This window comes from Catharus ustulatus (genome assembly GCF_009819885.2).
Source record: "Catharus ustulatus isolate bCatUst1 chromosome Z unlocalized genomic scaffold, bCatUst1.pri.v2 scaffold_29_arrow_ctg1, whole genome shotgun sequence".
Taxonomy (NCBI): domain Eukaryota; kingdom Metazoa; phylum Chordata; class Aves; order Passeriformes; family Turdidae; genus Catharus; species Catharus ustulatus.
The window spans coordinates 385608-505490 of NW_024879446.1; the positions used below are offsets into that span (position 1 = coordinate 385608).

The window sequence follows — 119883 nt, forward strand, 5'->3', positions numbered from 1 at the left end:
CTGCTTTATATCAAATTATTACAATCTGGCTTCAAATGTGCAAGAGTTTGGTCTACTGAAGTACCAGTGATGGTTGGAAAAGATTTCTTTAAATATTCTTTGAGTCCAGGTTCAGGTGCGACAAAGCCATGGTATTTTAAAGGAAAACACTCAGCCCTGTCCAAAGCTGACAAACACACAAAACAAGTCCTTCTGTTTGTGTGTCATGCATGTGGTTGGAAGCATTTTTACCAGTGCTATGACAGACAAAGCAAACACAATCTTAAAGGGTTGGGTACGCATTTTAGAAAACACTTTGAAGATGCAGCAGCAAGCTCAGAGGTTTTCCACAGCACATGGTCATGCACATCTCCCTCTAACTCTGTCCCATGGAAGGTCCACCCAGGGCCTCCAGGGTTCCTTGGGTCTCTACTGTCTCCTCATGAGAAACATTTCCAGAAGGGAATGCTTGTATGTTTCTCTTACATCATATACACACTCATCCCATTAAAGCTGCCTGGGTCTTGCTGTGCTGGGCTCTGCATCTGTTCTACTGATGAATTCTTTCCCCAGGGGATTTCCTAGAGGAGTTTTCAAAAATCTTCTGCACCACAGGAAATACAAACTCAAAAAAACCCCAAGGTGTCACCCTAAGTGCAAAGAGTATTAAGTGCTAAGGGTACAAGTGCTAAGGGCTTTATGTGTGTGGTGTGATGACCAGGACTGCCTGCCAGGCCTCCACCCTGCTGCTCCCTCCCTCATCCTTCTCCAAAGGGTAGTGGGAAAGAAATAAGCAGCAGCAGCTCACGGGTTGAGACAAGGACAGGGAGCTCGCTATTTGCCAATTAGTGTCACAGGCTAAACAGATACAACTTGGGGAAAATTAATTTCATTTAACTAATTCAATTGAACTGACAATAATTCATTACTGCTTGAAAATAAGGGTAGGATGGTGAGAAGCAAAGATAAGAAGGAAAACGTGTGCTTCCCACTTCATGGGCTGGAATACGTGATCCTGTGATTAAGTGTCCTGTGCCACAGCAAATGGAGCTGCTCTGGCCCTGCTGATCTCAGGGAGACTCCTAAAACTAAGAAGTCTTCTGAGAGGTCTCCTCAGCACTCTGCTGGGATTTGGCTGTGTCTGTCACAGCATACAGCACCATAAGAGGGGCATGGTTGAGACAGGGATCCATGCCATGAATAAGAACAGAAGAAGGGACCCCTTCTGAGCAGCTGTCTTCCCATTCAATTTTTGCTCATGGCCTTTCAGTTTAGAGGTGGTTTCATCACCTCACTTTCTCATCTCCTCCTCCTGCCTGATAGGAAGAACAAGAGGATGGAACCTAGATCTGCTTTTTCCCTCCATTTAGGGAATAGGAAGGGTCTGGTCAGGGATTAAAGATAAAGACAGCAATTGGGAGAGGTAGTGGACAAAACTTGGACTGGAAACACCCAGAAGAGTGGAATAATTGTGGGGAATATTTTATTGTTGCAATGTTGTGAGGGGCCAAGCACTGGAGTTTTATCATTTTTGTAAATTGGCTGCTTTTGTTGGTGTTGTGACGGCATTACTTTTGTTTTGGTGTGGGGAGAGGTGCCTGTGAAGGAGCTCATTCTCAACCAGCAGCTGTGGCTCATGGAGAGGACCCACATTGGCATGGACTTATCTGAGAGACTGCAGCACAGGGAGAGGGCCTGTACTGGAGCAGGGAAGGAAGTGTGAGAAGAAAGGAGTGTCAGAGGGAATATTATGAACCGCTGACAGTCGTCATTCCTCATTGCCTTGCATTGCTTGGGTGGGAGGAGGTAGAATAAGAAATGAAGGGTTGCAGGGTTGAAGGGGAAGGCTTTTTTAGTTCCCACCTTTGTTTCTAGCTATTCTTCATTTCTACTTGGCATTGATAAATTAATTGTCAGCAAACCATGTCTGTTCCACCCATGATGATAATCAGTTTGTGATACCCCTGTCTTTATTATCTCATTTTTTCCCTGCTGCACTGAGGAAGGGGAATGAGAGAGCAGCTGGGTTTGTGTCTGTCTGCCATCCATGGTCAACCCACCCCAGCTCATTTTGATGCCAGTCTAGCTAAGAAGGAGCTCATTTTCCTCACAGCGCCCTGTGTGATGCATTGCTGCGAGCTGTGGTGCTGACACCGCGTCAGGTTTTCTCTTTCTTCCCCCCGTCTTGGCCCAAAGCAAGTAGTCTGGGGGTGGGATGGAAGTTAGGAGCGGGCATGGAGATATTCAAGCTGACCTTGGGGCTATTCCATGCCATAAGATGTCAGGCTCAGCAATAACAGCTCAGGGAGAGGAGGAGGAAGATGGCATGTTGTTGATTATGGCATTTGTCTTTGCAAGTGGCCATTAACCAAGCTGAGGCTCTGCTTCTCAGGAAGCAGCTGGACATCTGCCTGCCAATGGCACATGCTGAATGATTCCTTTATTTTTCTTTGCTTACATGGGCAGCTTTTGTGCTGCTTAATAAACTCCATTATCTCAACCCATGAGTCTCTTTGGCTCCCTTTGAATTTTTTTCTCCCCAGCAATAGGGAATGAGTGAAAAGGATGCCTGGATCCTTTTCACTGGCTGGGGTCAGCCCACTACTAAGTGTCATCAACATTTATAAATTATCACAAAGGTAATGCACCTGTTCACAATGAAAGGCAGGGGAGCCAAGAACAGACATGAGGCCCTTTCCTCACCTGTACTGTCTCAGCATCCTGGGCTGCCCATGACAGGGCTGAAATCCCCCACAGGCAGTGCAGGAACCAGGGGCTATCCAAGAACCAGTGAACCATGTTAGTGGAATATAAAAGCAGGTGTTGCATGCTTTAAGGAGGTAGGAAAACTATTCCTAGACACATGTATTGGCATTTCAGAATTTACTATGTGACCTGAACCCATCTCTTTGGGTTTATTTGAGGTGGGTTTTTTGGGGGGTATTTTTGGGGTTTTTTTGTTTTTTGTTTGTTTGTTTGTTTTTGTTTTCTTTGTTGTTGTTGTTGTTCTTTTTTGTTTGTTTGTTTGTTTGTTGTGTTTTGGGTTTTTTAATGTTACATTCCACATAGTGTCTTCAGTTTTCTGAAGAAGTATTTCCTTTGTGATCTACAAAAGTAGCAGTTTCATGTGACACTGGATGTTTTGTTCTCATCCTGTATTCGAGGGAAGCCACAAAAGAAGAAGCACGTATGTCTTAAAAAGCATTCCCCAAATCCCCTTTCTAATGCCAAACAATCACACAAATGCATTCTTCCTGCATAGAAAAGACATGTTGGGATTTCCCCAGCTACCACTGTTGAGTCCTGGGAAGAGCAATCTGTCATCCTTTCCTCTAGGAAAAGATAGCTCAGGCAGAGCACAGAGCCCCACAGAATTGGGTAGGGTCTTGCAGAACAAACAAAGCTGACCACATAAGCAAAGAAAATTCAGCTCCCAACAAGCTAAAATTAATTCCAGAGACAGCTGAAAACATTAAGCATCTTCCAAGATGATGGTGTCTAGCCACAGGCAAAAATGCCCTTTCTGGGGAGCACAGTCACTCGAGTATCATCAGAAGAGAGATGTAAAAGGTTAGCAAAATCAAAGCACATGCATTTGAACTTTAGTCATCTCACACAAACCTTCCAGTAGTCCTGCAAAAGCCACCAGATTGGGTACAGAACAAAAGGTATCCTACCATAACATTGCTGGGGAGTTGAATGGAACTACATAAATAGAAATACTTGGGGATTCTTGGAATTTTACAGAAAGTATAACAAGCCCTATTCTCTGAAATAAACCATTATGGACAGCCTGCTTTTCCAAGCTGCTTTCCATCAACCCACGTCCTTTGTCTTCAGTTGCCCTGATATGTTTGAACAGATGTAACACAAAGATGTATTTAATCACATTAAAATCAAAGCCTTTGTTTAGGGGCAGGCAAGCACTCCCAGTTAGGTCCCCACAGATCAAATACTTTCAAGTTTGTATTTTATTGTTCAAATCCTCCCAGGTAAAACAGTTCCATCCAAGATTAATACCAGCAATGTTTCCAGAAAAGGTTATCCTGAATCATATTGTTGGGTGTTTTTGTGTTTTTATATAACCCACATGAGATCCTGTTGCTAAGCAGAAAGCAAAATCAATATAGAAGGCAAGCCATACCAGCTCATCTTTGAATTGCTGTAGACATTTCACTTTCTTGTAACTGCTTCTCTTTTAATGGCTTTCCCCCATAAAAATCTGACTTGACTATGTGACTAGTATTTTGTATTTCACCATATTCTAGAATATATCACATAAGACATTGTGCCATTTGGCTTAAATGTGCCACTTTGATGAAACTGCTAAGACAACCTTCATTATTAAATGACCTTCTCTAACTAATGAGTGAAATGGGATAAATCTTAATTAAAGACTCCTTCAGCTACTCTGCCAATATCTGTATGTCTCTTTCTCCTCCAGCCAAATCCCAGCAACTTTTGATGAAATTCAATATTACAGAAAATTCTTTATTTTCACTCTCAAAAACCACTCAAAGGCTCGCTCTATGTGTCAAGTAAATAAAAAGCTTATTTTATTTTTCTAACAGAGTACAATCACTGAACAGTCAGTCTCCTGTGTCATAGCTGCCAGGAAGGGTCATGCAGGTGAGTGGAGCTCCTCCTTTGTAACTCATCCTTTCTCCTTCTCATGGGTCTGGCAGAAGTGTCCTGCTCAGGCCAGCACATCTGATGTATGTTATAGTCCCAGTAATTCTATCCATGTTTCCTTTACAATCATGGAACCATTTGGATTGGAAAAGCCCTCTAATATCATCAAGTTCAACCTCAACCCAGCACTGCCAAACACAACAGAAAACCATTTCCCTTAGTCCCACATCTACATGTCCTTAAATCCCTCCAGCAATGGTGACCCCATCACCATTGCCCTGCAATGCCCTGGGAAGCCTGTTCCAACATTTGACAGCCTCTTTGCTGAAGGAATTTCTCCAAATTCCAAATTAAATGCTTCCTGGCACAATCTGAGACCATTTCCTCTTGTTCTGTGGCTTCCAAATGTTTATCCTCCATGGGATCTGGACTAAGATTATTGATTTGGTGTACAGTGTAGCACTGGCTTATGATATGACAGTGTTTCTGGTTGTGAAACTCACGTCATCCATGTGCTCAGTGCTGCAATCACCTTCATACTTCAGGAGTCATCTGGTGGAAACATTTTCTTTCATCTTGATCCTTGCCTGAGGAAAGGGGCATTGACAAAGCCATTGGGAAAGTGACATGAACCCTCAGATGGCACCACTGGCCGCCCTCTGACAATTTGGCTGGTGCCTGGGCGCAATTCCATAACAGGAATCCCAAGGGCACATTCCCCCAGTGCTCATAAATTCAGTGGGGAAGGTGTGCACCACCATGGACCAGGGCACTCTGACAGCATTGTCTGTGCCATGTCCTGCAGGGCTCATCTCTACCCACTGCTCTCTGCACTGTGCTCTGAGTTGGTCTGAAATGACCTGCCAAACATGGTAACAGCACAGCCAGCTGCACAGTCCAGTATGGACAACAACATGACCACAATGATCAATGACATCCTAACAGCTGGGTTGGTGCCTGAGTGGTCACAGTGCTCATCCTCAGTCACAAAAAGGAAGAGACCGGACAGAGAAGTGCTGCTGACTGTGTGATGTGTGCATCCAGACTCTGAGCTATGAGGACGCTCATGCTATTGCACTGTGCATGCACTTCGGTGTGGTGTGAAGCTCTGGACAAACCCAATCAAACAAACAGCCTCAGCTGACCTTCTTCCTTCACACAGTAGGATTGACAACCATGCTGCTGAACCTCTTTTCTGTTGCAAAAAACAACTGCTTTACTTGTTTAAGCTGGAAATTCCTCACAGCACTTGTGAAATAAAAAAAGCCAACGAAAAAAAAAACCCCAGCAACCAAACCAAAAATATTCCATCCTGAATACCCAGAAGAGAAATAAATGTCTCGTGATTGAGCAGATATAGCACAGCTATTGCCAGATTAAAAGGATGATTAATTCATACACTTCATACTTACCAAGTTATTTTGGAAAGAGCATGAGCAATGTATGCCTGGAAATTCCCTATTAGATTCAAGAGCACGTTGGAGTGAGCAAGCCCACGCCCACAGGAGCAGATGATTGTTTGCACTATCACAGTGTCGTGTATCACCTACACAACTGATTTCAGAGATGAGAGGGGTGGTTACATGGCTCTGCATTCAAAGTGACCGTGGTATTCATTTCAACTTGGCACTTCTCAGAATAAACTGTTCCTAAAGAAAATTTCAGAACAAAATGCCAATAAGAGAGATAGAGATAGAGAGAGAGAGAGAGAGAAGAAAATTCTCATCCTGTTTCCTGAGTTGATAGTTTCTGTGCTGATATTTTTCTTGGAGCTAAAAAAAAACAAGGTCGGAGGTGGGGAGTGTAGTGGAAAATGGAGGGAAAAAAAAGTGTTGAAAGTGGTGTCAACCACCTGATAGTCTACTAATGACTTCTGTGGGCTTTAGCAGGTTGGAGATGGCCTCTGATGCAATTCCCTGGCCTATCTGGCATCCTGGCATCCAGCTCTCCTTCTGGATTTTGGGGCACTTGTGTGCCTGCTCCTCTGCCCATGTGCCACTTCTTGCCTTGCCTTGCCTTGCCTTGCCTCTTTAAACTGATGAAATTTAAGAGATGTTGTGTCAGCATCTTGGTGGTTTTTCAAGTCTCTTCCTTGAACGAAAGCCCATCCAGGTTCACTGGATGTTCCAGAGCACTGGATGTTCCCAGACAGGCATCCTGGTGTCTCATTTATCTGCTCCATGCTCATCAGGTGCTCGTGTGCCCACACCACGGTGTCCATCCCTCAGGGTGCCTCACTGGCTGCAGATTCAGGGCAGGTGATGGTCCTTGGAAAGGTGTGAGAGGCTGTCAATCCTCCTTTCCACCTCTTCTTTTGGCTTGTGTAAACAATGGATGAGGACTAAGCACAACAAAACACAGACCTGCAAAGCAGAATTTTCTCACTGGTGTGCAAGGTAACAGAATTCCCAAACCTATTCAAGCATGAGGTTCCATCAGCATTTCTAGGACCAGTGTGCCAGCTCCTAGTTCAGAAAGAAAGCCAAAAATAATAGATCTGTTTCAACTGAATAAAGAATGACATCTGTTCTGGTTTTACAAATGCTAAGAGTATTGTAAGAAGAAATCCCAATGGTTTTTTAATATGTACTCTGACAGTGTCCCATAATTCCTCTTGGGAGAATGGCATGTTAAAAGATGAAACATGAATACAGCATGATTCATCAACTTACAGTAATTTCACGAATACAAGCCGCAGCAATTTGACAAAAATTTTGGTGGAAACCCGGAAGTGCGGCTAATAGTCGGGTGCGGCTAATATATTAATAATTTTCTGACATTTACAACCCCAGACGTGCCAGCCAGAGTGCCGAGCCAAGCACCGGCCAGTAAAAGCCGGCATTTTGCAATTGTTACAGTGTTACCGTGTTGCCCTGGCTCCCTGCAGGCAGCACGGGGGGTGGGGAGAGAGGCGGGAGAGCTCTCTTCTTCCCTCCTCTGCTGCAGCCCAGGGGAGGAGGGGGGGGGGGCGCTGCCATTGCCGCGGCTCGGGGAGCCAACGGGGGGGAAGCGCCGCCATTGCCGCGGCTCGAGGAGGACGCGGGGGGGCCGCGCTGCCATTGCCGTGCCCGGGGAGCCGACGGGGGGGGGGGCGCCGCCATTGCCGCATCTCGGGGAGCCGGCGGGAGCCCCGCGCCGCCATTGCCGCGGCCCGGGGTGGGGCGGGAAGTGCGCGCCGCCATTGCCGCGGCTCGGGGAGGAGGCGGGGTGCTTTGTCCGCGCCCGCCGCCGGCGCCACGGGCGTGGGAAAGCTCCGTCCCCGCCCGCCGCCGCTGCCGTAGGAGCGGGGGAAGCTCCGTCCCTGCCTGCCACCGCGGGGCAGCGCTGACCCGGGGTGACCGAGCCCAGTGGCAGCGGCGGCCGGCCCCGAGCGGCAGCACCGGGCTGGGCCACCTGGCCCCGTCAGCGGCCCCTAGCGGGCCGAGCCTGCACAGCCTTAGCTCAGCCAGTAAACCCCGCCCTCCCGCGGTTCTGTTACTGATTGCACGCGGGTCCTCGCTGCGAACGACAGAGCGGCTTATATTCGGGTGCGGCTTATCTATGGACAAAAACCGAAATATTTGCCAACACCCAGAGATGCGGCTTATACTCAGTGCGGCTTGTATTCGTGAATTTACTGTACTCTTTAGAAGGAACAGAACTATTATTTCTCTTTTATTCAGAGGGAAACTGGAAGAACAGGGAGATGCCATGACTTTGCAGGGACCATGCAGGCAGACAGATAAAATCTCAGCACCCAGAGGACAAACCAGTGCTTTATCCAGACACTGAGTTAACTTTAAAAATCTGTTTCACTCCTTATATCCATTGGAAGTCAATTTTCAGGCATTTAAACAGCTGAGTTAGCTCTTAATTTTTCCACTAGAGCAAATTGTTTTTGCCCCCCTGAAGAGAGGAGAAGGTGGCTGTTTACTGATAAGCAATAATCACCACTGTGCAGAGCTTTGAAATCCCAGGGTCTACTCAGCACTTTGCTAATACCAAGCAAAAGTCAACAGATGTCCACCAAACAGCAGCAATATATTCAATATTGGGGGAAAAAAACAGCAAACAGCAAACATTTGTATCTACTGAAACCAAATCTCTAGGATTTCCTTCAAAATCCTTCCAAACTATACTGACGGCAGAAATAAAATACTGTAGGTATGCTAAGTCCCATCTCTGATCATGTTGGCATAATTTTGGTTAAAATGTGGCCTTAGATTTGAATTCCTCCTCCCACAATCATAAAATCATAGAATTAAAGAAGCATTGACACATTGAATCATAGAATCACAAAGTCATAGAATCATAAAGTCATAAAATCACAGAACCATTGCATGGTTTAGATTGGAAGGGACCTTAGAGATCATTCACTTCCACCCTGCCTGACAATGACAGGGACATCTTCCACTAGACGAGGTTGGTCAAAGCCCTGACCAACCTGACCTTCGGCATTTCAAGGTATAGGGTATCCACAACTTCTCTGAAAACCTATGCCAGTGAATCACCACCCTCACAGTGAAGAATTTCTTCAAATATGTATTTCTCTTAAAACCAGTTTTTATCTAAAAGCAGAAAAACCCCACTGTTGTGTTGTTTTGACAGCAACCCTGCCAGGTTTTTCCTTATGTAACTCCAGGAGCTGCCCATGCATGTTGGTTCATGCCCTGAGAAGAGCACAGAGACCCTCAGAATGCAGCGGTAAGGGGGGCAGCAGATTTTTGGGAATATGTGGTCCCTCACCTGCTATTGGTAAGCCCATGTAGCCCCCAGGTCTGCTGCTGGATGCAGTAAAGGGCCAGGGAAGCAGTGTGAAAAGGATCTGTGCTCAAGACATTTGGGTCATTGTGCACCCATTTTTATCTGCTGCACTCCTGTGACATGAAGAAGAGCTTGATCCTGGCCTTTTTTTATTTTTAAGGTTCCGTTGTGCTCTGTCAGGGCAATGCAGGTTCTGCCCTGTTTTTCTCTCCCCTTTGATCTGATACAGATGAGAGTCAAAGCTGCTCTCTGGCTCCCTGTCTGCTGTGCTAATGAGGGTGCTGGAGAACAAGGCACAAGAAGGGAGGATGAAAAGAAAAAGTAAAAAATTGCATGAGAAAAAACAGAAGCCCTAAAGGCAAGTTTTTCACGTCAAAACACTTGTTGGCTGCTTGTTTGGAGTGCTTCAATTTAAACAATAGACGAAAGGCAGTGGCCTGAATCCTCCCAGTTGGAGCCTTGGGGAGACCAAGGGAAGTGCCACAGCTGCTGCTGGTCTATGCTACTGAGCAGACCACAAGATGCTCTTTTTTCAATTTATTTTTAGATATGGAAACCTCTGCTTCTCTCTGATACTCAGTATTGCTGCACCGGGAGGGTTGTCAGAAGAAATTCAGTTTCTGTGCTCCCTTATGCTGTGACCTTATCATCTACAGCTCTGAGCTCTGCTCAACATTTCCAGTAAAACCTTATTCTTCAGACTGTCTTGGTGTTTTTTTAAGCACTGACGCCACTCATAAAATTTCAGAAAAATAAGATAATTAGTGCTGCTTGTAAGTAACTTTTAGGGAAAAGTCAGCTGCTCTGCATTCAGCATATGCTCAAGCAGTGTTCTTCAAATGCTTGAAATTTCATCTCCAGCTTCCTGTGGATGAACAGGTCACATCTAAGCTGTGTCATAACTGAAGTGGCACCAGAAAATTATAGACATCAGAAACCTGAAGACTGTGTTAAATATGGAAGACTAAAATTAGCACTAAAGAGAATAGAGAAGGTGAAGTGAGATTTGTGGTAGGAGCATCGTGGTAGTGGAGGACACCTTCTGTTACTGCTTTTGGGAGGTGCGTTTACCAGGAATTTTGGTGTTAGCTCTGATCTCAGTTGTCATCTGCCACTGCTAAACAGTTTGCAGTTTTCCTCCTACCCCTTTTCCTAGGGGTAAACAGCACTTCTGAGCCCTTCTGGTTTCCAAGCCAGTTGATGGGTTTTTGAGAGCAAAGGTGTGGGTGAAGGAATCAGCCAGTGGTGGCCAGCATCCACAGGACACAGGATCACTGCCAACATCTCCACTACCCCAGGGGCCCCACTTGCCTGGAAGACCATTACCTTTCCCTGCTGGATTCATAAACATTGTCTCATTCTTCTCAAACATTGAGTAACCCTGTGCTTCTGCATGCATGCTTGAAAATTTTAGAAGTAATTAAAAATAGTGTTCCCAACATGAAGGTAAGAACAAAATAACCAAGCTAAGCAAACTGTCAGATTAATAATATTAATTTATTTTTCAATGAGCCCTGATTCCTTTGAAATTATTTGCAAGCTTGAAAGAAGATATTTCTTTCTGTACACTGAGTTTCCTGTCTAATTGCTGCAGCTAACCCATTTCAGGCAGGCTACCTTTCCCCTACTTGCTCCCCTTGAGAGAAGCAACAGCTTGTTCTTATGAAGAAGCATTTCTCTTGATCTCTGTAGAGCCTCTCATCCTAATTGCAGCTATCTCATTTAAAAAGTCTCCTTATCTTACCAATTAGAAATCAGCCCCAGGGTTTGATTCCTGTCCTCTCAGCTCCCCAGCAGGGAGCCAGAGCATTGCAATTAAGCTTGAGCCTTGTTCCCTGTCTCCTGAGCTGACAGGCTGGTTCAGAGGGACTGATGAAGGCAGGACACATTATTTGTGTAAGGTCCCTATCAGCAAACCCAAGACACAACCTGCAGACACCCACCTGCCGGCGGTACAACTGACAGGCTGTGCCATAATAGCTGCTCACTGTTACAGCGCTCTCTAATTAAAAAAAAAAAAAAAAGGAAAAGGCAAGAATAAAAAAAAATAAAAAAGAAAATGGAAGGGAAGCTTTCTGCATACTAAACACCTTCCAGTTCTCAGCACAGATGCACAGACATGTTTCCAGTTGTTCCTTGGGGATGGGGAGCAGAAGTGTTGCCAGATGTGGCCTTGGGAACAGCACCTTTCTGAAGTCACTGATAATGGCTAACAGTGCTGGGCATGGTGACAGAGATTGACTGCCTTCCAGGGGCTGGAAAAAGCTCAGATGTCCTGCTTTCAAGGGCTGGGAGGACAGGGCATGCTCCCCTAAGCCTTCTTCAAGAGCCTACTCTTCCATTTCAGTCCAGACCTGCCCTTTTTCTTCTTCCCATATTTCCCATCAGAGTCTGGCTCAAAAGGCCAGTTGTCTCACTGCAAGCCTGGATAATTTCTTTTTTTAAAAATAAAAAAATAAAAAAAACCAACCCATGCAAGTGCAGGATTTACATATAACCCCCACTGACTGCCAAGAAAGAGAAAAAAAGCCCCCAGTGTTTAAAATCAGTCTTTCTCACTGATGGGAGAGAAGTGCTTAATATTCAGGACACTGCATCTGAATACATTGAGCAAATTATATGTACCAAAGTATTCACGCTTCGCCTGACTACAAGATTTACTCACACAACCAGCCACAGAAACGACATAATAAGAAACCTTCAGCTTATTTCCAGAATACAGATATCCTGACTGGGGAGCCAGGCTGACAAGGTAATTTCTGCTCCAGGAGAGGGGGGATCCATTTCTGCTGTAGGCACTCATTTAGGGAATCTAAAATCTGGCATCCCAGTCAGATCTGGTGTTTCATGCCTATATGACCCAGGTAGCCCTTTTCTCTCTGCATACAGATATACTACTTTTTCATTTATCTCACCTGGGGCTCTTTCCTGCTCAAACAGGCTTAAGATGATTAAGCTGGATGTGTCATTAGGTCTGAGGGCTTGTACCATTTTCCACAGAGCAGGTGAAGGGAAGTTCTGACAGCTGGATGCATGTACAACCTTCCATGGGGGCACTTAAGGAAAATAAAACACACCATGCAGTAAAGAGGGGTAAGAAAAAAACAGTGTTTTCAAGTAGCCTCTACAAAAAAACAGATGTAAAAACCCTACCTGAAGCATTTGGTTGCATTTCTGGTTCTAGCTCACAGTCTGAAGGGTTTTTTCCAGTTCACAGTCATGTGGGAGCACTGATGGATGTGCTGTCTCTGACACAAGCCACCCCAGAGACCAAGGCTCGCTTTGAAGAGTCACATGTCTTTGAACTGAAATCAAATTGAATGAGGGACAGGATCGCCATCCTTGGGTTGCAGGAGATGATAACCTGAAGCAGCCTTTACACACACATTGCCTGCCAGAGGCAATGTGGGAGGGGTGGATACACCAGAAATTCCACAGGGATGGCAGCTGTTTCCTTAACCTGAATTGCGCATGCTCTATAAAGGGACATTTTCCCTTCTGTAACATTGCCCCTGTAGTGGAGCTTTGGAGAAGACTGAGTGCCTGGATGTGAATACAAGCTGAGCTAGACTGAAACAGGCTGGCCAGCCAAGTCTCAGCCTCTGTCTGCCATTCAAGCTTGTTGCCTCCTGCCAGCATGTTCCAGGGTGCTCCAGAAGAGGCCACCATCAGCAGGTGTCTGGGAAATGGAAGCCAATGAGATCAAAAGAGCAAGCAGACAGGCTATTCAGTATTTTCTGGTTCAGAGAGAAGGTCCAGAGACAGCTGGGTGGGTGAAGCACCACATCTTAGCTATAAAATGTGGGGAGGAAAGCATGGGGTGTGTGGTGTGGCCCACAGTGCCAATCATTTCACCATATGTAATATGCACAAAGAACAGTGAGGAAGGGCTGGTGAGGCAGCTTGGAAATGGGCATAAATAATCCCGGAGAGCAGAGAGCAGAGCAGGGTTTGTGGAGATGGCAAGTCTGGTGATGGCTGAGAGAGCTGGGGTTGCTCAGCCTGGAGAAGAAAAGGCTCTGAGGAGATCTTAGAGCCCTCTTACAGTGCTAAAGGAGCTCCAAGAGGACTGGAGGTGGACTTTGGACAAAGGCGTAGAGTGAAAGGACAAGGAAGAATGGCTTTAAACTGACAGAAGACAGGGTTATGTTAGATATTGGGAAGAAAATATTGACTGTGGGAGTGATTAAACACTCAAACAGGTTTCCTAGAGAAGCTGTGGCTGCCCCGTCCCTGGAAGTGTCCAAGGCCGGGCTGGATGAGACTTGGAACAACCTGGGATAGTGGAAGATGTCCCTTGCCCATGACAGGGGTGAGACTGGGTGGTCTTTAATGTCCCTTCCAACCCAAACCATGCTGTGATTCTTTAACCTGCCTCATTAGTTTAACCTCAGGAAAGTGAAGCTACAGAATATTTGGTCCAGATGGTGTGTGAAAAAAGTAAGAATCTTATTCCTGTATATACACTCTGAATAGGCTGCACACCACTTTTTATATTGCCTGTAGCATGATTTTAGTGAGATGTGCCACCCTGCAGGGAGGCAAAGACTAAAGCTGAGATCATTAATCCTTAATACTAAGTAGATGCAGCTTGTTAGTTTGCATTTCACCGTGTAATTATCTCTGCCATGAAACATTCTCAGAAATGCTGGGTTGCTATTCCTCTGCACATCCAACCCGAAAAGACTGCGGTAAAGGGGGCAGAGGCCAATGACGTGATGCTGGGAGCATTGCTCACTCATTTGTGGGGCAAAAGCTCAGCCATAGACATTATTTTCAGAAGCCTCCTTCATGTCTGTGTTGGTGAGAATACACTGACAGCAGCTCTGAAATTAACTTGCAGATTGGAGAAATTAATCTGAATTTAAATACAATGTGTTCAAGGATTTAACAGGCAATTAATGATCCTAAATCTAATCTTCCCAAATGAAGTCTCAGCAAATTCTTCCAGGGTCCTCAGCCACAACTTCCCATTGCTGGGTCCAGGATTGCAGCACCAGGTTTGACTGTGTTAATCTTCTTGTACAGACTTATTTCCCATGGATTCATCACACCTACCCCAGGAATTCTCCTGAAGCTTTTGACAACATGATACATAGGGCTACCCTCCCCCCTTTCATCTTCCTAATTGCTCTATTCAAAGCAGTCATTCAACTCAGAGTTAAGATGCTTTGTGCAGAATTTTTTTGTTAAAATCTGAGTCTTGAAAGACTGTGACAGTTCCACCCTGGAGGATGGATCCCCCACTGAACAGACACAACGCAGGCAACTTGCCTTGCCTGCTTGTGGAAGCGTGAAGATGGGTTCATACTTGCTGGAAAGTGACAGTGACTCGACTGGGAGGGTGAACAGCCCTTGTGCCATCAACTGGCAACCAACCAAAATTGTCTCCAGCCACAAAAGTTTTGCTAAACCACCACAGGGCTCTGCAGGAGATCAGTGAACATGTTTGGAAAAATAAGTCTCTGCTCATCCATGGCCTCAGTAGGATCAGGGGAGGAATGAGGCGGCAGTCACAGGGGGATGCAGGGATGGCAAAGTCTCTGGGTGGAGGCTGGGGAAGAGGTAGCACACAACAGGGACACTGTTATGCTGTTATGGCCCCCTGGAATAATGTTAGGATCCCACTCTGAAACAATGTTAGGATCTGATTATTAAAAGATGCCTCTGCCAGAATTAAGGTGCAAATGATACCATATGCCAAAGCCTATAGAATGGATTTTATTTTACAGTAAACATGAGGTAGAGAAAGGGATAGAGGGGGAGAGAAAGACAGGGAGGGAGAAAGAGAGAGAGAAAGAGAGAGAGAGAGATTAAGTAGATAGTCACCACACACAGGTTCCTGTGGTGTCCTGCTGGTCCCTCTTCCTCTGCTTAGTGTACGGGTCCCTGAGTGTTCTTCTGGAGGTACCACTTCTATACAGTCCAAGTACTCACAAGCCATACAAGCTGTTCCCAAAGCTTGGGATGGAATACATGGAAAAAGTTGCTTCCTTTCCCACAGTTTGGTGGGAATTTTTGTCTGGATGAGTTACCTATATCTTCCTTACCAGGCCTGGCATGTTCCCCTTGCTCCCTCCCAGCTTTTTCCACAGGTTGCTCAGTGGAATCTTGTCCGGTGTGCTAATTCCAAGCCTTTCACCTTTTTGTAGTCCTGACATTCACACCTTCCCACTTGCCATCTGTGCCTGTTGTGACAGCCCACCTTGCAGGAACATCCTCCTCTGACAATGCTGGGAGACAAATTGATGGCATTCTTTATGTCCCAGCAGGTGCAAACAGGGATCCAAAGCCTGGGAGGACCTGTCAGACTGCAGGTGACAGTGGAGCCACTGGCCTTGCTGCCCATCTGCTCCTCTTGCTCTCCTGCAGAACACAAATCATCTCCTCATGAAGATACTCTGTGCCTTGCCTGGTCCAGACAGCAAGTTACCACAAAAAACACAAAGTTTTTATTCTTCATAGTCATTGGAAGTCAGTTTTCAAAATAGCTAAGTTATTCAAAATATCTTAGCATGTTCTTAATTTTTCCACAGGAGAGAGTTGTTTTTGCCCCCCTCTGAGTTTTTTTTGCCACCTCTGAGAAGGTAGCTGTTTACTGTCAAGCAATAATCACCACTCTGCAGAGCTTTGAAATCCCAGGCTCTATTCAGCACATTGCATATACCAAGATGTGTCAAGTCCCACCTCTGCCTGTGGTCACGCTGGCATCATTTTGGTTTTAAAGTGACCTCAGGTTTGAATTCCTCCTCCAAAAATCATAGAATCGTAGAACTGAAGATGCATTGAAGCATCAACTCATAGACACAGTCAGAGAAACACAAAATCATAAAATGGTAGGAAAGGGCCTTAAAGACCAACCAATGGCAGGGACATCTTCCACTAGACCAGGATGACCAAAACCCTGTCCATCCTGGCCTGCAGCATTTCAAGAGATGAGGTATGCACAGCTCCTCTGAAAACCTGTGCCAGTGCACCCCCACTCCCACGGTAGAAAACTCAACCAGCACCCCCCTCCCTCAGCACACCCTGCTCCCAGGGGTATGCACAGACCTGCCATTAACTAACAGGAAACCTCTTTTTGTGAGATCCCTCTGCCTACCCTGCCACAACGAAAAAATCAGGGCAGGAAATCTGGTGCTGCATGACTCAGGGGTGATGTGCCAGGCGTGCAGGTCCCCCCCTGCCAGCCCCTCTCACCCAGGCTGCTGGCTACAGGCTGCTGCGTGACGTCCCCGCGAGCCTGCGTGTCACCATCGTGATATAATCTCCTTCTGCAGAAATTTAATTAGCGCACTGAAAGAGCTGACCTTTCCCAAGATTTTATTTTTCCCACTATGCTAAAAATATCCCACTGAATATGTCAATAGTATCCTTCATGTGCAAAGCACTCTGATAGCCTGTTGTAAGGGGAGAGGAATTTTAAAATGGTGGTTTTTGCAGAGAATTAGAGAAAGAAGCTTTTAAAAACCCTTTAAAATGGGCCTCATTGTTTGGAATCAAAATTATTATGGTTGTCCTGTGCAAAAAAAAAGCAAAACAAAACAAAACAACCCCCACCCAAAAAATCCAAAACAACAACCCCCCCCAAAAAAAAAATAAAACCAATCAACAAAACAAAACAAAAAAAACCCTCAAAAAACCCAAAACAAAACAAAAAAACTCCAAACAAACAAAAGAAACAAAACCGGAAAACAGCACACCGTCTTTATCATGGTGCATTTTACAGCAGGACTAGTAATCAATATTGCAAGGCATTTTACGAAAGGATTTTATTTCTTAATCCATCAATCAAAGATAAAGGGGTTGGGAAAATTAAACTGGTTTTAATCTTTAATTTTTAACTGATTTTAAGGTGGACAACATCCTGCAGGCTGTCAATCTTGCAAGTTCTGATCAACAAGAATAGAAATCTGTTTCCTTACATTACTTATTAATGTTGCATTTGCCTTCACTGAAAGAACACCAGCTGCTGCTGTTCAGTGTGCTAAGTGCCTATATATATGTATAAAATGTGAATGTATGCATAAAATTTTATACATAAACATATAAAATGAAACTTAGATTGTTTTAGAGCATGGGCTACCTACATGCAATTTGTTGGTAATAACATTGCCTCATGACCAGTGATAATTTCCTGTTGGAAATCTTGGTCTTCAAATGTGTAAAGATAAATTAAACATTCCGTATTTCCAGATTTTTTTTTAATATAACAAAAAGCATCTATCCTCTTCAGTCCCTTTTCTACTATTTTCGTGTGAAAGAAAGTAGCAGCTGGGTGATCCAGCTGGGCCAGGACCCTCTTCTGCCCCCACAGCAGGTAGTGGGAGGTTCATTCTGAGCACACAAAGCTCAAATCTTCATCTCCTTGACACTAAGTAAACACCTCTCCTACAAAGTAAACACACATTTTGAACTGGGAAAATGCTTTTTCTTACGTATTTATGGGAGTATTATTTATGTATTAGGCAGTGTATTAGTCTTAGAACACAAAACTTGGCTCAGAAAAGTAGCAAATTTTACAGATGAAATAAGCCCAGATTTTCTCCTGCACTCTGTTTTTGAGATTTCTTACATGATATACTTCTTTCCAAGAAAACTTTGGAAAAGAAAGTGGGTCCACACTTTCAGTATTAAAGCTTTTGGTGGAGTGAAAATATAGTGAATGTCAAAAGACTGTGCCATGCCCATGTAAATTATAGGAGTGACTTAATCCAGCTTCACCTTGGCATCATAAAACTGGCATCGAGTGCAGCAGCCTTCTCATTTGCTGGCAGATATTTATGATGCCTTTTTTAGCTCTTTTGGAATTGCTCAGGGAATAAAACAGCAGTATCTTGACTTTATATCTTATTTTACTGCAGGAGTTTGGAAGCCTGGATGGCTATGAGATAGAGAAAAAGGCAGTGCTCTTTATCCAGGGGCAATAAAGTCAATTTACGTCTCTTGGACAGCAGGAATACCACAAGCAGGAGGAGGGCAGGGATGTCAGCAGGATCCTTTTGGGAATTCTTTCCCTTACCAGCTTCAAGGTGTTCAGAACCAAAGACACCACCTAAAACCCACCTTCTCCTTGGGGTTGGAGCTTCTCTGAGCCAAGGAGGGGTTTTAGAAACAGGCTGCAAAGTGTCTGCCTGCCTGGCCCTGCTGCCACCACTCATCCATTGTGCAGACACAGCCTCTCAGGTTTTACTGATCTGCCCTCAAAGCTGGCACCCTCTTGGTTGGTAAAACAGCTCAGGCAATTTAGCTTCTTGTTGTTATTGTTGTTGTTGTTGTGGCCTCTCTGCCCCCTGAAAAGTTACAAGTGTTTGTATTTTCAATGCGCCTTGAAAAGGACAATTTTCTTCTGGTTTTTGTGGCCATTCCAAGGCCACAGAGCAGCCCGAAGCAGTACCTGAATCAGGATTTTACCAGATAGAAAACAAACGAAGGATTGGTTTGAACATGAAGGATTTATCCACCCTGAAGGATTTGCACTTCCCTCTATGCAGCGCCTGAGATGTTATAGCAGCATGAAGACACATTATTTGTGATAATGCCAGGTTCATGAAACACTAGTTATATGCATTAGCTGCAGCTCCACAGCTTTTGGTCTGCTTTGGAGGGGACAATGGGGAAGAATCTGAAGGCACTCACATTTTTCTTGGTTGACTGATAACCTTCTTAGTGGATCAGTGGGACTGTAAAAGAAAATGCCTACTCCTTCCACATGAAAGCAGGAGCATCCCCATGTCCAGCACTGACCTCTTGGTGCAGAAAAAATTATAGCAGGACCAACAAAAACCAGAGACAACAGGGTATTTTTCATGAAGTTGTGGGTGCTCATTTGGTGTGCAGCTCCACACAATCAAGACACTGTTAATTTAAAATTAAAATTGAAACTGATGTAGAATTTACCCTTCAGTGCTTTCCCTGAGGATTGATAGCATCCTGCAGGCTTGAAAGGTCTGCAAAAGCAATTCATAACAATAACTGTCATGCATCAGACTTCACTTTTGGGGTGGTGCTGCAACACAAAATGTAGCCCAGCCAAAAATAGATATATATGGTTACTCTAGCAAGGTACACCTGGCCATTTATCTCCTGGGCTGTTGCTCACACTTTTGCTTGAAGGCAGAATTTAATATCAGGGTATGCAAAGTAGAGAAAAACCTTCATATGCAGAGAGAGTAAGTGTCAGGTAATGAGGATAATTCAAGGAGGCTGAAGCAGTAATGATTAGTCATTTTTCAGATATCCTTTGCATAGCCATTTTTCAATAACATTTCTATTGGTTTATGGAGTGGAAACTTTCACACACTCTGGGGGGGAAAAAAAAGCTAAAATCATCTTGAAGTCATCTTTAAGAATGTTTAAAGAATTCACAGAGGCAGCACTGAGGAGGCAGAGATTGCTGTCCCTTCTCTGGTGCTGATGTCCTGCAGCAGCCACTGATCAGATGCCATTTGCAGACATGTTGGTCTTTTTGTTGTGGTGTTTCTGTTTTGTTTTGAGTTTCTTTTGGTCGGTTGGTTTTTTGGTTTTGTTTGTTTGTTTGTTTGTTTGTTTGTTTGTTTGTTTTTTTAAAGGGTTCCCACTGACTTTAAAATGAATAGCAAATATAGTTTCCCACACAGCATCATGGACAGCCTCAGCCATCTCTGTGTATGTTGCTTGAGTAAATGTGGGTTGTAACCTTCTCACAGAGGATGGGATGGGGTGGGATGGGAAACCTCATGCACAGTTCACTTCAGGAAAATATTTTTTCAGGATTTTTCCTGCAGGATCTTCACAGCTGTCAGTGCACCTGCTCTTATTTAACCAGCTAAACTCAAAAGGTGTAGCTAGTGCTTGGTATTGTCTCAGAGCCATTCTAAAAATAACCATTTATGGTAAATTTGCTGCAGGCCACCAAATCGGTGAAGACAAATTCCAGAAAAATGTGACATAAACACAAGCCAATTCAGAAGGGCACAGGAATGGCTCTACCTCGCATAAAGTGTTCAGTGATAAATATGTTATTTTAGTGTGTGATCACACTGTTTAATTCTTATTTCAATTCATGATATCACGGCTATAGCTCTTGAAAGAGAAAAGAAAATATTCATATTGTTTTTACCATTATTTTACTGCTAACATTTTTTTGTTACTGTAGAGCAGACCAGTTGTGTTTGTTTTCTCACACATACTCTTGTTATTGGTGTAAGAGATACTTTCTTTCATTTCACTGGATTTTTAAAAATCCTTGGATGATTTTATCAGCACCAAGAACCCTCTCCCACTGTGACGCCAGAGCTCCTCTGTCCCTCATCTCTTATTAAGAAACAATGAGTCACTTTCTGACTCTTCCCCAGCACTTCTGCCTGCAGAATAACATGAGTTAAATATTTATGAAGAGTTCTGAATAGTCACAAAGTTACTATGAAGATCAAACACATTGGAAAAAGTGTGGTAAGTGCCCTCTGATGCTGTGGTTGTGTAATATCAGGTAGTCCTATGGTAAAAATGTTATTTGTGAAAAACAAAGTGTTCTAGTTCCCCATGTCCAAGAAAATGGTCAGTAATTCAATCACATGGTCACTGCATTCCCTGCTTTCCCAAAAACGCGAAAATCAAGACATATGTTCTCTCACATTATGTGTAATAAAGAATGTTTTTTTCATAAACCATTTCTTAATGGCCATTAAGTTAAATATCGGGAAATTATGTTTGGTTTTACTCCCAACAGCTGTCTGTGAGTGCTGCTCTCCCAAGAAGGCTGATGATACCTTCACAAGGATGCTTTCACAACAAGTCCCCTTGGCCCAAGACTGTACAAATATTTTTTAGGGAGTTTTGCTTCCCTTTTTACCCTTTCTCTGTTTTGTTTGGGGTGTTTTTTGGTGCGGAGAGGGTTCTGCTTTTCAGGCTTTATTTACTAAAGAGTTGAATAAATTCTGGACCAGGTGAAGACTATTTTCTCATGCCATTTTACTTTTTATAATCTGCTCTTGGGTTCCAGGATCTTTGAAGAAATGCTTTATCTGCTGATGCATTATACCAGCTTTCCCTGCCAGTGTGGACACTAAATGCACCCTGTACTTCATTTTTAGGATTACAGTAATTTCACGAATACAAGCCGCACCATTTTGACTAAGATTTTGCTCCCAAACCGGAAATGCGGCTTATACTCAGGAGCGGCTAATATGTGAATAATTTTCTGACATTTACAACCTCAGAAGTGCCAGCCAGAGTGCCGAGCTGAGCAGCTGTAAAGCCGGCATTTTGCGATTGTTACAAATTGTTACTCTGTTGCACCACAGGTGAAGCCTGGCTCCCTGCAGGTAGCACGGGGGGCGGGGAAAGAGGAGGGAGAGCTCTCTCCTTCCCTCCTCTGCCGCAGCCTGGGGGAAAGACGGGGGCCCCGTGCCGCCATTGCCGCAGGAGCACGGGGGGCTCCGTCCCTGCCTGCCACCACGGGGCAGCACCAGGCCGTGGTGACCGAGCCCAGTGGCAGCGGCAGCTGGCCCCCAGCGGTGCCGCCGAGCGGCAGCACCGGGCTGGGCCACCGGGCCCCGTCGGCAGCCCTGAGCGGGCTGAGCCTGCACAGCCTTAGCTGAGCCAGTAAAACCCGCCCTGCCGCGGTTCTGTTAGTATTTGGCAACTTTGTTGCACGCGGGTCCTTGCTGCGAACGACAGAGGGGCTTATACTCAGGTGCAGCTTATTTATGGACAAAGAATGAAATATTTGCCAACACCCAGAGATGCGGCTTATACTCAGTGCGGCTTGTATTCGTGAAATTACTGTAATCCTTTCTTAACACAAACTAGAGAGACTTATACTTTGTATGAGATGTGAGCCCATTCAAGACCTGAGAGCACAATTGAGAGGTTTTTTTATCAATTATTTTGAAGCTCTTTCCCTCCACCCCTCCCTGCCTCCCTCCTTAAAAAAAGAGGGAGAAAAAGGCTTGAGGTAATACCTTTTTTTATTTCTGTTACTGTACACTCTGGAGAAAAATGAAGAATTAAAGGCAAGATATGCTTGAAAAAGGAGCATTTTTGCTATATACAGATTTCAAGTTGTTTTATAGCAGTTCCCAATTTTCTCTGCAGTTTAACATAACATTGGTACAAGATTTTATTAGAGTAAATCTAAATATCTTAGTTTTGGTTTTGGACACAAGTTTAGGTACACTCAAGAAGCATAAGGTTGATTGATGAGCAGGAAATAAAATGAGAAAATTGATCTCGTTAAGGACACCCAAAAACTGACATAGGATTCAGTCTCTTGCCCTAATCACTTTTATCAGCATAATCAAGTGTCTTCCCAAAGCAGAATGCAATGAGTGCAAATGGCACATTAAAATTATTTAGGGGATGCATATAGAGAATTTAATTTTCTTTAACTGCTCTCACACCATGAATCTTTGCCTCCACCAGTCGTGAAAGGTCACCATCAATGCTTTGTTATCATGACTTCCCTTTGGGAGCTTTGGGGGACCATCTAAAAGTCTCTGCTACATGGCCTGCCAGGAAGACTGCCTGTCCCAGTTCTTAAAAGCAATAAAAGGGTTGATGCCACGTTGTCCAACCATTTTTATAAGAAATCTGTTTAACTTAATTAAAGATAAAATAAATAAAATAAAAGTTTGCCCTTGGAATAAAGGGATGCATTTATCTTTTTCCATGATCAGAACATAAGGACAGCAGAGATATGGCTGTGGCTCCTCTCTGGACATTGATTTTTGGGCTGTTGATGTCTCTTAAATCTTGTGCATATATCAAGAAGGACTACAGGGCTATAGAAGGGTTTGGAGTACAACGCTGGCAAGGAGTGGGCAAGGGAGATGAGCTTGTTTAGCCTGGAGAAAATGAGGCTCAGTGGGAATCTTACCACCCTCTAAAAAGAGTTTGTAGCAAGATGGAAGTTGGCCTCTTCTCACAGGTGAGAATTGAGCAACAGGATGAGGAATGGCCTCAAGTGGCAGCAGAGGAGGTTTAGACTGGATATCAGGAAAGAATTGTGCACCAAAAGAGTTGTTAGTTCTTAGCACAGGGAAGTGGTGCAGTCACCATCCCAGGGCAGAATTTAAAACATGTTTAGATGTGGCTTTTGAGGATGTGGTTTAGTGGTGGCCTTGGTAGTGCTGAGGCTGGGCTTGATGACCTTAAAGCTCTTTCCAACCTGAATGATTCTGTCCCTCTGTGATTTAATGCTGACACAAGGGCCAAGGCTGTAGTTGAGTACACGGCCTTTATTAATCTTTATTCACAGAGGGTTTGTATCTCCTGAAGTGAAAGGAATTGCTGTTCCTCCAGCATGGGGACCAGCAGAAGAGCCTCGTGCCGTAGTTGGTCATGTGTGCCTATTCAGGAAGTGTGTGGAATGAAGAAGGAGAGAGAGACAGAGAAGGAAGAATTGGTTGCTGGTCCTAAAGAAAACTTTGGAATCCCTGCATTTGTGCTCACTGCCATTAATATTAAAACAGGGAACACTGGTGCTCACTGCCATTAATATTAATACAGGGAACACACATTGTTACCTTGATTAATATTAATAGAGGGCTAGTGGATAAGATAGCTTCCCTATAAATATTAAATAGATCAGGTTTTCTAACTCCAATGAAGTAAAATGCAGGCAGGAGCACACCAACACTGCTCTGAAACAAACATCAAGGATAGGAACATTTTAGCTTGCTGATCATGCCTATTGCTTTCCCAATACTACATCAATAAAACTCCCGTTTGTCTGATGTAGAACATCCATTTCCTTGTGGGTTGCTGCCAATTATGGTAAAGAACAGATCAATGAAGTAAAATTATGGAAATCATGAATGGTAAAAAGTCACACATAATTTGCAGGGCATGCTTAATTCCAGCCTGCTGGAAATGAGGCAAACATAAACCAGCCTAACTACCATGCTCTTCAGATCTTAGGAAAAACAAGCTGAATTTCTACATTTGGCTAAGGTATAGAAAGTATTGTCCCTATAGTTTTAAAACAATCAGGAGATACGGACACGGACAAATATTTATGACTCTGATTATCTTCTTGCTTGCTGACGTAAATTAGTCTTCTGGGAAATGAAAGTTATTTCTCAACATGCCCTTAATGGTATGAGTCAGAACTGCAGATGATCTGTCTCCTACAAGGGTTTTATAGTAAAAATAGAGTGAGAGCTTCCATTGCAAGGGACAATAGAAGTGGGAACTGAAATATTTCATGAGTGTGAGCTCATCCTCCAGTGTGTCACAAGCAGTACAGCCTAGCAAACAGGGCTCTGGGTGGAAATGAAGTGTTTACTTTTCCGTTTGGATCAGGTCGATGGATTATTCCAGCCATTGACATTATTTCTGCAAACAAGGAATCATGCCTTGGACTGGTAGTCAGGGTTTTCAAGGTAATGAAAGTTGCTGGTGGCTGAGATCATCCCTGCCCCCATGTCAAGGGTATGGGATGACTGATGCACTCCCACATCCCTTGTTCTGATCCTTCTAGCTCTGCAGCTGGCACCAGCCCTGGGTTCCACCTCACAAACCCCCACTAAGATGATGCTTAAGTGCAGGGTACCAGTTTTGGCAAGCCACCACGAAGCCAGGAAAGAAGGGAGCTATGAAACCAGGTTGTTCCCAAGATGTTTCCTTGCTGTTTGTGGTTTTTTTCATGCTGTAGCCAGTCCATATATAACCATGGTAAGTAGACCTGAGTTGTGAGCACACAAACAGGTTTGGCTACCTGCCAATGAGCTGAACTATGAGGAAAAGCTCTAGAATGCATTCAGATATGCTTGTCTCTTTGCTAGTGGGACACATGTCCTTGTGACAAACTTCCTGGGTAGTTAGAACAGTGTGTGGACTTGGCCTGAAAAGGGGTTGCAAGGGTGGTGATCAGATGCTGAAGAAGGATGATACCTGGGAACACAGATAATTGCCAGCTGATGCCAGATGTTCCTGTTATTTGGCTTCTCCAGAGCAATTTTTAAAATAAGAATTGGTGTCAGGGTACTTTCACAAACTTCTGTTCCATTGAAATATCATTTATGGGCAAGACGAGACAAACTAACACCAAATTTTAAAATTTTTGTTTAAAACCAGGCAACATGACAGCCCATGCCCCTACTCATTGGTGCAAAGGGAGTGGCATGGACTTTGCATTAAGGGATCCCCAGAGGAAAATCAGCACCAGCACCTTCTCTAGCCTTCCCTGGGGAAGCTGTGACAGCTCCACACCAAGAGTCCGCCATAAGCATCACTTTTACAGGGAAGGGCCAGTATGCATATCATGAATGTTCACATTAATGGAAATTCTAGTGATGTCTGTGGCTCGACTTTAACAAACAATGATCAGTGCTTATCAGTATTGAGTTCTCATTGCCCTCTAATGAGCCTTTTGCTATTCAGATCTTTCCTCTGCATGACCTCTTCTAGGAAGTTACAAGGACAAGAGGAAAGGACCTAAAGTTGCTCCAGGGGAGTTTAGTTTGGATGTTAGGATAAAAATTTTCACTTCAAAGTGTTGTCAAGCATTGGAACAGCTTCCCAGGATGGAGTTATCATCCCTGGAGGGATTTGAAAGACACATAGATGTGGCCTGAGGAGTGGTGGACTTGGCAGTGCTGGGTAAGCAGTTGGACTCAATGATTTTGGAGGACTTTTCCAACCTAGTCTTAGAGGAGTTTTCTGACCTGAATTATTCTGTGATTCTCCTGTTTGTTTCCTGCCTTGCAGAACCTGCCCTGAGACAGGAGGCAACGAGACTCCTGGTCACAGTGATGATGGAGGGGAATGCTCAGATTCAGCATGTACTCAGCCTGAACCAACTAATTCACATTTATGCAATGCCCATATGAGTTAGTTTTTTGTTCGGGCTTGTTTTTTCCTACAGCAAAACTTTTTTTTTTTACTTCACCCACGTTTATTTTCATGCAAAGAAACCCTGCTTGGATTCCTAATATGTTTTCGTGCAATTAGACAGTAAGTTTTCATCTGGTCTGGCAGAAAGTACTCTGTGTTTTAACAGCCTGCTCTGTGAGGAATGGCAACATATTCAACCCTCTATGCTGCTTCTCCTGATGAATTATTTATTTTCACTTATTTCTCGGGAAAAAAAAAGAAAGATGTAGATGTGCTCTCTGCACCACCTACAGAGTCCCTTCAAACAGAGCTCCTCCTCCTCTGTTCTGCTGAAGTTGCTGCAGAACAAACTCCTGGAGCTGACCACCCCCACCAGCAGATGTTTCCTGACAGCTTCGACCTACCCTGCAAGAGGGGAATGCTCCTAGATCACCCAAGGCTTTGCACAACAAGCCCAGTGCATCCTGTCGTGGAGCTGGGTGCTGCCATGGCACTGTGTGGTGCTAGGAGAGAGAATGAGGCCCAAAAATACATAAATGAATTCTTAAAATAGAATTTTTCTTTTTAAAAAAAGTAATTTTTACTATTTGCGCTAATGGTTTCTATTCTGGAATAATTTCTTCCCTTTCCTGCATAATTTTTCCATATCTTATATAAATTATGCTGCCTCCTAATCCCCATAAAACACGTGACAAAGCTTTCACAGGCTTTGATGGAGTCACAAATGGAGCAATTTTAAACAGAGGAACACTAATTAACCCATTATTCAAATGAGGCAGAAATCGTTCCACTGCTGTTGGGAGCACAGTGATGCTCCTGGAGGAGCACTGGGGGCTGGATCTGTAGCCCCTTCCCTGGGAACACAGGGCCAGGGCTGTGGCAAAGTGTTGGTGTTCAGCCCCTCTGCCACTGCTCTTCCCATTCCTGGGAGAACCTGGGAAAGAGAGACAGCTCCAGTCACTTGTTCATGCTGCTGAGGCACAAATCAGGAAAATTAGTGCTTGTAAAACAATTCAGTCTCTTCTGGTCAGGGTCTTCAAAATGCTGCAGCCCCATTTTCACCAACAGGGAGTACAGAGAGTACATCACATCATCTCATCTGGAAGAGGAACTTCCCTAACCTAATTTGTATAGACTTTTCTATAAAACACTAAAAACTGTCTTTCACTACCATGCCTCAGAGGCAACATTGAGAAAACAACAGCAGAAATGCAGCAGAAATTACTGTCAGTTCTTCCTGATCTTCATAAAGGCAATGGGGTGTGAGTTACAGGTTTCACAGAGCCAGTTTTCCTCAAGGTTTACAGTGTATCAGTGAGCACTGGGCATTCTTTCCATGGCACCAGTGCCATTTGGCTGTCTTCTGTCAGGCTATGCAGCTCTGTCTGAACCATGTCTGGGAAGAGTAGGACAGGACAGGGGTGTTTTTGAGATGTTTGCCAGTTGACAGAAGAGAGGATGGGGTTGGACAAGCCCACTGAGATCTGACTGCTACTTTGAAGAAGTTCATGGGAGATTTGAGGCAATATAAATTAGACAGTCATGGAAGGGATTATGAAATAGGATTACTGGGAAGAAGCATTTTCTGTAGAGAGAGGAATAAACCTTAAATGAAAGTGGACTCAAAGGAGAATTACCAGAAAACCAGCAGAGCTGACAGGCAGCACTGGAAGGTATATTTCATTGGTCTGAATCATGATGTTAAAAAACCTCCATGAATTCAGAAGCAAACCTTTTCACCAGATTCAGTTGGGTCCCTTTTTAAACCAAGCTTAACCATAGTGAAAGCGGCATTTATTAAGCCATCTCAGCATGGAGAAACTGAGTTTTATGATACTTTTATCAGGGGTGGATGCAGGCATAGCCAACAGGAATGCTCACACTGTCTATAATCACAGGATAATAGACACAAGGAATCATAGTTCAGGTAGGAAAAGCCCTCTCAAATCACCAGCTCCAGCTGTTAGCACAGCCAAGCCCACCACTAAGCCACATCCCCAGGTGCCACACACACATCTTCATGTTTTGGTCCTACACACAGGATGGTAACACCAAAACCCACGTAACTGCACATTGGGCTTCTCCGAGCGCCTCCAATGCCCACTGAAACACAGTAGCATTGTGTCTGCTGTCCACCAGCAGGAGCCTGCCCCTCAGAGTCTGACCACAAGTAGGGCTGCCCCAACATTACCAAACCTGTGTGCCAGCTGCTGAAATTCCTCTGATGTATTTTCAGAGGTCTGGCTGCCAGTATAACAGGAGGGAAGCAAAAAATGGCCTGATTTTAACAAAAAAGCTGTTTTCACATCATCCTGGTTGTACCCAAGCCATCCCTGTGAAACAGCACATCCCTCGACTTGTATGCAGCAGAGAAATTAATCACACAACCATGAAGACTAGCCAGCCTCTCTCAGTAACAGCTCTCCCATGAAGATTTAGGGAAAGGGCTGGGGAAGAAGATGCTGTATCTGGCTGGCAACATGCAGAGAGGCTGCCAAGGCTCTGCTAACAAGCCATGAACGTACTCACTGATTAAAAAAACTGGTGAGTAGAGCAGGTTATTCTTTCTTCTACTTAGCAAATAGATCGATTTTCCAGAGAATGATAGCAGGGAGGTAATAGCTTCAATCTTCTTAACATCTCATATTAAGAAAACATGAATAGTTTGAGCTGTATTTCTAACAACAGACTGGAGCATTTACAAAAGTCCAGGGTAGGATAAAGAAAAATTTTTACAGTTTGGCATCAGTTACACCAGATAGTCATATATGACCGAATATATTACAAGTGTATGAGAATTGAGAAAGGAAATATAGCATAACATCTGCAGGGAAATACTTGGTGCTGGAAGAGAAAAAGGTTCCATTAACAGTGGGAAGCCCCAAGGAAAGAATTTCAGAATAAAATTTATTCTGTACCACCAACCCAATAGCACCAGAATGCTAATCACTTGCAGAGCCAGTGATGAAGTTCATTTGCTTTCCAGTTGTGTTGCTCTGCAAGATGCAAATGATCAATGAAGCTTCACAATAAAACCTGGAATGGTTAATAACGCAAAGCAAAGTGAAGACACAGCAATAATTAATATAGGCTTTATGAATGTCATATTTTGTGGGAAAGATTTTCCTTTCTTTTTCAAAGACAGCATGATGAAAAGTGGTGTCAGGTTTCTTACCCTGATTTGAGCAAAATCTCTGAAAATTCAGTTTATGCAAGGGAAGGAGCTGTCACATATTGATGGCCTTTTTCTGTCTGTAAGACCTCTATATTTCAGTAAATGCTGGAAATCAGGCAATATCATTCAGCTGTAGCTCCAGGACAGAGATCAGACTTGTGCAGCTCTGAGAGAGCTCTACTTTACCATCATCCAGCTCCAACAGCTTGGGGGTTTTTCATCAGGAATCTGAAAAGAAGTATGGCCCTTCTGGGGTGGGAACACACCGTCTGTGCCCTCAGGGTCCCACAGAAATTCAGGCTGCTTAATTTCCAGCTCTAACCCCAACCCTCTGGTCACAGAAGCCACACTCCATGACCCGCTGTTTTTAAAGACACAGGGAATTCACATATGGTGAAAAGGCCAATTTAAACCTCCTTTCAATACCCAAAGCAATGGTGGAAACCAGATGAATATTGCCCAGGATACTAAACACGTTACTAAATGTGTTTGTTTCCTGGGCTGTTATTTTCCTAAAGCAAAACCTATCTCAAATTCTTAGCCTAATTTCCTAAAGAGCTTTGAACCCTGTGAAATGATTTTGGCTTTTTACCTATTTGTACAAGAAGTACAACAGACCCAGTGGCAGCAGGTAGTTCCATACTTGCAATAACTTTTCCCGGTTGTTGTTATAACTAGTATTATTTGAAATGAAAACTCCCCTCAGAGTTCACAATTTACTAGGCACCAGAGGATACTCTGCTTGGCTTCTTTCCTTTTTTTGATGGTCGGAAGGGTTTTTTGGTATTTAACAGGCTGAAGCCTTTCTAGATTCATGTCATGACACCTTTACATAAACATCCCTTAATATCTAACAAGGCAGGCCCTTCTGCTGCAACCTTATTGGAAGTCAGTAGGAAAGAACTAGAAGGCACAAATCTGAGAATCCAAATTTCATTGACTCCCAGGATCAAGGAGCAACCTGTTTTACAGGAAAATGTTATTACTTGGGAAATAATTTTAATTTAATAATTTGGGAAATTAATAATTTGGAAATAATTTAAATTTATTTGGGAGTTTTTTACCTTTAGGTTTAAAACCATTTTTTTATTCCTTAAGAGGATGGACAGCCTTGCTAAGATGAACAGAGTTCATGGTTTGGTCAGTGTGTTTTCTTCCCACTTGCTTTTGGGACTGAGTTTTTTCCTGTGGAACTGGAGGTGGAATCCAGCTGGCTCTAGACCACAGGGAATGAATTCCGTCTAACTGTGCATTTGAAACCATCCTAAACAAAGAGGAGACAACCACAGCAATGGCCCTGTACTTCTGCTGGGCCATCACAGCGTGTCACCCTTGCTCCACACGTTGCTCTGCTGGGCTGCACTTGTGAGGAGCTGAAAAGTGGATGCACCAGCAATGAAGGAGGGCAGTTATCATGTTGGAATCTGACCTTCCTCATTGCTGGCTGGCTTGTTCTCATTTGGCTCTTCCGCTTTCCAGGAGAATATGCAAACATTGGGCAAGAGCCCAAAAGTCCTTACATGTGGTGGCCCTTCCTTCTCATCAAAAAATCCAAATAGTTTGGGAAAAAAAATGAAAATAAACAAAAAGCCTGTAGCATGTACTAAAGATTAGAACTGTAGATTGCAAGAAAGAGGCAAATATGGACATCATTTGCATATGACCACGACCCAAAAGTCTTGTCTGCAGTCCAGGTCACTTGCTGACACTGCTGCTTCCAGTCTGACCACAAAACAACCAGAATGAAAGAATCAGTTTCATCGTGCAAACTGTTCCATGCAAACTAGACACAGATTTAGCTTCAATGCATTGACAAACAGCAGAACTGTGGAGGAGAACTTTGACAACAGGGCAAGTCCTGTTTCACCAGCCCAATCTCCTTCTGTGACAAGGCAACCTACTAAGTGGGTGAGAGAAAAGCACTGCTGAGGGCACATCTCAAATCCTGTGGTTTAGGTCCCTTATGGCAAGAAAGGCATTGAGGTGCTGGAGTATGTTCAGAGAAGCTCAGTGGAGCTGGAGAAGGGTCTGGAGATTAAGTTCTGTAAGTGGTTGAGGAAGACGGAAGTGTTTATCCTGGAGGAAAGGAGGCTCAGGGGAGACCTTGTCGCTCTCTACAGCACCCTGAAACCAGATGACAGCAAGGTGGAGACAGATCTCTTCCCCAAGGTAATAAATTACAAGAGTAGAAACAATCCAAGAGTGCAAGAGGTGAGGGAGAAGGAGAATTTTGTCTCTGCACAAGGGGACATAACTCTTCATTACAAAAAAACTCAGAGTAAGATGACATGGCCCAGAAAACAGCAACACCCACCTACAGTCCTCGTGTTCCTTCCTTTCATTTACAATTTTGGAGGGACTGGTCAAGGACCCCTTTAGTCCAGAGAGCCCCAGGGAGGCTCCTGTGGCTGGACTCAGGGTGGAGATGCCCAGGAGCCACTAACCTAGCAGCGAGGACCAAGGCTGGGGCTAGTGGGCTAGGAGAGCCAACTCTGGGGGTTTCAATACCATGAAGGGTGTGAAACTGGAATCTGTGCCAGGGACATCATCAGGCAGCCCCAGACCCAGCCCTAGCACAATGCCCTGGCAGCCAGTGCCCATGAAGAGGAAATGCTAAGCTGTGTGGGGGCTGGGAAAGATGCCCTGGGAGTTTAAACCCAGAGTGAGAGCTGGGGCCCTCAGAGCTGGGGAAAGAGGGCCTTGGGGCTTGCAGTGTGGCAGGTACCCAAAGAAACTCTAGAGATATTCCAGGTGCTGCCAATGCCCTGCTTCCTCCTGTGGGAAGATAGGTTTGTAGAGATAGTGCAGAAGGTAATCTTTCACAATGAATTACAGCTGTACTGACTACCAAGGAGTAGAAACAGCCTTGACTGCCCAGTGAGTTTGGGCGTTATAAAAGAGTGGGCTAGTTAGCCACAAGCTGCAGCTTGGGATAGAGTGTGCTGGCTGTGCTGTGAGGCAGAAGGGACATGCTGTCATGCAAGGGACAAGGTAAGAAGATGCTGTGTGAAGGACAGACAAGGTTAGGTAGCCAGGTAAGGGACAGGCTGGGGGTTAGCCAATCATGCAGAAGGGAGAACGAAACTTGCAGAGAGAACAGAAGGAGACGCTGCTGTGTGAAGCAGCTAACGAGGGAGCTGTGTGGAGCTGCCTATGAGGAAAGGAGTCAGAGCTGCCTGAAAGAAGTCCACTGCGAGAAGGCATAAGACATTTTTAATAAAAGACTGGTGGTGGTGCCAGTTGTGTCTCTCTTGACATAACTGCAACACCCTCCCAGCCAGACCTACTGAATGCCCTCTGCCCCCACTCCCTCCAGGCCACAGGTCCAACAACAACTCTCACCCTGGCTCTGCTGGGCATCTTGCCCAGCCTGAAGCTGAAGCACCAGGCTGATGTGTCCACAGCCAAAGGGATGCAGGAGCGCGAGGAATATCTGCATCAGGAGATGATTTGGCTCCTGCAGGAGATGCAGGGCAGCAGTGGCACCATGGAAGCCCTGCTCTCTTTGGCGCTGCAACAGCAGTGGCTGCTTTGGGGCAGTGCAGCAGCCCTGCTTCTGGCTCTGCTTGGTGTGGGCTGCTGGCTGGCCAGGAGAAGGAAGCCTCAGTTGCTTACACAGTTCTGGCCCCCTAGAAGACAACTCTGAGGTTGGAATCAGGCTGATTGTGTGATGTTTGCCAGTGCTGAAGCCTCCAGTCAACAATTTATGATTCATTTGCGAATCTTCACATGATTCAAACAAGTGTCTCCATGATGGCACTGATAATCTGCCAACAGCTCTTTGGTATAACGAAATCCCATCAGTTGTTTTCTATTTTCCAAGTGTCATGTTTCTTTTCAGCCAGTCCCACCTCCCCGTCTCTCCTGCCATAACGGATGTGTGAATCTGGAGATTTGCCCTTTTCCAGGGAAATCATTGTATTAGAAACAACACTTGGCGTGAAACCCAGGGGTGGATGCTTGGGCACGCAGAAATATCAGCACTGCAGATATGAGCAATACAGACCTGAGGCTCCAGCACTACCTTCTTCCTGGCTTTTGAAACGTGTTGCTCCGCAGGCACTGTGCTGCCTCTTCCAGCAAAGCCAGAATGGCTCCCCAGGGAACAATATCAGACTTCTGGAGCTGCAGCTCCTGATTACAGCAACGCTTTCTGGTAGCAGGAGATGAACTGCAGGAGCTGAGTAGCAAGGGTGGAGCCACACCTCACACCAGGGTCAAGATGTGCCCACGATTTCCTCTTAACCACCTCAGAGTGGTGTCAGGAGGGAGCTGTCCCTAGCTCCCCTCACAGCCCTAAAAACATGCTGCTGAAAAAACAAGAATGTGATAGTTGGTTTTTCTCTTACGTCCTCTCTTTCTTCAGGAGAACTCCTCCAGCCAATGAAGGAAAGGGTTTGGGCTGCCCGTGTGAATACAGAGGAGCAACCTAACTGTTTTCTTTAAGAAATATCAATTAAGAAATTTTCACTAAGGAAGGCTGCTGCTGTAATGGGAAGGTGTCTTAAAGGACAATCTGACTAATGCAGGGTATAATAGATGTCTGCAACAGCAAGAAGTCGAAGAGCAAAGTCCCAGGCTGTATGACTCCATCCTTTAACCCCTTAGAGCTCACTGATGGAGCAGGATCAAATCCCTGCTCCACTCCAGAATACACATCCCAGTGAAGAATTTTTGAGACGCAGAGAAGGTGCAGATTTAGTGATGAGTCTCACACAGGGTCTGCAGCTCCACACCCCTGGTGGGGATGAGGGAGAACACCGCAAGTGGATGTTGTGGCCACGGAGGGGATGCTGCACCTCACATAGGTGCACACGAAGGGATGCTCACAAACTCTCCTGATTTCAGCCTCATAGCTGTCTTCTGGGAGACCAGAACAGCTGACTGTAAGCTGGTGAGGAGACTCCTGGAAATTCCCCTGCCTGGCCAGCCCCGGTGAGCAGGACCTGCGCTGCTGCAGATCCAGCTCGGGGCCTGCCTGCGCTTGGCAGCGAGTTGCCATGGCTACAAAGTGTGCTGCTTTGAGGGGAAAAAGACGAAATCTGGCCTGGCTGCCGGTCCGCAGCTACCCTGAGAAACTGACAGTGTTTGTGCAGAGCGCACAGTGCGGTAGAAGCTCCGGCGCCGCCAAAAGCCGCCGCCCATTCCAGCGCTCCCAGGTGCCGCACACGAACTTTGGAACTGGAAATCCAAGTCGATCCTGAGCTATTCCAGGAATCGAGGAAGAACTGAGCGCTTTTTCCTACGGGCTCTTGTCCCCGTTGCTATTCCCTGACCAGCTGCTGGCACAGGAAAAGCTGTGCCTGTCTCCACCACCTCCATCTCCCGGGTACCACTGAGCTGACGCACAAAGCTGTCCTTGGGCCACATCCAGAGCTTTGTCTCACTCCCCAGCACGGCTTGGCAGGCTCACCATTCCCTCTCTCCAAAGTGCACCTCTGCCTCAAGAAGGCTTTTTTTAGCTCGCTGCAGCCAGGCACTGACAGCATGGTGTTCAGGGTGAAGTGTGGGCACACAGCTGCGTGTAGAAATCTCTTGGCTGTGGATTAGTTTTCAGATGCTTGCTCTGCCTTTAAAAGGAAGGAAAGAGGGGAAAAAAAACCAATGTGTAGAACAAAGAAAGGGGGAAAGAAGAAAGAGAAGGGAGAGAAAAGGAAAAGGAGAAAGAAGAAAGAGAAGGGGGAGAAAAGGAAAAGGTAAAAGAAGAAAGAGAGGGGAGAGAAAAGAAAAAGGAGGAAAAACTTTAAAAAATCAAGCAGATCCCATGCCTTCACCAGGTGGCACATATTTTAAGTGTTTCAAGAGAAAATAAGGAATTAATCAACCGACTATGCCCCAAGACTATAATCCCTCTTCTGCCAGTTTGGCTCTAGTTTGCAATTAATAGTAAGAAGTGCATTTAAAAAAAAATTAAAAATTAAACAGGCTCTGTACTACTGGCATTTCAGCTGTGTCCTTGCATGTGTACTGGCAGAATACCCTGTGCATCAAATTTTAATTGTAGTCAGTTCTGAGGTTAGAACACTGATGTTTTTATTTATAGCAGTGAACCATCACTGCTACAGTGCTGCCTTTTACCTGTTAAAACTGAAGTCTGAAAAAACAGGATGTATCTGACAGAGATTGCTCTCTCTCAGCTGTAAGAGGATGATATTTTCCCCATGCATCTCTTTCCACATGACCTGAGAACAGCCTAGACACTGATTTCACAGAACGATTTTTATTTTTCTAAATTTCCCTGCCCTTCTGCATCCTATCTCAGGCCCAACATGATGGACTCCTTCACTTCCAGCTGCTGGATCTACCAGCCCATCTCTTTGGATGTGGTGAGCTCTAGTAACTCTTCACAGAGGCAAAAATCTCATTGGCACATCCTCAGTGGGCTTTACAACCAGATGAATTGAAAAAATAAAAATAGACCTTAGAAGTCCTTATTTTTGCCTTATTTTAGCTGCAGGAAGCTAAATACCAGAGTTAAGTTATATTAAAAGGACATTGAATAATTTTAAGATTCCTACCACTCAGATTTCTTTGTCTCCTGTTCCAAAATTTGTAGAAATACTGACACAAACTGAATCTGAGCAACTGGTGAAAAAAAATTTAGGCAAGGCAAGGTAATAACTAAAATTTTGTGTTTTCAATCTCAGGAAGGATTAGTTTCTTAGGCAAACAAAGATCACGTATCTTGAACAACGCAAAGTTAGAAGTTCTGCTGCACATACAAGAGTAGGGTCCCACCCACAGGGCAAGGAAATGTGCACCCCAATTTCCTGGCCAGCTCACTTTCAGGATGCCTTTTACCAACAGAACTGGCACTGGTTATTTCTGCATTCATTCACTACTCAAGCTTTTAATTTATATTAACAATTGGAGACTGAAGTTTGAGGCTACTTTACTATTTGAGTTGTGTGTGTGTCTTCCCCCCCCGCAATTGCACAACAGGAATATAAAAGTTATAACTATAAATTTATAATAATAATTTTTATATATAAAATATATTAACATGCAAATAACCAGATTTTTTACCCACTTTTCCTTACATGTCACACCACACACAGAGCCTCACAGACGAAGTTCTTTACATGCTGCAGGAAAGGGGACAAGACTTCCAACAACATGATATCTTCACTTGTTTTTGTAGCAAGTTTTGCTGCTGCAAGGGGGAAGAGGGAGCTGTGAGCCCTGGCAACAGACAGGATGAGATGAGCAATAGGGAGGAAGTGAGTCACAGCCCCAGAGGGGCAAAGGGAGTTCCCCAGAGAAGAGACAGCAGAAATCAAAGCCTGCCGTCGTCCTGGGGCACCCTGAAGCAGAGGAGACACAAGCTGGGACAAAGGGTACCACTGGACAGGAGAACCCACTACTCTCATGCCGCTGATGCTCAGAGCCATTTTGAGCTGTGAAAGGGCTCTGTAAGTCTAAGAGCTTAAATTCCTCAGATTCTGTCTTTCTGCCACATCTTTCAGTATTTCTCAGTGTGATAGGGAAATGCTTGAGACTCATAAATGTTGCCAGAGGATCAGAATAAAAAGCTGAATAACGTATTTTAACCAAAGTAATGATGTTTAGTTGATGCTGTTTTGATTCCCAGGAATAGTAGAAATCAGGGTACACCACAGACTCTCTCTGGAGGACTTGGGGCTGAGGACACAAAAGCAAATATTAACCCAGGTATGAGCTACCTTGAACGAACCTGCACTGCCAGTAGGACAATTCAAAGCATCCAGTAGTCACTGAAAAAAAAAAAAAAAAAAAAAAAAAAAAAAAAAAAAAGGCGAAAAGCACTGTGGTGACATTTATTAGGAAAGGTCTAGAAATGTTTAACAGACATCTTCAGCTGTGAAAGATAAGGGTATAAAGTCTAGTACCTCCTGGACGTGTGGTGTAGCTGATTTTGGGATGTTTTGCAGAGCCCTGGTCCACACGGTGAGGAGATGGAGAGGAGGGGAGAGGAGTCAGAGCAGCCCCGCCGACAGGAGGGAGGCTCCCCCAACAGCACAATCACAGTAGTGCCCAACCTGTCCAAACACGTTGTTTCTCTGCTCAGAAATTCAGACCCGAGCTGGAATGACTCTTAAGAACCCTCCCGCACAAGATTTCTGGCAAGACAAACAAGAAAAACAAAGAGTCTTGTCAGCAGGTCTGTGCAGCGGAGCCCGGCTCATCTGCAGAGTCAGGGTAGGGAAAGGAAAGTTTCAACTTTAACACAATCCGGGCACTGCTGCGGGTGAGTCACGCCCTGAGCATCCCATAAAGACCGCTCTGTAAACACGGCAGACAGCGAGGAGCAGCGGGGAACGGCAGGATTGCTGCCAGAGCGAGGAAAATCATCCGGCAGCCACGCACCCACTCCGTCCAGCCCTGGGAACAGGGCGCCTGCCTCAGAGAGAAATAAACCATTGTCCGGGCAAAGGGCTGCCCTCCCTCTCAGACCCCTGCCATCATTTCCCCAAGATCTACAGCGCTGTGGAATTCCCCTTCGCGTTTTGTTCTGTGGGCTGTACTTAACATGTCCCGTCCCCAGGGGCGTCCTGGCTCCCCAGGGATTCTCTGCTCGGAATGAGGCATTCTCCGGCTCTCGCTGCGAGCGCACACGGTTCGGGCAGCAGGGGCTGGAGGGAATGTCTGTGCCGGCACCACCGCACGGATACAGGCACCCTGGCACTGAGCCCTTCAAACTCTTTTTTTCTGCGCTAATTACCAGCCTGCTTGCGACCCCCGGCAGCGGGTTTGGCATTTAAAAGGATCGGTTATCCTCTGGCAGCAGTACACAATGCCGGCAGAGCTTTCCGGAGACTTTTGTAAAAGGAAAACGTGGTTATCACGATTTATCCGGTTTTTCCCTACAGTGGGAAAGGAGATTTTCACGGGTTCAGGTGTCTTAACTTGGCTCATGAAGAGTACTGCTTCCACACTTTACTGTTGATGAAATAATTTTTTTTGGACTTGATCTGAAACTCAACTGAGTGGCATGGAAAACCAGCACTTGCAGTGAGGTTTGAAGCTGTTCCCTGGCAAGAGCAAGTGGCCACATTTCCTCCAGCTGTGGCAAATTCTGAGGGGTGGAGGAGGATTTTGACTTCCTAGTGTCCCCAACAAGCTCGCACTCATACTGCGTTATTTGCAAAAATATCTATTTTGAGGGTCTGAAGAGAAGGATGCATGCATTTTCTCACCCAAGGCCGTTATTTTTATCACATTTAATAACAGCACATTAATTATTTAGCTTATTACTCCACCCCAAAGGACAGATCTGTCACGGAGCTCACTGAGCTGAGTCACAGCAGAGCTGTGAGGGGAGCAGTAGGCATGGGGCAAGGGTGTCACCCCCATCCCAGCATGGATCCCAGGAATTCAGCCCCTCTCCCCTGCCAGGGAGCTTCTCTGCTCCTCTGCCAGAAGCAGCAGAAATTTGGACACGGGGCAGGGGTGCTCTCTGGTGCACAGCATCATCGTGGGGAGCAGGGGTGGCCAGGCTGGTTTTAGCAGCACAGTGTGTCTGTCCCGTGCACTGCCAACACAAGCCACTCCACACAAAACAAATTCATTTCCTCAAGCAGAGGACTTCCTGTCACTCCTCTGCTGCTCCGTGGATCACTTCAGATTTTGCAATATTTGCAACATTTGGGGCTGCTGTACACAAAACTTAAGTTCCCCCAGAACCACCGTGTATTTGCCACCCACCCACGTCTGTGTCACACTTTTGGTGAGTCTGCAGATGGAGTTTTGTCACCTCCACAACAGGGCATTGGACACCCTCAGGCAGCTCCGGGGTGGTCACTGCCCACAGGGAGCAGAGCATCACTTCAGCTCACAGGGCTGCCTGGCCCCATCAGCCTACCCCGGAGAAGCAGCATGTGGCTCTGCGTAGAAGCGACAGATTTGTGGGTTTGTGATGTGCAAAACCTCCTCCCCCCCTCCCTGTCACAGCTTATAACGATTTGCACGTCAGCCGCATGTAAATCGTGCTGGGCTGCTCTACCAAGTGGTTTCACCGCAAATCAAGTTCTCTGCACTCCTGTGCTCTCTCCTGCCCATGAATATAACACGGGTTTTGTCGCACTGCAGGGCTGCCCGGCCGCGCGTCTCAGGGCAAACACAAACCCGGCAGATTGAAAAAGAAAGGAGGAACTGACAACTGCTCCCAAGGGAAAGCGGTGTGTGCTCAAGTGTGGAACCGATACACGCGGTTTTTTTGGCTCCATTGATGCCATATGTCTGATGAGCAGGAAGGGGAGCTGCTGCAAAGCAGGGATGTCCTCGGGCAATGCAGGGCAGAGCCTTTTGCCCAGTCAAGCTGCACTGAGTGCTGTGGCCCTGGTGCTCACTTATCTCAGGTTCGGCTCAATGCCCATTCAACCTGCTTGCTTTTTTTTAACTATGAAAAATGTCTGCTGCCTTCAGAGCAACACACAGCTGTGAAATATTTTCCATGCTACCCAAGTTTCCCTTCCAAGCAATCCCAGCTCCACGTTTTCATGCATTTCTGAAGCAAGGAATAATTTACTGCGAAGCAGTGTTGCAATTTTCCATAAAACATTCGTGTGCCGGCCTGTCCTTAGTTTAGCTTCCTTTGTGTGGTTTTGACTGGAAATTGTGCTTCTTAAGAGGCACCAAGGGTGGCATTAATCTAAGAAAAGACCTGTGAAACTTAATCTGTAGGGAGCCATCATGCCAATGATGGAGAACTGAGGAAACATGAAGAGGGAAATAATGGCAGAGCAGTGGATATAATGGATTCAGGAAGGTAGGCTGTAAGCAGATACATGGTTGTTAATATTAATGCAGCTTTTAACATATTGATGTCACTTTCAGAAGAGGCACCAGTTAACCAAGTTAAACACAGGATGAACCAGATGCTAACAAGGCTGATAAACGCCCCACATCCACCAGCCCCCATCCAGCCAATATGCAATTACTGAGCAGACAGAGCCAAGCATTGTAATTTCCGTGCCTCTTAACAGGAATTTCTTGTCTGCCAGAGTTTTTTTTTCAATACGCTGTCACAAGTGCAGAAGGAAACACTATGGAAGTACTGTTATAATTACTAACATTTTGTTTCACAGGCAGCTGCTGAAAGAATACAAGAAGAATCACAGGATCACAAAATAATTTAAGTTGGAAAAGACCCTTGAGATCATCGAGACCAACTGTTAACCCAGAACCGCCAAGCCCAACCCTAAACCCTGTCCCTAAGCGCCACATTTACATGCCTTTTAAAACCCTCTAGGGATGGTGACTCCACCCCTGCCCTAGGCAGCATCACTCTCCAAACAATATAGGATCAGGGAAGAATTTTCAAACCCCAGGAGAAAGCAAAAGAGGTATTTTGAAGTCCTAGTAAAAGAGCACTTTGCATTTTATAACAATCAGTACTGTCCAGTCCTCTCCCAGAAGCACAGTTCTGAAAACCCCAAGGAACAGCTGCAAAATCTGTTCAGGTTTTTTTTTGTATTACAGGGTCATGGCCACCCCGTGCTGCTTCTGTCACTGACAGCTACAGGTGATATTCAGCTACAGGCTGCTGCTCTGGGTAACCCTTGCAAAAGCTGAGTGGAAGCAGGTGGAAGAGAATTTTTCTCACATTCCTGGCCCCAGATGATCTCCAAGGTTTCTGCCAAAATTCTGCCTTATGATAACATTTTGGTGTGTAATTTCATTCCAAATTTGTTATACCTATCAGTGCTGTTTTGAGTTATTCTTCTTCAGTGGTTAGTCATTAGTCCTTTATTCTACCTCTGAATCATGGGAACATTGGTTAGTGCTATAGTGCATTATATCTTGTACAAAATAATTGCAAAATATTTATGTATGTATGCACACCATATATAAAATAGTCAAGAATTACCTTTAATTTTGCTTTTGGATTAGTTACAAACTGTATTTTAATCTGGCTTGGGTTTTTTTTCAACCTTGATTTCACGTCTATCTTTGCATGAGTTAGACAGTGAGAAAAAGAAAAGACAAACCAAAACATAAGCAGGGATGTGGTAACATGTAAAACCTTTCCTTCATCACCCTGGCATCAAAAGTCACCTACTGCATCTTAGCAAACCAAAGCAGACATTTTTTAACTTCTTTTATCAGATGCATTTCAGAAAACCACAACACTTTTTCACAGCCACTCCTCTGGGGAGCCTCTTAATACCAAGAATCTCAGGATTAATTTCACCTCAAGAAGGGTACTGCCCTGAGGGGAGCATCATTCACCTTGATGATTAAGGATAAGTGCACTGTGGCACTGGAGGGAATGCTAACAGTCCCAAGCAAATCACTGTTTCTGTAGCAAATGGAGACTAAGTGAGAAAATGCCCAAGGAGTGCATGGAATTTTTAATCTCTAGCATGGATTTTATGATTTGGCACGTATCAAAACATTTTCCAAAAATCTGCACGTTGACAGTGTAAGCTGTACTTAAAAGCTATGTGTTTTATTTTGTTAGTATGGACTTCCATTGATTTTGATACCCTGGTGTATAAAGAGTTTAAAGTATATTTCTAAATACACAAGGCTTTTCTGTCTCAGCTCTCACAGAACTCACCAGTCTGCAGTTTCTACCTACAGACTACTCTAACCTAACAGTTTCAGAATCCAAGATGAATGGTATTGTCATTTTCATACATATAAACCTTTACAAATGAGGCTTATAAAAAATCAGTAAGGCTTAGTTCACATATTTTTCTGTATTTTCATAATTCAGGTTACACCTGAAAGGATGTACCTCATATTGAGAAAGTTCTTTCCAGATAAAGCCAGCAGGCAGACGTGAACTGCAGGCTGGCCACTCCTGCATAGCTGCAATATTTGACATTCAGTGGGGCAACGCCTCACTCATTGTGCTGCTCTTCCTTGTGGACTCACTTTGGGGTCATAACCTCATCTGGATCTGTATCCAGTCCAGAAATATGCCTGTGGTTTGCCAAAAGCCTAGTTTATGGATGGTGTGGCTTTCAAGTCAATTACCTGGAATTTCTGCTGACTCCCAGAACTGAGAGCACCTTTTGGCTTCCCCAGCAGAAACTGGGGAGAGACCAGACGACCAAATCCACCTGGGTGGAAGACAATGCTGTATGATGAAGGTTACATTTTTTTTTTTTTTACCTCGCGGTCATGTGTGATACATTGTATTAAACTTTGGGATTTGCTGCATTTCAATATAATGAAGGATAGATAAAATTTTTCACACATATCATCCATATCTGGCTCCAGAAATTATTCAAGATTAATTTTGAAATGCTTTTGGTTTTTAATTAAAGTTTAGCTCGGTATTTAGGGAATTACAAAATATCAAACCTCAAGGAAGACTAATTTTCTCTTGGTTGGTGTCAAAGTTTATGCCTTCTGTCTGAGGGGGAGGAAATCTCCACTCAGCAGTGGGATGGAGCCCAGCAGGAAATCTTCAGACTGCACTAAACAAGCAGAGCACATACAATTCATTTGATAAAAGATGTTCCTAACATGTGCAAAAATATACATAGCCATAGATAAGGAAAGAAACTTTTACTTTCAATAGTAAGGGTAGGTATTATTACTTTCTAGGGCAAGAATGTCATCAAACTAGGCTTATCAACAAACAGAATTAAAATTCCAATTTCTATTTACTGAACATGCTGTGAATAAAAGTAGTAGAAGAAATGAAATGTACTTGGCCATCTTTGTTATTGTGGGTGTGATAAAACAGGGTGGGACTGAGACTGAACGCATCAAATTATAAAGAAAAAAAGAAAAAAAGATAAATCCTGATGGTTTTGGGTTTCAGTGGAAGACAAGAGAACAAGAACTTGTAATGAGTTTCTTTGTAAACCACTGGAAGAGGAGGAAAGAAATTTTTTAAAAACTATTTGTATAACTAGTTTTTATACTAAGGCTTATTTTAAACTACCCTAGATAAAAATCCAGTTACACAAGAAATTTTGTTCTTTATTTTGTAGATTTTGTGAATGACTCATAAGCTTGCAGTCATACCATTATGCAAGTTATGTTAATAAAAAATGTATGCTTGGCAAAAATTTCATCCCATCCAGCCAGAATTTTGAGCACCTTTTTATTGGGAGGCATTTGACGTCAACTGGTGCCCTTTGGAGATGAGACATGGTAGGGAAAATGAGTCTGTGATTCTCCATTCCAATTTTAGACTCCTAATACCTAGAATTACATGGAAATGTATCCATGACTATTAAAAGCACACAAACTCTTTTTGAATACTTGTTCACATCACACATTGTTGCAGTAAAGAACAACCTGTGTGCTCCTGATATGGTCACCCGCTCTTTTTCCAGCCAATAAACATTGAAAAAACTGCTGTTTGTGCTGTCCATCACTTATTGCATCTGTTTCTGATCAGCCCTGTGCAGAACTTCATGGCTAATGCCTTGTAAAATCTCAGCAAGCCTCAGTGGATTTGTTCAGCCACAGATGTTCTGAAGGAATAAGTAGAAGCCATGACAGAAAACAGTGTGATTTTGATACCACACACTTGTATGCTGCTGCAAGGAAAACTTATTTTTTCCTAATTAAAGATAATAAGTGTCAGACTGACTTGGATAATTACTAGCAACTGCTCCAATCAAGTACCCAAATCTTTACTCAAATGAGTAAACTGTTGCAGTGGTTAAGGCAGCAGCACTTAAAAATCTGACTCAGGCATCCATCAGCTGACTCTCCTGTCAGGCAAAAAAGAGCCTGCTTTTCCATCCCCAGGTAAATATGTGCTGCCTACATCCTTTGCATATAAAAATAATCTCAACTAGTTAAGAATAAATTTAGGAAGAGATTGATAATAAACAACGGTAGAAGCAACAAAGCCATGCCCTTGGCCCTAAAGCAAGATTTGCTTACAAGGCTGGATGGAGCCCAGCCAGTTTACAAAACACTGCAACAACTGCAGGAACTGGGGCAAGTGTCTGGGCAGCTCCCCTGCTCCCCGCAGCAGTGTTCAGACCTCATTTATAAACTGAACCTACCAGCAGAGCTGGAATGGGTGAAGTGCTTCTGGGCCAGCAGAGCCCTGAGTGTCCAGCATGATGCAGGTTGACATCACGGAGGGTTTCGTGTGTTTCTGTGCTGCTCCTGTGCAGCTCCACCGCCCCGATTCCTGCCAGCTCCGGCTCTTTGTCATCAGGCACGTCTCAAGGAGATGGGTGACAGTTCCTGAGGGCTGCCTGGGGAGCAGGGAGGGTCTGCTGCCTGCAGCCGGAGGAATGCAGCACAATCTGTCAGACCTGCCAGAGTGACCCCAGGTGAACCTGCACACACCTGCCCCGTGTAGATTTTAAACGTGGCCCTTGCCTCCTCCACCTCTGGAGTACCTTGCCTAGGTGCCACAGGCTGAAACACATCAGAGTCAGGCATAAATCAGAAACGAAAAGCGGGGGCGGCTTTGGTCAGATTCATCTGAACATGCCCTCGCTCTCCGCAGAACAAAGCCATTTCCCAAGAGCTCGAGGGGAGACCTCGCCCACTCGTCTCGGGTCTGACAGCCGAGGGCGTGGGCACTAAATGGGTTTGCAGGCTTCCTACCACGCGAATTAGTCTGACTGCCTCTTCCCCAAGGAACCAGATGACGAGCACTCCCTAAAGACTGGGACACGTTTCCTTCCTCCTGTCTCCTGATACCAGGAAGTGTTGAGGAGCTGCTGCTGTTATCCCTTCAGAGCAGTGCAGCCCATCCCACAGTTGTTCCACCCATCCAGCCCCAACCTGGGGGTCTCTGGCACAGGACACCCCAAACACCGGCTTCTTTTACTGCACACAACCTGCCAAGACAAACCCATTAGACTGCGCCCGTTCCTGCACATAATACCCGTGTTTTCCATTTTATAACCTGACCTGCAACAAATCCCCTGGATGTGAGGGTTAACACCACATCGACCCACGGGATGCGCAGCCAACTTCCAAACCCAGGGTGTTGGTGTGGTGGGAATGAGTTCTCTCCGAGGTGATGGCCAGGGCTGGAGCCAGCCGGGATGGCACAGCTCTAGGGGAGCTGGCACAGGAGCCAGAGGCTGGGGAAGGAGGCTGTCATACAACAGGGTACCCACTTTGGAGGGAAGCTGGCAGAGGAGTTGGAGAGAGCCCGGTGGAAGAGCAGGGTGTTGGAGCTGCCCCAAGCACCCTCTGCCCGGCTCCATCCTGGGGGAAAGCGCAAAATCCTCGCTGGGGGCTGCCATGGAGCCGCCTAGGTTCGGCTGTCGACACCTTAATGCTTTTCCAAGAGGAATGACTTCCGTAAGGAGAAGAAAGTCTGCGCGCTCTTCCCCTCACTCCCCCAAACAACACTATTTAAAAAAAAAACCTGTCTCACTCCACACCGTCCCACCACGGCCTCTTGTCACCTCACGCCGGCCCCGCGGCCCCCCTGGCTGGCCCCGGCAGGAAGGGGAGGGACCGGCGGCCGCTCCAGCCGCCCGTGGAGCCGGGAGCAGCGGGAACCCCGCTGCTGTTGCCCGCCATCGGCATGTCAGCGCCCGCGGCGGTAAGGCGGGCCCGAGGGAGCGGGGAGGGGTGTGAGGAGGGCGGCGATGCCGCTCCGAGCTGCCCCCGGTGCCCCGCGGCCCCGGCGGGGGAGCGGCCCCGCGCCGGGCACCGCCCTGGACGCGTCCCGGGCCGGGCCTGGCAGGGCCGGGCAGAGCAGGGAGGGCAGCAGCAGCAGCCGCAGCAGCGCCATGGCTTTCGCCCGCTGGTGGTACGCCATGGTGAGTGAGGGGAAAGCCCCGGCAGAGCCGGGAGCGTCCCGGGCGGAGCGGGGAGCAGCGGGATGGGGTGAGGCGGGCGGGATGCTCCCGGCCATCGGGGTGGATAAGGAGGTAAGGAAAGGGGGCTGTGGTGCGGCTGCAGGAGAGACAGCACTTTTTTTAAAAAAAGTAAAAAAAAAAAAAAAGCCCCAGTGCCTCAGGTCGGATGGTGTCTGTCTCTCCACATCCCATCCGCTGTCAGAAAGCGACACAGAAATTTGGGGTTTTGGTGCTATTCGCAGTTTTGATCGTCGCCCTAGTAACGCAGGCTGGCGGGGTGGTGAGACCGCACCGGAACGCCTAAGACGGGATTTGATGTGCGAATGTTCCTGTTTTGGGAAAAACTGCGCTACGCCTTTTTCCAGGAGCGTGTTCCTCACTGGCGGTGGGTGGTGAAGAGCCAGATCCTCCGAGAGCAAACCACAGCTCTCTGACGGCTCCGTGTGGTTTGGATGGACTTGGGTCGCTGCTCATTACTGTGACGAGCCCACGACTGCTTTAAAAGGCTTTAAAAAGCCTTTCAGAAACCTTTATGATTTATTACGCATAGGAGGAAGCAGTTGGTCTCTGTATGGAATAGCGAAGAGGAAAGAAAGTTTGCCTTCTGTTAAAGTTTTACAGAAGGCGCATGCTGTGAAATGTTGGTTTAATTTTTCTTAAATTTTTAGGAAAACACTGGTTTAATGTATTTCCTAAATATGTGATCAGGTAGATGAAGTCTCTTGAAGTTATAATTGTACTTTTAAGTTGCCCCATGTAGCTTGGATCAGTGTTTTAGCAGCTTTTTCAGGTATCAGTCATTGTGTCAAGTCAAATCAGTGTGGTGGAGGTGACACAAAATCACAAAGGGGAAAAGTTTGATAGCTACTGCACTAGGCCTCATTAGCTCTGTGTCGTTGCATCCAGAGGAACAAAAGATATTTAGATATGGACATGTGTGATCAGGTAAGAAAACTACTCCCCACAACTGTTTTTTTGGAAACCCCTGGTTGTGGTTTTTGGCACTTGTGGGTCTCCACGTGGGACTGGTGTCCTCTCCCATGCCTGTGATTCCTACTGGGGAGGTAGGAGAGGCAGCAAGGGTGGGTGAAAAGAATAGAAACTGATTAACTGATTACTGTCTGGTGTATTTAAAGCTGGGGTTGGATGTAATAAGAATCTGGGTTTCACCTCTCCATTTCTTACCTGGCTTGATTGTAACTCCCCTGGCAACTCTTTGCATCTGACAGTTTTCAGAGCAGTGTCAAAGATCTCTCTGTCTTCCTCCCAGTTCCAGCTGACAGCACAGGTCAGATTCCCATCTCCTTAAATATCTGTAATACTGGGTTGTTTAACTTCAGCTGAGAATCTTGCAAGACTTCACTTCTCACCCAGTCCTCCAAGATGCTGGGCAGTGGCCTTGGCTTGCTAATGCCTTCTTAATCTCCTGAGTTTTAGAAGGAATTTCTTGGAAGCAAAGTCTTTGGTGAGGATTGGATTTTTGTACACATAGATGTCTATTCAGCTGTTAGTAATTTTCTCTGTGCTTTTTCACCATTTACTTTCTAGTTTATGAGTGCTATTTGAGTCAGAAGTTTAAAGGTGTGCCTTAATAGTGTGGTGACATTTCTATGCACTTTAGAACAGGATGAAGATCTCAGGATAAACTTTCTTGGTCATTCATGACACTTATGTCTTTTTGTGAACATGTAATTATAATAGGATTGTGAAGGCTTTTTTTTTGGTTAGTAAGATTGAAAAATGTTTTCAACCAGCTTAAAAGCTACAAGTACAGTAATTTCACGATTACAAGCTGCACCTGATTATAAGCCGCACGTCCAGGTGTTGGCAACGTTTAGGTCTTTGCCCATATATAAGCTGCACCTGATTATAAGCCGCACTTTCTTTCGCAGCGAGGATGCTTGCACAACTTTCACAAAGTTCCCAATTAGTAACAGAATCGTGGGATCGCGGAGTTTACTGGATCGGCTTGGGGCCGTGCGGACTCGGGTCGGCCCCGCTTTTCCCCCGCTGGGGCCGGGCGAGCTTGGATCGGGGCCAGGTGGGCTTGAATCGGCCCTGCCACCCCCCTGCTGGGGCAGGGCGGGCTCCAGCTCGGCTCGGCTCGGGGCCATGCAGTCTTGCACTTCTGGGTTGGCAAGTTTCTGAACCTCATCCATATATTGGCCACACCTGAATATAAGCCGCGCTTCCGGCTTCGGACCAAAATTTTAGTCAAAATGGTGTGGCTTATAATAATGAAATTACTGTAATGGTTAGCTCATGAGTTAAACTAAAATTGTCACTTTCAGCTGCATGCCCACTGTTGATATGGAAGAGCTGGAGCTGCTCTGGTCCTCTGCCTTGGTTATCAATCTGTATTTTTGGCACTGTATAGGAAGATGAGCAGGAAAAGGAAAGAATGCCCAAACAAAAAGTCAGTTTGTCACCACGGGTTGTGAATATGAATGAGGTCCCACAAAACCTGAGCTTAGCCTTCTGACTAAGCAGATTAATTTACTGTCTGGTTTTGGGTTTTTTTATATACTTAATTTTTTAGTGGAGGGTTCAAAGCTTGGAAATCCAGATAAGGAAAGAGCTATTGAAGGGCATTATTGAAACAGGGTCCGTCATCATACCTTATGCATCACTGTTGAGGGAACCAGTATGGTTTACTCAGGTGTAGTGTGAAGCTGTGCTTTCCAAATTTATCTCTTCAGAACAGCAGATTTCCTGCAAGGCTGTACTTTCACAGGCTATTCCATTATCTGAGGCCAGGGAGTGAGTGTAAGAACTCCATGTGTACAAAGTGCATTACTCAATTTACTGGAAAAAAAACAAAACAGAGCTACTTTGGTCTGACCATATGTGCTTTGTTCTCTGAGTTGGAATAAACATATTTGGCCTCTGAGTCAAAGTCTCTTTATTAAAGATTCTGTTAGACATAGCCTTCTGGAGGGAAGATGTCATGCTTTTAATGTCTCTCTGACTTGAGTTTGGGGATTACAAAGTTGTGGTCCTTGTCCTGGTGCGTTCTGCATCCTCTCTGGGCAGTGAAGCTGCCCTGGGGTCCCTCAGGGAACTGTTCTGCCTGAGGAGTGGTTGAGGGTATCCTGCCAGTCCCCTTCCATATCTCCCTCTTCGTAATCCTGGGTCTGGATGCCCTTTTGGTGCCTTGGTCATGTCTACTGTAGGTTTCTTTGGAATGAAGATGAGGAGGTGGTCTTAGGGAGGAAGGGTTACGCCAGATTCAGCCCTTATAAAGGCCTGGCAATCTCAACAGGAAGCAAGTATTTAGTTCCTACATTCTCTGTCCTGCTTTAGTAAAAGAAAAACAATTAGACCCTGCACTTTAATTGGTGTTGCTGCTTTTAAGGCTATGTCTGAATTTGAGGAAGAAAACAAATGAAAGCGATAGAAAACTTGAATAGCTGGATTCAGGACAATGCTTGATTTTTGGAGCATTTTGATGCTGAGAGTACCCATGCAAGAAGAGAGCCTGATCAACAGTGTTCTCCTTTAGCTCCCGAGCCTTATGGCAGTGCTGGCTCTGAAATTCCTGTTCTGTCAGCAGCAGGATACTCACTGGCATTGCTCTTACTGATATGTGTGTGTTATGCTTTTATTGTAGCAGTAAAATGCACAGATAGCTGGGTAAATTGTGTTTCTCCTGGAAGTGCTATTATGAAGCAGGGAATCAATTAATCTCTTACCTGAATAGCCAACCTATGGGGCTTGTTTTTGCTCTAAAGAGGCACGATTGGAATATGAGTACAGCATCTCCAATTTTAAAACTCATCTAGTGTCTTAGTCATAACCAAACTAATTTTAAAAACTTGAATTGCTAGAGGTTGTCCAAAACAAATACTGAAATTTTTGTTGCTATAGTACTTTTTTCAGCCTGCATTTTTCTCCTGCTGATGTGCTGGAACTGATTCTGTTGAAGATAGTGCAGTGATACATGGATCATTGCTTTTTCCCTATAGCCATGTAAAGAAAAATCTGCAGGAATTCATTACTTAGTGGATTAGCAGGCTCTGCCTCCTGCTGCTCAGTCCTGAAAACAGAAGGGAATAAATGGCTCTTGAATCATCTGTCTTTACTTAACGAAACAAACCAGATGTGAATGCTTCCTCCCAGATGTCTCAGTTGCTGTGGGAAGTTACACTAGCTGAGATACTAGAGACTAGATGCATTATATTGCCTTTTATATTAAATTCTTGCTTTTTGCTTTTACTATTTTTGAAAATAGATTTTTTGAGGGACCAGATTCACCACTTTTCAGAGATGCAGACAGTTACAACATGCTGGATACCAGTGTGTGTGCTGAGAAAAATGTGTCTTTCTTTACATTGCTTCACTTGGGAAGGGACTGGGATTGTACATCAGGTTAAGTGAAAGGAAGAGGCTGAGGTACAAGATGCAGGAGGTTCAGGAATCCTGGAAGAACTGTATTTCCTAATGTGCACCTGTGCCTGCGCTGTTGGAGCATTAATTTTTTCTGTATCAGCACCAGAATTACAGCAATCATGGTAACAGCTTTCTGTTAGCTGAGGAGGGCTGGGCATAACAAGCATTTCAGTGTGTCTGGGGGGAGTTCAGATCTTGGAGTGGGTTGCACACATCATGTTGGTGTCTCTGAGAGCTGTTCAGTTGGCTGCTGAAACCTGTGGTTCTGACATTTCCAAAACAAGCAATGGGGAGTGCTTTGCTGGTGAGGGATGAGTGATAAGCTGAAAATCTTCCAGGACTTTTCACAACAACAGTCATGGAGCTACCCTAAGAGTTATGACTGACTAACCTCATGACTGATTTCTCTCAAAGTTATCCAGCAGGCCATTTAGAAATCCTGTCCATTAGTGAGAAGAAAAACTTGAAGTGTTTCCTTGCTGTCATATTGTGGTAGCTGAAAGGAATCATCCTTGCACTAAGAAGTTTTGAGAATTTCTTTTTGTGGAAGATGTGACTTAAGATCTAAATAACCACACTTCTGTTTTCTGTTTCACAGCATGGTGACAAGAAGGCAAGTGAGTCTTCTTCCGAGACAGGAGAGAAAAAAGCAGAAGTGGAAGAGGTAAATTCAAGTGTTTGAGCATATTAAGAAGAAAAATAATGAATTTCTTCCTATACTGATTTTTTCCTTTTGATAGCAAAATGCTAGTTTTTGGACAATTATCTGGTGACTCCAGACAGTCATTATTCTTCCCAGGAATGTTTAGTTTTGTCTTGTGCTGCTGAGCAGCCTACTGGAAATGGATTTTTTGCTCTGTTCATGTTTTCCCTAATACCTCACATTGGTTTCTGTGGAATTTACTTCACTGGAGTGTCTGCTGTGCAGTGCTGGTACAGTATGGTACATATCTCATGGCCCTGGATTTTCAGTAGCCAGAGAGGTGATGCACTGTGATGCTTTCCACTTGATGCTCCATCCACAGCAGAAGCTGTGTGGGAAATCACCTTGCCTAAGCCTGTTTGACTCCTCTGCGAATCAGGGTCAGTATATGCTTTTGTTACAGTCCTCTGAAGTAGATGATTCAAGCAATTGCTTTTCTTTCCTGTCCAGAAAGCAGGGAAGGCTTCTCTAGCCTGAGAACATGTTCCTCCTTTCCTCTCCAGGCAGCTTGTTTTTTTCGTAAATACTATTGTGCATTTATGCATTCTTGGTTTAATGCCATATTCTTTGACTTCACATTGTTCTTAGTAGAGAAGTGCTGGCATTTTTTGTGGGAGGGGTGGGAGTTGAAGCTTGTTGTTTGAAGTTCTGGGATTAATATTTCTGACCTCTTATTGAGAAGATCTGTTTCCAGCAAAACAAGACTCTTACTAGAATTTATTGTCTGAATACCTCTGCTTTTTGAGTCCTTAAAATACTGCATGTATGTTTCCTCTTGTGAATTTCTTCATATGTTTTATTTACTCCACTCTGCAGTGCTTAAAAGTGGAAATAGATCAAAAACCTTTTCCACAGACCCATTGGGGGACATTAACTCCACTGACTCATACCTACTTCCAAAACACTGATTTGTTAAGCAGTTGAAGAATCAACTCAAAGTCTTTCAACACCTTTCACAAGGGTCTGCAATGTTACATTTTTGTCAGAGATAATTCCTATAGTCTTCAGTTTTTGAAGCAGAAATTTATAATATATCTGTAGGGAGCTTTGGGCAACGTTCCCTATAATATTGAGTTTGTTCCCCTGCCTACTAGAAAAGGTTTGGCATTAGAAAAATTACAAGAAAATATGAAGGTCTTTGAAGAGTTTATATCCATACTGAAAGGAAAAAGTCAAATCAGTATGGTTGTTTAACAAAACATAACAACGAACAGCCCTTGTCTCTCAGATTCTTTGGTTATATAGTCCTGAAGGAACGAGAGAAGGAGGGTAGAGCTTTGAAAAACAAACTTGGGAAGGGCCTGACACTGGTTTGAGTGGGAGTTGCCAATTAGCCACAGCATCAAGAGGAATTCTCCATGAATACTGTTGGGGTGTAGAACAGGTATCTTAACCTTAATCTTGAGTTTGACGCAGTCTGTCAGCCCAGTGATGAACAGCTGAGTGTGTATCTGTGCATGGAGCCTTGCAGAAACAGGCAAAAGATGTGCTGGGAGCTCCTGATCTGTTAGAATATGTAACTGAAAAAAAATAAAATAAAGACAGTTCTTCATCGGTGTGGATGTCAATTGAGGTGTATGTGCTATGTTGTATTAGGCGTTGCTCCAGGATAAAGGCTCAAGTTACAGGTATCTGTCTTAAAATCTTCATGTCTTGGTTGTTAGAACCTCTACATTTATTGAGTTCACCTTCTAGGGAGAATCAGACACGTGCTGAAAATCTCAGTCAGCTTCACTGAAAAGTTTTCATTCTTTGTGAGTGTGTGTATGGAGGAGTGTTAACAGAAAAGAAATTGGAATTGCTGGTTATTCCTGCACGTGAAGCTGGGATGCAGCTGCCACCCAGTAAAAGTGAGAGGTGTGCCACAGGTTTCCCATATCTGTCCCTCTGTTCTCTTGCTGTGATCTGACATCGTGGACCTGAGCCAATGTGTTTGCAGCATGCCATTGCAAAACATATGAAATAGTAAATTTCCTTTCTTCGTCTTGCTTCCTGGTGTTCCAAGGTGTTTAGCAATTTGTCAGCATGCAGTGAACAGCTGATGTGGTTTTATTTTATCCCCCACTTGGACCTGGTCTTCAGCTTACGTGTGTGTGTGCCTTTCTCTCAATTTCAGATCACTTCCACTTTTGAGGCCATTGGGGCACTAGTGTTCTAGAAGCTCTTGAATGCTAAAATATAAATGCTTTCAAGGGCAGATGGCACAAAATCACTGAAGAAAAACCCAGGATGGTTTATAAAATAACACTGAACTTAAGAAATCCCTGGCCCACAAAGTGAGTCTGGAACAATATTTAGAAGAAACATCAACATGGACTTGAGCTGTTTTTGCATCACTGGTTTTGTTTTCTTTCCTATCTGCTGCTGACCACTGCTAGAGACCGGGGAATGATAAAAGGGAAGCTTACCCAAACCCAGGAAGGCAGGTCTTGCACTGATGAGGGGCATGGTCCTGCTGTTCTAATCTTGCACATCCAGTCAGTGCTGCCTGTCAGAGAGCTGCCTTTGGGGCTCAGTATGTTCTGCTACACAGCCACATGAAATTCATGATAATAATACAGAACTAGTGCTCACATTGTGTGTGGCTGTGCCTTGAAATCCCCCTGCTCTGGGTCTATCCATGTTAATAATATGGAAAAAGATTTCTTTTCTTTTTACTGTTGATGAGGGAAATAGCAAGGAGAGATTCTGTATCTATGTAAAAGCCCAGCCTGCTGCTGTCTGGAGGTGAAAGTGTGATATTAAAAAGGGAGACAGAGCTATATATTCTAGGACTTGGAAGCTCCAGCTAGGAGTGAGGCCATATTTCACCAGGTATGGTGTGAAACAGGGTCTCTGACATGTCCTGGCATTTTGAGTTGTTCTTTACAGGACTGTTGGCAGAACCTGTGCTGCTTGCTCAGCTCATTACTTACACAAAATGTATTATTTACTTGGAAAGGATGACAGAGATGATTGGTGCTAAAGCATCTCTATCCTTTTAGAATCGAATCTTTGCTCTGAAGTCAGTGCCTGTAATACTTTTTTAATCTTGAGGCTTACCACTTAGGATTCCTTATCCAGAAAAAGCATTAATGCTGCGTAAAGGCATTGTGGCTGGTGACAATCTTGTTGGAGTGTCCACTGCTGGTCTGAGTGGTGGAAGTGCATGGGTAGTTTTTATCTGCAGTGTTTGTGAGGTTTCTTTTTACATTGGCACCAAATTATAAATTTATGTGTGCATAGTTTCTTTGTTTTCTCTCCCCCTTGTGCCTCACAGCACCTTGCCACTGGCAGAGGGAATTGTGGCCTTAATCCATCTTCAGTAGAGCAGTGGGGGGCGGTTCTGAGAAGCACAGCAGCAGCTTCTTTATCTGTCTTCATTTTCTGTTTTGGTGCTCCTTTTGGCTAAAATACCAGAGGCAGTTGAAAAATAACATAATTTCATTAAATTCTGGTACTGGCTGAGAACTGTTGCAATGTAAGTCTCTCCCTTCAGAAGGAATATAGGGTGATTGCTGCTTGAGTTGTTCTTGAAGAAAAGATTGATAGGGGGAGGCTGAAATGCTGCTGATGGTTGTCAAAAGCATTCGCAGAACAGAAATTGCACATACTTGCCTCTTGTGGTTTTTTTTCCCTTAAGACAAGTGCACCATAAGATTCTTACTACAGTCTTACAATGAACACTTGAATTTTATAGTCCAGAATGAACTACAGTCCACAATCCTGGACACCAGTCTTAACACATCTTCCTATGCTAAATCCATTTATCAGAATAATGGGTATTTCATCTCCCTTTATTAAACCTGCAAAATTAATATTCCACTCAGAAACAGCGTTCTGTCTTTTTGACAGAAGAGTAGATTATAAGTAGAAGAAGAAGAGTAAATTATAAGTACCTGTGTGCCACAGCTTTTATTCCTTCACACACAATCCTTTACAGGCCCATAATTCTTTTAATTCATTTAATAAAAAAGCTGTGCTTTGATAATTCATTGTTTCTGTTAATATCAGGTTGGGAAGCAAGGTTTCAGTGCAGCTGCAAGGTAATTCTTCAGTTGTTTGTGTCTGAGATTGTCACAGAAGAAAAATATTCCTCCAGTTCTTGGGCAGGGAGAAGATGAGAACAGCTCTGATGTATTTGTTAGTAAAGGGTATCTGGGCTGGTTTGCATGGAGGGAACATCTTGGGTAACACCCTAACATCCTTATTTTAATAAGGGTAAAAGAAGGATAAGCCTAATTCAATGACATGGCCAGTCATTCTGCTTTTACAAATGTATTAAGGGATACCTAGACACCAAAGACTGCTGATGAAAGATGACTCTGGGAGCTAAAATATATATTACTCCATGTGCTGTGGTCAGTATTCACTAAGTGGTAGTCATTTGATATGGTGGCTAAAACTTACACATGGCTTACCTCCAGGTAACCTTTCTCTGTTCCAGAGGAGAATTTATTTGTTAATTTTTCTTATCTCTCTGTCTTTATATCTGTTTGGTTTACCACCAAACAAATATTACCATTAATATTTTTTTTCTTTATTCTGTTTAGTTGATTAACGTAAGTTCATCCTCTGAACAAGGATTTATTTCACTATGTTAGCAGGTTCTGTTTTTGGAGGTGGGCTTTTCTTTGTTTGGTTCTTTTTGTTGTTTTTGGGGGATGAAATTTTTTTTTCTTGGGTTTTTTTTGACGGGTTTGAGAGGTGGGATTTTTATTTCTGGTTTTTGCTCTTTTTTGATTTTTTTTTTGTTTGTTTTGGGAGTTCTTTTTTATTTTTATTTTGGGGGGTTATTCTTTTGGTTTTTGGTGATTTTGTTGGTTTGTTTGTTTCTAATTCTTATTTTGGTTTGGTTTGATTTTTTGTTTTTTATGGGTTTTTTTGTAGCTCAGACTTCTTAGGGGGTGAGGAAAGCTATCCTTGTGCCTGAAATTTTTGAGTTGGTAGGTGCCATAAGGACTCCCTTCTCTAAAAGTACTTTATGAATTTGCGGAATTCTGTAATTCTGTGATATTTTCAGGGCATCATAGTTCTGTCTGTACCAAGACATACACTTTGGTACCAAAAGGAAATCCTGAACACCATAAACCCTGAGCCAAAGGCTGAGCATGAGGTGGCAGTCAAGATCTGTGGTGCTGATGGTGTGCTCACAATTCTGATTTTACTTCAGGGTTTTGCTCTTTTTTTTTTTTTTTTAATTATTCTTTTACTTTTCTCTTTGAAAAGGTGAGGCTAGCACTACAGGTTTTGAGCTACTTGGACAACTTAATTAAAGGCTGAAGGATTTGTGGGTAATGCTTATTACAGAGTCTTCAGTGCACTATGTCAGAGACAAAGCCTAAGGGGTTCTGCATCTTGGAGCTGTCTCTCCAAAATTGTAAATGCATCACACCTCCATCACCTGCCTCCAGGATCATTACCACCTCAGCTGGAACACTGCTTCCTTCCTAAGGCAGTTAAAAATGTTCATTGTAACAAGAGTTGAAGGGGATGTGGAAGGAGTCTCTCTGCTCCCTTGGGAATGTGTGGCCAGAGGAGAAAATATCGAGACAACCCTGACTGACACATGATGGAGGAGGGCAGTGATGAGGGTCCTGTGTGTCTCTGGGCCTTCCTGTTGCTTTTTCCTTTAACCACATCCCTCAACCTGGGCAGAGATCCCAAGTTCTGGACAGGTGTGTAATGGGCAGCAGCACTGGACTGTCATTGTCACTGTGCAGGGAGGTCCTGGGTTAGAACACTCCCAACATCCTTTCAACAGGCAAAAATCAGTGTTTTGCAGCATCCTGTGGAGTCTTACTGGGATGTCATTTTTCCAGTGTGATCCTTGATGTAAGATCCCTCTTAGTTTCACTTGCTATCAGATTTGGGCCATATTTTGGTCATGTTAATCTTGTGTACATGGCCTACTGCCCCATCTCTGGAGGTGGCTACTGAATGTGCATCTTTGCTCTAGCTGATCTCCAGGTTTTCAAACTAATTCAGAAAGAGGACATGGAATTACCTGAGTGGCAAGAGGTCCCTGGATCTCCTGTATTTTTACAAATCTGGTGTCCCATCCATTGAAAACTGGTGCTTCTGAGTTTGGTGGTTGAATCTCTGGTCCTTCTGCAGTCTGCCCTGCTTGAGGAGAGCTGTTGAAATGTAAAATCTCTGATTGCATTGTGAATCTTGGGCTTCTTGGGGAAACCAGAATTTTGCCCTTAACTTTGTATCATTACTCCTCTGCCTGAGGGTGTTACCTTCTGGGTAAGTCATTCACGTTCTGTCTGAACAGGAGCAGCTTGTCCGTCTTGGTTTTGTGATATTTTTCATGTAGATACTGTTGCTTTAACTATTAGCTTAAAATGTTAGCTTGAAATTGCTGTGCCACAGGAAATAGCACAGATTTATATATCATCCATAAAACACTGAGAGAGAACTCAGGCTGTTCACATTTCTGGGCTCTGAAATGTGCCTGTGTAAGTTAAAGTTACATAGGAGAAGTCATTTTTTGGTGACTCGCCTTGCAAAAATGTCCTAATGGACGTTCTGAAATGTGCTTTTTCTTTATTTTGTCTATTTTGAAGGTTTTTATGTTTGTTTTACAGTTTAACTTGGCTTTTCCTTCATTGGCTTTTCTGACCTTTATTATGTCTTTTTTTTGTTGTTTGTTTCTTTTTTTGTTTTGTTTTGTTTTGTTTTTTTTGTAGAAGAAACAAGCAAGTGCTAATGTCAGCCAGCCGCCCAAAGCAACAGAGACAAGTGTAGCAGCTGCTTCTGCTAAGGTAATGTGTACTTAAGGAAATTATCTTCTTTTACAAGCGAAGAGGATGTGGTATAACTCCATCTCCTGCACTGGGGATAAAAAGTATTTGTTTGCCAACGCTCTGCACCGCAGGGGTGCTCTTCATGACTTGCTAGAAATTGTAGCATGTTGAAAGGGGAGTACAAGTCAGCAGAATGCCAGTGTTAACATAATGAGGAAATTAATGGTCACATTCTCCCTTTTCACCTGTTCTTTGTTAGTCTCCCAGTTATTTTCAAGAATCCTGGCCCTGCTGATGGGCACCTTCATTTGACTTTTGTGGTGCCATGTCTCTTTTTTCACCCAGAGGGGTTTGTAATTTTCGGGTTTATTTGGTGGAACTTGGTGAGTTTGAAGAACTGGCAGCTTGTCTTTGCTTTCATTGCCTCCCAGAGACCAGTTCAGCTGATCATTCAAGAAGCATTTCAAAGCTGAGCTGCAAACGTGCAGGTGATGTTTTCTGAGGGGAAACAGGGTGCTCAGGTCTTGCAGGGTGTTGAGAGAGAGGGTTGAAAATACATTTACTGGTGCTGCACCTGGCAGCCATTGTTAGATGTGTAATTGTCACAGGTGAGTAAAAGGCAGATCGCTTAAAAGAGAAGCAGCAGTATGTTTTATTGAGGTAAATAAATGTTTTTGATGGAATTCGGTGAGGTTTGACAGTAAAGTTAAACTCTAGCGGGAGTTCAAGGGAGAACTCAGATTGCACCCATTTTGATGGCAGTATTCAAGAGTGAGGCAGCTCGGTGCTACTCAGCAGTGGAGACAAGATGAGTGTCTCTCTTTAGTTCTGGTACCATGCTCTGTCCTTTAGCTACCCTGAAATTCTGGGTTTCTGAAGCAGCTTTTGACATATTTCTCAACCCACCTTCACTCCCATGTGTGAGCCAGGGGCTTTCCAGCTCCTCAGTTCTCACCCAGGGCTGGCTGCTCCTAAGTCAGGCTGAGAGGGGTCCACAGATCCACAGCAGTGTTCCATGTCTGGAGAGAGCCTGTTGTCTGAAGGATCCTAACAGCAAGAAGTGTTTCTGCTTTTGAATGAGATTTTAATTTTTTTTTTAATAAGTGCTTTTGTAAAATTATACAGCTAAAGATATCTGCATACTTCCTAAGTAATTTATTTTTCCTTTCTACTCAATGAAGGAGGAGAGACAGATAGAAATCCTGTTGTCTCTTTCTTTCAATGTTTCTGTCTATCACTACAGAGAGCCCAGCATTTTTATTTTTTTTTCTTTTCTTTCCATTCCTTGCAGTTCGCCAAGGTTTTCTCCTCCTAGTCAACCTGGATGTCACCAGCTGCATAGTCCCAGGGATAATTACATCTAATTTGCTGACTAACACATCTGAGTATTTTTTGTTTCAGTGTATGTTCTTTCTTTGTTAAGTAGAAAGAACTTTTTAAGTGTGGAAGGCACAATTCATGCATCCTATTGAGCCTAAGAACTGGAAGGTAGTGTCGTGAAAATAATGCAATGGAATTGCCAGGAATTGTTGTGTATTAGGTTATGGCAGCTTAGGTTGTGTGTTTTAGCAACCTAAATTGGTGTTTCTCCAGTTTCTGTGACATTCCAGTGTACTTATAGGTAAAGACTATGTACTACAAAAATACTTACCTCATACTGTCTAATATAGACTTTTAATCAATCGCTAATTTAAATTCAGCCTTTTAAGTTCCCACTCAGCCATTTCCACTTTTTTTCACTTAGGCTAAATCTTCTGTTAATTGTAACTTTCACTCTCTACAATCTCCTGTGATCCTCTGGTGTTATTTAAAATAGAGGAAAACTCAGATATTTACTGTAGTTTGTGCCACCCATACATTTTTTCAAGCCATTTGTCTGGCTGTTTTCTTTCCTGCCTTTATTTGTGTTTCCAAAAATATCTACTGAAAACAAAAATTTTGCAGTGTTTTTGTTTTTTTAACAGGAATTTAACAGGAAGGGAAGTATTTCTTGAAAAGGCAAGACAGCCCTTTCTGTTTCCCTGCAAAACCAGATCAAATATTTTAGTGCAATCAGAAATACTACACAAGTTTTTGGACAGTTTGGGACTGCTGTTTTCTTCTATTATTTATTTTCCCCTCAGGTAACTTTAATAATTCTGGTGGTCAGTAGTACTTACTCGTCATTACTTATCCTAGATCAACTTCTAAATGCTTACCAGAGGCAAAGGAGGGGGGATAGTTAAGTTGCTCCAGCTCACACTTTTTGTTTTTTTAATGTATTCCTACCTCATGATGAAATTAATTCAACTGAAGAGCCAAGAGGGGGGTTGCTGCCTCCACATAAGGCCTGGCTAATTTTTCCTTCAGCTGGTAAGCAGTAGTACCTGATGGCTTGTTTCTTCTGAGGTTTCTGGATTTCAGATGCAAGAAAGGTGAAGAGTTGTCATTGTGTCATGCCCAGGTGTGTGGGATTGTCCATGGGAGAGCACTCAGCTACCTGGCTTTGTTTGTCCTTCAGAAATGCAGCTCCCTGTGCCTTCATTTCACCCCTGTGCTCTCTGTTGTGTCACTCTTGAGTTCCTGGAATTGCAAGTATTACTCACTGGCTGTGTGCTCTTGCAGGGTATTGATTTGCTGCCTGAGTGTCCCTGTGGTGCAAGAAGTGCTGCCTCTCCTGCCTCCTCCTCTGCACTAAGGGCTCTCAGGAGGCTCAGTCACCAGCCTGGATGTGCCCAGTTTTTGTGTGACTCAAATCTAATTTGGAGAGGCTTCACTGACGCAGGTGTTGTGACTCCTTTGTTTTTCTGTGACAAGCCTTTATTTCCTCTGTGGTGGGGGAGTCCTATTCAGCTGTTGGTTTGTACTAGGGAGTTCTTCAGGGGCTTGCCCGGTGAATGCAGTGAAAAGGGAGGTTCAGGCTGTCATCTTTAGGAATGTTTACTGGGTTGAGTAAATCCTAAGAGCAGCCTCTTCCATGTACACACTGTCTGCCAAGGTACACAAACCAGGTCGTGGCTGCCAGGATTAGCAGGCAGCAGTGGGGAGGAAAAACTGAACTAACCTCTTTCCTCTGCAGAAGGTCTCCTGCTAGTGCTGCTGTGTTTCCTTTTACAGCCTTTAATGAAGATTTTGCCAGTTCCACAGCCATCAGGAAAGCCAATTTCCACCTCAGTGTTCAATCATGTCTATTAATAGAAGGCACTAATACTTGAACACAGCTGGATCCAGCCACTCTTCCTGGATCTTTGTGTTCTTATGTGGTATTTCTGTTGAAAATAGATGAAGTTTTGCTGCTTTTTATGTAGCAGATTTTTTTGCATTGCTCCTAATGAGTTATTATTTTCTTTTTCTGGGTGGCTGCTATAGCTTACAGAAGTTAGAATCTTTGTATGTATTAATTTGTATGTATTATTTGGACTATTGAAGCAGTGCTGGCAGAGCTTAATAGTGGTGGAAATGCAGTAAGATTGTTTTTATTTCTGATTTTCAGAGGAAGCTTCCTGACCTTAATGATTTAAGAAATTAAAGATTAATTACTTTTAGCTGGCACTCAAATTGACACTGTTTTAAAGGGGGATTCTCTCTGCTTTCTCATGTAACAAACAAGAAAAGAGGAAAAAGAAGAGCAGTTGCTAAATATCTTTGAGTGAAATCCTCACTATTTTTGCAGCAGACAAGTTTATCTAGTTTATTATCAAAAGCGATGATAAACACCTACTTGTCAGTGTTTTTTTCTGCTACACACCTTATTAACTTTGCTTAAATTAACTTATTTGCTTTTAATAAGTTGCTACACAACTTGCTAACTTTACCAACTTTTTATTTTGTGAGGTTTGCAGAGGCACCTTATTGTGAGGGAAGGAATTTTTTGAGTAGAAGGCACCTGAAGTCACAGGATTGCTTGGCAATGTCCACAGAAATGCATAAATTTTTTCTTACGTTCCCAGTGATACTGTGAAGGTTGGAAACGCTATCTCTAAAATTTGAGATTGTTCAGAAAATTAACAATTCTGGTAATCTGAGGATTTCCTTTTCACATTCTCTCTGGGGTAGGTGTGTGTCATGACACAGATTCACAGTTTTTAGGTGCTCTGCAGCAGGACTGTAGCAAATGATGGGGCTCTTTCTGGAAGTTGCCCTCAGAGCTGTTGGCACCACGTGAAAATCAGGAAGGCTGTGCCTGTGTGGAGAACAGTGCTGGCTTTCTTGGTGGCAGAGGCATGCTAAAAATAGACCTAAACATTAAAAATTGGAAGCTGCTGGGGTGCAGAAGGTGCCTCTTGCATGGAAGAGCTGGCTTTGTGTAGAGATACAGGATTTGCAACTTGTAGAGCTGTGCAGTGGATAGAATAGCACAATCCTTTCACAAAAAAAAATGAATTTATTCTTCACTCAGAAATGGGATCTTTTCTTGATCAGAATGCAGATGTTTATTCCATTCTAATTCTCTTCCAGGGCTGACTTATTTCTTAATATTCATTCAAGATAAAGGGAAATACAGAGGCTATTATGAAAAAGTGGCTGAAGGTTTTTTTAGTGGAACAGGGGCTTTTTCTTTTAAAAAAGCTACTACAGGTATTGGAAATATGATTATATGGCAAAAAGAAATTCAATAGCAGATCACTACTGGTATTTCAAGAAGCGCCTGTTAATTTCTAAACTAATTCAGGTCATTTGGATTTCTTATGCTTAAAAATGGCCCTAGTCAGTCAAGTTTAGGCCTTAAGTGGCCTAAACCATCTCAATTACTTTCAATTAGTAACATCCATGTGCTCTGAGAGTCTGGGCAATCAGTCCAAATTTAGAGACTGTAAACTTGTAATAGGGCTATTACTCTGCTGAGGGGGAATGAGCAGGTTCCTTCCCTAGGAATCAAAAGGTGGAAGGCAAATACTGCTTTTTGGGTGGTGAATTTTGCTTCATCCCTTGCTTTTGCTCCAGTGACAGCTCAGTGACAGCTGTCCCTGCTGGGGCACCCTGGTCTGGCCAGCTCCCAGGAGGGGCAGGAAGGGTTTGCTCACTGTGGGAGCCCCAAACCTGCTGCTCTGGGTGCCCTCCCTGTGCTGCTGGGTGGGGACTCAGCACTCAGGCTTGCCAAGGGCTTGGCTTGGCCAGCAGCTCCCGGAAACCACAGCCACAGCCCCAGCAGTGCCGGGGCCAGGAGCAGCTGTGTCCCGGCAGGGAACAGGAGCCACACGTCTACCAAGTGAGTTAGCTGCTCCTGCTTTGCTTTCCTTTCTGTTCATGCTGTAGTTCCTTTTCTTTTTCTTTTCCTCTTTTTGTTTGTTTGGTTGGTTGGTTTTGGTTTTTGTTTTCTCCCCTTTCTCCCCCTCTTCTGTGAATTCTGTGGGCTGTGATAACACGAGCTGCCAGCTCTGGGGCTTTCTGGCATGCCTTCCCGTGTCAGCAGGCTTGAGGCATTCCAGAGCAGTGTGTAGTTCGTAAGCTATTGAATTTATTGTAATATACTGGAAACAGCATTTTCAGACACCACGTGACATGGCAGTTTGGAGGAGGGAGGGACAAGGAAGAGCAAGCTTTAAAAGCAGTGTCTAAGTTGTTCTGTGTTTTTATTTTTGTTTTGGGGCAGGGTTGGTATTTTTTTCCTGCTCACAGCCCACACTGTTCTGGCTCCCAAGACCTGTGTGATTTTTTTTGGCATACTAATGCAGAGCCTATATGCCTGGACAGGGTATTGCATAGTGAGGGTGTGGTGATCTGCAAGAGTAACTTCATGTTTGAACTATGCTCAGGTGTCAGTGGTTTATTGCACTTAAAAATATGTGGTCTAAAAGGTGCTAAAACATCTGGGAAAAAAGTAATACTTTTCAGTAAATTGGATTGTTTCTGCTATAGTGAAAATTAGGTAGCTAGGCATTACCTAAGTTATGTCACTGTTTGATTATTGTTGGTAATATTGTCTCTCTTTTGGAGAAGGTTAAAGTAGTGCATGAAGTAGCCCAGAATTTTTTAAACATTACAGATACCTCTGCTGAGTTCTTGATCTCTTTTTCTTTTTTTTTTTTTAAACTAGTTTCCTTAACGTTGTATTTTTTAGCTTTATATAATACAATTTATAATAGCTTTTTCTGTATTAGATATTATCTTTTCTAGACTAACATTTGTTACACTCGGTCTTTTATATAACATAGTGGTTTTTTTGGTATGGGGTTTTGGGGTTTTTTGGGGATTTTTTGTTTCCTTTGAGTGGTTAGATACATAGGGTGTACAGAGCTTGAAGAAGATTCTGTTTCTGATCTTGGAATTGCAGAAATGAGCTCCATGACCATTTTTTCCTCACTGGCTCTGGTTGTAGAGCTTTGCACATGAGGGAGACACTCTCAGTTTGAATTCTGGGCAAGGCTGTGCTGCCCTGGTGGCTCTTGGGGTCTGGGAGTGGGGAGAGAGGAGAAACCTCTGTCTCCAGAAGGCAAAGGAACTGTTTTTTTCACTGAGTTGGTCTCCAGCCTCTCCACTGTCACCATTTCTGCCATTTGTTTCCCTGAGGAGGATACTTGTGCTCATTAACACTGTGGGGCTTTGACCAGAGTCTCTTCTGCCAAAGCGAGAACCTACCAGGGAGACAGGGAGGGTGGTGGCCTTTAGCACTCTTTGGGAGCTCCTTAAAGCTCAGAAACCCTGCTGGATTTATGGAAGAGGTCAGGTCTGTGCCTGCCTTTATGCCATGCTCAGCACAAGGGCTGGAACCAACTTGAACATTTTTGTTCCCCAGGAGGAAAAACTGCTGTGAGGCAGGATAAAACCTCACCAAACTGGAGATTCCATATATTTTAACTGAACCATAATGCAGTTATTCCTCCAGAGCAAGCTGAAGGCGCTTCTGAATGATTTTGAGTTGAAGCCAATGCTGAAGCCAAAAGTGCCCCAATCTGCCCCTTTTATGTGGGAATAATAAAACTATGTTTAAATTTTCTAAAATGATTGAAGAACAAAGCCCAACAGCACACCACCACCACCCCTGGTAATGCAGCATTGCCCTTTAGATGATATTTTAACAGCCAAGTTCTATTAAGATTCCTTGACTTGGTGGTATTTTGTATTTATTCTCCTGTGCTCTTCATTCATTTTGGTAGCTGTGTGTGTGTCAGTCCATACAGCTATTCATGAATAACTTTTTCTTTCCATTTTCTCTGCATTCTGGGAGTTAAAAAAAATATAATCCCTGTTCTGAGTGCTGCTTTCACATTGGGCATTGCCTGGTTTGATTGTTGCAGTAGAAGTAATCGAGTTCATAACCTCAGAGACCTTTAGCCTCAAGATGAAATTGTCTTTTACATAATTTTAGTGTCTTTTTTCAACCCCCATTTAGAGAGCACTGATTCTGCTTGTGACTCCCTGGTTCTGTTTGCAATTCCCCTTTGCATCCCAGCTCAGCAGGGCAGGGTGTTTTGTGACACTGCAGACCAAGTGACACAAATCCTGGCTGAGCTCAGCAGCGCCGCGTGGCATGTGGCTGGCATCTAATCTCCTGTTTTCCTGGTGTTTGTTTGTCAGTCTGCAGCTTGCTGCTGCAGACAAGTGTGGAATGTTCTGCTGTTTGAAACAGCGTGCTGAAAATGGGAACAGTTGGCTGGAGAAGTTGCAGCTAAATGCTCACATGAGGCAAAGCTGAAAAGAGGATTTTTGAGCTGCCCACGAAAACAGGAGAGCTCATCTGCAGTGACCAGCTCATACATTACTGTAATCCTCTCTTGTGCAGAGTGGGAACCTGAGAAGAGGCTTGACAGGACTGGGGCACTGCTTCTAATATCTGAATATGACTGAATGAAAGTGAAATTCGAGAGTGTGCCAGCCTGTAGAATTTGTTGTCACAGAAACAGTAAGTTTCCAGGAGAAGGTAATTGAAGAGCATGCTCTAAGGAGAAATAAGAATGGGAAGTCTAAAGCTGATTGTTGATTAATTCAAAAGAAACAAGAATTATGCAGCCTGAGATACTGGCGTGGTTTGTTTGCAGACACACAGAATGTGAAGGCAGCAGATGAAGACTGTTATCCTGCTTGGAATATACTGACTTGGTTTCCAGATTACTTCCTCTATCATGGAAGGACATTAAATAGAAATCGCCTTTGTATATAGTAAAGCCTTTAAAGCAGTAAGCCAAGCTGCATACTGGAGTCTAAGTAATTCCTCATGGCCACAAATTGAGTATGTGAAAAATCTTGCTGTGAAGATACTGTGCATGACCTGTAAGCAAACTCTTTCCCTCTGCTTCCAAAAGAAGCAAACAGGCACAGTGCTTCTTGCCATCAGCTGTGGGATACTTATAAATTTTTTGACAGTCCTAACTTCATGGATATAAGTGAGCATAAAATGTTGGAACTTAAAGGAAGACTCAAGTACTACAAAAATTACTTAAAGTGAACTGTCATTCACAGGCCTCAGTTGTGTTTTGTTCCAGCATAAAGCTTTTTCAGAGTCTTAACAGTTGCTAAAATAAAGAAAAACAAACATCCCAGTATTAAGCCTTGTGCCTGAACTAGGTTGCTTGAATCCAGACATTCTAAAACAGATATGTCAACTGAAGGTGGTTTGGCAGTTTCCAGGAGATGTGAAGCCTTGTTCTACATTGTGGTAAATATAATACTGTTCTTATTCACTGATTTGCTTGATACCATTTCATTGAGTGTGACCAAATTCTAATGCAAGTAGGTTGCTCTGAAAATATGGCTTAAAAACCTGTTGCATTAAATTTGAGTAGTGTAGTTAACCAGCTTTAGCTGATGCATAAAATTCAGTAGTGAAGTATTGAGGAGTTTCATCTGTGTGCCAGAATGGCAGAAATTTTATTCTAGTATTCCAATAGAAGAAAGCAGTGAGTGTGTAATAGAAGTTGTCTGGCTCAATGTTCCATGATCATCAATAAATTCAGCAGCACCTGAGGCTGTAAAAGTCTTTACTAACTAATCAGGAACTTAATCTTCTGGTTCAAACCAGTTTCTTTAAAAAATTGTCATATTTTTGTTTACTGAGGAAATGGTTGTATTTCCTTTGTGTCTTTTACCATCTCTAAAAGGTGGTTAATCTTGCTTCTGGGTATAGATTGATAATTGCTGCAAATGCTTGTTCTGCATGGTGAGAAAATGGCAGAATAATGAAATTTTAGAGTTATTCTTTTCCACAATAGTAGTTTCAGAAATTTGAACTATAATAGTAGTAATAGATTGTACATATTTTTCAGTTGTATTCACACCAGCTGAGTTTATGAATGCTGAAAGCACAAGGAAGCATCTCTAGAGATAGGGTTTCTTCTTGTTGGTTTTGGGGTTTTTTTTCCAAAGACAGGTACTTAAAACCATGTATATTGATGAATTGAACTAGCATGAATTTAAAAACCATCCAAATTAACGACTTTGGCAAAGAGTTTTAGATTGAGTTGGAATAGAGCTACATAAAGTAACTGGAACTGCTCTCCAAGGATATTTTGTTGCCCCACCTGCCCTCAGTCGCTGGCAGGGGCAGGAGGCTTTGTTTGTAACATGCATTGTTGGTGAGTCTCAGGGATGAGAGTGGGCTTTGGAAATGAAAGGGGGCAAAGTCTGCCATCAGAAATTCCAGAGTAAATCGTTTGGAAATGGTTCTCATCACTTTTACAAAGAAACCCTTCACAACAGGACAGCACAAGTAAACCAGTGTCTGACTAATGCTCAGGTGCTAACTAGAAACCTGCATCCTGTTCTTCCATTTCACTGGGTTCTTAATATTAAGCCTCCACAAAATTAACTGAGAGCTTGAAATCTTGAGAAGAATAATGTTTTCGTGGTTGTTGTGGGTATTTTTATCTTCCTCTTAATAGCAGAACTGCATATAAGGGCAGTAGTTGCAAAATAGTAGGATGTTTCCAAAATCAGTTGGGATGGACAATGACATTGGAGCACTCAAAGTTGTAATTTTTAAACTCAGCTATTATAGATACTGTAACAATAAAAGATATATAAAGAGTCATTTAAATGTACATGTTGATAAATTTATGTGTTCATTTGTAAATGTGTACACACACACCCTTGGTGCTATCCCACCTTCTGCCTCCTCTGTGTGTGTGTCCACGGATGGGAGGGCTCCACAGCCCTTGCCTCACACCATCAAAGCAAGTGAGAGGCTTAACCTCTTAACAGCTCAAGTGGTATTTCACACTTGAGTGAGATAACCCATTATTTTTCACAGTGGTTCTCTGAAGAGCTTTTGCTGCCCACACCTCACAAGCACCATTAATTAAAGCTCAGTATCAGGGCTATTCATGGAAAGAAGCAGCCACTTGTGGTCAGGTAGATTAGGTTTTCCTTTGCATTACACACCCTGAGAGTTAGCAATTGGGAAATCACAGGTGTTGTGAGCTCAGGCTGAGAAGTAGTCCTAGCTTAGTCCTACCCAAGGGGGTGTTAGCCCACAAGAGAACTTGGGTAGCTCTTCAGTCCTCTGTTCTAGACTGAGTACAGCTAGATCACTCTGAAAATGTTTATACAAGCTCTTCCAAAAGGCTGCTAGAGCTGGAGGTGGTTGATTTGTCCAGGTAGCCTTTGCCTCACAGTGACTCTTCTCTCCAGAAGGAAGAAGTTTGGACACAGACCTGAAAGATTCTTTATAAAAGGCTAAGTCACTTTCTTCTTTGTTTCTTGTTTTCTTGGGGCCCTGACCAGAGTAGAAAGCAGCAGGTTTTGACTCGCCTTTTCCTGCTACCAAGTCATATACTTTTTCTTAATTTTCCCCACTAAACCTGTCCTCATATCTTTCAGCAGTCATCTCTGCTGCAGTATGATGGTGAAAATTGTGCTAGCACTTGACGTAGAGAAGCTCCAAGCTCCAAGCTTAATATATTGGAAGTTGTATTTTACATTTATATTTATGTTGTTACAGCAACAGATTACTTTTCCCCAGATTCCTCTTCCCTTGTTTGTTTTTGCTAGGAGAATCTCAGTCTGTGACATATGGCCTTTGCATGTTTTTGTCAGTATTGCTGCTTGCCTGAAGTGTTTGATGTTTTAGGTTTTTGTGTTGTTGCCTTCAACCTACCACCAGTGTCAGAGATCAGGAACTCTGTTTAATTCAGCTGTCTGAAAGCAAGATTGTAACCCAGTATTACAGACCAATTTCCCCACTTCATTTGAGAAAATGTCACCTCAAGTAAAGTAAAAAGTTACAGTGGCAGTGTGTCCTTCTCTCGAGGTTTGTTGCTTTATTCTTGTTGGTTCTTATTTATCCTTTTGTTGTCATCTCAGCATTTCTGTATGGGTTGCTTGGTAAATATTTGCTGCATCTCTTCTGATTTTGAAGGTCTCCACCTGGTGATGGTGCCCCTTTCTGAAGCTGGGCAATGACCTTCCTCAGCCTGATGAATCTTCCACATGAATTTCCAGAATTTATAATTTTAGTTGATGTTAGCTCTTGCTACACTTGCAGTAGTTTCAGTGATTTTTAGTTCTGTGAAACCAAGAGCATTCATTGATTTCTTTGCCTGTTTTGTTTCTCCAGAGGGCATCTGCATTCAGTTCTCTGAGCTCTTCATTTTTTTAAAATTTTGATGTTTTCACCATTATTTTCTTCTTCTCCCATTACACTTTTCATTTTTCATGCAGATTTCTGTGAGACCAGATAACCAGTTTTTGATTGTTTTTTTTGCTAACCCACTGCTTGGTGTCTGTAACAGTTCTCTTTCAACTGTAGCATGAATACTGCCCTTCTAACTTGAGAAATGAGTTTCCAAGAGTATTCCTTCTCTTAATTCTATCAAATTAGCTCCCAGATCTCTTTACTGAAAAGCCATCCTCTAACTCAAGAGCACCTGAGGTCCTTTGGTCAACTCCTGTGCAAAGTCTGATCCCTGTTAATTACCCCTTGCAGGGGGTCACCCTGCAGCTCTGCTATAATTAACAAGGATCAGTCTTTGCCTAATCAGTGCTGTCCTGTAACCTCTTCCCTGTGTGTCGAGTCATTGCTGTGGTGGTCTCAGGGGTTTTAGGCAGAGAACAGCTCCTGCTGGGCAATCAGTGGTCCTGGATGCTGTGGATTTGCCTCCCAGCTCACACAAGAGCTGAGTGTTCATGATCCCTCCTGCACCTCTCTCACAGGGCACCAGGTCTGGCACAGCACCCTCCAGAGCCCACGCCTGGTTTCAGGCAGGACCCACAGGGGTGCAGCTGGCAGGTAAAGGGGAACCAGCACTGATCCTGCCAGGTCTCCTCTCTGGCTTTGCCCTCCAGGGATCAGAGGCTGCCCCACTCTGCTTTTGCAGCATCTCCTGACTTTCTCTGCCCCAGCCTCCTGGTCTGGTTCAGTCCTCTTTTTTTGACACCCCAGCCTTGCAGTGAGGAGGTTTTCTCTTGAGCATGTCCAGAGGAGGCAACGAGGCTGGGGAAGGGCTGGGAACACAAACCCTGTGAGGAATGGCTGAGGGAGCTGGGCTTGTTCAGCCTGGAGACAAGGAGACTCAGGGGTGACCTTACCACTCTCTACAGCTCCCTGAAAGGTGGCTGTGGTCAGGTGGGGTTGGTCTCTTTCTCCAGGCAGCACTGACAGAACCAGAGGACACAGTCTCAAGCTGTGCCAGGGGAGATACAGGTTGGATATTAGGAAAAGTTTTTTAAGGAAAGGATGATAAAATACTGGAATTTTCTGCCCAGGGAGGTGGTGGAGTCACCATCCCTGGATGTGTTTTAAAAAAGACTGGATGTGGCACTTGGTGCCATGGTTTAGTTGAGGTGTTAGGGCATGGGTTGGACTTGATGATCTTGAAGGTCTCTTCCAACCCAGTGATTCTGTGAATTCTGTTGGGGCTGAGCATGCCGGTGTGCAGTCAGGGTGTGCCACAGCCTGGCAGCTCTGCGTCAGGAGGGTTTTGTTGCCAGGTTGCCAGGCAGCACTTCAGTATTTACCTCCACGCCTGACACAGGTCCCTGTGCTGCTTCACGCCTTCTGCAGTCCCTCCGTGGAGCTGTGGCAGAAACATCTGGGCACATCTGGCAGCAGAGCAAGGTCCAGGGGACGGGAGCACCAGAGCATTGTGTGGTAAGAGGCTACTCCAGGAGCCAGGCTGGTGGTGACAAGGTGGTGACAGTGATGACCACACCAGCCAGAGGGGCTGGAGCTCAGCAGCCTCTTGGTTTGTAAGCCTGCTGGCTGGAGGGCAGGAAGGACAAGGACCCTTCTTCTTCCCTGGAGTGGCTCTTTTTGGGGAGAGAGTGGAAAATCATGGGCTGTTGTTGTGGAACTTGAGCCGGAGGTGGGGGAAGAGAAGCAAGGCACTGCCTGGTGGTCCCTGTGCTCTTCCCACCTCTCCTACTTTTCTCCTTCGGGCTTTGTTCCTCCGAGTTAACCCTGACTGTCCCCAGGGAGGATGGCTTTTTGTCCTCCACAGCCACTGGTCAGCAGCCATGCACTGAGCTGTTTTCTATTTCCAGACTGCTCCTCTTCCTCCATTCTTCACCTTCTTGCTTCTACTGGTCACTGCCTTCCAGCTGGACAGGGCAGGAAGAAGCAGCTGGAGTTTTGGGAGGTTTTCATTTGTCCCTGCAGGTTCTGGTGGTGGTGCTGTGCTGGGACATGGGAAATTTTTTTTTTCATTGCATTTTAAGACAGTGGCTTGGTAGGAGTTTCCTGAGGGCTGGAAGGGAGAAGGACTGAGATAAATGTTTTTGTTACTAAACAGACAGGGACTATGGTGACTAATACGAAGGTGTAGAACAGATACCTACTTATTAGTCATGCAGAAGGAATTCAAATTAAGTTCTTGCAGAGGAAAGAAAAGGAGAGGAAAAATTATTAAAGAGCAAATGAAGAAAAAGACTGTGTTGCCAGCAGGTTACCTGACTGTGGTAGTGGAAATAGGTTAAAAGGTTATTAAAATCTTCAGTTCTTTGCCCTGATGTAGGCGGCTCTGTACATTCTTCTATGTGTTTCCACCCATGCAAAAGCTCCCATCTATTATGTAGTCAACCTGTAGGTATATGGAAGCAGGTATTATTTATTTACTTATCTGCAGTGTGACAACTGCAGATTCTCTACAATAATTAGAACAGTCAAACCTTTCACTGAGGTGAGACACCAACTAAGCTGGTGGGGAGACCATGCTGTTGTCATCATAGTGTGCATTTTGAATTCTGTACAGTTTTTCTCTTACTGCTGAGAAATGCTCATGCTGCAAAAAGTTACGCATATTAAAAGTCTTTCCATGTGAAAGTAAGAAGCCACCATGGGGTGTAGAATAGTAATATGACTTCAGTTCAATCAAACTGTATGTGTATGTGATTTCATACTCTTAAGTAGAATGGCAAACAGAGACAATGCAAAAAAGTGGAAGAGAAGAAAAAAAGTAAAAAAAATTGGTAAATTGTGATGTATGTTTAAATGTTACTGTGACAGAGACAGCAAATCATAGAACACATCTTTGAGCGTATGCAAAAATACAAAATACTCCTTTAAGCAGAGGAGCCTGAAGCAGGAATAGAGGAGTAGTATTACTTCTTTGTAAAGTATTAATGAGACAGCTGGAATGTTCTGGGCTTTGGAGTTTGATACAACCACAACAGAAACACACCATGGTGTTTTGGATTGATATCCCTGAAGCCAAGAGAACAGACCTGGCCTTTGTGGAGTTCCACAAGGGTTGGATGATATATTGGAACACTGTGGCGGACATGTGTTGCTTACATGTTAACTACTCCTTTTTATCTCGACATATTTGAGTTTGATACTTTAGTATTAAGTATTTTCTGTAATAAACCAGTAAATCCAGAGGCACAGTTTTTGTTTAAAAAAGTTTTTTTTAAAAGTGTGGATGAATCCTAAATAGGTAGATGTGCTTCAGTGTGAGAGCAGGATTTGAGTTTGTCTTGGTACTTGTTGGAAAACTTGCTGTCAGTACATGTCAGAGGAGCAAACATGATGTTTAAAGAAGGTCTTTGGGCATCATCAAACTGTCAAAATTCCGATGTGTGTACTGTAGAAATACAGGCCAGATAAAAAAACTGAAATAATAACTCTAATTTTTGGAAATAATTTATTCTTAATTTTCATCTGGATAACAGTGAATTCAGATTCTTTATACTTAGTTATTACAAGAATTTATTACAAAAGCAAAGTAGTTTTGTTTTGTTTTGTTTTTTCTTTTAGAAGCAGTCTCCTTCTGTGGATGCCTCAAAACCACAAATTATGAAGCCATCTGAAACTAGGGTAAGAATTTCAGAAGAAAATCATGCTTGCATGGCCCATGGCACATGTGTGAAACCATGGAATTTCCTTTTTAACACTTTGATACTGAGTAACTTCTCCCGTATTTCTTATCTGTAGCTTAGTTTCCTCCAAAAAAAAAATCTTAAAAAGTGCAATTCAAAGCAACCAGAAGTTTTAACAACAGCAATAAAAAGAACATGAATTGCAGTGTTTAATTTTAGTTCACATTTTGTGACATGTGTATAGCTCCCCCCAGTGTAACTGCAGGGTTATTTTATTTTACCTGGCGCTGATTTTTCACATCCTTAAAGAACCCAGGATGAGCTTCCAGCTTTCTATGTGTGTACAGTTGCATATTCTCGTTAATCCCCCGTGGTTCTCTGTCTGACAGCTCCTCTGCCTTTCCCCTTCACACTTGTTCTGTCTTGTTTTATGGCTGTGGCTTCCTCAGCGTCAGGGCTGTGTCATCACTCCTGTCCTTTGCTTGTTGGGAGAGAGTCATCGTCCTCATCTTGCCTAAGAGGAGCTACATGTGCTCTTTAAACACATGATTGATTGTTCTCCCTCCCACCTCTTCCTTTTTCCTCCACCACAACAGCAAAACCAGCAGAATTTGGGTGCCAGAGCAGGCCAGCAGGGGCATGTGTGGTGGGAAAGGCTCAGGCTGCCTGCACCTGGTGTAGATGCTTTAAAGGGGTGAGGGTGGGAGAGGTCCCTGCAGGTAAATGGCACTGCTGGAGGCCCTGCCAGGCAGCCTGTTGGCACAGTCAGAACTGAGGTTTGGTTACCTTCCCAGTATTGTATATGTATTTTGTTATATATTTTTTCACATATTATTTATTTGTTTATTTATAATAAATATATTTATATATGTATTTATATATGTATGTATATATATGCATTCCTTGTACATATTTTAATATATTTATATATCTATTGTTTTCCCTTTATCAAATGGGAAGTTTCTTTGTGACCTTTTCCTCTTTTCTCTGGTCATTCTGGCCTGGTCTCCATCTCTGTGTTTGAACTTGGCCATTACATCCCCCTCAGCCTTTTGAAACCCTTTTCCTCCACACACACGTACATCTTAGGAGCTGAATGGCAATTAAACAAATTTTCCATTTGTGCACCATCATCATTACTCACGAGTGAAGGCATCTGTCAGCCTCTGGTTTCTCCTCCCTGTTGTGTTTGTGGGCAAACTCATTTGTGTCATGTTCATTAAAATGTGCGGTTCTCCATATGGTCTAATCCAGACAGCTATGGTCTTTCCCTACTTGAAATTTAAAACAACTCTCAGAAGAATGTGGTAAATGAGCCAAAAATAGAGTAGCAGAGGCATGCTTCAGCACTGTAAGACTGGTAAATACAAATCCCTTTGAAACAGTGGCCTGCATTTGCATGTGTAACATAATTAATGTTTTCTTTTAATGTCTGTTGCATTATTAGTGCCTTTCTCCTGCTGGATTAAACAAGTCATTTGCATTTTTGACAGCAGACTTCTTTGAAAAGAAGTAAGGTTGCTGAGTCACTTCAATTTCTAGTCCTAAATTTCTTGCAAATTAACACATCTTTCCCAATTGTCTGCTGTAACCACATCTCATTTGTCCTTCCTAGAGTCTCTCTGGTGTGTCATTGCTCTTAAACATGCTCTGGACCCCTCTTTGACCTCCTGTGCTCTCTGTGTGTCCTTTGCCTCTAATGAACCCTCAGCGTTGTGCCTCTCTGAGACAGCCCTGAGTTCACTGTGCAGAAGAAGGAATGTGGAATTGCTTGTTCTGTGGGCAAAGCCTGGGGTTAGGTGGACAGCGTGGAGGACCAGGGCGTAGAGCCAGCACTCTGTGGATTTTTGTTTGCAGGATTGGAGGAAACAGGGTTCTGCCTCCATCACAAACACGTCCCCTTCAGCTGCCTTCCTTTCGCACATGTTTGTGCAACTGCACTGTGAGCCAAGGAACCAGTGAAAAAATATAATTTTTCATTTCCAGACCATTTTTCAGTCCGTTTAAAATGTGTCCAATCAGATCCTGACACAGCGCGGTTGAAGGGGAAGTGGAACATCTTTTTCTCCATAGGAATTCAGTGCGTGCCATCAGCTGATGCACAGCTTCAGTCTGTGGCTGCTCACAGCTAACTCTTTTTAAAGCATGGCTGAACAATTCCTCTGAATAGATAGTCTCATACTAAAATTGTTGGTTTGACTACCTGGTTTTTTTTGTTTGATTTTTTTTTTAAATTAGATTTGAACTTTGTATATTGCTAAAAGTGTATCTAAATAGATGTGTCTCTTGAGCAGGTGTTTATAATCATGTGTTATTGTGGCCTCAGCATGCTTTTTGTGTGCAAGTCTTGAATCAAATTCTTGGCCATATGGGTCCATTTGTTCTTCAGCATCACCAAACATAAATTTATAGTATGGGCAATTCTGCATAGGCATTAGAAAAGGATAGTGAATGGCATACCTCACACAGAAGGTGCAGTAGAATAATACAATATAAAAAAGAAGACTTGCAGTTGCTCATAACTGGTTTGGCAGGTTGAGAATTGTAGTCAATATTCTATACAGCTGTAGTTGGGTGTGGGCAGAAGTGCAAGTACATATATTTTATGATCCTGAAGAAATAAGGTGTGCTTAGTCTTCTTCTACAAGGCAGATAAGAAAAACCTGAATTTGCGCTCTGACAGCAGAGTACTTAGTATCCTGAGCAGGCAGTAGTCCCAGAGCAAAAAAACATCAAACTCTGTATTTTTGGTACTTCATCTTTGCACTTCTGTTACATTTTTTGGATCTTGCTCCTGAAGGACACCTCAAGTCTTATTGACTCGTTACTTTAGATGTTACAGGAACGCACCCAACGTTAATTTATCTTAAAAACTAGGAAAATCTCGGATTAACCTTTCCTTACAGGATTATTTAGTGTATAGGTACAAAAATGGATGTGTGTCTTTGACTTAACAGTAGTCACGTAATAAGGACAAACAAGTGGGAGCATATAAAGCATGACTGAATGTGACACTTGGTGTGATTTGATCAGGTTTTAAGCATCAAGACAAAACACAAAGTAGGAAATTTGGGGAGGGGGTGGGAATCTGCAACCTCAAGTGATGTTTTTTTTTTTAAAAATACTTACTTTTCATATTTTTTCTCACTTTGAGAATTTTTACTTCTCACTCTCTATCAGTATTTCCCCATTTGTGTTAGTGGTGGTGTGTCCTTCAAAGCTTGGAGACCTTTGCCAGGATTATGCCTAGGTATCTGCATTTAATGTGTGCTCAGGATTTCCCAGCCAAGCGTCTGCAGTTCAGTGTGAGGTTGTGGATACTTGCGTAACAAAATGTAAACAAACTTAGCAAATTTCTCTGTGTAGTCAGCCAGAAAACGGAAGCTGGGTGATTCTAAATGGTGAAGAGTGTTTGGCAGATGAAAGGCTCTTTTTGTTTTGCTGATAGTGCAGCTGAAGTAGCCAGAAAAAGTAGGAAGAAAGACATGGTGAGGAGGCTGGGTTCTTCTCTGCTTAACAGACATAACAATTCTTTAATTTTCCAGTTTTAGTTCTTGCTGTTGTAATTTATTGCTTACTGTACTTTGAATGAATCACAGGGCTTGATTTTATGGCATGACTGCAGAAGATTTTCAGGTGTAAACCCTGGAAGTGCAGGCATGTAATTGTATCCTAGTCAGGTTGTCCAGCTCTGTTGTAAAATAAGAGCATTAGGAGGTTACAGAGGAGAGGAAAAACACAAAATTTCTACTGTGTGTAGTATAAGGATATTGACAGAACCTATCCCACCCTGTGTATTTGCTGTTGAATCTAAGTAATTAATGTCTTTTCCATCAGAACTATTTTTATAACTACTTACTTCAAAATTATAATTATTTTATCCAGAAATTAGTGAAAAATAATTCATTAAATAATATTTGAGGCTATTTCAGAAATTGCTAGTGGCAATTTGGGTTTGGTATCCAACTGGTTACTTTATTTTAACATCTCTCCCTCTCAATTCCCCACATGAGGAATGAGTGTGTCAGTGTGTGTGGATGTTTGCACACATTTGAATGCTCTTAAATCACTGCCAGCCTGTGTTAGGATGTTGTGAACTGCAAGATTAGTGTGTAGTAGTTGGGCAGCATGTGTGCTGACAAGTGTGAACCTGTCTGATATTCTGCTTTACATAATCTCCTCCTCCGCAAATAATCATGCGTGTAAATCTCTGCTTAAATGTTTTTTATATTTCAGTCTGCACCAACAACCAAAGCAGGATCTGAAAAAAACACGCAGTCAGACAAGGTAAATACCCACCTTTCACCTTTGCAGAGTTGCTGCACTTTGGTCTTTTACTAACTTTGAAAAAAGAGGCTGAACTCTTGGCTCTTTCTGTGTCACATGAAACTGGTGTGTGATCAGTGCATAAACTTCAGGACAGCCCAAGAAGCATCCTGTGAACCTTCCTTAGATCTGTCTTGTGCTTGTTTGGGCTAGCATCCTTTGGATCATGTTCCATAGCACTGAGTGGTGGAAACCATCTCAATTTTTTATTTTATGACAGCCTACAGACTCTCAAAACAAACAGCTGTCTGAAGAGAAGCAAAAAGAGCCCAATGGGGTAAGTTGTATAATTTCTACCTCTCTATATCTCTCTCTCTCTTTGAGCTTTTTAACTAGGGTTCCTTCTGGTATTTTACTTCCATCTTTCACTTAAAAGATTAGATTGGAGAAACAAAAAGCCAACTCTGTGTATCTAGTGATAATAGTTTATCTCTACACAGGGGAAAAACCAAACCACACCTACTGTAACAACAGCTCCTAAAACAACTAACACAGAAAAAGTAACTACAACTCAGGCTGACCAGCCTCCACCTGCAGCCTCCACAGACACAGCAAAGGTATTGTAGAAGCAACAACCACTTTTTATTATTTAAGCCAATTTTGGTTATTTTATTGAGGGGCTGTTAGGAATGCCCATAAAGATGGATTCTTTAGGTGAATATTGTCAAGTGAGACTTTGAGGCCCCCAAAACTCATGGTGTAGATAAGCTGCTGGCCAAGCAAACAACATTAAGAACATCACAGTTTTAGGGCTGTTCCTTTGTGTTTGGGGCTCTTCTGTTTTCTCTCAGTTTTTTTTAAAGTTCCTTGTAGCTACATGGCTGTCTCTTATTCCTTGTCAGGCTCTTCCTTTCTCACTGCAGGGTTGGCTCCAAATGTAGCAGGTCAGCCCTGAACAAGGCTCTAAAAAAAAAGTAAAGTGAGGAAGGTTGGGGAAAAAAGCTGGGGAGGGGTCATTTCCACATGGCAAATAGAGAAAAAATGTGAATGAAAAGCACGTGGTGGCATCAGGATGTGGATGTTTTGGTGTGCTGGTGTGCACATGCTTGGTGACAAGGCTGGGGTAACAAGAGTTCCTGCAGCTCTGCTACAACATACTTATTCTTGGCAGAAAATGGGAGTGTCAGTAATGCAGAACTCTGCATTTTGTGTGGTGATGTTGCCCCTCCACCTCCCTGCCTGCAGCAGTTTCCACCCCACTTTCCTGAGCACCTTTTGCAGCTGGAGCTTAATGGTGCATTGAGAGCTACCAGGAGTAAATGGCAGATTTCCAAAGACACTTGGAAGGGACCTCAAAGTCTTTTTTGCCCTGCAGATTTCTTTCATTGGCAGCATAAAAGGAGGTAGAATGCTTAAAATAGAAAGCCTTCTTTCCTACGGCACAATCCTACTGGAAACAGAGCTTTATGGCGGTAACTCATCTGGGTGCTATGCATTTGCACCAGCCAGTTGTTGAATCCAAAAAACTCTGTACAACCTCAGCATTGGATGTTTCACTTTGTTTTATCTCTCTTTTAACATTGCAATAAACTGTCTCGTAATTTTTCTGTTTTTCTTTTCCAGCAAAAGTCCAAGGAGATGTCCACAGTGGCTGGTGCAGCTGCTGGAACAGGCACAGCTGCTGCAAGTGTGGTTGCTGCTTCTGACAAATCAAGTACTGAGGTTAGTAAACACAGCTCCAGAGGCAAAGGCTTCCCTTGTAATAATGTCTCAGAGGATGCTTCTCTCTGTGAAATACTTCAGGAAAAAAAAAGTAATGGGTGACTGCTGAAGTACTGGTACATGCTCAATGTATGTATGATGGTAGAGTGCCATCTGAAGGAAGAGGCAAAAAAGAAGTGGTATGTCATTTGTGTTTTGTCAAAGAGGACTTCTTTAAAAGCTAGCTTAAAATCAGTTACTCCCTATCTTTGGTTATATTTGAATATGCATGTGTATCCACTGATACACAAATACAAAATACCTTGTTAATGACACTGGAGAATTGAGTTTGGAACCATTCTCACTGAAAAATATGGCAAGTACATGCCCTGCTGAAGGAGAGATTTTAGGTTGGTTTCTAGGCGTATTCTACAGGTTCACCAGATGCTTCAGATGTTTTTTTTCCCCTGTATATAGTTTGGTAACTTCTGTAATGGTTTACTTATTTTTTTAGCCTGGTATGGATGAGTCAGCACTTGATAGCCTAATAGACACCCTTGGTGGACCTGAGGAAGATGTGCCTACTACTCCTGTTTACACTGGCCCAGAAATCACGGTATTTTATACTTCACATTGTTACTTTAAATTACATCTGTAGTTGATCATTACTGCGTTGATGCAGGACCTGTATCTGTGATCTGTGAAGAGTTAAAACACAGAGAAGAGTGTGCACAGTTACATTTTGATGTTGGTTTTCTCATATGGAAATGACATAGTTTTGGGTATTTGTTAAGAATGCTTAACTTTGAGTCTGAATGGGAGAGTCATGTAAAAAGGATTAGATTACAAGCTTAGTGGCTCAGCAAAACATGATAAAAATTATAGAATTTAAATTTTGGATATTTACAAAGCAGTCTAGGTTCAGCAATACACCCTATGGTCTGAGACAGTGAAATGGCTTAAATTAGGAATCTGGAAACATTTTGCTGAAGCAGGTGGGGAGGCATGTGCATAACAATAGATACTGAAAGACACTATAGAGTGTCCTAGTCAATATTTGCGTTTTCTTTCTGGCAATATCACTGTAGGTAACTCTTATCAGAAATTTATTTCAGTAAAGAACGGTACACAAATGTGTGCATTATTTTCACAGGAAGATATATATTCAAGATACTTGGAAGAAATGGGCAAACGGGAAGGTAGTCTCCCTCCAGAGTACGTTAAACTGTTGAAGGTGAGTGAGTAAAAAAGCACATTCTTCGTGTGTGTTTTCTGTTATATTGGGTATTTCTGCTTCCCATTTACTACAAAATTAATTCTCATTTTAGAGCAAAGGATATGGCAAAGATGTGGTCCCACCGAAACCAAATGAGCAAGAGGAAGTAAGACTCTTTTTTTAATGTACTGGAAAGTGAAAGTGACCTGTTTATCATTGGATTCATAGGAAAATATAAATGTTGCCTGTTCTCAAAACTGGACTTCAGGCAATGAGAGGGGGATGTGGAGTAAAAAATAACATTGATACTGATAAAACTAAATAGAGCTTGGCACAGATGTTTTTAATAAAGGTGTAGGAATTTTCACAATCCTGAAGCTAAAATGAGTCAAATAAATACTTAGAGAAATGACAGAAGTAGTGGGGATATGAATAACTAAGGAGAGAAATACATGCAAGCAGGAGTCTCTCTGTAATGCCTTCAGCAAAGACTACTTGTATTTCTACACTTAGCCAGAGATTTCTGTCAGCCAGCATGATTTTACCAGTTTGGAAGTTTAAAATACTCAATATAAAAGCTTATCTGAGACATGAATCAACCAGTGGGAGCAAACACCATTATTTTTTGTTGTGTCAGGAACTTGTGCCAGTGAGGTCACTGTGTGAGTAATTGTGGCACACACTCAGGCTCTAAACTGAGTTTGACCCGTGATGATATTTGAATTTTCTCATGGTCATAATTTGGTTTGCAATTCCTTACTCAGAAGCCAATGACAGATGAGGAGCTTGCAGAGGCCCTGTCATCTGACTTCACCTGCAATGCTGCTTCTGCTCAGGAGAAGAAGACAACAGAGGTATTGACACATTCCTTGCCATTGCATGCATTCATTGTGTGGAAAAATTGATGTTGTTACCATAATATTTCATTTTAAAGTAGATAAAATTTCCTGCATGTTTTCTATTTTTGCAAATTTGCCTGTAATTTCATCTCACTTGTAGGAACCAAATAAAGAAGGAGAAATTGTGCAAGCACAAGCAGCAAGTTCAGTTAAGACCTCAGTTCCTCCTAAGGAGAAGAAAACAAAATCAAAAGAGGTACACATAGTCCTTCTTTTACTGGTTTCCTTATAATTAAAATTTACAGGCACATGCTGTTGTTATGTGGTTTTGTTCTCATAAAGATGCTCATCATCCACATTTTCAACTGTAAATCCTCTTTATTATAAAAAATACAGGAATAACAAGAAATGCCATTGCCCGAATTCCATTGTGCCTTAAACATCTGACTTTAGTGTATCAGATGATTTCCCTTCTGGATTCTGAGGGAAAACTGTGGTTCCCCTCACTAGAAGAAGCAGAGTAGCAATATTAGTAGGAAAATTTTCTTAGCTCTGTGATCTGTGTTTAAAACTTGGATATGATGTAATTTTCTCATGTTTTATGAACCTTCTGGGTTTTCTCCTCTGAATAGAGCAAGTGTGACCTTACACTTTTTAAGTTTGCCATGACAAAGCATGTGAGAATTGTGTTAGATGACAGTGTGACACTGTGGGTTTTAGGGGGTTTTTCACTTCCTTTTTATTTCCTTCTCTCCTTAAAAAAAGCCCCATGTCTGACCAAAGCTGTGCTAATTCTGCCACATAATTTGGTGTTAAGGAAATTGGGTCAAGCCAGACCAAAATGACCCATCTGGAGCTGGCTGTTTTCTTCATATACAATATTAAAATACTGTAAAGTAAAAAGCCATGTCAGTTTAAAGAAATAAGAAAATGGTTTGCATGTTTTCTTAAAATACAGGAAATTAAAGATGATGCAATGGATGCTCTTCTTGATACTCTTGGAGGACCTGAACCTGAACCTGAAGAAGATCCCACCCCTGTTGTAGAGGTGTCAGAGGTAACACCTCACTCCTTTTTTTACCCTGGCTTCCATACTCTACCTGTGGAAACCCGAGTTCCCTTTGTTTAGACACTGGACAAATGTGTAAAATAACAAGAAAGTGACATTGATATCAAAGGCCTGACGAATGTGTGAGTCTCAAGTGATTAAGAAAATGAAAAACATTAAGAATCCCAAGTGGATACAGGTAGAGTAGAGTATAGTAAGTTGGGCTGGAAAACTGTGAGCATGTAATTTGTTTGCTTGTACAAGCAAGCATTCATACATACATACATTCACGGGTAGCTACAGCTCTGGTTTGGGTTTTTTCCCCAGCACTCTATACAATTTATAGCAAGCTTTCATTTTGCATGGATTTGCTGTTTGATTTTTGACTTCCTCTGTGTGTGCTCCTTTTTTCAAACTCCATTATCCTTCTAATTTGAGTCTTTTGCTATCTATTGAGAGTTTTGTTTTTCCTCAACAGATAGAATTTAAACAGTTACCCTGTGTTTGCACGTTAAGCTTTAACTTTTAGGTTTAGTTTTGCAAACTGTGTCCATAACCATAGTTAGAACAGGTTTTTTCCTGTCTTCACTTACATTTTACCACAGACATTTGGCAGGAATAAATTGAGGGATTTTAGTGTCTTGCTATATAGAATATTTTCATCTGATGCCAGTCCTATTGTACACAGTAGGCAGAAGAATCCTGATAGAGAAGTTGTGTACTTGGAGCTTTTATTTAAATTTATTTAAGCTTTCTTTTTTTGATGTTGTTTCTGTTTAAGGCAAAAGCCAAAGAGAAAAAGGAGCAAAAAGCTGGAGAACATGATGATACAATACCTCCAGAGTACAGGTTAACACCAGAGCTGGTAAGTTTTTCATATCTCCATTGCAGGGCACTGTGCCTGACACTTTATTTCATTACAGAGAGGGAAAGAACATGGGGAAAACAAACTAAACTAGTATTTAATCAAAGGTCTTCTCCTTGGTGATTTCTGTACCTCTTATTTCCTCCTCTTCCTTTGTGGGCATCACTGTTTTTTCGAGGCAGTCTGGGCAAAAATCTCATCCCACTCATGAGATGGGTGAGTCATCTCAACTGGCAAAGTCACCCTTTCCTTCTCCAGGAGTGACATTTCTTGTTTCTGAAATTAAATCTCAGCCTTGTAAAATCCATCCCTTTGCAGCAGTGCTCTTTGGTATCACTTTGTAGTGTAACCCTGAAACACTGGTGTAAAATGTAAAATGGTGGGAAAATTTTACTCTTTTTTTTTTTTTTTTTTTTAATTTTCCTGGATTGTCAACCTAAGTGATGGAAATTGACTCAAAGTTAACCAAAACAACAGCAGAACACATTTTGGTCTCTTGTAGTGTGCTGACATCCCATTTACTTTCTTGATCTACTTACCTGGTCATGTAAAAATTCCCCATTTAGGGGAATTCCTGACACTGATTAATTCTCGAGTATGTTATTTCCTTTACATTATTTTGCTGGTGATTACTGAGTATGGCACTTCTTGTATCAACAGAAAAATGTCAATAATTCTTAATTTCTTTCTAGGACAAAGATGGAAAACCAGTATTGCTGAAGCCTGAAGAAAAACCAAAGGTTAGAAAACTGACAGTATTGTAGGAGTGTGGCTAGATATCCTGTTTTCTCCCTCTCTGTCATCACTTCTCTCTGTAAGATGATGTAAGTCTCTTGGTCTGCTTGTGTGTTTTACTTCCTTGCACAAAACCTGCTGGTCAAAAGCATCAAGTGGAAGTTGATTTTATTGAAATTCCCTTGGCTGTGAATGAAAAATGCTTGTAAGGAAAAGATTTAGAGAGTAACAAGCCAGGAGAGAGTTACAAAAGTCATTGTTGACTCAAAGAAAAGCTGTGTGGGGAGTTAGTGTAAAGTATTCTATGGAGGTCTGTTGGAGCTGTTAAAGGGTAGAGAGAGGTGAAGCAGGAAAATCTTTAGTTTTCTTGACAGTTTCCTCTTGCTAGTGATCAAATAGAAAGGATTTTGACTGGAAAGAAGGAAAAAAGCTGCTGTGGACATTTTCTTACTCACAAACAACAATCTGGACTTTGCAAAGAATATCTATTGTGGCCTAGAAAGTGCAAGAGAGGATTAAAATACTGAAAGAGACAGTAGCAGTTGCTGTTTTAAAGGCACAGGAAAAAGGCAAAGGAACTGTGCAGTGAGGAACCTGAGGGCTCCACTTTGGAAATACTGTGGGCTGAGGAGTTCTGCCAGAAATTGCAAATCTCTGCTCTCCTGAAATGAGTGTGAAGGTCAGGACCGGTTTGAGTGCCTCTGAGCAGAAATCTGAAATAATTCACATTATTCAGGGTTAAAGAGTGGAGGGGAGGAATGCAAAGTGCTGTAAAAAAAAAACCTTTGATCGCTTAAAAATTTTTATGTCAGGTCTGGCATGTGTGGTTGTCTTGGGTGGTGGATATTTGAGACCTGCACAGAAGGGAGCTCCTGCCATGAGGAGGAAAAGGGAACAGCTGAGCACTGCTCTGCTCTGGAGCAATAAGTCCTGCTGCCAGGAGAGAGCACTGTAGGATCACCACTGATATCTATATATCTAATCTATGTATCTATATTTCTATATATCTCAGAAACCAAAATCAGTCAAATGGGAGAGGCTGTGTTAACAGCTGGAAACTATCAGCCACTTGCTGTTCTTCCATGATTTCTGGTGAAGGCAAAGTCCTTCCTTCAGGATTTCAGCTGGTGTTTGTCTTTTTTTGAGCCTCCACTCTGCCTAGACTTAAGCACATGCAGTGGCATTACTCTTAGTGAATAAATGTTATTACCTAAGTGCCTTTTAGGGGAGGGGTTTCTCTTTCAGAAATGTCATTTTTTTATGCATTATGAGCCTGTCCCTGAGCTGTTAGGTTCCATGCAGTAGCTAACATCACTGCTAGCAAAGATTTAAACATTTAGTACAGTAATTTGGAGGATGTACGTTTGGGAGGAGTAGCATTTGGACAGTAATTTGGAGGATTCCAGGAGCTTCAAGTATACAGATATAGGGGTGTGGATTGCAGAGGCCTAGTTCATATAGCGTCAGTAGCTTGTAATGTATCACGCACAACAGGAAACTAAAACTGCATTTTTATTCGCCAAAATACACACTGTAAAAACCACCGAGTATCAGCAGTCAGTGGACAGGCTAAGGGAAATTCTAGGGAACTCTAATTCTGCTAGTAAATATTAGCATTTTCTTCCTGATTAAGAGGTTGTATTTTCCTTTTCAGTAGCCCTGTCTTGAGCATTCTATATCTGGTTCTCTGTATTATGTTGTATATTGTATGTACAGTTCGCTGCAGTACATTGACTTATGAAAACAAAGAAACTTACTCTGAAGTGTGTTTTTCTTAACTTTATGCACTGCAAAATTAATTCTGTTCAGTTGCACATAATTGTGAAAGATTATTTCAGTGTAAGCTACAGATGTTTACCTGCTATATGAGTAGCTGAAATACAGCTCTTGAAAAAGTAAATTAAAAAGAGGCAGTGAGTCACCTGTGGCACGTATGGGGTTTTTTTTGTTTGATTGTTTGTTTGTGTTTTTTTTGCAGCCTTTGAGTGAATCTGATCTTGTTGATGAATTTTCAAAGGATTTTGCCTGCCCTGCACAGCCTGCAGTTCAACCCAGAGCACCAAAGCCCTGCAGCATATCCAAAGTATGTCTTTGTGGTTCACTGGAGAAGCTGACTCTGACAGCTTTGCTAAGACTGGGTAGTGCTACTATTCTTTCAAAAAAACCATTTCTTCTCTTCCTGTTTTACCCTTCCCATTGCCTTTAGTGGAACATGTAGTATTGGCACTCTTAACTGAGCATCTTCTGCCTTTAAACTTAGACTTTTCTTTCTTGTTTAGTACTGTATTTAGAAAAAAAATAATGGGCACATTTTGTGTTTTCTAAGCATACTCACTAAAATACAGTGTAAATTGTTCTGTTTCAGAAACCATCAGGTTCTGTGTCTGCAAAAGCCAGTGAGGATAAAGTGGTGCCTCGTGCCACAGCTTGCACTGTGCAGTCTGCAGCTCCTGTGTCTTCAGTAAGTAGTGGAGCCCCTTTAGGTGGAGCTGAAGCAAAACTCACTGTTTCATTTATGGGATGGTGGAGGCTGCTCAGTTCTTCCTCCATAGTGGTAACCCACAAAGGCTGAGTGGTTCAAAAAAAATAATAAGGAAAAAAAACTTTAAAAAATTTTTTAGAAAGTCAAGCACAATCTGAATGGTCAGTGACCTTCCTCATAGAGGAAGCCAAACTGATAGTTCTTGTGGTGTCCTCCAGCTCTTACTGCCCTAAATGGGATGCTGTTTGTGAACCTAATAGGGACTGCAGGAAAAGATAAAACTAAGTTTCTTCAGACTAGAAACTGTTTTTCCCTGTGTCAATACCCGTGCAGGTTGGTCCTGTGTCAGATGAAGCACTGGAAGCCTTGTCCAGTAGCCTAGGAAAGAGGAAGCCTGATCCAGATGAGAAAAAGCCTGCTGTGGACAAAGTTAAGGTAGAGAAAAAAACCAGACCTCAAAATATAGGCTGTTAATGTCATCACCTGTAGTGTCACTCCATTTCTGCTGGTCACAAACAAAGTAGACATTATGTTTTCACTTCTTTACAAATAAAATGTACTGTTGAAACCAGTTCTGTTCTGCTTAGGAATTACTAGTAGGATTTCAACATGAATACATTTTCCTAATAATTCTGACTACTCCAGTGCAGTAGTTCCCTCAGTTTCTGAAAACTGTGTTTTTGTTGTGTCCTTCTGCTGAACTGAAGCAGAATAAAAATGCACATCAGGGGTAGCACACAGTATGGTCCTTTTTCAGACTGAACCAAATTTATGATGAGGGGTTTAAATAAGGAATTATGCACAAAACTTTGGGGGTTTACATATTTAAACTGGGAGCCAGCCATAAGTAAGTCACTGAAATCCTGCCCAAGGGAATGCTGTTCATAGGCACAGTCTGAATTCCTCCAGTGTGCCACCCTAATCCAGATGGAATTGGCTGGAGCCAGAAACCAGGAACTGGAGTCAAAAACCAGCGCTTCTGGTGGCTGGAATTCTGTCAGACAAAAGTTCCCAAAGTTGGCTTTAGTCCCTTTTTTAGTTGGCATTTTCCCAGCATAATTTGTATGGGGGTAATAAAATTTGAAATGTACCACTGATTTCTCTCTTCAGCCTTCCTTTGCATGCAGTCCAGACAACTGTTGTGAGTTTCCAAAAATGTAAATAATTAAGACTCAGAGGTATTTTTGATTTTGGTCCACCCTTGTCTATTAGCTCTGCTAGCTTCACTGAAATTGGCAGAGCCGCTTCTGATACACAGAGGAGGAAACAGGCAGGGGAATGAAGGCTTTCTCAAGAGAAAATGCTTTTTTTAAACTTTCATGAGATTTGTATCTGGTGGTTGGATTGAATGAGAAGGACCAATTTGACTAGAAGACTGAAGGCTGGAAGCTTGCTTATGTGCATTTTTGTGGGTAGCTGTTTTTCTCACTGTGATTCTTGTTTTACCTTTACAGGAGAAAACCAAAAAGGAACAACACAAAAAACTGGGTGAAGAAGAAGAAACAATTCCTCCAGAGTACAGATTAACAGAAGCCAAAGTAATTTATTTAATGTACTTAGTTTTACTTCTCTGTCATTCCTCAAAATATGTGGATGAAACTGAGACTCCCATTTCACTTTGAAACACTGATGTTTTGGTTCAGCCATTTTTATAATATCTAGAAATTCTGGTTTGTAGTTCCCACAAATATCTGTCACCTATCATTGGATGCCTGCATGGGCATAGAAGTGGTTTAGATGCAGGTACCAGCAGATTAATAGTTCTGTCTGAGATTAGTCCACCAGAGTCTTTCAGCAGCTTCTGATATTTTAGGAATAAATAAATTGTGATTGGTTAAAGCTGTTAAGAAAGCCCCAAGGACCTGGATGTTTTAAGTGGCATCTTGAGTAGCAGTAGTAGATGCTACTGGTTAGGTCCCTGTCCTGTGTAACACTTTCTGTTGCTCAGAGAGTGCTTGTATTGCATGGCTGTTTAAGGTTTAATGCAAGGGATTTTTTTCTTTATAGGATAAAGATGGAAAACCACTCCTACCAAAACTAGAAGAGAAGTCACAGGTAAAAAAAGTGATGATTTCAAATAACTGTTTCATTCATGACTTACTTACCAAATGTCAACAGGGTTACCAAGTGTTCAGTTTAAAAATGTTACCTTCTTACTTTTTAAGAGATGAAGAGACTTACAATCTTCTTTTTTTTCTTGCCAATGGCAGCCTATGAGTGAAAATGATCTTTTAGAGGGTTTGACAGAAGGATTTTCCTGTTCTCCATCACCACCTGCACCATTACCTACATCAACTGTACTAAAGGTGAGTATATTACATTTCTGAAATCTGGTTTTATTTTCAAGTTGCTTGAATAATCATGACATTTCCTATGTTTCCTTTATAAAGTTCCTTAAATGAAATCAAATAACTAAAAATTTAAAATACTCCTTGCAGTAAGTTAATAGAAAAAACAAACAAACAAAAAACTAGTTATGTGACCTACCTTTTCACCATCTGCTTGCATAAGCAGTGCTTTGCAGTCAAGGATTTTAAAAGGGTTTTTTGGGTGGTTTTGGTGGTATCTTAGTTCTTTTGGAGTCATGTTAAACCCGTTTAAACTTCAGCTGTGGTGAGGTTTAACCCAGTGACTGAGATGGAAAAACAAACTGAGATGAGGAGCAGTTGCACAGTGTGTGTGTTTGGGGGGAGTGTGTTTCAATCTGAAATAAGCAAAGCTCCTCAGGAAAAGTAAATCGTAGAAATCAGCTGTGAGGATGCTGTGGTTTTTGGATCTGATGAGTGGTTTTCTCTGGTTCCCCCATGTGCCTTGTTCTTTCAGAAAGCCAAGGATGGTGTCAAGCCTGTGAGTTCCTCGGATGTGATCTCTGCTGCTACGGTTTCCTCAGTGCACTCAGCAGCTCCTGCACCTTCTACCTCAGTAAGAAACCTCTCCTGCAGGTTCTTACCCCAAAACGAGGGGTTCAGCAGTGAGGAGAGGCAGCAACATGATCCAGATAGTTTGACCAGTGTGGACTGTTGCAAAATTTAATAATTTATTACTAAAAATGACTATAGTGGAGAAGGAAAATGTTCCCATGGGGGGAAAAAAAAAAAAAAAAAAAAAAAGAAGAAAAGAATGGGTGGATGCTCCATTTTCAACAGAGTTCCACAGGCAGCAACCATGACCACCTTTGAATACCAGGGGAACTTTCCTTCATGGTGTTTTTTGTAATGTTGCTCCCACATTTTGGTCTATGCAGAGGGAGCTTCCCCTGGTGGCTCCCAGCCTGGATTGAAAGGGGAATATAAATCTCCTCCTGCCCTATGTTGGTTTTAAGGGATTATTTTCCATCCAGGTTCTGGATAAAATTGCAAAATTAATCGTAATTACTAAAAAATAATTGCCAAACAATTGCCAATCATTTCATAGATCTGTTTCCATTTCAGCAGCTAGGCTTACTTATGAAAAAAGAAAACTATTCAAGTAAATTCCATAAACTCTTCTTGAAATTATGTTTTCTGTAGGTCAGAAATATTCTGTATTTTTCCCCAGCTGTTGTGCTACGCTGCAAGTACAAAGGGAGTGCTCTTTGTTTACTCAAGTACTACAGTTCATTAGCCAGTACTTAGACTAGATTGATGAATTACATTATTTTTGCAGCAGATGTGCTTTCACAAATGTGTTTCTGCTTTGTTAGGGAGGAAAAGAGATGGATGATGCCTTGGATCTCCTGTCTGATTCCTTGGGACAGAGGGAACCTGACCCTGATGAGAACAAACCAGTTGTGGATAAAGTGAAGGTAACAAAAGACATTCTGAAACTTGAGCAATTTGGGGAGGGGGAGGGGTGGGAGGGAACAAACCAAACCATCAAAAAAACCCCTTCCAAAACCCCCAAATCTGCAATGGTTCTCAGATGCTCACAGAAATATGTGGCATTGGGATTTTAGATGTTGTAAGAGTAAGGTTATTGGAGAAAAAAAAAATCCATGCTTTTATGTATAGGTATATCAACCACTTTACAACCACTTGGTTTCTTGTTCTGTGAAAAATGGTTTAGTTAATATACCTTAGCTACTTGGAGGCAAGTGTTGAAATGTTACAGAAAATTTGAAATAATTGTAGTTCAGTGCCTTTCATTGCCATTGTTCCCATCATTTTTCAGCTGTCTTCTTGGGCCTCAGTTTCTAAAACTGATTTTCTAGCCCTCTGTTTTTTCAAGCTTTGACTTGTCTAACCACAAGTAACAAGTTCACTTAATCAGGCACTTTTTTAAACTTTTGTTGGTTTTGTCTTCATTTAGTCTTTCACAAAATCTGTAAAAGCCCTTCTGCCAACAATAACATAAATTTCTGCATAATAGTAGTAATAGTAGTAATAAATTGTAATTTGGAATAGCTAAGGTAAAGTACATTACTGGGGAAAAGTAAAACCTGTTTATGCTGCCTATCAATAAGTTTAGACTGGAATCTTAGCTGAAGAAAAAAGAAAAAAAGGGAGCCCTAAAAATGTCGCCATTTTAGAAAGACAGTCTGCTTAAAAACCTCCTTGTGGTGTTCTGTGTGGCATGTTCCTGATGTGCTGCCAGAAAAAAAATAAATGCAGTTTTTAAAACTTTCAGGCATGAAACATGATTAATAGTGAAATGAATATAAGAGGGTTTTCTCAATAGTTTTAAAATTTTAAAGTGAAAAAGGATATTTGTTGTAGGTCTGAAATGCCCTTTCACTTGTTCATTGCTAGTATTTCTAAATGGATATTAAAGTTGTTAAATAATTAAATTCTTTCAGGAAAAGGCTAAATCTGAACACAGAGACAAACTTGGAGAGAGAGATGAAACAATCCCACCTGACTATCGAAAACTTCTGGAGTCAGGTGAACAGGTAAGGAAAAACTGTCCTAGTTTTTATTTGCAACTGTGGAAATTTCAGTCTGCGTGAGCCAGTCTGTACCCTCTGAGATATTACAAGTTGAATAAGTGAGTTTCTGTACTGTATTTATATATTGGGGTAAAACATTTCAGTGAGAAACCTTTCAGTGAGAGTAGATCTATCCTTTCATTCTTGTAAGGCAAAAAAAAAAAAAAGGGAGGGGAAAAAAAGAAGTTTTATTCTTGGTGTTTTGGGGTTTTTCCCCCAACTGGGCAGTATGAACAAATAAATCACTTTGAACTACTAAAGGAATCTGTTCAGAACAGTGTAGGTTCATTGGCAATCTGTGAACACCCAGTAGTGTCATATATAAATACTTGTTTTTTAAAACTAATCTGTCCAGTTCAAAATAAGGATCTGCTTTTTTCTTCCCAAGAGTAAACCAGCAAAGCCAACAGCAAAGGATGATGTGAAACACAAAGGAAAGAAGGTAAGGTTTGTGATGGGCTTTACTGAGGGGTTTTTTTTATATTAATGACATTTATTCTGTGGGCTTTTTTTCATGCTGTAGGCTCTGATTTTGTTTCAAAGTTGTGTCACTGTAGGCTTAAGGGGTGATTCATTGCAAATACTTATAAATGCAGGAGGTAATACAAACAGTAGTGGACAGTAAAACTTTTCTGAGGAGTAACTCTTCACAATAAATGCAGTTTTTATGTACAGCTGCATTATGAATCTTCAGGAAATCAAGCCTCTCAAGAACCTCAAATAGATCTCTCTAACATATGTGTGGAGTTCAGGTGTGTTTTTCTTTAAGAAAAGGCACAATTAATTAAAGCAGACATAAATTCCTCAATGACTCATTTGACTGTGGGAAGCTGGGTTGGACATTTTGTGACTTCAAAATTAAAATTATTGCAGAAACCTACGGATGACAGTGCAGCTATTGATGCCTTATCAGGTGACTTTGATACTTGTGCAAAGGCGCCTGCTACACCCCAGCACTCAAAGGTAGGACATTTTCTGCTAATAACTTGCAAAATAAACAGGTTTTCACTCCTCACTTTCCTTTGCAGTAGTTCTTTTTAGGTTTACAGGAGGCCTGTCCAGATGCAGGGATTGTCTCACTTCTGCAGTGGAAGTTGGGTGTATTTCGCTGGAAGAAGGAAGGTTTGTGGTGATTAGAGCCTTTCAGACAAGCTTGGAGAAATAAGTTGAGCAGAGAAATGTGGTAGCAGCTTTTAAGAGTGTTCAGCAACTGCAGAGAGGCAGAGAAACCTTTGTACAGTGATAGGAGCAGTGGTTGTTGGCTGGAGCCGAGTTCAAGAGGGTATTGTAGAGAGAGAAGCAGGGAGCAGCAAAGACTTTTAGATGTGTTAGGGAAAACAGAAGAGTTGACAAGAAGAAAGCAGAAGGAATGGACTGGAGAGGTCCTGCAACTGAGAAAAGGAGAAGCAGCTTTGAAAGTGGTGTTAACAATCAGCTGTGTTCCTGGGAGGAGCAGAATTCCAAACAGAATTCTCAGGCAGCTGAACACAGAACCAGGTATTTCAAGTGCTGCTTCACCTGCTCGTGAAATCCAGGCATAAATCTGCTGCTGCAGGATTATTGTTCAGTAGTAAATACAAAATCTGCCCATCTCTACAGGTTTTTCTGATGCAATCTTCTGTCAGCATAGCCTGTGCTGCTGCAAGCCCCAATAAGAAGATTGTGTTTTGGCAGATGTCAAAGAAAGCAGGTGCTACAGTGCTCTCTCTATTCTCCTTGTAACTGTAAATTATTTTTTTTCTTTGGAGTGTAGGACAAAAGTGGAAAGGAAGCTACTACCACTAAACCAAGCTCAAAGGATAAAGGAAAGCCCAGAGACCCTAAAACGGTATAAACACATTTATTATAGTATGGATGGTCATAAAAGAGGGGCAGGTGGATTTTGGATTTATATTACAGGGTTGTTACTTGGAGGGGTGTTTTACATCAATAGGTTGAATTTGATCCATTTTTGTAAACACACACATAGGAGAAAGGCCCCTCTCTACTTCAAGGGAAATTGGCAATAAATAGGGGCAAAAAAATACTATCCTTCAAACAGAGGGTGGTCTTCTGAGGGAGTCTTGTGTTGTCTTCAGTGCATGCTCCACAGCCTTCTCCTTCCCAGATTTATTGATCTAAGAGTCCCATTTTACATGCCTATACCTGCCTTGAGCAGGATCCCCACCACTTCTCTCATTTCTTGACAGTTTTGAGTAACAGCATCTGAAAAATTATTAAAAAGTACTCCTACAACCACAGCCAGGTTCTCAAGTTATTATCATAAATTATTATTTTTAATGAATGAGGACCTACATACTTTCATAAATAAGTATGAATGAACATGGTGGGGAAATAAAGGCAGCTGTTTCTATATTCAAAAAAAAGCGGGGGGGAAGGTAGAGGGAAGGGGAAGATAAAAACTGTTACTTGGCTTTTTTTATCCAGAAGTACAGAAAATTGATTCAGGTCAGGGTGAAGCCTGTTCCATCATGTTGTTCTCACACAGGATCTGTGCAGTAGATGCCTGAATCAAATTATTACATCTGCTCTGAAAATGTTTATGTTTCACATACAGTGATGGGATTTCTGGTTGTTGTTGTTGTTATTAAATCACAACAGCTGCCTTTTGTGTGACCTCAGAACTGACTTGCAGTTCTCAGTGTAAAACAGGGGTGTCTTTATCTCCTCTTCAGGAGGGTGTTCTGAGCTGTAACCTGATCACTGATGTGGGTAAAAGGGTGTTTAGGAACAGGGAATTACAAGGTCAGGCACAACCCATTGTGTCTGAAAGAAAGCAGTTGATGGTGAAAAGGTGAAAATATTTGTACACAGCAGGAGTCACAAATACTCTCACTAAACTATCTCTATTTCAAGTGTAGATTGTATCAGATTATGTCTGAACTGTGATTCTGACATATTAGAAACTCTGCTCCATCTGTGTTAAGAGTTTCCTGTGAATTAATAACTTGCTTTTAAAATGAGACATTTTCCACTACAAGGCTACTATTGTAGTGATCACTATTATCATATAGTATTTAATTCAAATTAGATTTTAGAATTTTCATCTATCAAAATTTTCAACACAAATGTATTTCGCAGTTTGTTTCCTTCACTTTCTTTTAAGCGTTGTAATCAAGCTTTTTATGATGCACAGTGATGATTCCTTCACCATTTTCTGAGTTTTGTGGCAGAGATTTCAAAATTTTTTTCTAACATTGACATTAAAAATGTGTATAAATTGCTCAGACTTACTGAAATCTTAACTATGTTAACTTTCTCAGAAAAACCTTTTTCTGTTGGGGAAATACAATTTTCTATTTTGCAGATTATGTTTAGATGTAGATATATATTTGTGTTTTGTTCCTAAATTTGTGCTAAATGTCAGTAATTTTAAAAGTCTGCGCATTACTAAATCTGACTTGAAAAAGTCATCAGTATTTAATATTTCCTTCAGGACAGCACAAGTGGCCCTTTTCACATAGAGACTTCTTACTGATTCTGAAAATATCGAATCTAGAATACTTTATCACTACTTCTCTGTGGCAAAGGAGGATATGTCTAATATCACACAGTCTTGTCACTGTCTGATTTCAGATTTTAGTGCCACTAAAACTGGTTCAGTTTCTCATTGTCTCATCCTCTCTTTAGGCAAAGGGACACTCCTCCAGCAGCAAATCTGAGAAGCAGAAAACAAGCTAAACGTTAACCTTACCAGGTCAGATTTCTTTTTCCCTGTTCCCTGGGCTACCACAAAGACAATTACAATTTCATGCTTGTGAGTTAAAGCTGAGTTTTGCTAGCAGTCCTTGAACCAAACCAAGACATGGTTAAAACTGCTGCTAAATCACAATGCTTGAGATGACTTTTCACTTCAGGGTTCCCAGGCAGGAATCTTTATCCATTCAGTTTGTTACAGAACTACTTCATGTAGCTAAGCTCCTTTAGGCTGGGGGAATTCCAAGCGTTCCAACATGTGAAGTGCTGCTTCCCTAAGACATTTTCTCAGAGCACATCTCTTCCCTAAGCACATCTCAGCTGGGAGTTTTGATCTTTACGATGTTCACCTTGTGGCATTACCTGTGCTCTGGCCCCATCTGGAGGCATAGTTCCCATAATTCTTCCCAGATTTATGTTGTGAGTTTTATGTCCAATTAACAGAAGATGAGCACTCTGACTTGATTTTTTTATTCTATTTTTTCCCCTCAGGATCCTGCTACATCATGTAAAATGTCTTCTTTCTGTGGATGGATGATTATTCCTGAAGAACAAAAGCTGATGCTTCAAGCACATAGTTATTCTGGGTGGTTTTTGTACAGTGATACTTGCTGGACTTTTTCTCATCTTTTCTTTTTCCCCAGTAGTAGACTCAGGTGGTTTGTTTCTTTCTCCCAGCAATTCAGTTTATTAAGACTCATACAGTCTGACTTTATTGTAATTTCCTTCAGCATTTAGGGGGAAAGAATGCTTTCTATTTGCAAGAAATATGAAGAGCTATGCCAAAAAAAAAAAAAGAAAAAAAATCTGCAGACTTTTGCACATAATCTCCACATAGTGCCTGTAAATCTCTGATGACTTCATATGTGCTAGCATTTTTTAATGTTGCAGTGAATGCATTAAGTATTCTGGAATATGGTGTTACCCTCAGCTGGGCTGTTCAGCATTCTGCTCAGGCCAGTTCCTGATGGGAAGCTGTAGGCCAACTGTGGGGTGGCTAAAGAATGAGAAAGTGGGGATTAGCCGCTTCCTTCCAGCATGTCTGGACATCAAGCAGGTATTTGGGATGCTGCCTTTAGCCATAGTTAAAACACACTAGGGCAGGACTTTTTTTATTATTATTATTACCATTATTTCCAATTATATCTGTACTGTTATCTCGTAATTTCAGGAGTCTCCTGGACTGGAAAAATAAATGTAACAGCTACCAACACACAGCAAGGGTGGGGAAAGAAAGGAGGGGCACAAGCCTCAGCAGCAATCAAAGCTCAGGTCCAGGGGCAGGCTCCTTTTTATCTTTATTTTGCACTGTTTCTAGTCCTCCTGTTCCTGGCACTCTGGCAGGGAATGCAGGGATGGGGCTGAAGGTGATGCTGCAGAGAACAAAGCCCCGTTTCTCCTGTTCCCTGCCAGGACAGGCACAGCCAGGCGCCTCTCACAGCCCTGGGCTGCCACCACCTCCGTGGGTTTTCCTCTGCCTCCCTGCCCTGCAGAATGTCCTTCTGCACATCCTGGCATGTGCACAGCTCTGCCTTGGGCTGGCAAAGGGAGGCCACTGGCAGCAGAGCCTGGGGTCTGCAGGCAGGGACGGCGCAGGGACTGAAGTTGGGGATATTTAGACTCGTGACTGTACTTGCAGTCTGCACCGTGCCACTCCAATAAAGTTTTTAAGGATGCACTGTGCCCTTCCTGGCTTTTCATTTATCACCACTGCTCTCTGGCAGAAGAAACCCTAGAAATAATTTTTAAAAAATTAAATCCACAAACATTGACATATTAAAATTGAATCTAACATTTCAATAAACCCCTCAAAATACAGAATTGCAGATTCAACCACATTGGGAAAGAGCCTTGAGGTCATCAGGTCTAGGCCATGACCAAACATGAGCGAGACCATGACCCTTGGTGCCACATCCAGCATTTTCTTAAACATCTCCTGCAACAGTGCCTCCATCACCTCCCTGGGCAGCCCCTTCCAGTGCCCAGTCCCTCTTTCTTTTCATGCTGGTGACACTCCACAAAGGCCTTCACAAGCTCATCGAGGCCCTGCTGCAGTTTTTTGCCACTTTTCCTTTGGATTTCAAAGCTGCATCGTAGTTGACCAAATCTTCCCACTGTGCAGGGAGGAGTAGGATGTGAGTCACTGAAATTTATTGTGCCCATATAAAGGCACAGTAACTTGACAGGTCCTGTAATTCCTGTGTGTGAGGTTTCTTTCTGTAGGAGGGCTGCATCTGGGAGAATGAGCACGCCGGAAATTGAAGAGTGGGGATGGAGTAATAAGGGGAATCTGGGGTACCAGGAAGGACACTTAATTTTGCCCTCAGAGCAGAGCAGTTAAAACCAGAAAGCAGAAATGCCATTTACTGCTCACAAAAGAAACAATGAAAGAGGACAAAGAAACACCTTAATCTGAAATCACCTAAATAGCATAATAGCATGGCATTAGTGTGACACACAGCTTTCTCAGAATTCCTGTTTATATATATATAAATACATGTATATATAAAAAATACATAGAACTGGCCATGAGCAGGAGGAAGTGGAGCTTTCTGCAGGGCTGTGTCAGAGCTGTTGGCTCTCAGCAGTGGAAGAGAGTGCCTTCCAAACACTCATCAAGTGGGTTTGGACTTTTGAGCAGGTTTGATCTCTGAGTGGGAGAAAAGGGAGATTAGTTCTAGATTATGAATTTTTTTCCCCTCTCAGTCTTTACCTCTGTAAAAATTCCAACTGTTTTGGTATATCCCTGAGGAAACAGGCAGGCTGGGAGCAAATGTAAGGATTCAATGTAAGGGCGTGCTTGCAAAAGCAAAGAAATCAAGGGGCCTTAAGCACAATTCACTGATTTTGATTAAGTTTAATACAGAAATAAGAGTTTCCAGATGATAAACAGAGCACACCATTCACAACTGCCTTTAAAAAAAGAAACTCTAGCAATAAAAACCTCCAAGATTTCAACCTTGTTTTCCTGCAGCTGCATGTGGCACAAGGGTGGTGTTACAGAAGTTTATTGCCCTGCAGGTGACACACGAGGGCCATCGGGGGGTGACAAAGTGTTCGCTGCAGTGACAAGGGGACGAGCCCAGTCACGCCCCTTTCCCGTTGACCACGCCCCCGCCGCGTCACCGCGCCTCTTTCCGCTCCGAAACCGCCCCCTCTGCTATAGCTCCGCCCCCAAGCGGCTCGCGCACCTCTGATTGGCCGGCGACTTCCCCTCGCGCCCACCGCGGTCTCCCATTGGCCGGCGGCGTCGCCCCGTGCCCGCCGCGGCCTCCCATTGGCTGCGGGTGGCGCTGTTGTTGTTATTGCTGTTATTGCTGTAAACAGGAGCGGGGCGGGTGGCACCTGTCACCTGTGGTCGCCTCCTGTCACGTTTTGTCACCTTTTGTCACCTTTTGTCACGTTTTATCCCCTGTTATCTCCTCTTATCGCCTCGTATCAACCCCCGCCTCTCACCTGCCATCTCTGCACCACCTACTTGTCATCTCTTGTCCGCTGTCCCCGGTCACTTGCTCCACTTACTCGCTCGGTGCCGGCGCGGACCATGTCAGTGCGCGGTGGCCGCGGGCTGGTGACTATCTCCCCGCTGCCCTCGCCGGGCACGGCGGCGTTTACGCCGCTGGCGCTGGACAGGGCTGACCCGGCGGGCCCGGACAGGTGAGGGGGTGGCCGGGGTGGCTTCGTCCGGGGCTCGGCGGTGGGGCCGTGCCCAAGGACGCTTTTGGGATCCCCTCCTTCAGCCCCGCCGGGGCGAGAAGGGGCTCCCGTGTCACCGACACTGGACTCCGCAGGTACCGGGACACCCGAAAGAGGGGGCGCGGAGCGCTGCCCCTCCCGCGGCTGTGGCACACGCTGTCCCCGGAGCCGCTGGCCTCGGACTGTCCCCCGGGCTCGGTGTCCTCGCAGCCCACGGGCGCAGGTGAGGGCTGGGGCTGCTCCGCCCCAGAGCCGTCCTCAACCGCCCCGGCCCTGGGGTCGTGCCGGGGCTGTGGGAGGGGGTCGGGGATGTCTCGGGAGGGCTTGGCCGAGGGGCTGCAGGTGGGGAGCCCCTTCCGGGGAGTGATGGAGTGCCTGCAGTCGCTGGGGCTCAGCTGCGATGGGGACCCAGCTCAGGGTGACTCAAGTCATTCCATGCGGGACCGGTGCTCCCAACGGCACTGCCACCCGCCTGCTGGGGAGCTCCCTGCCTGGCCCCATCCTGCCCGGAGTACTGGGCTGCGGCCAGCACCCCGATCCCCTCACCGGGGCTACGCTTGTCCCTTGTTCCCGCAGCGCTGGCGCCGGATCCCCACGCACAGCAGAGCTCCGCAGCCATGCAGGAAGAGTGAGTGGCCCCATCCCTGTATCCCCCCCGGGGACACCCCCTGTCCCTGTCCCTGTCCCTGCCCTGCCTCTCCCGAGCAGCAGGGCCCGGTCTCTGGCTGGCTGTGACCCCCAGTCTGTGTCTGGGCGGTGACAACCTGGGCTGCTTGGGGAGGGATACGGATGCCAACCCCCTAAACCCCATCTGTGTTCCCCCTACAGCTTCCAGAAAACGATCCCGGAGTTTGGGAGAGCTCTCAGAGAGTAAGTGAAGGGGCTCTTGTCCTTGCTAGGCTGTCCCCGTGGGCAGGCTGTGTTCCTGTCCCAGACCCAAAAGCCAGGCGCCCCTCCCGGGGTCCCGCTCAGGCCATTGCTGTTCGCTCAGTGCCTGCTCCAGGTCCCTTGGGGGGGCTGTGACAGCCCTGGGGAGCCCTTACCCCTCGCTAAGAACATAGGGAACGGAGGTGACAGTGGCAGAGGGGTGGGACACAGCGGTCCAGGACGCCCGCTTTTCATTCGATCCTTTCCCGGCTCTTGCAGCAGGAAGCTCCTTCGCCAGGGGATCCACTCCTTGCCGGTAGGTGCTGGAGGCTGTGCGGGATCCTGCCGAGTCCCTGGCCGAGCTGGGACGAGGAGGATGGAGCCAGGAGAGGGGGCAGGGCTGTGCAGCGCCTCTCACCCGCTGGCTGTCCCGCAGCAGTGGCAGCTGGAAGCAGCCAGCCCCGTCCTGAAGGACATCTTGCAGCTCCAGGTGTGCAGGGACAGAGTGCGGCGGCGGCAGAGGGAGCCCGAGGATGAGGTGAGGAGGTAGCGAGACCTGGAGGCTCAGGGAGGGGGCAGAGGGGTGCTGACCCCGTGTCCCTCCTGCTGCAGGAGCCCTTTAGCCCCAAGAAGAGACAAAGGCTGGGCCAGCGGAGCCGGCTGCCCGCCAGCCATGGGGCTGCCAGGAGGGACCGCCTTGCCAAGAGCCCTTCCTGGGCACCAGAGCTGCTGGTGAGAGAGGCTGGAGAGCTTACCCAAGGATGGGTGATCCTGGGGCTGAACACGTGGAAGCTGCCACCAAAACCTCTCCGGGTGCCCTGGGGACCTGTGGATGTGGGAGAAGGGTGGGCTGGGGGAGTCATGGGGACGCCCTGACTCCAAACCTGGAAGGCACTGGGAGATGGATGGACCTTGGGTATGTGATCCATCCCTGCCTAGGGGTGGGAAGCAGCCGGCAGAATTTGTTCCCTTCACAATCTCCTCTGCTTCTCCCCCACATCCCTCCAGCTGCTGCCCTGGCAGGGCAATGCCACCGTGCCCCAGGGCATAGAGAATGTGGTGACCACGCCAGTGATGAAGAAGGAGGTAAAGCTGGTACGTGGCAGCTTTCGGCAGAGGAGGGAGCCCCACAGTCTCTTCTTGGGGTCTCCAAAGTGGGGGGGTCTGGAGCCGAAGTTCCCTGGGGTGGGGCTGGCTGGTTGGTAAGCAGCACCAGCCCTGGTGCTGGGGGCTGCCAGATCCCCAGGCAGCAGCACAGGCTCTCCCCACAGCACCTAGGGAAGCACAGCCAGTGCTGGCACCTCTTCCACTCACCTTCGGTGCCTGGCAGTGTCCCCAGACCCGTCCTGAAGTGGCGACAGCCCTTGGACAGGGACACCCCTGTCAAGGTCAAGCAGCAGAGGAGGGTGGCAGGCAGCCCTGACAGGGAGGCATCAGTGGAGCTGGTGAGGTGGTGTGGAAGGTGTGGGGTGAGACCCAGCCTGTCCCTGGCCAGGACTGGGCCATGCTCCGGCTGTGCCAGAGCCCCTGCTGATATCTGGGGGTGTCTCTGGTAGGTGCCTCCACATGGAGTGGAGCTGGAGCCTTCCAGGTCTGCCCAGCTTGAGGAGATCGAGACCCTGCTGGCCAGTGATGACCAGGAGCTCATTGGAGACTTCTCCAAGGTAGGGGCACGAGGATGGGGCAGGTCTGGGGGTGACTTCATTATTCTGGACAGGGACCATCACTGGAGCCCTGCAAGCACCCAAAGCCAGCTGGTGGCCATTGGCTGGGGACACGGGGCTGTGACTTCCCTGCCTGCAACCCCTGCAGTGGATGAAGTACCCCATCACTGCTCCTGTGGTCCATGCCACAGCTACGTGTATCTGCTGCTTCCCCTCCCACGGGTGCATAACTGACCACTGGGGGCTCCTGGGCTGGGGGGGACAGGTGCCACCCCCGGGAGGTGTCCCTGGGACGGGGATGACCCCACAGCCTCTCTCCTGCAGCCTCACCTCCTGCCGATGGTGGAGGGGAAGGACCCGGGCCTGAAGTACATCTCCTCTGGCACGGTAAGGGGACAGCAACCCTTCTCCAGCCCCCCTGAAGGGCTGCCTGCCTGTTCCCCCCGCCTGCCCCCGTGTGTCTCCCCTTGGTGACATGCTCCCCCTGCAGCTGGCGGCAGTGCTGACGGGGCACTTCAGCGGCTTCATCGAGAGCAGCATCGTGGTGGACTGCCGGTACCCCTACGAGTACGAGGGGGGCCACGTCAAGGTCAGAACCCCCCCACCGTGTCCCAGGGAGGAACGGGGGTGTCCGAACCCCACCCACCCTCAGAGGTGCTGAGCCCACCACGAGGGCTTGAGCATTTCACCAGGAGGTGCTGAGACAACAGAGATTCAGGATCCCCAGGATTAGTTGAGTGCTCTCTGAGAGATTAAGGAAAGATACAGAGCTCCCAGAGAGGAGTAAAGCAGCCCCCCCGGAGGGGTTGAGCAGCCCCTCTCAAAGAGTACAGAGCGCCCCAGAGGGATAAAGCAGCCCCATGAGAAGTGCCAAAGGGCTGATTTCCAGATGGAAAGAGGAGCATGATGGTGGGGGAGGCTGGGGGGCAGCGTCCTTGGGTCCCTGCAGAAGATGAAACGGGAGGCAGAGGGAAAAAAGTTTCCTCCTGTCCCTCACCAGGGCGCTGTCAACCTGCCGCTGCAGCGGGAAGTGGAGGAATTCCTGCTGAAGCAGCCCGTCGCGCCCCTGGACACCAGCAAAAGGGTGATCATCATCTTCCACTGCGAGTTCTCTGTTGAGCGGGGCCCTAAAATGTGAGTGATGGCATGGGACACATTGGGGTCTGCCATCCCCCACCAGGCACGGGGCTGATGCCGTGACCTTTCCCTGTGGCACAGGTGCAAGTTCCTGCGGGAGAGGGATCGGTCCTGCCACGAGTACCCACAGCTGCACTACCCCGAGCTCTACGTCCTAAAGGGGGGCTACCGCGAGTTTTTCTTGCAGTTCCCGGTGAGCCTGGTGTCCCATCGGGGGCAGGAGGGCAGTGAGGGGGGCACAGGGTGGCGAGGAGGGGCAGCTCTGGCTCTGAGCATCTTCCCTGCCATGGGAGGGCATGTCCAGGGCCGGGATGGGGGGCTGCGCTGCGGGGGATGACGGAGCTGTGGATTGCAGAGCCACTGCGAGCCCCGGGACTACCGGCCCATGGAGCACCCGGCGTTCAGGGAGGATCTGCGCAAGTTCCGCGGGCAGAGCCGGCGCGGCCGGCGGGCGCTCTTCGTCCGCGGGCGGGACCTGTGAGCATCCCACGGGAACGCTGGAGCCGGGGCTGCAGGAAGAGGTCCCTCGGCCCGGGATGCACCTTGCCTTGGTCTGGTTCATTAGGATGTGTTTAATGTTAAGACTAGGTTTGTGTTTGTTTGTTGTTATAAATATTTTTTTGTCTTTTGTTATAAATGTTTTTTGTTTATTGTCATGCGTATCTTTGTGTTTATTGTTATAAATATTTTTGTGTTATGAATATTTTTGTGTTATGAATATTTTGTTATTAGGATCGTTTGTTGATTACAATCTCTGTTAATAAACTCCTATTGCAGGAAACAAACCTGGCTCCTGAGATCTCACTGCCCACACCAGGGCCCTGCATGGCTTGGGGGGACGGGCAGGCTGGGCTGGAGGGCTCTGGGGCTTTGGGGACAGGGACAGCTGCTGGAAGTGGACAGAGCTGGGACTTCCCTGGGGCCTGGTGGCTTCCCCAGGGACAAGGTGGATGGGGCAGGGGCAAGTGTTGGCCCTTTGGCTGCTGCTCCTGCATGGTGGGGTGGAAGCAGCATGGCCCTGGATCCCCATGGGACCCTCCTTGCTGGGCAGGCTGGGCTTGGCAGGACCCCTGAGACACTTGGGGTGGTTGTGGGACCCCCACACCCAGGATACTGTCTTTTCTCAGGAGGTCTCCTGAACTTGCACCGTGCCCTCAGGGATGAGACTCCCATTCCTCACAGTAGGACTCCCAGAAGTGTGGCAGCCCCAGTCTGGGGGTCAGAGCTCATCAGGGCACACAGGAGCATTAACCCCTCAAATCCTGAGACCCTTCTGTAGTGATTGTACCCCTTCTTCATGAGATCTCCAAGGTAATGTCACCCCTTGTGAGTGGGGCTGGGCTCATTAGAACCCCCAGGGCATTAACACCTCATCCCTCTGCCTGGGACCCCAAAGCCATTTACCCTCCTTGTTGGGGGGGGTTGGGAGGGTGGGAATTTCTTCGTCTTGGGAGGCTTTTGCAGGACTCCCAGGGCTGTGACAATCATTTTTTGGTAGTATAGGACTCAGTGGGATCCCCATGGCTGTGGGATCTTGATGGGGTAGGTGTCCTTAACACCCATTGTCCCCTATTCTGTCCTGGGCAAGTGGCCATCCAGAGCCAAGTGCTTCGGTCACCCTTGGGGCACCCATCCTCCCCTCCACTTCCCCACATTCCTGACAACATGATGTCACTCCAAGATGTCCCAGGGGGGCTTTTCCATGTGCCCCCTTCCCCAACCTGGTTATTGATGTTGCACCTCTCCTTTGCTTTGGTTTGTGCTCCACATGAGAATCCAAAAATCCCCAAAATCCCCCTGGCTCCCCCTTTGTGCCTCCTGGTCCCCACACCCCTGTCCTGCTCCTTCCCAAGCTGCTCATTGACAATCCTATTTTAAAGCTGTTGGGAGGGGCATCTGCACACACACACGGGCAAAGAGGAGCGTCCTCATTTAAAGAAAAGGTTGGAGGAGGGTGAGTAATAAAGGGGCTGTGGATACAAGGAAGGCCATTTAATCTGCCCCAAAACTGAGCAGATAAACCAGAAAAGAAGCAATGCCAATCACCACTCACAAGAGCAGAACAAAGGACTGCACAAAATGCCAAAACCGAATGTCCTGGTTTAAAGGGACAGTATTGCCAGGAAAAGGAAATTCAGGAACTCTCAGGCAAAAGGTATGGGTTTGGAATAACAGTTCTTTACTGATATATTTACAAGACAAACAAAAACAGCATCAGCTATATGAAAGAAAAAACTGTGACAGAATAGAATGAAACTCAGTCTCAGTCCCTTTTTCCAGTCACAGATGCCCTCCTCCTCCGCACAGTCCCGATGGAGCAGGGCAGGGCAGCCTCTCAGTCACGGCTGCTGCAGGAGCAGGGGAGCGAGGCGGCACCGGCCGTCCCAGGTGGGAGAAGGGTGAGGGAAGAACTTGCTCACCGTGGGCGTCCCAGTTCTCAGCACTGTTCTGAGAAGCAGGAAGCTTTAGCAGTCAGAGTCCAGGGGCCTGATCCCACCACGGATAAAAGCAACCTCTCTCCCCGAGTTCAGCCAGCGAGCTGCCAGTGTCCCCCCACCCGCCGAAGGACAAAAGCAGCACTCCACCTTCCATAATGGAGAAAATCAGGGCCATCCCAGCCATCCCTTTGCCTTGAGCACTTAACGGTTAAAAGGGAAGCCACTCCGGCCAGCTTAACATAATAATGGGAAAAATTTCTAAACCTCCCCCAGCCCACAACACCGAAGCAAAGATCTTTACTAAAATCACCTGCAATTTCATTCTTTTCCTCTTTCGACTCTTAAAATGTTTTAAGGCAGCAATACTTGAACAGCACAAAATGTCACTAGCATGACACACAGCTTTCTCAGAATTCGTGTTTTATGTATGAATAAACATGTATATAAAAAGTGCATGAAAATTCTCCATGACCAGAAGGAAGTGGTGCTTTCTGACATCCACACCTTCTAGCTGGATCTGCTCCTTACCCACAGGCAGATCCTTTTCCTCAAGGAACCTTTTCTCCAGGAGATGGGCATCAAAACATCCCTCAGAGCTACAAACATCCTGCCTGGCATCTCTGGGGTTTCACAAGAGATTCCTTTATTATCCAGCAGCTCTGGGGAGGGAGCCGGGGACAACAGCTCCTCTGAAGAACTGGGGGAAAAACTGGAATTTTTATGGGGGAAAGCAAGGGTGGCACAAAAGGGGAAAAAGACCAATGGGTTACAAAGGATTAACATGGGTACTCAGGCATGGTGGGATCACTGAAGCCTTTGGGGATAGCTCACCTTGATAAGGGAAGATGTGCTAATCTAAGGAGCATCTTTCCAGGAGGATTGAGATAAGATAATCACTGTCTATTCAAGGGATATCCCATCAAATTCCTCCAGGGCAGGGCTGCGGGCCCATCAGCCTCCACATTTATGAATGAAATACATTAGCACAAACTAAAAGTTGAAAGGAAAAAAAATATCAACAAAACCAACCAACCAATCTGTGCAGTCAAGTTTTTATCTTCAGTATTCTGTCTGATTAAATAGGCACATTCCAGGGGAAATTTAATTGAAATTAAATTTTAACCCAAGTGGAAAACAAACGTGGAAAATGTGTCTCAAAAGCCCTAAGTTCAATTTAAACAAACAGGTAGCCTTCTCTAGGTTCATGTCAGGACTAAACCATACATTTAAAAAAATTCAATAAACCTGCATCAATTACCAGGCTGCTCATCCATCTCCAGACTTTCCTACAATTATATATATTTCTGGGTCAAGATGTTCTTTTTTCCCCTGAAGTATAAGTTTGGCTCTAAAAGATATCTTAAAAGGAGGCCAAAAATCTGTTATCAGAGTGTTGCCAAGGATGCTGAGCACTTCTCCAGCCAGGGTGGGACTGCACATTTACTTGATGCCCATTTCCAAATTCTACTGGAGACTGGCCAAGCTGCTCACTCACCTGGAGCTTAACAGGTTTCCAACCTGAAGGGTATACACTGTATATTAAATTTATTTTTCTAAAGATTATGAACAATTTGACAAAATAAAATTAGTAGTACAAAAGCTCTAAACCAAAAACTTGCTGTCATGTGGTAATGCCTTTAATTACATAAGGAAAATACTGGATGAACCTGAAGCAAACTTCTGGAATTCTTATGTACTGCAGTCCAGAAATTTAGTAATTCCTCAGCTTTGGCCATACATACCTATAATTTCCTCTGAGAAATTATCTCCATTCCCTGAAGTACTTGAAGCCCTGAGTGGCTGCTTCCCTGGGCAGTTCTCAGAAATAATTCATATTGCACATGATTCATGTTTTCAGAAAAAAACCTTGCTAAATATTGAAACACCCAGGAAAACTAAAATATGATACAACTGTTAATGGGCATGAAATATTTATCCTTATTATTGCTTTCTAAGAAGTGCATCCATAAGACCAATTTGCAGAACTCACTTGTTTTGAAATATCAGGTGTTCTCTGCCTGCTGACATCTCTGTGTATGACCTGTGTTGCTGTCTAAATTTAACTTTCTCATCCCTGAACAAAGAGAACCTATATCTATCTATCTATCTATCTATCTATCTATCTCTATATATATATTTATAAATAATTGTGGAGCTTTTCCAGGAAATAATTTTGCAAAATGACCCAAACAATTTTCCATATAAAATGACACAGCTGATGCCATGGTAATGCACATGAATTACTGCACAGCTGCAATTTTAGATGATAATTTAACTTTGTAGCTGTTCCTCCTGTTTTGTGGCCACTAAACCATCTCCAAGGGCAACAAGGAAGGAAGGAAGGGAGGGATCTCATATTCAATGGACTGCATAGAATATTCCTGAACCAGGCTATTTCATGTGCAATTCATCTACAGAGAACTTCATAAGCAGTGTATTATTTAGCTTATTGTCAATTAGGCAAGCACTTCAACTACAATTCAGCAACTGTGTTCTGTGTTTCACCATTTCCCACAGAGATGTGAATATAGAAGTTTTAGTTTTTTGCCCCCACCAGCTGTAGAGAAACCATGAAGTGATCACCCCTACAATTTTTAGGCTACATTGACCTCTCATCACTTGACATGACACCTCACAGAAAACTGTTCAATGGTGTTGCAAAACAAGTGTGGGGTGTTTGTTTTGTTGTTGTTGTTTGGGGTTTTGTTTGTTTGTTTTTTGTTTTGTTTCATTTTTTAAATTTCTCTTGTAAAAAGCTACATTCTTTAATGTCATAAAGGTCACCTTAATGCACCACTAAGGCCATACCTTGAAAAGAAAATGTCTCTGGCAGACTGGATAGGAATAATTTCAACAATGATTTATTTTTATTTTTTCCCTCTTCAAAAATACATTTGCTACTGCTTCTCATGGGACAGCCATGGAAAAAAATAGAAACTTTGCTTTTACTGCATATGCAATTGATGGAGATTGCATGAGAAGTCTCTTTTTCAAAATTATTGATTACTTTTTCAGCTGAAAAAGATAAGTTTCTCCCCCTCAATAGCAGAGGAATTAATATGTTATGGTTAAATCTTGCTGATTTCAGCCAGATGTCACTCTTATAATATGCTTCCAGACTGAAATATATATATATATATATATTTAAGAGAAGCTCTTATTAATGCTGAAAAATAAACAAATAAATGATAAAAATAAACCTCCCAAATAAGAAACAAACCTCAATCAAGGAACTAGATTACTCCATATTGATAACAATAACAACAACAAAGATTCAAATAAAACTCAACTACTTTTAGATTTAATTTCACAGGAGGAAATACAAAAGCCATGTTTCCTGATTTATATACTGTCCTAGTTTGGAGGACAGGTGTCTGCTAAGAAAGGCAGGAGCCTCTCTTTGAAAATGGAGAATGTAAACCCCCTCCTTCCAAATTATTATAATTTTGAAATCAAGCGGCTCTCAGGCAAAGAGATGGGAATTAGGAATAACAGTTCTTTACCAGGGAAATTAAAATAGAAATATAGTACTACAAAGAAACAAACTCCAAACCCTGACAAAGTCAGACAGGATGTTGGCAGCAGTCCAATTAAATGGTGGTTGCATCCTCCTGCAGTGACAGATGTGATTCAGTTGGAGTAGTGCTCCTGCAGAAGGTGCAGTTTCCTTCTGGAGGTCCAGTGGTGATGTGGAGAAATCCAGCTTCCCTTTGGAGTCCAGTGGAGAAAGGGGCTTCCTTAGTGTCCCAAAACCTCTGTTTTTATCTTGATTCCCCCTGGCTGGAGCAACTTCCAATGGGATGCAGTAATTTTATCAGTCACACAGTGGGACTCAATGGGCCATTAGCAGAAGATACCTCCCTGGAGGAAGGATGGGGTGTGAAAAGATAAAGAACAATGCCCTGCCTGGTTTCAATGGATAGCCCATTAGCAGAACATCTCCCACAGAGACAAGGATCACTGCCCCCACCCTCAACAGATGGTGATAGAATCACACCCTGTATTGTAACACAAGACATATACCATGAAAAAACATATGATACTGCTTTTTGGATTAGTTTGAACAGTTGAACAATTTAAGTAGTGGGCAGTGTAGCCATTGCTATTTTTTTTTTTTTTTTTTTTTTTTTTTGTGCCAGCCAGGTGCTCAAATCCTAGAGAAGGTCCTTTTTCAAGAAAAGCAGCCAACAAACCCTTCTAAGCCATAAAATGCTTTCCTTATAGCAGCCTTAACATTTATTGAAAGGAACTATTATTGTAATTATAAAGCCACAGGAAAATAATACTGTTCTTTCACACAATTATTTTGGTTGTTATTATACTTAAGACTTACAAAATAATTTTTAATAGTACCTGATTAAAGCATAAGGTCAATGAAACTGCTTGCTCAATGAAACTGCTTTACTCATCTAAAATTAACCAAATTCCCTCATTGTCTGGAAAAGCTCGAGGAAAAGACTTCCCACACCTGGAGCCATTTTGTGAGAGAAACAGAGGAGAGAACCACGCTTCCAAGCCTTGGGCACACAGCACTGGGATGTTTCACAGAAGAGGCAAATTCCTTTCTGACACCTCCCTCTTCTGTCACCCTTCTCATCATGGCATGGAAGGGAACCAGAGCTCCACTTCAGAACTTATTTCCAGGTTCCAGCACATGGGGTTTAGGTTCATTCATCTCCCAGCAGTGCTCCAGCACCCCAATTTTAGCTGCCTCCTAAAATGGATATTTGTCATGAAATAGAGTGTTTTCAGCTTGCACAACTTAATTACATTAAATCATGATGCATTAGTAGGATGTAGAGGAACATTTCAGATGTGCTAATGATTGTTTTCCATTAATGTGCTCTAATCTTTGGTGCAAAGTCTTGCCCATAGTGATCTTTAACCCTTTAAAACCTAGAAGTATTTGATGTTATATACAAAGTGCACTTAGAAGAAAACCTGCTGTTTGTTGACAATCTGAAAGCACTGGTTAAACATTAAGTTATTACACAATATCCTATGACCTGTTAAAATATGGTGGGGGAAAAAAAATCAAAGCAAATTAACTTTCAGTAAAGTAAGTGTTGCCATAACAGTTTGGCTGTCACACAATACATTTCCTCACTTTAATTTTGAAGGACTATGTATTTAATTGTTAATTTCTTTAACATTTCCCTTGAAACGCTAAAAGTTTGAGTTTCTGTCTACAAGTTCATGAGACCCTCTGGTATCCATGGCACCTGCTTTGCTTTGGGTCTATGTTACAGTGATAAAACACCGAACCTGACTCTTTCTTCAGGAGTCTGCATAGGCGATGCTAAAGCTTCACTGGGCTTTTGTGCTCCCCAGCTGCACATCCTGCTGCCATAAAATAACGATGATGATATTGTATCACTAAGTAATTTTTCATTACAGAGAAGCATGTAGCACCACAAGAAATGGGTAATATAACCAATGCAACACTGCCACCTGTTGTGATGTGGGTGTGAAATACACAACGTACACAACCCTTGAGTTTATGCAGTAATAGCTGGAGTTTATTGATGTGTGCTCTTTTAAATAGCGGTTTTGTCATGGCCAAATTATCTGTGCAGCCATGGGCCAGCCATGGCTGCCACAAATAGCAAGTAAAATCAATTAGTATGATCATGCTGCATCATAACCCTGTTTTAAACACGCTGCTGATCAAGTAATTTTCACACAAAACCAGCACGACAGTAAATGCATTTTCCCTGAAACTCACTTTGTGTTTATTTGAGCAGTGTCATAAAGAAGCCAGGAAGCAATTTTCGTAGTGGGCTGGCAGAAAGAAGGATTTCTCTGCAGGATGCTGTGATCAGACCAGTGCTGAAGAGTGGTTTCTGTGTGGTACCCTTGTCCCAGCACAGCCAGGTGGGCATTGTTATAAAAGTCACCTGCAAAGGTTTTAGGCTGCCCACCTGCAGCCACCCAGTGTTCAACTCTGCAATATCCTCCATAAATAATTACATTTGCTTCAACTTTGTGTGTGTTGACACATTCTTCTGGGACACTCTTGGTCCGCTCTTTACCCTATGCATGACCAAGAAACCAAACCAGACCTGCTCATTTCACTGCAGACCCTTGCAAATTGAGTTTTCTGGGACTGCTGGATCTTGCTAGTAGCTTGGAGCTCATCAGGGAATCTAATTTAATGTCCTGGCAGTGTACAACTGCTTCCCACAGCATGCATGGATACACGGTAGTCCCTGAATTTGGGACTGAGGTGCAGAAATGAGACTTCCAAACCTTTTGTAATTCTCTTCTTGTCCCCCAGGCTTACACACCCTGAATTTTGCTTTTTACCTTACCTCAGTCACTGTAGTCCTAATTTTTTTGCTTTTTTTTGAACACAGAGGAGGTCTTCATCCCAAATGTAAAACTCAGTCTGGGGTTCTGCTGACAATTTCCTTCTCCATTATCCGCCTTAAATCCCTTGTCTCCCCCACACTCTCACCCAACCCTTGCCTGGTTGTACTCTTTCTTGCTGTCTCATCATTCTCCAAGATCACATCCATGGCCCCAGCCTTACACACCACGTATGATCCACATCTCTCCTCCACCCAGACCTTCCCTCCATGTCACTTCTCCTCCCTCTCAGACCTGAGGTGTCACAGAGTCACGGCTGTACATTCCAACTCAGCTCCTGAAACCTGGGACAAAGTTCCTCACCTTTCCACCTCTTTCTCTCTCCCTCTGTCATTTGTCAAGCCAGATATAAAATGTGTCCATCTCACAGATTAAACATCACCTGAGCAAAAGGAAAAAAAGAATGGAAGCTGTCTCCAGCTCTGGCTTGCCCTGATAGCAGGTGGTGAAATATTTTGAAATCTCTGTCCTACCTTTTAAAGATCAGTTGATGGCCATGTAGTTCTGCTGCTACTTTAAGCTTTAATCTCCTTGCTTTCTGCTGGCAACAGTGCAAGTGGATGCTACCTCCTTGCACATCTGTGCTGCAGTTCCTCTCTCTGTGCAGAAAACCAGTGGTACCACTCCCTATAAAATATTATGGTGGGATTTTCAATTGCTCTTGGCTCTGAACCCCTCAGCAAGCAAAGTGGAGGGCAGAAATGCGCTTTCAAGTACTTTCGACCATTCGCCTTAAAATTACTTGAACAAGGACTCTTATGTAGGATGGGTTTGGACTTCAGTATTCAAGTACCATCAGGGTGGAAGTGGTAGATGCAGGGTCCCTTGTTAGCACTACATTCTCCACAAGACAACCAAAACATAAACAGAAGCAGCAATTTGTCTACATTCCATTCAGAGGCAAAACCTAGACTCAGGTCTTGTGGTGATGAGGCAGAAGCCCTGGGATGGTGCAAGTCATGTCAAAGCCAGCAAAATTTTCACACCCTCCATCTCTCTGGCTTGTCTTTGCTCTTCTTTGACCAAGTTGTCCAAATGTACCCAACAAGTTCCATCGGTCTGAGCAAAACAGCAGCTAATTCCGAAGAGGACATGCCCGCAGGAGGATCGGGTAAAAACACTCTTAAATATAAATGTCCATCGTAGTAGAGCCAGTGACTCCTTTGGGCAGCAAAATGCAGGCTTTTCCAGCCGGGCACGGGCGAATTGCCTTCTCCCCGGGCCGGGCAGACCGATGGGGACACAGTGCCATCAGCTGGGCACCTGCAGCCACCGCCCAGCGCTCTCCCACCCGCGGCAGGGCCGCACACCACCGCATCTCGTCCCTGGAGAAGCTCCTTGCGGCACATAACAGCGCACACAGAGCCTGTGCCTGCCCCGGGTGAGGAGGGCAAGCCAGCCTGCAGCACAAAACCGGGATTAGGAGGCCTTGAGCCCATTAAGAGGACAGTAGCTAATCCTTGCTGCGAAGGAGCTTTAGGGACATTATGTCCTGCAAGGTGCACCCTTGCCATCCACCAGCACTGGAGGTTGGCATGTGTGCTGGTTTGTGCTGGGATAGAGTTAATTTTTATCAGAGTAGCTAGGCAACTGGACAGGGCTGTTTTGGCTCTATGCTGAAAACAGTGCTGATAACCCAGGGATCTTTTTTTTTCTTATTATTGCTGAAGAAGACTTGGAGAGCGTCCAGTCCTTTCCTGCTTCTCACACTGCCCTGCCAGTGAGGGGATGCACAAGGATTTGGGAGGAGGCACAGCTGGGAGAGCTGATCCCAACTGACCAGAGGAATATTCCAGACCATATGGTGTTGGGGTCAGCACGCAGAGCTGAGGAAAGAAGGAGGAAGAGGCTGTGTTTGGGGTGATGGCTTTTGTCTTCCCAAGCCACCTTGATGGTGCCCAGCTTTCCTGTGGATGGCTGAACACCTGCCTGCCCACAGTGAATGAACTCCTTGTGTTGCTTTCCTTGTGTGTGCAAATTTCTTTCCTTATTAAACTGTGTTTGTCTCACCCCATGAGTTTTCTCACTTTCACCCTTCTGATTCTCTCCCCAGTCCAGCTGGAGGGACAGTTAGTGAGCAGTAACATTGGGGCTCTTTGCTGGCCAGGGTTAAATCAGTGACATCAGTGGTGGTGGCCCTGGCCCTAGCAGCAGAGGCAAAAGCTTTCCTCTGCCCACAATTTGCTTTGGGACCTCTTAAAAAGAAATGGGAGGTCCATGTGACACGCTGGAGAAACAGCATTCCTTAATCTTTAATGGCCAGAGGAGTGCAGCTGACTGTATAGCCCAGCAAAGTGCAGACAGCCTTGAAAACCTCGTTAATTATGCTCCCTCTCTTCCAAACCACAACTGGCCTCTCCACTGGAGTATGCCAGAACATCACTCCCTGAAGGGGAGAGCTCTCATTTTCCTCTTCTCCTCTTACCTTCTGCTTCTGAAAAAAAACAGGCAGCTGCAGACCCTTTTCCCCAGGTGTGCTTGCTACTATGCCAGGTGAAAAAAAGTCCCTTTCTCCTTTTTTGTCCACTTTTTGTTACCTCCACTCCTCTGCAGTTTATCTCCTCACTGCCTGTCTTCCTTCTCCTGCTGGCAGGCTGCAGGGCTTCTCAAACCTGGTTTTAAAATGTAATGTGACTTCTGGACTGTGTGGCTCTGTCACAGGCAGCAGCTAAGAAAATGTACTTATTCCCTGCTCTGTGACATAGGTCAAAGCTTATTCCAATAGGTGCTTTGGCATGAGAAGAGCAACTTCAGAAATTGACAAAGTGATGTGATTTCAAGGACTCAGGCTTCAACTTCATGAGTGGGTGGCTCCTGAGAAATGTACACGTACATTTTTGTTTTTGTTTCTTTCCAGCAACTCTTGTGGACTCCTGGCTCTGGCTGATTTGAGCCATGTATGTAGGTATAAACCTATTTATACAAATACATCGTCCCTCCTGAAAAGCTTATCTCCCTCTCTCAGGGGCTGTTTAGGGAACTTTCCACCCTGACCAGCCAGGATCTCTCTGAGAGTCACACTCCCACTACCCAAGTCTTAAACTGCTGGGACTGAAGACATTTCACAACACACAGTGAGAGGGGTCAGAAAATAAAGAAATTCACAGTAATGAAGTGAAATTGAAGGCCAAACTCCACTGAACAGGGTCCTTTTGAAACTTACCCAACAGAGTCAGTAGCAGGAAAATGAAATTCACAGCAGGGCAGTGTCCCAATAGCACAAGCCTTGTCAAGGCACTGCTGTGTTACCAGAGCAGCACACGGCAGTGGACGGCAGGAGCAGAACTGATTTCATGGGGCTTGGATACTCCCTTTTATCACTCTCACAGCTCATGTAATTTAATGCCAGGCCAATTTTCAAGGATGGAGAATGTCTATTTTCTTTAATCCCTGGTTACCGTGAGCTCTGTATCAACTTGTGGCACTGAAGGGTTTTTTTTCTGCAGGCTTAGATGTACCCAAAATATGCAGCACCTATTTCCCCTGCAGCCACACTCAATTTTTGTTATCACTTGACTGGTCTGAACAAGACTGTGACCCAGGCACAGCTCTGAGTGTCTCTGTGATGCCTCGGGGGTCATGGCATGGAGTGGGAGCCAGGAATTTTGGAAATTTGCCTCAGAAGGGGACCACACTCAGACAAAGGAGCTGACTTTAAAACGGGTGTGAAATGGTGTGTGGTGTACAAGGGAAAGTCATGGTGGTAGCATTAAGAGTATGAAACCTAGGAATATGGAAGCAGGAAGTCGGAGAGAAAAGGAATGTGGAATTTAACAGTGAAAGGTACTCTGGAGACCACAAGGGGTCTAACTGATTAGCTTAGGTACAGCTCTCTGTCACTTCCTCTGGAAGTTTTTAAAGCAGATAATAACCTTTGTAAGAACATAAGGAGCACAAGGAGCATGTACGGGTGTTTTGAACAAACCCACAAAATTAATCTTCATGGGGCAGGATGTCTATGTCCTCTGGAAGAGGCTGTGGTTCAACACCAGGTCAGAAATATTCTCCTGCAGCAGCTACAGGGCTCTTTGGGGCAGCCTGTCCTGCATCCATTGCCTTCACAGCTAACTGCACTTACAGGAATCAGCTTTCTACCCAGGCAAACAGCAAAACTTCCAAATCTAGGTTGCTGTGACTGACAAAGGATTTGCTCCATGCCACTTTTTTTTTTTTTCTTATTTTTGCTTCCCCTCAGAAATACCCAGAGCTTGAACTCCAGGCTGCAGGGAGTAGCGGGGAGAGAGCTAGCACTGACACTCTTCTACTTGGTACAGGATGTGTCCTTAAAGGATTCAGACTCCAATTTTTCTTGTCACATTGATGATGTGAAACTGGAGTTGAGGAGAAAAAGATTTCATCCCACCTATACTGATTTATGATGTACTAAGTAATGACTGAGGGTTTTACATCAATTTCACTAAACTCTTTTCCTCCCTCCTTGCAGTTCCACTGGAGACAGTTTTACCACTGACTTATATTGCTTTAAATAATAAAAATGCTATTTTTAAAGATTCAAACCCTTATTTGGCACCACATTAATACTGGGCATGAAGGTAGCACTAAGTGAAGAGCAATTAAAATCTCAGGATTTGTTTGATTTTTTTTTTTTTGTCTCATCCCACAAGTCTTCTCACTTTTATGCTTCTCATTCTCTTCCCCATCCAGCTAGTGGGGCAGTGAATGCATGGTTGTGTGATGGTTGGTTGCCAGCTGGGGTTAAAACTACAACATGTGTATAAAACTAGAAAGGCCGTGGATTTTAATGGGAATTCCAGGGCAGAAAAATCAGTTGCTCAAGTCTCAGAAGACATTTTACTTTCCTCCCTTCCTAACTGGAAGACTACTAAGAAAATCCATGAAGAATCAAAGCTCTACTATACTAAGTATAGGTACATAATACACAGCTCTTATCATACAGCTGTGTTTGCATGCAGATTTTAATTTTAAATAGGTGCAGAGCCTGTAGAGCTATTGTAGAAACAATAAAGCAGATTTGATAGTCACAGCCTTCTCTGCATTCACATAAATAAAACCTTACAGTGTCCCCTCCAGTGCAATTCAGAGAACTGAGGGAAAGCCTGTTTTCCTCTGTGCACAGACCTCTGTTCTTGCTGTGCAGAACCCTCTGAGAAAGGCAGTAGAAGGTGTTAGTGGGGAGCAGGGAACTTCACAAATCTTGCTTTCTCGAGTTATGATAGAAACACTGCAGTAATTGCATCCAAAGACAACGAGCCATCAGCAGACTGACTTCTGAGGCTTTGCTGCTCATCAACTTAATGAAGTGATAAACAAGTATTGTCATGATCTCTTAGTCCACCCACAGCGACTCCCTGCTGTGCAGCCCAGCCATTTTCAGGTCGTTTGATGGGAGGAAAGCTAGGAAAGTCTTTATTGTTCTCAGATTATTTCATGCCCCATACATAGAGGCTTCTCTGCTGCTCCACCGATCTCTCTCTGGCTGGCTACCTGTGTTGGTGGCTCCCTAAAATAAGGACAAAATTGGGAAAAACAGGAAAAGAATGAGGCATGAGTAAAATCCTGCACGAATGAGGAGCCTGCTGAGGCAGTTTGCCTGTGACTCACTCCTTGCTTTGTCCACTTACAGTCGCCCACAAACAGGAGGGCTCCAGGCTCTGGGGTTGGTTTAACCACCCCAAAAAAGGCCTTCCCAAAGTCACAGTGACCTGGAGCTGCACAGGGAGAGGGGTTAGCTGGTGCCACAGCCACAATGAGTTGCACATAAGCAGCTCTAATGTCTGTAGCAGCTGCCACAGGGTCCAGCCCTTCTCGAAGCCAGCACAAAGAAAATTTACTGTGTCATCAAGGCATTCTTCCTCCCTTGTTATTTGGTTAGCCTGGTTTCTCAGACAGTTTTTGTATCATTTTTAACTATTTCAAAGCCTTTTTCCATACAGTAATGCAACAACATGCTGCCTCCTCCTCTCACACTACATAGATTTATCTGGCGCTGCAAATAAATATAAGTGCTGCTGTCCGGCTGTTGTTTGAAGAAAACAAACACAGCCTTATGCCTGAAGCAGCAAGAACAGGATGTTAATATTCTGTTTGTTGTGAATTTCAAGACAGTAAGTGCTTTTAGGAGGTGGCCAAGTAAGGCTAGCTCTTGGTTTATGTTTCAGGTGTTAAGTGTAAGGAAGCACTATGTTTGGTGGCAGAAGGAAACTGCTCTGGGGAGAAATCCTTCCTTAAAATACTAACCTTTGTTTCAAATAAAAAAATTATGAAGAGATGCAACTAATTCACCACCCTGCATGGAGATAGATTAAATGCAACTTGTGTTATTCTGTGGTTGCCCAAGTTGGTCCATTATTTTTTTAGAGGCCTGAAGTATTTCTTCCTCCTACAATGTCTTGCCGTTGTTTCCTTTGGGTCTCCTGCCTGTGACATTTCTTTTTGGCCAAAAATACACTAAGAGTGTTAACTTTGAAGACATTCTCTATCCCCTCTAGCACCACCATCCATGTCAGGGCCCTACCTCAGAGGGAAGAATTTTCTTCCTAATGCCTAATCTAACCACGCTCTGTGCCAGTGTGAAGCCATTCCCCCTTGCCCTGTCACTCTAAAACCTTGTGAATTGTCCCTCTCCATCTTTCTTTTTGGCTGCTTCAGGTATGGGGATTAGGTGTCCCCAGAGCCTCCTCCTCTGCAGGCTGAACAATCCCAATTCTCTCAGCCTTTGCTTGTATGACATGTGCCCCACCCTTCTGATCACCTCCTCTGGACTCATGGTCACCAGTGCTGAAGGAACCCACAGAAATGGAAATATTTTTTCAACACTTCCCCTGCATTTGCAGTTTAGAAAGGAATTTGTGGTTGAATCTTCCCACATAATCCCATCTGGAATAAAGAAGTGGGCCCACAACTGCAGAAATCAATTTAACCACCCACCCCAATACAGCACAGAGGGTTTCAGTTTTACTGGTACCCTACCCCTGGGTGTGTGACCACAGACACTATTTCTGACCCAGCTGCCTCCCAGGCCAAGAGAAGAAAAATCAGTTTGGATTTTAGCATTTTGTTTTTAAACTGTAACCTTGATTCATGGGCTCATGGTCACAGTCAGTGTCCTTGCCTCTGGACAGCCTGAGGCGTGGCATGACCAGACATTATTTCCTCTCCTTGTCTTCTGACTTTCTGCGAATTGGAACTACCACTACCAGCCCAGGTTTTAGGTACTTATTGGAAAAAACAAGACATCAGGTACTTGGAAGATAACATGAATAGTCAAACTGCAATAAGGCACAGCCTGGTGCCAGTGAATTCAGCCCCACGAGCTCTCTGGATGGAGCAGGGAAGACTGGAGCAATGCTGCTGCTTCCTCTTGCCCTGGATTTGTGCAGTGCTGCTGACAGAGGAGGCACAGCTGTGGTGGGAAAGGACTCACAGAGGCAGGGATAGCTTTAGAGAGGCATCCTTTGCCACCTTCGCTGGCAGGGGGCAAAATCTCCTCACGGTGATGGATTTCCACACTGGGAATGGGCTCCTATTGCTGTGTCCATGCCAAAAGTGCACTATTTTAATTCCAGTACAGCATTAAGAGCTGCCAGGAAACCACCACACTGCACTTCAGCCCAGTGGCTGCATCTCTGCTAAATGAAGTTACTATTCCTTTCCAACACCCCAGCTTTGGCAGGAAAACAAACAAACAAACAAACAAACAAGCAACCAAACAAAAACCCCAAAACCCAAACCTCCTAAGATTGGATTAGTGAGCTGTGATGTAAAGCAGAGCTGCCTCTCAGGACATCTGACCTCACACAAACACCATGGAACAATGTCCAGAGAAGGGAACGGGGCTGGGGAAGAGTCTGGATCACCAGGTGGGGCTGAGGGAGCTGGGGCAGAGGCTCAGCCTGGAGAAACGGAGGCTCAGGAGGGCCCTCGTGGCTCTGCACAACTCCCTGACAGGAGGGGACAGACGGGGTGGATTTGGGCTCTGCTCCAGTTGGACCATCCAATGCAGGGGCAGCTGGAGCAGGTGACACAGATCTGTCACCTGTCCAGATGGGGTTTAGATGTCGTCAGAGAAGCAGCCATCCACAAAAGTTTGGAAAAATATGCCATTACAGATATGTAATATGTCAGAGAATCTCCTAGGCAATCTCCAAAGCTCTTGGTCACTTAGAGTTTGAGCATTTCAGGTGCTGAGCACAGGTAAATTGCATTGCACAGTAACTTCTCACACAGCTATCACTATTTCCTGTGTTTAATGGTTCTCCAGGAGCACAATCTTGACAGCCTTTTTTCCATGCCACAGTTATTATCTTTAGGTCTCTTCTTTCGCCTCTAAATAATTCCCTGCACTTAAGCATCATTATTCCTTCGGCTTCACAATTGTGTCACCCTCTTAAAATCCTTGCTATACTTGGGCACGAAGAATACACAGTTGGATGCATCCACTCTTTTTGAATTTCCTTTTAAACTGAAAAGAACAAGTAATGAAAGGAATAATTGCCCACAAAGTCTCGGTAATGTCCTGTCACACAGCAGTCACAGAGAGAGCAGGTCAAAAGCAGCTTCTCCAACAAATACTTGCTGGAGGAGGCACCAAGGAATGTCAGTGGGTGAGCTGATCTGTGCCCTGTCACCCTCAGTGGAAAAGTTGAGGTGGAAGTCCTGGCGTTTATGTCACTGGGTATGGAAGCTGGTATGCCGCGGGCCTGAGAGCCAGAGAGAGTTAATGGATGTGCACTTTTCAAGGTAATTTCACCAAGGCCGTTGGTCTGGAGACGGAGGAGAGGAGAAGATAAGCAAGAAAAAAACCTGATACTGAGAAAAGTACTTCTAGAAAACTAGCAAAAAACAGAGGTGGAGATGGTTTTGAACCAATGAACACTATGTTGATTTGTTGCAACCAATGAATAAAGTG

General features: G+C 44.0%; 2 protein-coding genes across 5 annotated transcripts; both read left to right on the forward strand.

The window, feature by feature from the left end:
* The first annotated feature begins 45958 nt into the window (after positions 1 to 45958).
* On the forward strand, positions 45959 to 96500 carry CAST (calpastatin). 2 transcript variants are annotated; one of them, XM_033086558.1, is made up of 30 exons: positions 45959 to 46041; positions 51068 to 51133; positions 57847 to 57921; positions 73010 to 73069; positions 77308 to 77358; positions 77618 to 77674; positions 77838 to 77954; positions 78961 to 79059; positions 79553 to 79654; positions 80192 to 80272; positions 80367 to 80420; positions 81019 to 81108; positions 81254 to 81349; positions 82052 to 82150; positions 82923 to 83006; positions 83699 to 83746; positions 85720 to 85824; positions 86107 to 86202; positions 86557 to 86658; positions 87678 to 87761; positions 88231 to 88278; positions 88434 to 88529; positions 89047 to 89145; positions 89906 to 90007; positions 90998 to 91090; positions 91515 to 91568; positions 92000 to 92089; positions 92875 to 92954; positions 94757 to 94823; positions 95315 to 96500. In XM_033086558.1, the coding sequence occupies exons 1-29, from the start codon at positions 46012 to 46014 to the stop codon at positions 94812 to 94814; spliced, it is 2316 nt and encodes a 771-aa protein (XP_032942449.1). In that variant the 5' UTR covers positions 45959 to 46011; the 3' UTR covers positions 94815 to 94823; positions 95315 to 96500. The 2 variants fall into 2 exon arrangements, with proteins under 2 accessions (XP_032942449.1, XP_032942450.1); XM_033086559.1 differs by having other exon boundaries at positions 92880 to 92954.
* Positions 96501 to 98148: 1648 nt separating this feature from the next.
* On the forward strand, positions 98149 to 102840 carry LOC117011235 (M-phase inducer phosphatase 2-like). Of its 3 annotated transcripts, XM_033086572.1 has the most exons (15): positions 98149 to 98479; positions 98614 to 98741; positions 99095 to 99146; positions 99347 to 99388; positions 99665 to 99701; positions 99822 to 99923; positions 99998 to 100117; positions 100394 to 100480; positions 100657 to 100830; positions 100942 to 101049; positions 101374 to 101436; positions 101540 to 101638; positions 102050 to 102183; positions 102268 to 102379; positions 102542 to 102840. In XM_033086572.1, exons 1-15 carry the CDS (start codon positions 98367 to 98369, stop codon positions 102665 to 102667), a joined length of 1497 nt encoding a protein of 498 aa, XP_032942463.1. In that variant the 5' UTR covers positions 98149 to 98366; the 3' UTR covers positions 102668 to 102840. The 3 variants fall into 3 exon arrangements, with proteins under 3 accessions (XP_032942463.1, XP_032942465.1, XP_032942464.1); XM_033086574.1 differs by lacking the exon at positions 100657 to 100830; XM_033086573.1 differs by lacking the exon at positions 99998 to 100117.
* The last annotated feature ends 17043 nt before the right edge of the window (positions 102841 to 119883 follow it).

Coding starts and splice junctions, on each gene's coding strand:
- LOC117011235 (XM_033086572.1), top strand. CDS start 98,367: ATGTCAGTGCGCGGTGGCCGCGGGCTGGTGACTATCTCCCCGCTGCCC. Junction 99,924..99,997: donor AGAGGGAGCCCGAGGATGAG/GTGAGGAGGTAG, acceptor CTCCTGCTGCAG/GAGCCCTTTAGCCCCAAGAA. Junction 100,118..100,393: donor CCTGGGCACCAGAGCTGCTG/GTGAGAGAGGCT, acceptor ACATCCCTCCAG/CTGCTGCCCTGGCAGGGCAA.
- CAST (XM_033086558.1), top strand. CDS start 46,012: ATGGCTTTCGCCCGCTGGTGGTACGCCATG. Junction 80,273..80,366: donor AGTACGTTAAACTGTTGAAG/GTGAGTGAGTAA, acceptor TTCTCATTTTAG/AGCAAAGGATATGGCAAAGA. Junction 92,090..92,874: donor CTACACCCCAGCACTCAAAG/GTAGGACATTTT, acceptor TTTTCTTTGGAG/TGTAGGACAAAAGTGGAAAG.